The 144,179-nt window shown below is 42.2% G+C and overlaps 2 protein-coding genes and 1 long non-coding RNA gene across 4 annotated transcripts in view; 1 reads left to right on the plus strand and 2 right to left on the minus strand.

Moving 5' to 3' along the window:
- Positions 1 to 11,297: 11,297 nt before the first annotated feature.
- slc16a2 (solute carrier family 16 member 2) lies at positions 11,298 to 110,582 on the minus strand. Its single transcript, XM_072595435.1, has 6 exons — positions 109,977 to 110,582; positions 71,242 to 71,386; positions 28,579 to 29,029; positions 26,031 to 26,174; positions 17,609 to 17,837; positions 11,298 to 13,909 (listed from the first exon to the last, which is right to left on the minus strand). The coding sequence occupies exons 1-6, from the start codon at positions 110,272 to 110,274 to the stop codon at positions 13,683 to 13,685; spliced, it is 1,494 nt and encodes a 497-aa protein (XP_072451536.1). The 5' UTR covers positions 110,275 to 110,582; the 3' UTR covers positions 11,298 to 13,682.
- LOC140496010 (uncharacterized) lies at positions 47,880 to 58,885 on the plus strand. The gene is made up of 3 exons (XR_011964138.1): positions 47,880 to 48,131; positions 55,700 to 55,874; positions 57,639 to 58,885. It is a non-coding gene; the product is annotated as an uncharacterized lncRNA (long non-coding RNA).
- Positions 110,583 to 126,855: 16,273 nt separating the features above from the next.
- The window catches only part of LOC140496012 (sorting nexin-12), an 18,732-nt gene continuing 1,408 nt past the window's right edge, over positions 126,856 to 144,179 (minus strand). Inside the window, exons 2-4 of one of the 2 annotated variants that reach the window (XM_072595436.1) lie at positions 134,041 to 134,136; positions 130,790 to 130,914; positions 126,856 to 130,179 (exon numbers count right to left, since the gene is read on the minus strand). In XM_072595436.1, coding sequence (XP_072451537.1) covers positions 130,077 to 130,179; positions 130,790 to 130,914; positions 134,041 to 134,136 — 324 coding nt within the window. In that variant the 3' untranslated portion in view covers positions 126,856 to 130,076. The remainder of the gene's footprint in view (positions 130,180 to 130,789; positions 130,915 to 134,040; positions 134,137 to 144,179) is intronic. The other variant, XM_072595437.1, reaches the window with a different exon arrangement.

Here is a 144,179-nt window from a genome sequence, read left to right on the forward strand (position 1 = left end):
GATAGGGTGAATAGGGAGAGCCTTTTTCAAATATGGTGACGGCGAGCACAAGGGGGCATAGCTTTAAATTGAGGGGTGATAGATATAGGACAGATGTCCGAGGTAGTTTCTTTACTCAGAGAGTAGTAATGGTATGGAATGCTTTGCCTGCAATGGTAGTAGATTCGCCAACTTTACGTACATTTAAGTCGTCATTGGACAAGCATATGGACGTACATTTAATAGTGTAGGTTAGATGGGCTTCAGATTGGTATGACAGGTCGGCGCAACATCGAGGGCTGAAGGGCCTGTACTGTGCTGTAATGTTCCATGTTCTAACTAAATCAAATACCTGGCCTGGTTCATTACCAAGCACAGTGGCTCAGTGGTTAGCACTGCCGCCTCACAGCACCAGGGTCCCAGCTTCGATTCCAGCCTCAGGTGACTGTCTCTGTGGAGTTTGCACATTTTCCCTGTGTCTACGTGAGTTTCCTCCCACAGTCTAAAGATGTGCAAGTCAGGTGAATTGGCCATGCTAAATTGCCCCATAGTGTTAGGTCAATTAGTCAGAGGGAAGGAAATGGGTCTGGGTGGGTTACTCTTTGGAGGGTCGGTGTGGACTGGTTGGGCCGAAGAGCCTGCTTCCACACTGTAGGGAATCTAATCAAGCACCAGATCCAGTGTGGCCTCCCCTCTTGTTGGACCTTTGACATTCTGTGTCAGGAAACCCTCCTCTACACATTGGACAAAAACTGATCCATTGGACGTACTAGAGTTATAGCATTTCCAGTCAATGTTGGGGAAGTTAAAGTCCCCCATAATGACCACCCTGTTCCTTTCACTCTTACACAGAATAATTTTGCCAATCCTCTTTTCCACCTCCCTGGAACTCTGCGGAGGCCTATAAAAAGAACTCCAAGCAGTGTAACCTCTCCACTCCTGTTTATAATCTCAGCCCACACTCCCTCAGTAGAAAGTCCTTGGCAAAAGTTCTTTCAGCCACTGTTATACTATCCTTGACTAACAAGGCCTCACCTCCCCCTCTTTTACAACCTTGCCTGTTCTTCATGAAAGATCTAAACCCTGGAACCTGCAATATCCATTCCTCATCCTGCTCTATCCATGTCTCTGAAATGGCCACAACATCGAAGTCCCAGGTACCTATCCATGCTGCAAGCTCAACTACCTTATTTTGGATACTTCTGGCTTTGAAGTACACACACTTCAAACTAGCTTGCTGTCTGCCAGCACATTCCTGTGACCCTGAAGTCCTGTCCCTGTCCTTCCTACTCTCATCCTCCTGTGCACTGCAACTACACCTCCAGTTCCCATCCTCCTGCTGAAGTTTAAACCCACACTAATAACACCAGAAAATTTCCCACCCAGGAGCTTAGTACCCCTCTGGTTCAAGTGAAGACCATCCTGTTTGTACAGGTCCCACCTTCTCCAGAATGAGCCCCAATTATCCAAGTGCCTGAAACCCTCCCTCCTGCACCATCCTTGCAGCCATGTGTTCAGCTGATATCTCTCCCTATTCCTTGCCTCGCTATCACATGGCACAGGTAACAAACCAGAGATAACAACTGTTTGTTCCAGCTCTCAGCCTCCATCCTGCCTTACATCCCTATCCTTCTTTCTACTTATGTCATTGGTACCTACATGGACCACGACTTGGGGCTGGTCACCTTCTCCCTTCAGGACCCCAAAGATACAATCCGAGACATCACAGACCCTGGCACCTGGGAGGCAACACACCAACCAAAAGTCTCGTTCATTCCCAACAAACCTACCAAATGAGCCTCTAACTATTAAGTCCCCAGTGACTAACACACTCTCCTCCTTTCCCTCCTTCCCTTCTGTGCCACAGGGACAGGCTCTGTGTCAGGACCTGGGCCCCACTGCATACCTTTGGTAAGTCATTCCCCCAACAGAATCCAAAACAGCATACATGTTTTTCAGGGGAAGATTGACAATTAACAGAACCTGCTGCATGTCCATACCAACTATGATCCAACTAATCGGCACCCTGTTCTCATGCTGCATAAATTGACATTCCCTTCACCCATCTCATCCACATCCCGCACCTCTACCCTCAGACCCCACCCCTCCAACCATAACAAGGGCAGAACGCCCCTGGTGCGCACCTTCCACCCTACCAACTTTCACATAAACCAAATCATCCGCCAACATTTCTGCCACCTCCAAAAGGACCCCACCACCGGGGATATATTTCCCTCCTCATTCCGTTCCCTCCATGACTACCTGGACAGGTCCACGCCCCCCTACAACCCACCCTCCCATCCTGGCACCTTCCCATGCCACTGCAGGAACTGCAAAACCTGCGCCCACATCTCCTCCCTCACCTCTATCCAAGGCCCTAAAGGAGCCTTCCACATCCATCAAAGTTTTACCTGCACATCCACTAATATTACTTATTGTATCCGTTGCTCCCGATGCGGTCTCCTCTACATTGGGGAGACTGGGCGCCTCCTAGCAGAGTGCTTTAGGGAACATCTCCGGGACACCCGCACCAATCAACCACACCGCTCTGTGGCCCAACATTTCAACTCTCCCTCTCACTCTGCCGAGAACATGGAGGTCCTGGGCCTCCTTCGCCGCTCCCTCACCACCTGCCTATCTTCTTTTCCACCTATCCACTCCACCCTCTCCCCGCCCCCGGCTTATCAACTTCATCCCCTCCCCCACTCACCTATTGTACTCTATGCTACTTTCTCCCCACCCCCACCCTCCTCTAGCTTATCTCTCCATGCTTCAGGCTCTCTTGTCTTTATTCCTGATGAAGGGCTTTTGCCTGAAACGTCAAATTTACTGCTCCTCGGATGCTGCCTGAACAGCTGTGCTCTTCCAGCACCACTAATCCAGAATTCCCTTTCAATGTTTTGTTTCTTGCGATGCCAGTGCTGATAAGTACAAAATGAAAGGTTTTGGCTACATGTCTCATTTTACCAAGTTTAGCTATTTTACTACCAAGCAATTAATCAATGGACGTGTGTATTCAAAGTAGCTGTTTTAAATGTTTGTCATTATCAAATGTCAATGCCCACTTAGCAATTACTTGAAGCTGTGGAATAAAACAATTTCATTTCAAGCTTTTCAAAGTTTATTTTGTATTTTATCTAAAATCATCCTCACATTGATTTGATATGTCATTCGCCTCTCACTTTATGCATAATACTATTGATGAACAACTTTCAACATGAAAAAGAGACACAAATGAACTTTTTAACATCAGATTGTTTTGATAAACATTAAACGTATTCATGTTCATTTCTAATGAGAATAGCAGGTGGTGTATAAATATATTGACATTTACCTTTTTTTTGCTACATTTGGCCTATTTTTGACAGAATTATAACAGAATAGATTTGGAAAAATAGTTTTATTGCTTGTCAGCTAAAAGGTGGAACTAACTAGAAAATGATATCTTGAATCGAACTAATTATAAACACCAATATTTTTAAAAGTTGTTGAATGGTTGTTGATTTACACAACACAATGTCTTTATGTTATTAAATTCGGGTTTTAATAAAATCTGAATTAATATAATTGTAAACTATCCAAAAAATGTAGATAAAATCATAAAGTTATGGTTTAATGTTTATAGTTTACCCAGTGCAGTGATAGTCTAGAACCATTTTAAGTTTTGGAAGGTGTAAATACTATAATTTGTTTTGCGGAAAAGTTAGCTACAATATATAACAAACACTTTGAGGAAGCTTTCATATATTAAGTTAGAACTGTTTGCTCAGTGAGCTTCCTCTGTCTCATTTCAGCTCTGATGAGGCATAGGTGAAAATTAACACTGTTTTATTGTGGTAAGTGAGAGGGATCTATCAAGTCCTCGAGCAGCTGGTATCTGTGCTTTTAATTCAAGATGAATGTTGGAATCAAAGGAAATGGGGGAGTGAAATATCTCAAACAAACAGGAGAAAAGGAAGAAATGAGTCCTTCTTGCAAACCAAACATACCCAAAGGAGGGAAAAAGAAGCTGACACAAAGCTACTGGGACAGAGTGAGGAAGATTCCCTTATTAAATATTATGTGAATGCCTTTGTAAGTTAACCTGAATAAAGCTCGCTCTTCCTGCATCTTCCCCAGGTTTTCTACACCATTGTCCAGCTGGAATAGTCAGCTATAAGGTGGAACTTACTGGAAAATGATACTTTGAATCTAACCAATTACAAAATCTTATGTATTATTTTGAAAGATTATTGAACGGTTGTTGATTTACACAAGACCATGTCTTTTTGAAATGTTATTAAACATATCAAAAACATACAAAGTAAGAGCAGAAGTAGGCAGTTGGGCCCTTTGAGCTGCTGCACTACTCCGTAAGATCAAGCTCATGGCCGATCTGGTTGTGTTTTGAATGCCACATTCCTATCTCCTCCTTATGACCCTTGATTCTGTTTGCCTGACCAGAATCTATGGACCTCTGTCATATAAAAAAAATCAGTGATTCCACATCTGCCTTCTGAAGAAGAGTTCCAAAGTCGCACAACCCCCACCTCCAGTCCCCAAGTTTGAGTGTTCCCCTACCCCCATTCCACACTAAAGCACAAGGTAAAGCATCATCTCCATGTCCACTTTGTCAAGATCATTAAGGATCTTATGTACTTCAATCAAGTGACCCCTCACTGTTCTAAACTCCAGTGTAAACAAATTCAGACTGTCCAAAGTATCCTCCTAAGACCACCCACTCAGTCTGGGTATCAGCTTAATAATCTTCCTCTCACCTGCCTCCAATACATTGCATCCTAAATTAGCATTGGGAAGATGGAAGCAAAATCATAAAAAAATACTATTGCTCAGTTAAAAACAACAGATGCTGTCATTGTCACCTGTGCCACTAGACTGCTGGTTTGGATAGATTACAAAATGGTACCAAACCCTAAACTGCAATTTGAGTTTGTGCTGAAGGTCCTTCAATGGAGGAAACATTTACGAGCTGTAAGTCAAAAACCCAAAGTACTACAAAAGTTTCAACGGCCTCAACATATCTGCACAAATACAACTGGAAAAAAAACCTTATTGTTTCCACAAACTGCAGGTAAAATACTACTAGTGGAGGAAAGTGAGAGTGGAGAGTGGGAGGAATAGAATAAATTCAATTAATTTCAGTCAATGAGTTAGAAGTGGAAAGAGAAAAAAAAGGACTTTTCACACCCCACTGTACATCTCCAATTTCTTCACAGCCAATTCAGCACTTGTTTTCGAAGTGTATAAAACAGCAGTACCAAAAGTGTGGTGCCGGAAAAGCACAGCCAGTCAGGCAGCATCCAAGGAGCAGGAGCGTCAATGTTTCGAGTGTAAGCTCTTCGTCCTGCAGCCAACCTGCACTCAGCCAATCTCTTACAAACAGCAATATGCTGTTGACCAGATAATCTGTTTCATGTAATGTTGGTTTAGGGATAAATATTGGCTAGGTCACCAGGGTAACTACACTGCCTTGCTCTTGGTCCATCTTGTGTAATGTGATCTTTCACATTCAGCCATGCAAATGATCAGGCCGCTGTTCGAACATCTCATTTGAAAAGATGACATCTCCATTGGTTCCATGCTTCCTCAGTACAGCACTGGAGTGTCAGTCTTGATTTTTGAACCCAAGCGCTGAATATGGGACTTGGACACAGAATCTTGGGTTTCACAGGGGAAGATGCTACCAGCTAAACCATGGTTGCCTCACAATTTTCAAGCTCAAGCCTGAAGTGGAAGCTAATAGAGCTTACTGAATACAGCAGGATTATTTTGACAGCAAAAGACAGTGAGTGGAGGACAGATGCCTAATGCAAATTAGATTTGTAAAATCTATCCCAGATAATAACGAGAGTGCAGTCTCTGTGTATCACTGACAAAATTAAGCAATCATCTTGGTTCTGTCTGAGACCTGTAGTTTCACAATATGCACCAAATAAATATACACAATTTCCAAAATTAAAATAATTTTTGCAACTCCTTTTATTATATATTCTTACTGTTGTTCTTGCTACTTGTGATATAAGTACATGACAGTCCTGTTCCCTCTATAAAGCAGTGTACTGCGGTTGTGGTTTCACCTTGGAGTGGAGAGGGAAGTGGCTGCCTCCACCTACTACCCTGCCTTTCGTCAACAATGTCAACTATTAGGATCCTCGCAGAAATTATAGAGGGCACAGGAAGGATATTGTGATGTCTTTTATGGCACAGTGGTGCTAGTACCTGAACCTAATATTCCCAAACACTTTTTTTTCATAGTGTATGGAAAGATAAAAAAACTAAAGTCAGTTTGATTGGCTACCAGGGTCTGGAAAGTGCTGTAACATTATGGTGGTAAGTATGAGATGATTAGGTACACTTTGAACGTCACCTTAAAGTCTGGAATATAAATCCAATCAATTTCCACTCATCTTCATCTACCAGAGGAGAACCTATCAATAAAGCAGCATGAATTACTATCTTAGCAAAAACAATACTTTTCATCAGAGTTATCTGCCAGTTGCTATGAAAGACTAAAGGAATTTAAAAGACAGCATTATTTTCTCCAATTTTAAGATTTGAAATAGTTGAATTTTGTCATTGATAGGCATCCTTCTTTATTTAAATACAGTCTGTTTGCAGAAAGACACTGAGTAGATTTAAGGCATGAAAACAAATAACATTATGTGAAAAAGGCGATAAAACTGACTGAGAATTGCTACCAATCTCTATTTTGCACAGGAAATTTAATTATGTGTTTGTTTTGAATGCAGAAAGGATCACAGAGTTCTAATAATTCAAATTTAGAAGGTAGCTCCACTTAATTGCAATTCATATCTGGGTTCAATCAGTACATTCCTGTTGATGCACTGCATATCATGTAACATTCAGATTAATTTATCATGGAAATGATAAATCAAGGTGCTCCTGTTTGTAAGTATTCATTAAAATCTGACTTGAAAAGGTAATGTCATCATCAATTCAGCTAGACTTGAAAGTGCAATTGCTTCATTGTAAATCCTTCCTTGATTACAGGTTCAAACATCAAGATTAAAAATCTCCCATATAGTAAAATTTGTATGGTGCAGTATGTGGAATGTGTTCATTGTAACACAGAGAGACAGTGTATTCAGTTTTTGAATTAGATCATGCCTGACATGTATCCTGATTTCATTTACCTGCCTTGGTTCCTGAAAACTTCATGCTCATGCCAAACAAGAATACCTATCAATCTCAGCTTTGTGAAGCGAGAGTCCCAGATTCCTACTGGCCATTGTATGCAGAGGTGCTTCTTGCATCACATCTGAATGGCCAGTCTCCAATGGGAAGCTTATGTGCCTTCTCTCTTGGTGCCCCTACCAGAGGTAAGGACGGATCTCCATATAGTACAAAATAATAGTTCTGAAAGGGTTAATATTGAAGTCAGCATTAGGTACTGCCCAATTTGATGGTGGCATGTTATTCCGAGTGGAGAATCAAGTCCAGTTGGTGACCCCATATGCTGGAAAACAGGATTGGTGTCCATAATTGGCTCTAATGATGAGCTGGTCATGGTTGGTTCAGCAGACATCCGATAGCCACCTAAATCCTTGAATGTGCTTTAAAACTTCAATTAGATCGTGCCTTTAAATTCTATAATGAAATACACACCAGCCCAATCTATGTTTTTAGTCTATCTGGTCTAACATTTTAAGCCGGCATCATTCTACACTGCATGTCCTCCAATGTCAGTGCATCTTTCCACTGCAGTTTTGGTGTCTAGAACTGAATACAACAGATGCTGTCTAACCACAGCTTTCATCCAAACATAGCATAACTTCCATCTCCAAGAATTCCAAGCCTGTTTGTTGGTATGTAGATCATGAATATTATATAAGATGAGAATAAGTGCTTTGAAACAAAATACTGACACAAGCATTTCAATTACAAAATAAAGATTTTCAAATACATAATTAGGTACACAGTCTGTATAGGGAAGGGGGAGAAGACTGTTAAAACCTACAACAATTTGAATAGCTTCTTTTGTTTCATATAGAAGTTATAATGGCTAAGGAATACATTATTACCCATAGCCATTTGCTAGCTCGCAATCTGTTGTTTGGGGGCGATGTGAAGCTTTGGTATGTGGAAGATGTGTAGGCTAGTTAGATCTTTTATTTATTCGTATGTTCCACACACTGGAGGAGCCTATGAGGGAGTGATTGCAAACTGCAGGTCGTAACCTCCCAAGAAAGTAACAAGTCCCTCTGAGCAGCAGAGTTGACTATGGAGAGGATCCAATCTTAAGGCACTGATTGGACAATCCTGGACAATAATGAACCCACTCATCCAAACAGCATGGGGTGAAGTGAGCGCAAAGTGGATCCTTCATTTCAGAACAGGCAGCCCAGGATGTTCATGTGTCAAGTCGACATATGCAGAGGCTGAAAGAAAGTTGTAGAAAATAGTTTGGGAAGTAGTGTTATAAAATTAATAGAGATTGAAGAAGTGAGCGTTCTTTAATCAGAGCCATAACAGTAGTTGCCTGGATCAATTGGCATTATTGGTCAACATGATGCAATCAAATGGGAGCAGTAATGCTTCATCCATGTGCCCAGTCCTCTGAATGCTATCCCTTAGGAATTGATCACCACAAAGTAGGCAGAACAATAAGCATTTGACTAAGAATCTTCAATGATCAAATTTTACTATTTTTAATAATTTTGCACTGTTGTCGGTCTAAATCCTAAAGGTTGGGAAGGGATATCACCAATTCCCAATTAAGGTAAGACTATTTTTATTTTCATTCTGCTTTTCCTTGTGTACAATCATGAACACTTGTTAATCTTAAAAGCTCCGACTAAAGAGAAAAGGACTTAATTTTTTTTATGATTATGCACTAATGACATTAAAAGAAACTAGGTGATTGTAGCTCTGTAAATTCTGCACAGATTCGCATGTACTTACCTAGTTGAAATTATTGTGTTGAAATGCAATCAGAGCAACTGGTCTATAACAAAATTTGATATGGCACTTTAAGATCCAGGCACAAACCTGTACTGACTGTAATGAGGTCAGCCACATAGACCTCATAAAATATGAGTTGCCTGATTGGGGCTGTTACTTATGTCCAGTCAGGACGCCCTGACTGACACATATAAACAGGAGCTGTGGGTTAAATAAAAAAAAAATTAAAAAGTTGTCTCTGGAAAAGGAGCACGCGGTCTCCACCAACACCCTGTTCAGGGAGTGTATTATTTCTCCCTCCAACTCTATTTTGATTTAGTCCCTACCCTCCCCGTCACTGTTTTGATCACACAGCATTGCCCTGTGGTTTGAAGGGCAGTGCTTGTCACTGGCCACGCGGGTGTTTTTCCTATCTTCCTGGTGGTGGAAATTGAATAAAGATTGGTGCACTTTGTGTCTTTCACTGTGTCTCACACCTGCACACACACACCATGGGTGCTGGGGAAAAAATAAGCACTACCGCACTTAGGCGGTAGTGTGGGGATAAAGAAAAAAAAAAAAAAAAAAAAATCAGGAGTGTCGATTACGTTAGGAAAAAAGAAAAAAAAATATAAACAGGAGCTGTGGGTTAAATAAAAAAAAAATTAAAAAGTTGTCTCTGGAAAAGGAGCACGCGGTCTCCACCAACACCCTGTTCAGGGAGTGTATTATTTCTCCCTCCAACTCTATTTTGATTTAGTCCCTACCCTCCCCGTCACTGTTTTGATCACACAGCATTGCCCTTTGATGTGAAGGGCACTGCTTGTCACTGGCCACTCGGGTGTTTTTCATATCTTCCAGGTGGTGGAAATTGAATAAAGATTCGTGCACTTTGTGTCCTTCACTGTGTTTTACACCTGCGCACACGCACCATGGGTGCTGGGGAAAAAATAAGCACTACCGCACTTAGGCGGTAATGTGGGGGTTAAGAAAAAAAGGGAAAAAAAAAATAAATAAACAGGAAAAGAAAAAAAAAGAAAAAAAAGAGGAAAAAAAAAACAGGAGCTGTGGGTTAAATAAAAAAAAAATTAAAAAGTTGTCTCTGGAAAAGGAGCACGCGGTCTCCACCAACACCCTGTTCAGGGAGTGTATTATTTCTCCCTCCAACTCTATTTTGATTTAGTCCCTACCCTCCCCGTCACTGTTTTGATCACACAGCATTGCCCTTTGATGTGAAGGGCACTGCTTGTCACTGGCCACTCGGGTGTTTTTCATATCTTCCAGGTGGTGGAAATTGAATAAAGATTCGTGCACTTTGTGTCTTTCACTGTGTTTTACACCTGCACACACACACCATGGGTGCTGGGGAAAAAATAAGCACTACCGCAGTTAGGCGGTAGTGTGGGGATTAAAAAAAAATAAACAGGAGTCCCCCTTCACTGTTTTGATCGCACAGCATTGCCCTTTGATGTGAAGGGCAGTGCTTGTCACTGGCCACTCGGGTGTTTTCCCCATTTTTAGAAGAAAAAAATAAATAGGAGCTGTGGGTTAAATAAAAAAAAAATTTAAAAAGTTGTCTCTGGAAAAGGAGCATGCGGTCTCCACCAACACCCTGTTCAGGGAGTGCATTATTTCCCCCTCCAATTCTATTTTGATTTAGTCCCTGCCCTCCCCCTCACTGTTTGATCACACAGCATTGCCCTCTTGTGAAGGGCACTGCTTGTCACTGGCCACCCAGGTGTTTTCCTTTCTTCCTGGTGGTAGAAATTGAATAAAGATTCGTACACCTTGTGTCTCTCACTGTGTCTCACACATGCACACATACAACATGGGTGCTGGGGAAAGAATAAGCACTACTGCAGTTAGGTGGCAGTGTAAACAAAAAAAGGGGAGTGTCAGACATCCTGTTCACTCTGAGAGCTGTCTCTGAGGGAGCTGGATCAGTGTCAAGGACTCTTCACGTGTAAATTAAGGGTGGGTTGGTGACTGAATACTGTCTCTGTGGAATTATTTCACCATGTTGACAGTTTAAACTTGGTAATTTACAAGCTTGAGCTATTATACTCCTAATAGATGTATGAAGCCATATATAAAGTACTAAAATCATGATCTAATATTAGTTCTTTGAACGTAAATTGTCCTGTAACAACTCTCAAAGTCTGATTAATGTCAAGTTTCTGCGACAACCAAAAATGATCAAGACAGAAGCAGTAATTGCCGGAAAAGTTTGTTACAGAAAAGTATCAAACATTACTGTCATCCAGTACCTTATCTTAAAATCTGCTGAACTGCTAATAGAAGGATCCTTGGGCCTTCTGCTCATTTCATTCAGTTAATGAAAGCGAGATCTAATCATTGTTAACCATAATAAAGCAAATTGTATCAAGCAAAAATAAATTGCTAATAACGTTTCAATATTTGGAAGAACTTTTGAAAAGTTTTCTGTCAGCAGTTTAATAGTATGAGAATGCCATTAGTAATATTTTGTAACAGGAATTTTCTTAAATTAATGTATATCCCAGTATCAATTATTCTAAGAATGGTAGTTATAAATAATCCATCCAAATACCTCAAGAAGGCATTGCCCAGTACACTGTTTCTATCACAATAACTCCATGAAATAATTTGATCTGTTTGTGAAGTGTGGTTACAAAGTGTGGTTTTTGTTTTTCTTCATCACCATAGACTCCTAAGCTCTGCTTATATCTATCTACAGCTTGCACTATTCCACCTCTGTCATACGTTGATAATTGATAAGACTCACCTTGTGTTTTTTCTTTTAAAAAAAACGAGGGAAAAAAAAAATAAACAGGGGTGTCACCCGGTACGAAGGAGGGAGGGCAGGTCTGAAGACCTCCTCGTGAGTCTGCTCCTGGGCCTGGCCAAACTGGTCACAAACAGGTCCAGGCAGCGGGCCGTAGAGGGGGTCGTTAGGGCTGACTGCCTGCCCCTCTTCTGTGGTTACGTTAGAGCCCGGGTGTCTCTGGAAAAGCACGCAGTGTCCACCAACACCCTGGAGTTGTTCAGGGAGAGGTAGGCGCCGCAGGGAGTGGAGTGCATTATTTCCCCCTCCAACTCCATTTTGATTTAATCCCTGCCCTCCCCTTCGCTGTTTGATCACACAGCATTGCCCTTTGATGTGAAGGGCACTGCTTGTCACTGGCCACTCGGGTGTTTCCTTTCTTCCTGGTGGTGGAAACTGAATAAAAATTTGTGCACCTTGTGTCTTTCACTGTGTCTCACACCTGCACACACAGCATGGGTGCTGGGGAAAAAATAAGCACTACCGCAGTTAGGCGGTAGTGTGGGAGAAAAAGAAAATAAACAAAAATAAACAGGGGTGTCAGAGGTTCTATTCATTTAGAGAGCTGGCTCGGAGGAGGCTGGACGAGAGAGAGAGTGTGTGTGTGTGTGTGTGTGTGTGTGTGTGTGTGTGTGTGTGTAAATAAAGGGTGACTTGGTAATGGGAATCCAGACTATGTGGAGTTACTTCAAAATCTAGCACATTATCTTATTCTAAGAACTCATTCTAATGTTACACGTGCAAAAAAGTTGTTTTAAAGCATTCAAATGAGGTTTTTGAGGAAGTAACTAAGAAGATTGATGAGGGCAGAGTGGTAGATGTTGTTTACTTGGAATTTAGTAAAACCTTTGAAAGGGTTCCACGTGGTACATTAATTAGTAAAGTCAGATCACATAGAATTGAGGGAGAGCTTGCCACTGGACACAAAACTGGCTTGACGGCAGGAGACAGAGTGGTGGTGGAATGTTGTTTTACAGATTGGAGACGTGTTAACGGCGGTGTTCCAGAGGGATTGGTGTGAGGTTCACTTTTGTTTGTCATGTATACAAATGATTTACAACAGAATATAGAAGGCATGGTTAGTAAGTTTGTGGATGACACCAAGATTGGTGGAATGGTGGACAAGGTTGCAAAGGGCTCTTGATCAACTGGGTCAATGGGCTGAGGAGTGGCAAATGGAGTTTAATTTGAATAAATACAAATAAATGAATTTTGGTAAAACAAACACAGGCCATACTTATACAATTAAAAGTAAGGCCCTGAGCAGTATTGTAGAACAGAGAGACCTAGGGGTTCAGGTACATAATTCTTTGAAGTTTGTATCACATATAGACAGGGTGGTTAAGAAGGCATTTAACACACTTGCCTTCATTGCTCATACCTTTGAGTATAGGAGATGGAATATCACGTTGAGGTGGTGAGGCTGTTCTAGAGTACTGTTTCCAGTTCTGGTCACCCTGCTTTAGGAAGGATACTATTAAACTGGAGAAGGTTCAGAAACGGTTTACCAGAATGTCGCTGGGAATGAAGGATTTGAGTTATAAGGAGAGTCTGGATAGATTGGGACTTTTTTTAAAATGGAGCATTAGAGGTTGAGAGGTGTATAAAATCATATGTATCGATAAGGTGAATAGCAAGGTTTTTTCCCGAGGATGGAGGATTTCAAGGCTAAGGTGAGAGGAGCAAGATTTTAAAAAGATATGAGGAACTTTTTTTTTACACAGACACTGTAAATTGTGTACGGAATGAACTTTCAGAGGAAGTGGTGAATGCAGGTACAGGTAGAACTTTTAAAAGACATTTGGATAAGTACATGAATAAGAAGTGTTTGGAGGACATGAGCCAAGCACAGGCAGGTGGGAGTAGTTTAGTTTGAGATTATAGTGAGCATGGAGTGGTTGGACCAAGGGGTCTGTTTCCGTGCTGTAGGCCTCTATCACTGTTTGTGCTGGTAAGGATCCATACTGGAATGTAGGAGAGAACAACATGGCGACATTGTCTATGCAGACACTTCTGCATTTGAGTTGCTGGGAAGCATGTCCCCGTTGAATACGTTTTCAGAAGCTAACAACATCCTGTCAGTGCCAGGCTCTTCTTTCTCTTGCCTCTTGCGAATTCGGTTGTGGATTATAGGGATAAAGAACAAGACTGATCCCCCAATAATTGGCGGAATTCCAGCTAAGTAAAAGGCCATTCGATAGTTGTGAAAGTGATCATAGAGAATTCCTGCATGGAGTAAAAAGACCAGAAGTTAGGTGTGTTAGTATTAAACTCCCACTATCAAAGCTGCAGCTTAAATTTAATAGCCATTACTTGACCTGGAAATATATAACTTTGACAATACTTTAGTCAAGCAATGTCTTTAATCCTTGAGCGGAAGGAACTTGTAGAGAACTAAATTAATATTAATATGAATTTCCCATTTCTCTGCATAGTGCTGAATTGGATGTAAACAGACTGACTGATTTTCAAGTTAATGCAAACTTCAGAAAATGCATCTGTCGAGTTCTAAAGATTTTCCAAAAAGCATGATCATATTCATGCAAGACAAACAGCTTTTTGCATGGACTAATTTGGTCAATAATCTCAGCTCAATCTAAAATGACTTGAAACAGTCTAGCCACACATTGTTTATAATAGTATACAACATTATAATCCCATGTAAAAGGTGAAACAGCCTCAAAGGAAACATAAGTCTTCTGGAAATAGAGTTTGTGGGGAGTGGCTCATGTGATTCACCTAGCAAGCCCCACCAGGGAAGTTCCCAGACCATATTCTGGGTTCCCACTGCTTACAGTTACATGAGTATTAAAACTATACAGCACTGGGCACTCCCTCCCACAATTTAGGTTGTTTTTGCCCATAAGATGAATTCTAAATTAAACTAAAGGACTTTGCAGGGAGGCTAGTTCTTTCAACAAAGGCAAGGAGGATGCATGGGACATTCTGTCCATTCCTCTATAGACCCAACATTAGTTAGTAAATGTTCAGGCAGGGTTGGAATTTTAAGTGCATCAGACGCCGAAATGTTCAGTCTGCCCGGATTCATACACAAAGTACAACACCTCGTCTATCGAGTAGGTCCCAGTGTTCGTTTCCACAAAACCGTTCCCATGGCCTTTGCTGTTCCTCCATTTTAACTAACTATGTAATTTTCAAGAAGAATCTGGAGGTTTGAGTGTGAGTTCTGTTTTCCATAGCACACTGGGAACAGAGTCTGACCACCACTCCAGCTTGGAGTGTGTGTATATTTATAACAGCTCTGGACATTCAATTAGGAATTCTTGGCAGTGGTGAAAAATGGACAATAGGAAATTGGCAATTTGTTTAATTGTGAAAATAATCTCCTGAAGCAATTCATTTGCTGAAGTGACAAGATTATACGCAGAATTATTTTAAATCACCCTCCAGAGCAAGTGGGACTTGGACCCAAATTTCCTGGCCTGGACGTTGACATATTACTGCTGGGCCATAAAAGCTCCTAAAAGCATTTTTTATATAAAACTGGAACTTTACAGCGAGACCTCTGGAATAGAACGGACCTTGAACACAACCCTTCCAGTCCAGAGGTAGGAACACTACTACTCCACAACAGTACCCTCCTTTCCCATTCAAACTTTAGTATTTCAGCTGAGAGAGGTTGACGAGCAGTTATTGATAAAGTGCTCATAGTGAATCTCATGATAGTGGCTCCACAAAGGTAAGGGAGGAGAAGGATTTCTCCACTTAAAGGCAATTTGTACAGTTCTGTTTTAACAATACTGATGAATAATTATTTTTTCCATTGCAAAGCCTGTTTGCTAATCCCCATTCTGGTTTAGCAAGACTTGTACCTCATTTCTTTAGTTAAGTCAGGTATAAGGCAGCACGGTGGCACAGTGGTTAGTACTGCTGCCTCACAGTGCCAGAGACTCGGGTTCAACTCCCGCCTCAGGCAACTGACTGTGTGGAGTTTGCACGTTCTCCCCGTGTCTGCGTGGGTTTTCTCCGGTTTCCTCCCACAGTCCAAAGATGTGTAGGTCAGGTGAATTGGCCATGCTAAATTGCCCGTAGTGTTAGGTAAGGGGTAAATGTAGGGGTAGGGGTGGGTTGCGCTTCGGCGGGTCGGCGTGGACTTGTTGGGCCAAAGGGCCTGTTTCCACACTGTAATGTAATCTAATCTAAAGTAGGTCTTAAATGATGAAACTCTGACAGTTTAGGTTCAGCCATCGTTATCTGTTTATTTCCAACCATGCAACAGAATGACATTGGATCCACTTTCTGCCTGCCTCATTTCTACTGATTTTACTGTGCACTTTGGAAGGGATCCAACTCCAGTGTACCCAACTAGTGCCCCAGATTCTGCCCCTCTCTGAAAATGCTACACTTTTGTCACAACCATGGAATTTCCAGCCCCAGAAAGCTGAACAATTGTTAATCTGATTCAAGGAAGACAGTTCCTTACGAAGTTGTAAAATAAAACAAAGAATTGTGGATGATGGAAATCTGGAATAAAAACAGAAATAGCTGGAGAAATTTAGCGGGTCTGGCAGTATCTGCAGAAAGATTAATTATGAGGAAGGGTCACTGGACCAGAAAAGTTAACTCTGCTTTCTCTCCACAGATTCTCAAGCAATTTTTGCCTTGGTTCCTTACAGATTTGTCCATATCAGTATTCAACTGTAAATTAAGTTGCAATTTAAAAATAATCCAGTTGCAGAACTTTGAAATATAATTGTTTCAATCATTCTTTAAATAAGATGCAATTGGCACTTAACATAAATCAAAGTTTACAAAAATCATTTCACATATATTTTGGTTACATGGATCTCTGAACATCTGGCTGCTTACAGGGTTCAGGGTTTATTGGTGTTTTTCTTGGAGCAGGTTCACTTTTGGTTGCAAGGCTGGAGTGTTGCGTGAAAGGGTCTTCCTCACCATGCCTCTCCAGAATTTCAATTATTCTTAAATTTAGTAAACTTTTCAATAGCAAATAGAATGTGTGTTTGAGCAATTTGCACTGTTTAGATTACTTACAGTGTGGAAACAGGCCCTTCGGCCCAACAAGTCCACACCGCCCCGCCGAAGCGTAACCCACCCATACCCCTACATCTACATCTACCCCTTACCTAACACTACGGGCAATTTAGCATGGCCAATTCACCTGACCTGCACATCTTTGGACTGTGGGAGGAAACCGGAGCACCCGGAGGAAACCCACGCAGACACAGGGAGAACGTGCAAACTCCACACAGTCAGTCGCCTGAGGCGGGAATTGAACCCGGGTCTCCGGCGCTGCGAGGCAGCAGTGCTAACCACTGTGCCACCGTGCCGCCCACTGTCTCTGTTGTAAAATTATAAACGTGTTCTTCACCTACATTTTTACAATGAATATCAAATGCATAGCATCTCCCCTGCCAGAATACCTTTAATTAAAGATTTACCAACTGATTTGTGAATTAATAATAACTGTGTGAACAAATGGGGAATAGTGCTCTGGAATCTGCGCGAATAAGATGAAGGATCCCACCTCAAATTTAACCAAAGTTTTCCTTTTCAGAAGGTGACTGGCACTTTCTGATTCTATTTATGATGTAATCTGGTTTAATGGTTAATAATGTGAACAAGCAATGTGCAAAACACTCAAGTGGTTTCAAACATTGCTCTGGTCCTTTGCCACTGATTTGTATCAATTGTGGAATAGGTTGCTTTTCAAACAGAATCTGGGAATTCTATCACATATGCCTGGGAGTTACTGGATTAAATAAACAATATCCAAAGATATTATTTAAAGTTTTTAAAAAATGTGGATTAAGAACTTCAAACATATACTAGTAAATGTTAACATACTGTTTTTCTAATCCAACTGCATCTCAATTTCCCATGATTTTTAATCTCTAACCAGTAATAAACATTAAACAAATGTCATTCGTATTTGTCACTAACCTGCAATGGGTGGTCCTGCAGTCATGGGAATAGCCATAAGTCCCAGAAGGAAGCCAATGGCTTGTGATGCATCTTGAGGTCCAACAAGCTCAAAGGCAATAGGTGCCATAATGGTGATGAAACAGCCATCACAGAATCCCAGGAAAATACAGACAATAAGTACATGTTCAAAACCTTTGCACAGTGGTATCATCATGGACATAATCCCCAATATCCAAAAGGATGCCACCTACAAGTTGGAACACAATAGCATTAATCTCCTTGCTGAGAAAGCAAATAGTGTAGTGCGGGTGGATTCAAGTTTGTAAGGCAAGAGAGTGGGTTAACTAATGGGCCTATTTTTGGAAGACCCAGGGAGGGCAAAAGAGAGAAGGAAGTGAGGGAAGGTTTGAGTGTTGAGAATGAATAGGGAAAGGCTCACTTTCCAATGGGCAAGAAAGAGGTCAGTGTAGGGTTAACCTGTATATATGTAAATACACTGAGTATCATGTACAAAATTAGGGAACTGGAAGCAGAAATTACTCTGGGGGAATGTGACATAGTAGCGTTGATAGAAACATGGCTGAAGCCAGAGCAGGACTAGATACTTAACATGCTGAAAAAGTGTTGCTGGAAAAGCGCAGCAGGTCAGGCAGCATCCAAGGAGCAGGAGAATCGACGTTTCGGGCATGAGCCCTTCTTCAGGAAGGGCTGCGCTTTTCCAGCAACACATTTTCAGCTCTGATCTCCAGCATCTGGAGTCCTCACTTTCTCCTAGATACTTAACATGCCAGGCTATAAGGCTTTTAATGAAAACAGGGTGGGTAAAAAGGGAGGAGGTGGAGCAGTCTTGGTCAAAGGTAACTTCACTGTCCTTGAACGAGATGCAGTTCCTGAATTAGAGTCTATATAGTTAAAAGTGGAGAAACAGGAAGAGTGTGGTGACCTTGTCGCATATTTATTACAGACCTCCAAATACTGGGGAGGAAGTAGAAAATTCTACTTAGAGAAACCTACGCCCTCTAGTTTTGGAAAACCCCACCCTGGGGAAAAGTCCTTATCCATTTACCCTATCCATGCCTGACATGGTTTTATAAACCTCTATAAGCTCACCACTCAGCCTCCAACGCTTCAAGGAAAATAGCCCCATCTCTAGGTAGATTATGGAAATCTGCAGGACAAGTAGGGTTGTGATAATTGGGGTGATTTCAATTACACTTGGGTAGACTGGGAAAAAGGTAAAGTGCAGGGCACAGAAGGGGAGAAATTCCTGCAATGTGTGCAGAAAAACTTTCTGGATCCTACCAGGGAAGGAGTTATGCTCAATCTGGTCTCAGAAAATGAAGCAGGCCGAGTGGAGAACGTCAAAGTGGGGAGTATTTGGGAAATAGCAATCATAACATAATAAGATTTCATAATAAATTAGAAAAGGAGAGAAAAGAAATCAGTCAATGATTAAGATGTCAGACTGGAAAAGGGCAGATTTTTAGAAGCCCAGAAGTTGAAATGGAGCAGGTTGATAGGAAACATATTTTGGTGAATAAAACAGTGGATGAAAAATGGGTGAATATCAAAAGAGAGATGAATGCATGCATACACATGAGAAATAAATACAAATTATCCAAAGCTGAAGTGCCCTGGATGACTCAGGATATCATAAGAAAATAAGGAAGAGAAAGGAGGTATATGACGCCCACTGGAATAATAATACAATAGAAATCAGGAAGAGTATCTCAAATACAGGAGACAGGCTAAGGCTGGAATAAGGAAGGTTAAGAGGAAGCATGAGGAAAGGATGTAGGCTGCGCTAAAACAAACAGTAAGATGTTCTTCAAGCATATTACCAGTAAAACATTACCGAAAGATAGAGAGAGGCCCATAAGGAACAAGCAGGGTTACGGTGTTAATTGAAGCAAAGGGTAGGGCAGAAGTACTAAATGAATACTTTGCTTCTCAGAACAAAGAACAAATAACAGTGCAGCACAAGAATAGGCCCTTTGGCCCACCAAGCCTGCACTGGCACATGATGCTTTTCTAAACTACAAACCTTTTGCCTCTGTGCTGTCCATATCCTTCTAATCCCTGCCTATTCATATCCCTGTTAAGATGTCTCTTAAACGTTGCTATTGTATCTGCCTCCACCACCTACTCTGACAATGCATTCCGGTCACTCCATATTAAAAAAAACTTGCTTCTTACATCTCCTTTAAACTTTCCCTCTTTTATCTTAAACCTATGTGCCTTAGTAACTAACATTTCTACCCTGGGAAAAAGTCTCTGATTATCCATACTATCCATGCCCATCATTATTTTGTAAACGTCTATCTGCTCAGCCTCTGATGGTCAAGTGAAAACAAACCAAGTTTGGCCAATCTCTCCTCACAGCTAATACCCTCCAAACCAGGCAACATCCTGGTAAACCATTTCTGCACCGTCTCCAAAGCCTCCACGTGCTTCTGCAGGTGTGACAACTGGAACTCCACACAATATTCCAAATGTGGCTCAACATGACTTGCCAATGTTTATATTCTATGCCTGACTAATGAAAGCAAACATGCCATATGCCTTCCTAACCACCTTACCCACATGTGTTGCCACTTTCAAGGAACTGTGGATCTGTACTCCTACATTTTTCCACATGCTATCCCTAAATCTTCTCCAATAATTTCCCTACCACTGATGTATTGATGGTACTTAGGGTTCTGCCTTTATTGTATGGTTCCTTCCTGCATTAGACCTTCCAAAAGGCATCTCCTCTCATTTGTCTGCATTATATTCTATCTGCCATTTTTCCATCAAAATTTCCAGACTATCAATATCCTGCTGCATCCTCTGGAATCCTCCTCACTATCTACAGCTTCCCCAATCTTTGTGTTGTTCACAAATTTACTAAGTAGATCACCTACATTCTCTTCCAAATCATTAATATCTATTACAAACAACAAGAGTCCCAGTACTGATCCCTGTAGAACACCACTGGTCACGGATCTCCAGTCAGAAAAACACTCTTCCATCACAACGTTCTGTCTTCTAATACTAAGCCAGTTCTTTATCCATCTTACCAGCTCACCACGGATCATATGTGACTTCACCTTCTGTATCAGCTTGCCATAAGGGACTTTGTCAGAGGCCTTGCTAAAGTCTATATAGACAACATCCAACCCCTACCCTCATCTATCACTTCCTCAAAAAACTCAACTGTTGTGAGACACAACCTCCCTGCACAAAGCTAAGCTGCCTTACAATAAGTTCACATTTTTCCACATGCTGTCCTTAAATATTCTCCAATAATTTCCCTATCACTGATGTAAGGCTCACGGGCCTGTAGTTTTCCTGATTATCCTTTCTTAAACAAAGAACAACACCAGCTTTTCTCCAGTCCTCTGGGACCTCCCCTTTGACTAAAGAGAATATAAAGATTCCATACAATGCCCCAGCAATTTCCTCCCTTGCCTCCCCCATTATTCTAGGATACTTCCCATCAGGTCCTGGGTATCTACATTAACGTTTTTCAAAATACCCAACACCCTTCCTTTTCTTTATTGACATGTCTTAGAATATCAACATAGCCCTCTCTAGACTCACCATCCACCATGTTCTTCTCCTGTGTGAATTCTGATACAATTCTAGCTCCACGCATAAATTCCCTCCTTTATCCTTGAGTGGACCTACCCTTGTCCTGGTTATCCTTGCTCCTTATGATCGGATAAAATGTCTTGGGATTTTCCTTAATCCTGTCTGCCAAGGAAGTCCCTTTCAGCCCTAACTCCTTGTTTAAGTTCTTCCCTTTGTTAAGTTCTATTTTATTTATATTCTTTGGGGGCTCTGTCTGACTTCAATTTCCTAAACTTCGTGTATGCCTTCTCCTTTTTGACTAAGCTCACAATTTCTCTTGTCATCCAAGATTCCCTCATCTTGTCACCCTTGGCCTTTGTTTTGACTGGAATATGCCAGACCTGAGTTCTAGTCAACTGGCCTTTAAATGATTCCCACATGCCAGATGTGGACTTACCCTCAAACTGCCACCCCCTCCACCCCTCCCTCCCCCCACTTTCTATATTCCCCAGTGCCTACCTGATATTGTCTTAGTTTGCCTTCCCTCAGTTTAGTATTTTCACCCAAGGACTGCTCTTATCCTCGAGGAGAAAGTGAGGACTGCAGATGCTGGAGATCAGAGCTGAAAATGTGTTGCTGGAAAAGCGCAGCAGGTCAGGCAGCATCCAAGGAGCAGGAGAATCGACGTTTCGGGCATAAGCCCTTCTTCAGGAATTTTCAGCTCTGCTCTTATCCTTATCTGTCAGCAACATCGATTCTCCTGTTCCTTGGATGCTGCCTGACCTGCTGCGCTTTTCCAGCAACACATTTTCAGCTCTGCTCTTATCCTTATCTGTCAGCAACTTAAAATTTATAGACTTATGGTCACTGTTTCCAAAATGCTCCTGTACTGAAACTTTGATCACCTGACCAGGCTCATTCCCCCACTACCTGGTCTAGTATGACCCCTTCCCTGGTTGGGCTATATACATACGTTTCAAGAAACCCTTTACATGCACCTAATAAATCCCACCCCCATCCCTGGCACGAAGGTGGTCTCAGTCAACACAGAGGAAGTTAAAATCTCCTACCACAACAATCCCATTGTTTCCACATTTTTCCATATCTGGTATCACTGAATAAGCCTTCCAAGGTGTACAGTTGTGACATTCTCCCTAATCAGTATACTATTTCCTCCACCTTTCACAAATCTCTATATTTCACCTGAAACATGTAAATCACACAATGTTAAACTGCCAGTTTTGACCCTCTCTCTACAGCATCTCTATAAAAGCTCTGTACTCCTCACATGAAAACAAATACACTTCAGCCCACCAGTCCTGCTGTGTTCAATAATCTCTCCGTGTCTCTTCTTCCTCTTAGCCCCTTACTCCTCCTTGGTCATCTCACTTGCTGATCTGTCTTTTGTCTTTACCATACTATTCCCTGAAACAACATTCAGCCACCAGACTCACCACACTGGCTTTAAAGCTCTAACGTTGATTTAGATTCCGGAAGGAGTTTGTGTTAAATCGATAACTGAATCTAGTCTTGCTTGAATGAGTCTAATGATTGGCTGTTAAGTTGTTTTTAAAATCACTAAACCATTGAAAACTGGAACTATGCATATTCAGACACTTCCCTAATGCTTAGGTCACAGTGTTATATTCTGTTTGTTCTGAATACACAAAGAACAAAGAAAATTTACAGCCCAGGAACAGGCCCTACGGCCCTCCAAGCCTGAGCCGATCCAAATGTACTGTCTAAACCTGTCGGTCAATTCCTAAGCATCTGTATCCCTCTGCTCCCCACCTACTCATGTATCTGTCCAGATGCACCTTAAATGAATCTACCATGCCTGCCTCTACCACCTCTGATGGCAACGCGTTCCAAACACCCACCACCCTCTGTGTGAGGTACTTGCCGCGTGTATCCCCCTTAAACTTTCCACCTCTCACCTTGAAAGCATGACCTCTCGTTATTGAATCCTTCACCCTGGGAAAAAGCTTGTCTCTATCCACCCTGTCTACACCCTTCATAATTTTGTAAACCTCAATCAGGATCCCCCCTCAATCTCCTTTTTTCTAGTGAAAACAAACCTAACCGACTCAACCTCTCTTCATAGCTAATCAAATCCAATGCAATGAAGGGTCAGTGTACTCCAAGCCAGCACAACAACAATTCAGCTATGAAGAGATACTAGAGAGACTGGAGGTTTTTTCAAAAATATACTTTATTCATAACAGGAAATCTTTATGTAAATGAAGAGTTAATGAAGCCTTTCAGGCTGGAACTGTTTTCCTTAGAGCAGAGAGAGCTGATTGGTTGAAAGTAGACTCGCAGTTAGATAGGATAGTGAAGATAGTGTTTGGTATGCTTTCAGTGCATTGCTGGTCAGTGAATTGAGTATAGGAGTTGGCAGCTACGCAGGAATTGGTGAGGCCACTTTTGGAATATTGCATGCAATTCTGGCCTCCTTCCTATCGAAAGGATGTTGTGAAACTTGAAGGGGTTCAGAAAAGATTTACAAGGATTTTGCCAGAGTTGGAGGATTTGAACTTTTCCTGAAGCATCAGAGGTTGAGGGGTGACCTTATAGAAGTTTATAAAATCATGAAGGGCATGGATAGGGTAAATAGACAAGGTTTTTTTCCCCTGGGGTGGGGAGTCAACAGGCATAGGGTCATTTAGGGTGAGAGGGGAAAGATTTAAAAGGAACCTAAGGGCCAACTTTTTCACACGGCATGTATGGAATGAGCTGCCAGAGGAACTGGCAGAGGTTGGCATAATTACAACATTTAAAAGGCATCTGGATAGGTATATGAATAGGAAAGGTTTAGAGGGATATGGGCCAAGTGCTGGTAAATGGGACTAGATTAGGTTGGGATATGTTGTTAGCATGGATGTGTTGGACCCAAGGGTGTGTTTCTGTGCTATACACCTCTATGGTGAGGGGAGACATTAACAGTGGCATAGATAAGGTACAAAGGGAGAACATTTCCCCTCAATATAAGGCTGAACAACCAGGGAAAGTAATTTTAAGTTAAGGAGCAGGAGGTTCAGAGGAATTTGAGGAAAGATTAGATTAGATTAGATTAGATTACTTACAGTGTGGAAACAGGCCCTTCGGCCCAACAAGTCCACACTGCCCCGCCGAAGCGTAACCCACCCATACCCCTACATCTACATTTACCCCTTACCTAACACTATGGGCAATTTAGCATGACCAATTCACCTGACCTGCACATCTTTGGACTGTGGGAGGAAACCGGAGCACCCGGAGGAAACCCACGCAGACACAGGGAGAACGTGCAAACTCCACACAGTCAGTCGCCTGAGGCGGGAATTGAACCCGGGTCTCAGGCGCTGTGAGGCAACAGTGCTAACCACTGTGCCACCGTGCTGCCCACTGCCACCGTGCCGCCCACATGACACCAAAATTGGAGGTGTAGTGTACAGCGAAGAGGGTTACCTCAGATTACAACAGGATCTTGACCAGATGGGCCAATGGGCTGACAAGTGGCAGATGGTGTTTAATTCAGACAAATGCGAGATGCCGCATTTTGGGAAAGCAAATCTTAGCAGGACGTATACATTTAATGGTAAGGTCCTAGGGAGTGTTGATGAACAAAGAGACCTTGGAGTGCAGGTTCATAGCTCCTTGAAAGTGGAGTCACAGGTAGATAAGATAGTGAAGAAGGCATTTGGTATGCTTTCCTTTATTGGTCAGAGTGTTGAGTACAGGAATTGAGAGGTCATGTTGCTGCTGTACAGGGCATTGGTTAGGCCACAGTTGGAATATTGCGTGCAATTCTGGTCTCCTTTCTTTCGGAAAGATGTTGTGAAACTTGAAAGGGTTCAGAAAAGATTTACAAGGATGTTGCCAGGGTTGGAGGATTTGAGCTACAGGGAGAGGCTGAACAGGCTGGGGCTGTTTTCCCTGGGGCAGAGGCTGAGGGTTGACCTTGTAGAGGTTTATAAAATTATGAGGGACATAGATAGGGTAAATAGACAAAGTCTTTTCCCTGGGGTTGGGGAGTCCAGAACTAGAGGGCATAGGTTTAGGGTGAGAGGGGAAAGATATAAAAGAGACCTATGGACAACTTTTTCACACAGAGGGTGGTACGTGTATGGAATGAGCTGCCAGAGGAAGTGGTGGAAGCTGGTACAATTGCAACATTTAAAAGGCATTTGGATGGGTATCTGAATAGGAAGGGTTTGGAGGGATATGGGCCGGGTGCTGGGAGGTGGGACTAGATTGGGTTGGGATATCTGGTTGGCATGGACGGGTTGGACCGAAGGGTCTGTTTCCATGCTGTACATCTCTATTAATCTATGACTATGATCTGGAGGAGGCCAGAATTGCACACAATATTCCAAAAATGGCCTAACCAAGGTCCTGTACAGTTTCAGCATTACCTCCCAACTCCTATACTCAAAGCTTGGTAGAGACAGGACCCTTAACATATGTGAGAAGTATTTAGATGGACACTTGAAATGCCATAGCAGATCAAGTGCTGGAAAATGAAACAACAACAGATAGATGCTTGAAGACTGGTGCAGCATGATGGGCCAAAGAGCCTCTATTCACATTGTGATGGGACAACAATTTCTTCCTCTTCACTGAGTAACTGTCCTGTTTTAGTCTTGGGGAGGTGTAACCCTATTGCACTTTTGACCTGAGTCACTTAACAGACAGTTGCTGATGTGCCTTCAACTTGGGCCGGTTTAATAAAAAGGAAAACACTTTTGTGCCATTCCATAAATACATAATTAATTCATTTAATTACCAACAGGGGAGTGTGGACAGCACCCTAAGGATGGACATTGGAAAAAGATACAACTTCAGAATAAAACACCAAACTCAACCTTCTCCCCAAAAATGGAGCTTTTGGCTTACATTGATTTACCTGCAGGAAGATCTTCTTAGGTCCAGGGATACAGTCACCAATCTTCCCAAAGGTCAGACGTCCGATACCTGATGAGGCTCCAATGCAGACTAGCAGGATCCAATTTCTATCAGTTTCACTGAACTCCTTTTCCACAAAATTCACCTGCGGCCAAATCATGTGCTGAATGTTAGAATGGATATGACAAGATACTACGGGGCATCTGAAAAACGGAGTGACCATTTTTGTCAGGAAGATAAAACCAATGTGGGTGTTCCCTCAACCTCCTGCCTCAAACTTACAAAATTATTTTAATGGCTGTTTCCACCAAACTGGAAAAAATGTGGAAGATTTTTAAAAGTACACAGAATTCCCCAATTTACCTATCTTTTAGATCCAGCTTGATGGAAAGCACCAACGAGGTTTCTCCACTTAACAAGAATTACTATTTATTACAATTTACTATTTGTACTAATTTACAGCAATTCACAAATTGCTATTTATAAATGGCTAATGTAAACAATTATCAACCATCAGCCTATAACTCTACTAGTTAAATCTCTAATTTTTTATGGACCTCCCTGTGTAAACACACAAAAAAAATGGGATTATTTATGGAGGGAAAACTGGGAAAGCAATTAAGTGGTTCCTGTTCACAAGATCTGATGAGATCTTTCCTTGGGCTAATCAGAAAACTGATTCTTAGTCTTCCTTCTCCAGAAGCTGTCACTGGTTTGGTGGTTGACTCAAATTTATAAAATCTATCTGGCTTATTAGTTAAAAGTCGCAGCTTACAGCAATTGCTGAAGGTAAAATAAACTGGCTTTCTTCAAACTCAAAATTAGCTTTTACTGCAGACAGCAGACAGAGCTCCTGAGCTGGTGGAGACCTGAAGGTTTCTCCCTATTTGGCGGCACGACGGCTCAGTGGTTAGCACTGCTGCCTCACAGCACCAGGATCCCAGGTTTGATTCTGGCCTCGGGTGACTGTGTGGAGTTTGCACATTCTCCCTGTGTCTGCGTGGGTTTCCTCCCACAGTCCAAAGATGTGCGCATTAGGTGAATTGGCTATGTTAAATTGCCCACAGTGTTAGGTGCAATAGTCAGAGGGAAGTGGGTACTCTTTGGAGGGTCGGTGTGGACTTGTTGGGCTGAAGGGCCTGTTTCCACACTGTAGGCAATCTAATCTTGTTCACATCCACAGGCTGTTCAGCAACCTCAAAACCAATCACATTTTTGTTCACAGGCCTTTGTTATTGATAGCTGGTCACAAGTCCATAGACCAACTAGCTACTTGTTGCTTGCTGAATCTCCATTTGTTCACACCCTTGGTTCCAGAGTATCTGCACTTTTTCCTATTGCTGCTTGAACTGGCAGCTGTGTAAATAATCCTTACAATGACTGTTGGGTTACTTGTATTCAAAAGCATGCAGTGATCCTTCAACAACCCTTGGTTTTTAAACAGTTCTTTTTTTCCCCATGTCAGTCCACAATCAAAAATCCAATCTTTCCATTAAAGCAAACCCAACAACAGAGATACCCAAAATAAAATAAAAGAACTGCAGGTCTGAAACAAAGACAGAAATTGCTGGAAACACAAGGCAGGACTGGTAATATCTGAGGAGACAAGAACAGTTAACATTTTGAGTCCAGTGAACCTTTGTGAGAACTGGGTTTTAGTTTTGGGGTGATGTTTTAGCAAGGATAGAGGAGAGGCTAACGAACAGGAAACTGAGATTCAGGATAACTGGATCATTTTGAAGTTGACAAGCTGGAGTTAATGGAATTATTAGAATGCTACAGGAATCAATGTTGGGGCCTCGACTATTTACAAATTGTATGAATGATTTGGCTCATGGCACTGACTATTATTGTCAAGTTTACTGATGATATGAAGAAAGGGAGCAAATTAAGTGCAAGGAGGATACAAAGGAGTCTTCAAAGAGATCAACATTTCTCCTTCAACAAGCACCACCAAAAGAATATTATCTGATCAATTGTCCCAATGATGTTCTGACACTTACTCTGTATAAAGTAGCAACTGTGTTTATTAAGCTACACTTCAAAAATACTTCTTTGGCAGTAAATGTATTTTGGGGTGTCCTGAAAACTTTGAGAGCTGGCATTGTTAGCACAATGGCAGACTCAATGGGCTAAATGGCCTAATTCTGCTCCTACGTGTTACTGTCATATGGATAACATTCTGTCCTCTATTCTTGAAATGCTTATTAAAATCTTGACCGTGAACAAACAACCAAAGGAACAGTTACCAATAAATGAAGGTTTCAAAGAGTTTGCTTTGGATCTGCTGGAGGTTTACTGCGGCCAACGCAAAGTCAAACTGTGTCACATAATTTCTGTTGCACCAAATCCCCATTTAGATCCATTTTGTGCTGTGGTTTCTTTGAAATGAACCGTACTTTCACAATAAATTCTCAACTCCATTGACTTGTGATGCAAGCCATTCACCTCATTTAGCAGAAGAGTAGCAGTCCTGTGCCTGCAAACCCATTTTTGAAAAGATTATATACTTTATTACAGAAAAACACTGGCAAAGCTGCTGCACTTACCAAGTGAACATATGGAACAAAGTAGCCCAAGACTGCAGTGGCGATCCCAAAGGCCCAAATCCTGTACGTTACCTTCCTGAACACTCTCAGGTTTAGGTATTTCTTAAATCGGTGAATGCACTTCAGTTCTTCTGTTTTGTCAGGCTTACTTCTTTCTCCAGCAGAGGGCAAAGGTAATAGAGGTTTATACGTCAAGGATAAAAATATCTGTATGAACATGAGTACACTGAGAATCTGCAGTGTATGAGCTAGACCCAGTGTGTCGCCAATCTTCTTTAAGAGAAAAGGCATAGTGACAGAAAACAGACTGCTACCAGCTGTCATCACACCATTTGCAAGGCCTAACCGGCTTCTAAAGTAATGGCCAAGGATGACTAATGAAGGCTGGAAAGCAAAAGATGATCCACATCCAAAGAGAATTCCATAGGTGAAATATCTCAGTTCCAGGGACCTGTTAAAGACAATGGAACGGTGTGTTACAGTAGATCATTTGACTTCTTACATTGAAAGATCTGCTCTTTTCCAAGTTAAGAGCTTCCCCAGATGAACTTACAAAATCTCCAGAGTTTAATTTTTTAGAATTACTTAATGGAAAAATCCAATTTAAGAGAAAACGAGGAGACTGATACCATTGATCCTACTCCTGTTGAACCAGGAATACATAAAATGGGGAATTCATGTAACTTTTTGACAAAATCCCCAAATTGGAAACATTAGTTCAGGCACTTAAGCAAAGAAATGATCAGATGTTGCTTTCACTGTGTACCCCTTAACTGCACCTCACAATCACCACTGACTCCAGCACAGAATAATAAAATCTACAATCCAGAGTAGACAAAGCAGGTGAAGACATTAAATGATAGCCTATGTATTAAAATATTTTGCTGTGGACAGTGATTGTATTCTAGGATTTGATTCATTTGTCATCAGAAGCTCCTATGATGAGAATCATCTAACCCTGCATTCCCTGAAACATGAATCTGAAAACCTTTAATTCCGAATGTAAGTCACAATGTCTAAAATAAAACAAAGGCAAGGAGTGGTAGACCAGAGTCAGGAGAGGGAAATGCTGGTTTTTGAAGTTTATAAATTCTTAAATGGAATAGGTAAGGTATTTTGATCTAGAATTCTAGGGCTAAAAGGAAATTATAATAGATTAAAACTACTGAAAAATAAATTTAGTACATATTTTAGGTAGTACTCATTGCCAAATGGTGAAAATATTTAGAATAATCTGTCCATGAGGTAGTGAAGACAGATACAATCGGAACTTTCAACTTGGAGGCTGTACTTGAGGTGAAAGGGGTCTTTCCCTTCTTTAATATTTCTTGTGTTCCTGGGATTGTTTTATTCTGCTGGATTAACCACTATTCCATTCAGGATTGCTTCTTCCATACAGAAGAACTGGAAACACATTAAAGTCTCTTTGGTGAAGAAGTGAGGGAGCTCATTTAACTCCACGGATAATTAACACCTCTGAGTTAATATTTACCCTGAACTGTAATTGTAAATTTCAACAGCTGTCCAATTTACTTGTTTGGGAAAAGAAAAAGGAAAAGGAAAAAGCGTACATGGTTAGGAGCAAGCTGACATTCTCTGAGTCCGTTCCAGGCACATGACAGAAATTCAATTCCAAACATCTGCAACCTCCTTGTACCACCCAAGATGTGAAGATAAATCACATTCCTATTCTTTAGCATGATAAACAAATACTATCTTAAATCATTTAGTTATATGTCTTAGGGTGTCCTAGGATAATCCTAACCCAGTATTGCAGGATAAACTATCCTTCAAGATGCAAGTAGAACAAAAAAGTTGTTAATTACTGACAGATGAACATCCTCCTGTACTTATTTCATTGAACTTATATTCATTTAAAGTGTTAAAGAAACTGCAGTATCCAATGTCCTTAAAGTACAAGTCTCCTAAGAACACTGGGGCAGCATGGTGGCTCAGTGGTTAGCACTGCTGCCTCACAGCACCAGGGTCCCACGTTCGAACCCAGTCTTGGGTGACTGTCTGTGTGGAGTTTGCACATTCTCCCCGTGCCTGCATGGGTTTCCTCTGAGTGCTCTGGTTTCCTCCCACAGTCACAAAGATGTGCAGGTCAGGTGAACTGGCTATGGTAAATTGCCCATAGTGTTAGGTTCATTAGTCAGAGGGAGATGGGTCTGGGTGGGTTACTCTCTGGAGGGTTGGTGTGGACTTGTTTCCACACTGTAGGGAATCTAATCTAATCTAATCTATTAAATAAAGTGGATGATGAATCCAAAATGTTAAGATTGAGTTGAGTACATCTAGATGGAAATTTCAGATCAAACTGAGGAAGTGCTACACTGTTAAAAATTCTACCTTTGTCTGCATTCCCAGGCCGATATGTAAGACCCCATGAGACGATTTTGGGGAACCCCTGGAGAGTTTTTCCCACTGGCTGATGTTTATCACAAGCATCACCGAAGAATAGATGAACCCAGCAGTTATTATATTGTTGCTTAAATGACCCTGTGTGAACATTGGCTGCTCTATTTCCGACATAATAATTTGACATCCATGATAACCTTGTGTAATTTCTGGCATGGCACTTAGTTTACTAAGAATTGCTGATAAATAAGGTAAATCACATTGGGTTAATGGTGAACCTTATATGTTTCAGTCTGGACAGAACAGAACATATTTCCTCCAGTCACAAAAGCACTGTATCATCAGAAGCTAGTGCTATCAGACTGAAAGCAGCAATGTGATGTTCTTTTTAATCAATGCATGAGATACCCTTTCATAATACTGTAATTTGAAGAAATCATACAAATTCATGTCCACCATTACAGTCACTCAAATCCCCTTGGAATATGTATAGGTGAAGGGAAAAATGTAGCATTAACTACATCAACTACAACACACCCCTAATATAACAGCTTATGTTTATGAGGACTCTTTAATATAGTAAATGTTCCAAGCTGTAATCAGACAAAACTTAACACTGTGTTAAAGTAGGATTATGATTCTTCATCATAACCTAACAAATGAGCTTTAATTTCTGAACTTCCTTCCCTTAGGATGATGACAAGTTGTATTCTGCAAACGTTATTACAAATGTTATCTCAATATCCACTGGCTTTGGGGGTCTCCTGCGCAGCAAACAAGTCATTCAACCTTCATTCTGCAACATACCTTGCGCCCTGTTCTTTTATAAGCAGAGGTGAGTCCTTCAGATCACTTTTGCCTCACCCTTTGAAGCCCAAATACTTGAATTTTTGGTCAAAAACAGAAAACAGCAATTGCCTCAACAAGAAGGTTTCCACCTGTATGCTTCTCCTTTATCTATTCAGAGATTGGCCACCATTGTGTCTGATGCTCTAATGCCACTCCTCAGGGATGAGTCAGTACCCCTCTATGTTGAGCATCCATCATCGTGAATGTTCAATAACACCAATGTTAACTGAGCTGGCTGACTCCTGAAGGACATTGCTGAGTGTCTGAAGTTAACAATTAACTTGTGGATATTTCTGTAGCCTTAGTGGTTTATTTTAAAAATTTTAAGCCATGTAAATTGTGTAGCCACAAGAGCAGGAAATTCTGTGACAATAACTCACCCCTTGACTATCCCATGCCTCCACCATCTACAAGGCACAAGTCAGGAATGAGTTTTCTTTATTCATTCACAGGACATGGACATCACTGGCTAAGCCAGAAATTATTGCTCATCCCTAACTGCCTCTTGAACGTGGCAGTGAGGTTCTTTCTTGAACTGCAGCAGACCAGGCGCCTCGCTCTTAAGAAAGGAGTTCAACGGACTTTAACCCAGCGCCAGCAAAGGAACAACAATATAGTTCCAGGTCAAGATGACTTCTAGCTTTCAGGTGGTGGCGTTTCCATGTATCTGTTGCCCTTGTTCTTCTAGTTTGAAAGGTATTGGTAGTTCCTGCAGTGTATCAAGATGGGCCAGAAAATTATACAATAAAATAAAACAAAGAACTGCAGGTGAGTCTCTGTACGCTTTCTGTTTTGGTTCCAGAAAATTAAACACAACTTTATATTGACAGAATTACCAAACTACAAATTTGTTTCATTGCAGAAGGATGTCATTCAGCCTATCGTGTCTGTACCAAATTGAAGTATTTTGCAGTAGTGCCCTGTCCCTGTAATCCTGCATAATATTTCTACTCAAGCAATCATCCAGTACCCTCTTCAATGGCTCAATTGAACCTGCCTCCAGCACATTTCAAGCAGGGCTGGTAGACCCTAACCACTCACTGGATGAAGACGTGTTTTGTCATCTTGAGTATTTTTTTTGCAAAATAATTTAAATCTGTGCCCTCTGGTTATCCATCCTCTACCAAACAGAAATGGTTCCTCCCTTTCTCCTTTGTCCGAACCCCTTATGATTTTGAAAGCATCTAGCAGGTATCCTCTTTGCTTTCTTGTCTTCAAGGAAAATAGTCCCTACTTCAAGTGGATGATAGGGACTGACATAAAGTGAACTGGCATAAAAACATACCCACACTAAATGTGCATTCAAATAACAGAAAACGACAAATTGTTTCTTCCTTTATGAAAGACAAACCATATTAGGAAATCAGAAAATATTAAATATCAAAACATTACTTGAGTTATCAAGGTAACTTCAACTTTTGTGCAATCTCACCTCAATGGAAAAAGGTAACTCTGAGTTATCTCTGAGATTATTAAGTAACATTATGGTCTATGTGGTTGAGATTGTATTCCAAGAGGTAGATTTTCTTAACTCCAAACATTTCTTTTAGTATGCTCCACACTATTCATTTCTTTAAAAAATAAGCTTATAAAAAGAGTTATTAATGTCTACATTAAATAATGAATACAATCTAAATTTAAATTTGGACTTCAATGAGGCGTTCCACAAGGCTCCCCATGGGAGACTGGTTGTCAAAGTTAGATCTCATAGAATACAGGGAGAACTAATGATTTGGATACAGAACTGGCTCAAACGTAGAAGACAGAGGGTGGTGGTGGAGGGTTATTTTTCAGACTGGAGGCTTGTGACCAGTGGAGTGCCACAAGGATCGGTGCTGGGTCCAGTACTTTTCATAATTTATATAAATGATTTGGATGTGAGCACAACAGGTGTAGTTAGTAAGTTTGCAGATGACACCAAAATTGGAGGTGTAGGGGACAATGAAGACGGTTACCTCAGATTACAACGGGATCTTGATCAGATGGGCCAATGGGGTGAGTGTGGCAGATGGAGTTTAATTTAGATAAATGTGAGGTGCTGCATTTTGGGAAAGCAAATCTTAGCAGGACTTATACACTTAATGCTAAAGTTCTAGGGAATGTTGCTGAACAAAGAGACCTTGGAGTGCAGGTTCATTGCTCCTTGAAAGTAGAATTGCAGGTAGATAGGATAGTGAAGAAGGCATTTGGTACGCTTTCCTTTACTGGTCAGAGTATTGAGTACAGGAGTTGGAAGGTCATGTTGTGGCTGTACAGGACATTGGTTAGGCCACGTTTGGAATATTGCATGCAATTCTGGTCTACTTCCTATTGGAAGGATGTTGTGAAACTTGAAAGGGTTCAGAAAAGATTTACAAGAATGTTGCCAGGGTTGGAGGGTTTGAGCTATAGGGAGAGGCTGCATAGTTTGGGGCTGTTTTCCCTGGAGCGCGGAGGCTAAGGGTTGGCCTTATAGAGGCTTATAAAATCATGATAGGCATGGATAGATAAATAGACAATGTCTTTTCCCTGGAGTGGGGGAGCCCAGAACTAGAGGGCATAGGTTAAGGGTGAGAGAGGAAAGATATAAAAGAGACCTAAGGGTAACTTTTCACGCAGAGGGTGGTGCGTGTATGGAATGAGCTGCCAGAGGAAGTGGTGGAGGCTAGTACAATTGCAACATTTAAAAGGCATTTGGATGGGTATATGAATAGGAAGGGTTTGGAGGGATATGGGTCGGGTGCTGGCAGGTGGGACTAGATTGGGTTGGGATATCTGGTGGGCATGGACGGGTTGGGCTAAAGTGTCTGTTTCAGTGCTATATATCTCTATGACTCTCTGACTGTAAAAAAATTAAAATTATTACCAGTGTGCAGCACTTCCTCTTAACGCCACTTGGTGTCAGTATAACAAAACCAAAATTGGCTGTTTTTTTGAGCCATTCCTCTGACAGACGTTTTCAAAATGTAAAAGACCCTGTTTCTGTAGGCATCTAACTGACCCTGTATACAGCAACACAAAGAAAAAAGTCCTTATGCCTTTTAACATTCAATGTGTTCGTCTGTATCAGAGACTAGGAATACTGTGGCGACTAACTCAATTCCCGACTCCCCCAAGCCTGACCATCGTCTACAAAGCACAAGTCAGGAATGTGATGGAATACTCCCACATGTACCTGGATGGGTGCAGCTTCAACACTCAAGAAGGTTGATGCCATTCAGGACAAAGCAGCCTCTTGATTGGCACTTTATCCACAAACATCCATTCTCTCCAACACTAACACTCAGTAGCAGCAGCACTGTAGAAATTCAAAGAGCCTTAGCACCTTCCAAACCTGTGTCCACTTCAACCTAGAAGGACAAGAGCAGCAGATACATGGGAACACCACTACCTGCAAGTTCCCCTCCAACACACTCCCCATCCTGACTTGGAAATATCGCCGTTCCTTCACTATTTGGGTCAAAACCCTGAAATTCCCTTCCTAATGGCATTGTAGGTCAACCCACAGCAGTGGACTGTAGTGATTCAAGAAGGCAGTTCACCACCACCTTCTCAAGGGCAATTAGGGATGGGTAATAACTGCTGGCCCAGCCAGTGATACCCACACGTCACAAATGAATAAACAAAATCTACTGCAATTTCACACAATGTAATCAGTTTTCCAAAGAATACTGGAGGGGCAATATTTGAACGGTTCAGGAATTTGCATAGTATATTCAGGTGGAATTTGTTTAATGACTGTGCAAAAGCAACATCATTCAGTCTGAGCAAAGGAGGCTTTGCTGTGTTTATCTGGCAATCATCCGGGGATCTTTGAATTGGGAGACAAATAGAGAAGTCAAAAAACCATCCTTTGGTCATACCTGTGGTGGATTACTGTGTAGTAGCCCATGCCAGACAACACTGGAAGCCCATGCGTGTGGCTTTCTAGTATGTATAGCATTGGGCTCAGTCATGATAATCCCTCTAGAGTTAAGTATTGTCCTGGGTCACATATAAACAAACACCAGTAGGTCAATAGGTAGTCATCTGCAGAACAATATCCCCAAATGAACTCATGTTTCAAATGAGCAGACATGTAGAAATAGAAAACCATGCCTCCAAATGCTAATCCTTCCCTGACTCTCCAGACTGCATTACAACATGACATTTGGTAACATACTATTACCAGCACATCTGTTTACTGTGCTACCTTCGCTAATTTCAGTTTCACAGGCTGTAGATGGCAGAACAAATTTTTCAAAAGAAACTGATCTATTTTTGTTATTTCAATCATTTCAAAAATTTCTCGAGTTTCGTCACATTGTATAACTCAGCTGCAATGTGAAAACATAAGAGCTTTTATCTGCTTCATGACCGAACTGCGCCGTACTGAGTTTGAGGTTAGCTTGTGCCCTGAGCTACTTTGGATTCCAGTGTCCGGAAGCTGCCTCTCAGGTGAGGAGAGTTGTAGAAGTGTGGAAAGGCAAAAATACTTCCCTAATCAATCTAGCTGCTCCCTATCCCTACAATACATCCACACCTCATGTTGTCCATACATGGTGAACAGCTGTGCCATTGGCCAGTATGCTACCATCTTCCTAGAATTGTACTGTGGCCCATGTCTTCCAGTTTGCGGATAGCTGGAGACCAGACATACTCCCAAAAGTTACTTTGGAACCCCTCAAAAGTCCTGATACACTGACTCCATGGGAACTATACAGAAAGCCTTAACTTTGAATGGGCAATTTCCCCAGGACCCTGTGCAAATGTTTGCTGGATAGGTACCCAGGTCATGTAAGGCAAATTAAACCTTGTGTAACTATGAGGTAATTATAATACTGACCCACCCCTAGCCCAATGTCCAACACAATGGCCCCAACTCTCACTTTATGTACCTGATTCATTCTCACTGAGCTTCTGACTCCATGACCCTCTGACCGTCAGGACCCTCTCACCACCTCCAACCAGAAACTCTGAAAAAGGAATTGTTGGCCTATCCCATGAAGTGTTCCTGCCTCCCTGCACTTTGACTGAAGGCAGGCACCTTCCAATGTTAACCACTTGGAAGTGAATTCATTAATTAAATGAACACCAAGTGAAGGGATAAAATGGTAACCCAATGGTATTAAATTACACAGGTGTTCCTTGAGGCTTCTTCTTGCTTGGTTGATGCTCTGTAACTACAAAGCTGGAAAAATTATTCATTTTATTAAGAGCTTTCACCTATCAATCCACACCCAACAACCTGCTATGAATATCCTGCTGGCATTTTGGTAGCTCTTGAGAAATTTCCCAACAGCAGGTGAGGGAATGCACCACATTCTAAATAAAACAATCCCCCCCAGTCTTAAAATAAAAGTCAATTTACCCTATCTCCCAGTGTTTCCAGTCCTTTAAAACTTAACCAATCCAGATCCATATCTTTGCCTAAAAGTAATTCGTTCTTTGTGAGCCGAACCCTATCTATGTACTGAGTTTTGTCAAAATCCCTCCATTAGGTTTTGAAAGAGTTTAGCCCAGATTTTCCAATGATCAGATAATCATTATGAGACTAGGGGTCCTTGCAGAATGGCTAACATAGCAAATTATAGGAATTATCGTGAAACTGATAACTCTGCTGGCCAATTCTCCTATTCATGGAACCTTCCACAACTGTCCATTTATATTGAAGAACTGGGGAGATTCTGCTGTCATTAAGGAAGCACGGTGATTCTGTGGTTAGCACTGCTGCTTCACAGTGCCAGGGACCTGGGTTCGATTCCAAACTCAGGCGACTGTCTGTGTGGAGTTTGCACATTCTCCCCATGTCTGTAGGGTTTCCTCTGGATGCTCTGGTTTCCTCCCATAGTCCAAAGATGTGCAGGTTAGGTGAATTGGCCATGTTAAAATTGCCAGGGATATGTTGGTCCGGTACATTAGTTGGGAGTAAGTGTAGAGTAATGCGGAATGGCTTTGAGTGGGTTACTCTTCAGAGGGTTAGTATGGACTTGTTGGGCCAAAGGGCCTTTTTCCCCACTGTAGGAATTCTATGGTTCTGTGAAATTCTTGAGTGGGGGAAGCCATTTAGCCCTCAGTTTATCAACATAATGAAATCTTCTGAATGAAAGATATTGTGATAGGGTTCAAAAAACATTTACAAGGGTGTTGCCAGGATTGAAGGATTTGAGCTATGGGGAGAGGATGAATAAGCTGGGGCTATTTTCCCTGGAGTGTCAGAGACTGAAGGGCGACCATATAGAGGCTTCTAAAATAACCAACAGCACGGACATGGAGAGTGAACAGCCAAGGTCTTTTCCCCAGGGTAGGGAGTTCAAAACTAGAGGGCATAGGAGAAAGATTTAAAAGGGACCTAAGGGGCAATGTTTTCAAGCAGAGGGTGGTGTGTGTTGGGATGAGCTGCCAGAGGAAGTGGTGGAGGTGACTACAATTACAACATTTAAAAGGCATCTGGACAGGCAGATGAATAGAAGGGTTTAGAGACATATGGACCAACTGCTGGCAAATGATACAAGATTAATTTAGGATATCTGGTCGGCGTGGACGAGTTGGATAGAAGAGCCTGTTTCCATTCTTTACATCTCCGTGACTCTATGACACAGCAATGCCACAGTGTCACACATCATCAGGGAACTGGTGCTGTCGTGGCAATACCATTGGATTAGTAATCGAGAATCCAAACTGTTGCTCTGGAGACAGGGGTTCGAATCCCATTATGAGACATAGTGAAATTTGAACACCATAAAATCTGGAATTAAAAGGTAGCCCAGAGGTAATAATTGTTGATTGTCAGAAAAAGCCTCTCAATTCACTTTTGGAAGGAAAGTCGGTCATACAACTGCCCTTTGAAAAGGTCTAGCAAGCCACTCAGTTAGAGAACAGTTAGAGATAGGTAATAAATGGTAGCCTAGTCAGCTATGGCTACATGTTATGTCTGAATTTTTAAAAAAACTGTCAACTCAGAAGGGTTGAAATCAAAGTGGGAAATTACAATTGCTTAATGGGAATTCATGTCAATAAAGGAGCAAACGTGGTAAGGCTAAAGCCAGGACTAATCAGATCCAAATAAGGGGAAAGAGCAACATATGTAAATCCTGGAGGGAGGGGCTAAAGGATTTTACTCGGACAAATACAGAATGTACAATAACAGGATAACAAAGTGAACAGAGTGTTAAAGAACCACCTATAAAAATATAACAGGAAATTCAAAACAACTAGATTAGTATTTCACAAGAACAACAGGAAACAATTAGATGTGCAAAAAATAGAATCTGAGAATGCACCTAAGATAGTCAGTATAAAATAAGTGATGCCTTTCCAAGTAAATGTAAGGGGAAAATATTGAACACCATGCTCTCCCTCAAGGACAATAATCCAACTAAAACCAACTACAACATAAATCAGCTGGAAGCTTGAGATAGACTAAAAGGGCACCAAAAATCAGTCTCCGTTATTAGGTTTCTTCTCCAAGAGCAGTGTGATAAGCAGGGGAGTAGATATGTGAAGCATCAATAGTCATTTTCGAGCAAATCTATTCGGCTCAAAGGGTGCACTGTTCAGGCTACCAATGTTCTTTTTCTCTTTCTGCTCTTGATTGTGTTGCCGTCATCATCCACAATTCGATGGTGAATGTGCAGACAGGCCATTATTTGGCTGCCTCCTGTATGATTATTCCAAAGGACCCATTACTAACATGCTGAAGATCTAGATCCAGAAATGGACCCGACACCCACAAATTTAAAAATTAGAACGAAATAATGGGGCCAAGGAATCAAATTTAGTGGGATGTGGTAATTTGAATAGTAGAGCCAAGGCCAAAGAGAAACAGCTGGTGAAAATTCAATTGGATGTTGACAGGCAGCAATAAAGTACTTTAATCAAAAAGTAAACCAACAGTTAGGGCTAGAATTTACAAAAAGAATAAAAGGAGAAAACTAAAGGTTCTGTATATGAATTGTTGTGGGGAAATCACCACAGGTTACCTTTAATTTGGCTACTTATTAAGAAACCTCACAAAGTGCTGAAACAATGATTTAAACTTTATTGTATGTAGCAACCTAAATAAGACCCTGTAAGGAAGTCACTTAACCCTCACAATTCAACTTGGCTATCACCCAATAACTGGTGGAATTTAGCTATGATTCCATTATTTGTTTCTGGACACGTCCATAGTTTGATCCTTGTGCAGTGCTGTTCTTCAAAACTCTGCTAATGTAAGGTTCTGGTGTTGGAAAATTATACAGATTTTCATCCTTCAGGGGTGATGTTATTGATTCTTCAGAGTCTTTACATCCAAAATATTGTAATTCTCTAGCTTGGTTTCTTATCAGAAGTAGCTTCTTTGTTTTTTATAACATTTGGCATTAACCATCTGTTTGAGCAGTGTTCCTGTCATTAACTCCCTAAATTCTTCTGCAGAGCAATCAGTTGTCCTTGTGGCACAAAGTAAGCAGTTTATCAAGCAGGTGTCACAGCAGGTTTGTTCACGTAGCTTTGACTTCTCCTCTTCTCAGATGTGATTAATTGCCTTCAAATCCTATATAAGTTTCTCCTTGAACCTTAATAGCAAAATCCAGATTGAGTTATTACTGAACCCCTTTCTGTGTAACAGTATATCTTTGTTGATTCTTTCAATCCGCGAACAGTTATTAAAGTTATGACGTTTGTAGTATCATAGAATACACACAGCAAACAAAACTTTGCAAATGGTTCTGCCTTACTTAGTTAGCTAGTTATTCAGGAAATGTTAGACAATTTAAAATCATGTCTAAATCCTGGATATCTATAAAACTGACACGTCCCAACTTACTAGTGACCAATCCAATAATCCCAAATCCCACCTCTGACCCTTGCCAACATTCAATGACTTCTGATTCCTCCTCCCCCAACTCTGAGCAAATACCATCCCCCCAACCCCAACTTGAAAGGGGAACTGTTGACCCCCGATGTGCTCCCACCTCTCTGCACTTTGACTGGAGGCTGGCTCCTTCCATTGGCTCATTGTCCAGCAGCTAATTCAGGTAATTAAATGAACAACTTAAGAAAGCACTCAGTAGGACGCGTACCTCTGATAAACTATCTTAATCCAACATTATTACCATTATGCTACTCCACCTCAAGGCAAAATGCAACAGGTAAACTGAGAACGCAAATAAAAATAAACAAATATGATCTGGTAGCCATTACACCACATGATTATCGGATGTCATAGACTAGAAACTGGGTTTGGGAGGGAATGAGACGTTTAGGAATGATAGGAAACGAAGAAGGAATGATAGGAAACTAAGAAGGCATGGAGGAGTGACTCTGTTAGCTATTACTACAATAGAGAAGGTTGACCTAAGTTTGGGAAACCAAGATATAGAAACAATTCAGATTGAGATGAGAGATGGGAAAGGAAGGCATGACTTGAAGCAAACAGGTTCCCTAACTGCAGCTGTTGAAGAAGGTAGCTCACCACCACCTTCTCAAAGGCAATTAGGGACAGGCAATACATGTTGGCCAGCCAGTGACGCCCACATCCCACAAATGAGTAAAACAAAACTATATTAACAATAAGCATGTGGTACAGTGAAGCATAAAGTAAGAAATAATAAAAGCTTGTCGGAAAGGTTCAGTAATGATCATGGAAGAACCATATATTTTTCATATTTGGCTGATGGAAAAGTCAGATGGGTCAAGACAACCTAGATGAGAAGTTTGCAAGGAGACAGGGTTAACTCGTAGAAGTGTAATTGTGAAAGTGCCCCAGGTAGCAGCAACCATTATATAAGTTTGCAGTTAGTTTGAGGCAGAGACAAGTGAGTCTAAGACTTCTTCTTATTCAAATAACAGAATTATGAGGGTATGAAAGCAAAGATGATTAAAAGTGAATTGGTAAATTAGGTTAAAGGAATAGTCAATAGAGGTGCCAAAGATGATATTTTTCAGAATGCACAGAATAGATACATTCCAAGGGATGTACCCACCATCTGTGATTGATAAGAAATGTAATGTAAAGGCAGCATCAAACTTCAACAAAAAGTGTACAATTATGCAGAGGTAAGTGGCAGGTCTGAAATGTAGTCAAAATTAAGAACACTCAAGGCTATGGGTAAGTGCTGGAAAGTGGCACTAGTAAAGAATTAGAGTAGCTTTTTGTCAGTGCAGACTTGATGGGCTGAAAGGCCTCTTCTGTACTCATTCTATGATTCTAACTAATGATTAGACGAATATTTGGAGTAGATGGGTTATCTTATGAGGAAAGATTGGACAGGCTAAACTTGTATCTGCTGGAATTTAAGAGATGACTTAAATGAAACATCTAAGATCCTGAAGGATCTCAATGCGGTTGACGTGGTCATGAGGTAGTTTTCTCTTTATTCGAAAAGTCTAAAATTAGGGGTGACTTTTTAAAAATCAGGGGTTACCCATTTAAAACAGAGATGATGTCGTTCTGTTCTAACAAGGCTGAGAGTTTTTGAAACTCTCTCCCTGAAATGACGATGAATGCAGAGTCCTTGCATATTTTTCATAGATTCCCTATAGTATGGAAACAGGCCATTCGGCACAACAATTCCACACCAACCTTCTGAAGAGTATCCCACCCAGACCTATTTCCCTACCCTATTACTCTACATTTCCCATGACTAATGCGCCTAACCTTCACTTACTTGGACACTACGGGCAATTTTAACATGGCCAATTCAGCTATACTGCACATCTTTGGACTGTGGGAGGAAACCAGAGTAGACACAGGCAGAATGTGCAAACTCCACACAGACAGCCACATGAGGCTGGAGTTGAACCCGGATCCCTGGTGCTGTGAAGCAGCAGTGCTAACCACTGAGCTACTGTGCTGCCCCAAATAACAGAGTGGAGAAGTTCTTGTTATGCATGGGGGGGGGGGGGGGGGGGGCTTATTAGAGAAAGGCAAGATCATGCATCTGAAGTTACAATCAGATCAGGCATGAACTAATTGAATGGTGGTGCTGAATGAGGAATGAATTGAATGGAAATTGTGAATGACCTCCTTCTGTTTCTAATTTACATCTCCATATGGTGAATTCCAGCTGTTAATGCTTTTCCTTTGCCCATAAATGCTGCCTGATCTGCTGAACATTTCCCGCACTTCCTGTTTTCCTACAATGATGGCAATATAAATAAAGAGATAGACCCCTGACAGGCAGAGAGGAACACAAATAAAGGCAAAGAGGTAAGCAGAAAGAAAGGAAGAAGCAAAGAGACACACACACACACACACACACAGAGAATGTGTCTCACATGACATGCTCTCACAAGAAAGGTATAGGGAATGGACAATCGTGAGGGATGATAAATTAATTTGGGACAGATGACTGTCTGTATGGAGACAGTGAGGTCTGCAGATGCTGGAGGTCAGGGTTGAGAGTGTGTTTCTGGAAAAGCACAGCAGGTCAGGCAGCATCCAAGGAGCAGGAAAATTGACATTTCAGGCCAAAGCCATTCATCAGGAATGAGGCTGGGAGCCCCGGGGGGGGGGGGGGGGGGGGGGGGGCGGCGGGGGTGGACAGATAAATGAGAGGGGGTTGGGCTGGGGAGAAGGTAGCTGAGAGTGCAATAGGTGGATGGAGGTGTGTGCAAAGGTGATAGGTCAGAGAGGTGGGTGGGGCGGATAGGTGGGAAGGAAGATTGACAGGTAGGACAGGACATGACAGCTGTGCTGAGCTGGAAGGTTGGAACTGGGGTAAGGTGGGGGGGGGGGGGGGGAGGGGAAATGAGGAAACTGGTGAAGTCCACATTGATGCCCTGGGGTTGAAGGCTATCTTCCTCCAGGGGTCGGGTGGTGAGGGAGTGGCGATGGAGGAGGCCCAGGACCTGCCTGTCTTCGGCAGAGTGGGAGGGGAAATGTTCAGCCATGGAGTGGTGGGGTTGGTTGGTGTGGGTGTCCTGGAGATGTTCTCTAAAGCACTCTGTGAGAAGGCGTCCAGTGTCCCCAGTGTAGAGAAGACTGCATCGGTAGCAACGGATACAATAAATGACATTTGTGGAAGTGAAACTTTGATGGATATGGAAAGTTCCTTTAGGGCCTTGGATGGAGGTGAGGGGGAGGTGCGGGTACAGGTTTTGCGATTCCTGCAGTGGCAGAGGAGGTGCCAGGAGGGGAAGGTGGCTTGTTAGGGGGCATGGACCTGACCAGTTGTCACAGAGGGAACAGTCTTTGCAGAAAGCGGATAGGGGTGGGGAGGGAAATATATCCCTCATGGTGGAGTCCATTTGTAGGTGGCAGAAATGTCGGTGGATGATGTGGTTTATGTGGAGGTTGATGGAGTGGAAGGTGAGGTCCAGGAGGGTTCTGTCCTTGTTGCGGTTGGAGGGGTGGGGTTCGAGTTTTTACAGATTAATAGAGTGAAACTGATTCCAGTGGCAGAAGGTAACCTAAGGACATATATTAATGTAATGGACAAAGAAAACAGAGATAACATGAGTTCTTTTTTTTAATGCAGCATGTTGATTTAATCTGGAATGAACTGAAGAATGTGGAGACTAATTTAATAACAATTTTCAAAAAGGAATTGATATATACCCAAACAGGAAGGATTTGCAGTGCGATGGGGATACAGAGTGTGTGAATAATCGTATTGCTCTGTTAAAGAGCCAGCCCTGCTGTAAAGGGAAGAATGATCTCCTTTCGTGTTGTAACCATTCTGTGATTCTAGGATTTCAATCAAAGAAACAATCAGTTCAGGGAAACTGTATCTTTGTACAGTTTTCTCTAAGTTTATGAACCATGAGATTAGCAGGAAGGTTAAGGAAAACTGACGGCTCAAGCAAAGAGCATCAATTCCATCATTGCCCCTGGCTCTATTCAATGAGCTTGAACTTTATTGGAATGTACTGTTATTCAGTCTCTGTAACCTACATAAATAGGTCTATCTTTACTTTTCTTTCTGTGCAGTTGATCAGAGGCTCAGTAAGCTTGAATATTTTATTTAAGTGGCTGAAACCCTATGAAAGAATGTAATTAATTCTTTCTTTCGAGTTCAATCAATTAATCCAAATACTGTTGATTTACACAGCAATGACAGGGATTCGACAACCATTGTGAGGTATGCTTTGAGGACATGCATTACCACTAACAGCAACTGAGTGCTGGAAACAAAATTCATAAGAATAAATTATTTTGCCTCAATTGTGGAAATTGTTGGCAAAGCCATTACTTATTGCATGCACTGACGTGGGAGGTAAAACCAATGCTGTCTTATTGCCAGACTGTTGTCTTATTCTTTAAAGCAATACATGTCTAGCATTTGCTCCAGCTCTTTGGTTGATACTGTTGACCATGGAAGAAAATGAAATATAAGTCAGTTTAAAAGTACCAAGTTTAGAGAGGCGCTGACCTAGAACAGAGATCTCAACTCACCTGTTCCATGTATAATAAATGGTTTCAAAATAGACCAATTCTGCTGGCAATGTCCCACATCCTGAAAGCACTAGAAACACATCATTATTCTGTCTTTATACACATCTGTCATTATACCATATCAAAACATATTCAGATGTCTCTACAGCCACCTTAAATACATGTTGGTTACCTTGTCTATGTATGGATGAGGATCAATGTGTGCACACAGATCCCTCTGCACAATTTGTGGGCACATGGGGTAATGATTTTACAATGCCTGTTACAGCCTTCCTGTGGCTATCAATGAAGAGGAGGCTTTTAGTTTTCACTTTATGCTGTATGACCCCTGTTCCATAGCTCCCCTGAGGAACCCTTGGAATTTCTTGACTAATAACATACTAATACGGAGTAATTACTACAAATGCCAAAATGGACACCCAACATATGTCCTGATGGAACTGTTGATGGCAACTGTCCACAACAGTCTTCAGGAAGGATTCATTGATGCATGCATTGCTGACATCATGGTCTGTGCACCATGACATCAGCACCAATACACGTGCAGACTGTCACAGTTTTAAAAAGTAACAACCAATCACCCATGTAAGCTTGGTCACTTCTCACACTCCTAGCCAGATCATGCCACATATTCAATCCTAGGCAGGGAAAGAAAGGGATTACCCCGAAGAAACAGACGCCTCGATTAGCAAAGACCTCTGTGTGTGTAACCATGTGGGATTATTTTACAGAGTGCGGCTGTTGTTCCATTGCTGGAGAGTGATGCCACTCTGCATGGCTGTGTCCCAGCACTCGCACACTCGTGACTCCAGCTGGGGGTTGTGGTGTTCACAATAAATGCAACCATGATAATATCACAACGGGTAGGCACATATTAAATGACTGGATTAGTGGTGCTGGAAGAGCACAGCAGTTCAGGCAGCATCCAACGAGCAGCGAAATCAACGTTTCGTGCAAAAGCTCTTCATCAGGAATAAAGGCAGTGAGCCTGAAGCATGGAGAGATAAGCTAGAGGAGGGTGGGGGTGGGGAGAGAGTCGCATAGAGTACAATGGGTGAGTGGGGGAGGAGATGAAGGTGATAGGTCAAGGAGGAGAGGGTGGAGTGGATAGGTGGAAAAGAACTTCAACCCCAGGGCATCAATGTGGACTTCAACAGCTTCCTCATTTCCCCTTCCCCCACCTCATCCTAGTTTCAAACTTCCAGCTCAGTTACTGTCTCCTTGACTTGTCCGACCTGCCTATCTTCTTTTCCACCTATCCACTCCACCCTCTCCTCCTTGACCTATCACCTTCATCTCCTCCCCCACTCACCCATTGTACTCTATGCTACTCTCTCCCCACCCCCACCCTCCTCTAGCTTATCTCTCCATGCTTCAGGCTCACTGCCTTTATTCCTGATGAAGGGCTTTTGCCCGAAACGTTGATTTCGCTGCTCGTTGGATGCTGCCTGAACTGCTGTGCTCTTCCAGCACCACTAATCCAGTATTTGATTTTCAGCATCTGCAGTCATTGTTTTTACATATTAAATGACCACTGGCCAGTGGTGAGTAAGTGTTTGGGCTTATCCACTAAAAATACACTAAATTTACACTGGTTCTAGAACTACACCCATTATCTTAAAGTGTCATAACATTTAAGGCTATGGGTGTAGTGCTGGAAAGTGTGTAGATTAAGTAGCAATACAGACTCAATGGGCTGAAGGGCCTCTTCTATAATGTACGAGTCTAGATTTTAAGTGATAAAACAAAGCATGGTGCAGCTGAAGCCAACTTTAATTTGGCTTGTCGCTTGTGCTTGAGAGAAATTGAAAACCTGGAAAAGTTACAATTCCGAAATAAAGAGCAGCAGTGCTGGAAATTTGCAAGTTAAAAAGCAACTGAATGTGCAAGCTTGGGTAATGTAACGTCTGGGATCTTGATCAATCCTGTTGAGGAACCCGTCTCAAAATATTAACGTCTCTTTTTCTTTCCAGTGCTGACTGGCCCAACGTACATTTTCAGCACTTTACCCTGAACCACATTTTAGAAATTGCAATGGACAGTACCACTTAGTAAATAGCTACCATGTCTATGTTGGTTCATCAAGTGATGGTCACCGGTACATGCCTGTACACCCAAACATCAGCATTTAGAGCACCAAAAACTGGAAGTGCCTGGGAGAAAGCGCCTCAGGTCAGCAGGAGGGGTTTGTAAAAGTTTGCGAGTGGTTTGTATATGCGCTTCACATCCTGATATGTCAAGTATCCATCTCTCATGTCCCTGATAGAATAGCTTTAAGTCAGAAACTCCCCTAGTCAAATTCCAGGACTGACAGTCACAGCATAGCTTCTCTCAGACTGAATAAAGCAGGATGACAACATTGGCTAAATAATTTAAATATAACCATGTTGGCATCACTATTAAACACATCCTGTGTACATTATTCATAAGATATCTGTGCAACTACAAAATAATTGCTATTCCTTCACAGAGCAAGGCGACAAACTAGCAATACCTGAATATTATAAGCTTTAAATGGTTAACCTTATTCACTGTTCATGTAATGTGTTTACTAGCTGATGGCAACAGAAAGAAGAAATAGTTAAAGAGGCAAAGTGAACTTCAAGCCTTCTCAGTAATCAGCAGTTAAAACACTACAATGGAATTTACAAAAACAAGAATCAGGGAGGGGTGGTACAGACGGAAACTCTGTTTCTGAGAGGCCAGTTTGAGGGGGGAAAAGAGAAAAAAAAACACTTGTAAATCTCTTGGTGGCTGCTCAGCCTGACATTTTGTTTACAAAAACCAAAGGACTTGTTGCCGCACTAGCTACATTCGCAGAACAATGTACTGGTTGAAGAAACAGTAAAGCAGAATATGTGTGAGCTGTATTGCACTGCAAGTTAAAGACTTTCAGGATCTGCTGGGATATTAGAACAAGTACAGACACTTCAGAGTGGGCCCAGCATTCTGAGTGATTAAGGAACAGCCATGTGCATCACCATGGTGATATGCACGGTCACAGGTTGGTGGGATATAAAGCCGAGCATTGCTGCAGTCCTAACCTTTGTTATAAAATTGGAAGCAAACACAGAGAAATGGCAAACACTTTCTTATCAGGATGCAAATGTATGTTGGGGAAGCAGGGAGGAGAGGTCGGGGATAAGGGGAGAAGAAAAAGAAAGCAATCACTTCACCCTACTGGCTAATTTTTAGCAGCTCGTGAAGCCTGAAGGGTAGGCCTCACACACATTGTTACCTTGTGGCATGCAGAAAAACGATAACAGCAAAAATAATTTGAGAATTGAAACCATGTAAAAAACAATGTACTTCTATCGCTTAATCAAATGTTATTTGCTCAGAAACCTGCAACTGGATTTTTTCTTTGGGGAAAGAAATACATTTTGAGACTTTCTGGGCCCTAACCCACCACTGGGATGTGGGGATGGTGATTGGTGGTGCTGGGAAAAATCACACACACTGGTGATTTTCCTCAGATCAGTCAATTTATGGCTGGAGGGCAGGATCGCTGTCCAAGTAGGGGTAGCCAACGGATTGTAGATTGACAGGAGGGCCAAAGGCCTGCTAGGTTTGGGGAAGCAGAAGACTGTGATAAGAGAGAGAGCGAGCAAGCTTCAGTTTGGATGTGCTCTCTCTCTCTCTCTCTCCTTTTACATCTTCCTTGAGGAAATAGAGTCAGGAGTGAGGTCACCGCTCTGAGGGGGGGATGCGCAGCCCTCCACACAGCCTGTGGCCCTACACAAAGAGTCCAGAAATGCTTATACACCTGCATGGAGTCTGGCTCCCTTGACTTACTGGGAATTTCCTCCATCAGGCACCTAAGTGGCCCTCACTAGCTGCAAAAACCTGCAATTCCAGCTGGCCTATTACAATTGGCCTCAATTAGGCTCTCAATGAGTCTGATAAGGCACCTTCCTCATCAGTCCCAAGCCTACCTCTGATCCCGGACCTCAGTGGGCCAAATATTCAGCCATTAACACCCAGTCCAATTTGAAGTATCAATACATTTGCCTGCACATGAACACCAGCAAGCTGTTTAGAAACAGGCACTGATGAATGTAGGTTGAGAAGGGATTTCTGTGCAATGCTGTGTTCTTTCTCAGCTGTAACTGGAAAGGTTTCTGCTGCTGACGTATCTCACTGGCTGTAAAGTCAACACAACGTCTCCCACACAGGGTTCCCTGTTTTTGTCATGCTGCTGTAGCGAGGCAATGAACACAGTTCCAGTACTGCCACATATGAATGGGCACACTACCTCAAAAGTGCCTCTTCTGCACTTTGTTTTGCAGTTGAGTCATTAGAATGAATTCACAAATCTTGCACACTCGACAAGGAAACTCACTCAAAAGGAATGTGATTTGGAAATAGGCTACAGCCCTGTGGTGAGCATTCCCTAACCTACATTCCCTTTCAGTGTAGATCTGTTGAGAGGCACTGGATCAGAATTTATTCGATAAAACATGTTTGTTAAAGGTTTGATCGCAGGTCATTTTGCCTCCTTGCTAGGCCAAGGTCTGTGTGGAATCCTTGCAGACAAAAGAATTGGAAAACTCATCCAATTGACAAATTCTATGTATTCCAACATGTTATCTGAATTTATGGAGGCCATTAGATTGACACAAAACACGGAAAGCGAAGTGAAAATGTCACTTAATAATATCAAACTGAACTGTTAAAATCATAGAGTCATAGAGTCCGACAGCACGGAGACAGGCCCTTTGGCCCAAACCGGTCCATGCCGGCCAAAATGTCTGTCCACGTTAACCCCACAGCCCTGCACTTGGCCCATATCCTTCTAAACCTTTCCTCTCCATGCATTTATCCAAATGCCTTTTAAATGGTGTTAATGTACCCGCCTCAACCACTTCTGCTGACAGCTCATTCCATATGCGTATCACTCTGTGTGTGAAAAAAGTTGCCCCTCAGGTTCCCTTTTATTATTTCTCCTCTCACCATAAACTGATGTCTTCTAGTCCTCGATTCCTCAACCTGGAAAAATGACTGAGTGCATTCACCCAATCCATGTGTCTGATGATCTTATATACCTCTATGAAGGTCCCCCTCAGTCTCCTCTGCTCTAAACAAAAGTCGTCCTAGCTTGTCCCTATTACTCAGACCATTGAGTCCAGGCAACATCCTTGTAAGTCTCTTCTGCGCTCTTTCCAGTTTAATAACATCCTTCCTATAGCAAGGTAACCAAAACCGAACACTGAACCAAAACATCGAGACTCAATGCCCTGACTGATGAAGGCCAGTGTGCCAAAGGCCATCTTCACTGCCTTGTCTGCCTGTGACTCCACTTTCAGAGAACTGTGAACCTGAGCTCAAGGATCTCTCTGTTTCACTACACTCCTTCAGGCCCTACCTTCACCATGAAACTCCTACCTTGATCAAAATGCAAAACCTCACACTTATCTATATTAAACTCCATTTGCCATTTCTCAGCCCACTTCCCCAGCTGATCAAGGTCCTGCTGATCACCTTCTTCATTGTCCATGATACCTCCTATTTTAGTGTCATCAGCAAACTTACTAATCATGCCTTGTACGCTCTCATCCAAATCATTGGTATAGATAACAACAGCATTGGGCCCAGCACCAAACCCTGAGGCACTCCTCCAGTCACAAACCTTCAGTCTGACAAGCATCCTTCCACTATTACCCTCTGCTTCCTACAGTCAAGCCAATTTTATATCCAATTTGCCAGCTTGCCCTGCATTCCATGCAATCTAACCTTCTAGGGCAGCCTACCATGTGGAACCTTATCAAAGACCTAACTGAAATCTATATAGACTACGTCTACTGCCTGCCTTTGTGAACCTTTCTGTCACTTCAACAAATAACTCTAACAAATTTATGAGGCATGATCTCCCACTCACAAAGCCATGCTGACTACTCCTAAACAAACCCTATCTTTCCAAATGCATGTATATCTTATCCCTCAGAATCTTCTCAAGTAACCTACCCACCACAGATGTTAGACTTACTGGTTCACTGTTCCCAAGCTTTTCCTTGCAACCCTTCTTGAATAATGGCACAACATTCGCTACCCTGCAGTCTTCCGGGACTTCACCTGTGGCTAACAATGATGCAAAAATATCAGCCAGGGCTCCCACAATTTCTTCTCTAGCCTCTTGCAGTGTTCTTGGATCCACCTGGTCAGGACGATTGCTGAAACATACTGTTGAAGTTTTTTTAGTCAGACACTCGTCAGGATAAATGCAGGAATGTCAAGTGTCAAAGGGAGCAACAATTTATACTATGTATGAGAAGGTTGTCAAGTGGATTCTGATTGGTCAATTGCACCCAGTAACAGTTATCTCCTAAAGCTGACTTCAAAAAATCTGAGTCTGTTTGGTTGAGGCATTGACTTGGGGAATGCTCCTTGTGTCCCCCTTTGTTGAATCAAAAAAAGGTGCTCTGCTTCAGCATGCTCTTTCTGCTTACAGAGAAGAGACCCCTGCAAATGAAAATGTATAACATTAGGCAAGATCAAGAGATCCACACTGCAGCCTGACTGATAATCTTAAATTTGTCGTCAGTATAGTTTTGCTCACTTGGCATAGTTGTCAACATAGAATCCCGACAGTATGGAGGCAAGCCATTTGGCCCATCGAATCCATACCGACCCTCCAAAGAGGATTCCACCTAGATCCATTCCCCTATCCTTGTAACCCTGCATTTCCCATGTCCAATACAACACATCCTACACATTCCTGGACACTATGGGAAACAGCATGGCCAAGTAAAAACAATGACTGCAGATGCTGGAAACCAAATTCTGGATTAGTGGTGCTGGAAAAGCACAGCAACTCAGGCAGCATCAGAGGAGCAGTAAAATCCTCGGAGGCTGCCTGAACTGCTATGCTTTTTCAGCACCACTAATCCAGAACTTAGCATGGCCAGTCTACCTAACCTGCACAGTCTTTGGACTGTGGGAGGAAACCTGGACAGACATGGGGAGATTGTGCAAACTCCACACAGATAGTCGCCCTAGGGTGGTATCGAACCCAGGTCCCCGGTACTGTGAGGCAGCAGTGCTAACCACATGAACCACAGTGTTGCTGTAAGTAAGTGCTGTCCAATCACGGAATATATCTGAAGTTGGGTCCTACATTTTTAGTTTTGCAAGCACAGAGGCATTGCACACAGATCAAGACTTGCCAACTGATCAGCCCTTTTATTTTATACACTGTAGTTGCCATTGTGATCTGGTATTCCTGCATCTGTCCCGGTGAGTGCGTGACGAAAAATTTCAGTGCTTGTCTCTTTTCAGCAAAACCAAAGAGAACTTTTAACACCAACAAGACCAGCACAGGATTTGCCTGCCACAGACCTCCTCTCTTTGGTCAGAAAACACTCAATCTTGAGTGAAATGCATCACCAACAGCATATTTTCTCCAAAGTAAAAGGTTAAAAGCCAGCAATACACAATTTACTTCAAAATTAAAATGTGTATTTTGAATTCAAACTATGATTAAAAGGCTTGTTTATGTGGTTGATCTATTTGACTGGATGACATGTTCAGCTAATTTCAGTATTTTGCACATACTTCTCGGATACAAACTGCGAATCTGCCCTTTGGGCTGAAATTGACCCTTTTCTGGATTTCTGTCATTGTGGTACCTTTTAAAAGGACAGTGAGTTGTGTGAAAACTCTACATGTTTTATATAGCATTGTTTGTTTTGTGAGATTTTGGGCACTTTGTGGTTGTGTTCTTATTTCTCTTGTGTATTGTTAGCAGTGAATCAAAGCCCAGTGGGTTTTAACAGTCTTACTTACACCAAGTGGTTCAATTCTGATGTTAAGATAAAACTCTGCCATTAAAATATCAGTGTTGATAGTGACCATGAAGCCGTGTCACCCCACGGCATTCCGAAAGCTAGTGTGCTTCCAATTAAGCCTGTTGGACTATAAACTGGTGTTGTGTGATCTTTAACTTTGTGTCACCCCAAGTAATCCTCAACTAGACCTTCAAGCCTTTTCCCCATAACTCTATATTCCCTTACTGATTAAAAATCAGTTTACCTCAGTCTTGAATACATAACAACCCAAGCTCGACAGCCCTCTGTGATAAAAGGTTCCACAGACTCACTACTCTTTGAGAGAAGAATTTCCACTTTATCTCTGTCTTATTCTGAGATTATACCCTCTGATCCTCGATTCACAGTCACCTCTCATTCTTCCCAACTCCAATTGAACCTACTCAACTTCTCGTTAGAGGACACTGATATGTTTGACTCTTAAATGTACTTTAAATTTAACCTAATCTAATCTCAGTTACCAGAAGGACTGTAGTGTTTCAAGGAGAATTTCCACCACCATCTTCCCCAGGCTGACAAGAATTGCCAATGACACCCACAAGCTGAGAATAGACTTTTAAAATCCTACTTTAAGTCAGAATGGTTAAGCAAGAATCAGACAAGAAATCAAAAAACTTGTCAAAAATTAAAGGGGTCATCTGAGGATCTGAAACCTGAATACAGGCTGAAGTAACGAGTTGTTGTCAGGAACAACCATTTAAAACATGCCCTTACTAACATACGCAGCAATAACATGGCTTCTTAATGCAAATAACATGATAAAATGGCTTCTAGGCTGCAAATTGATAATTCTGCTTAAAGCTGCATAAAATGGCTTTTAACTCTGTTTACGAGATAGGAGTACTTGGATGTTGGAAAATAAGGTTGGTTCCCAGGAAATATCATTGGGCTAAATTGCTGTCAATAAAGTCATTTCATTAAAATTGATTGGTAATTGAATGTGCTGTGTAATGATGGCTTGTACTTCTCTCAAAAAAGGTATAAAAATGTCTTTGTCTTAAGCCATGTGCTCAGTTTCTGCAAGGAACACGGAAGTGTTTAACCTCTGTGTTACCGGACAACCTGTGCCCGCACGAGATTGAATAAAGTGTGAAATCTTAGAGAACCAGAGCAAATTGCTAGTGTTTATTGACCAATCGCAGATCTCACAAACCTAGTCTCTGCGCCTGCACTTGCAAGGTCAGTTAGGATGGCTAGTAACGTCTTATCTAGTCTAGTTATTTCTATGCTGTAAAGGAAGCATTGTCTGCTCATCTTTGTTGAGACAGACTATGGTCAAAATTCAGCTTTTAACAGTGTTAAAAGCCATTTTTGCAGCTTTAAGCAGAATTATTCATTTGCAGCCTATAAGCCATTTTGTCACGTTGTTTGCATCAAGAAGCCATTTTATTGCTGCCTATGTTAGTAAGAGCATGTATTAAATGGTTGTTCTTGACTACAACTAGATACTTCAGCCAGTATTCAGATTTCAGATCCTCATATCCAAGGAACTGGGGTTAGAATATGCAAATGTAGTGGATAGTCCATGCCTGTATAGGTGTGATGGATTCAATCCCTTTGTTCTGCATGGAACTATTTTCTGACTGATCCTCCCCTATCTTGCTATTGCAGGTGTGTCTCAGAGGTTGCGGTAAATAGAAGGAATGATATTGATTGATTTTACAGATTCAGTTTTAGTGGGGATGTTCTACTTCTGGTAATATTGCACTGCATTGCCTCAGAACTAGACCTGTTGTTATGGTGAAAAGCATAATACACCATCTAATCCTGAGAAAATATATTCTTTGCTTTGATAGAAACTACAGCTTCTCCCCACCAATAATTCCTTAAAATTCAAAAGTAATATCTGGAATGTGGTTGAAGTATGTCCAGAATTTTGTCGTTTGAGCAAGGTGGGACCCCTTTGATGATCTAGGTGCCAAGTTCATGAACGAAAACACAGCCAACAGATCCTATCAGTCAGGGTATTGTGGAGAATATAATGCATGGGTTCAGCCAAAGTTAAAATACTTAAAAACACAACATGAACACTCTACTTGAACCTAAAAATATTTCCCTTCCTTTTCCTTTCTCATTTCCGAACACGCCTTTTCCTACCATTTACAACTCATTTCTTTTAACTGGTTTCTTCTTCCTTGTAAATGAACATGGCTTCACACCTGCCTAATATTGAGGTTGCTGGGCAGTGAGTCCAAGGGGCAGACAGTAATCCTTTGTCACTGTACTTCAGAGCTTGCTGATCAAAACATGTGGCATAATGCCACTTCCTCAATTTCAGACTGTGATAGGATAAACAGAACATATGGCAATAAAACCCTTTGGTAGTTTATGAAGTAGCCAACAGATAATAAACAGTTGCAGTGACAGAATATACTTCTACAGTATTTATAGGCTTAGTTATTCCACAGAACATGTTAGATTAGATTAGATTAGATGTTACAAACATTAAACCTCAATATGACATGAATTCAAGGTCCTGAAGTATGTGAACTCATCTTGTCAATTTATTGTTGGAGATTGAAAACAGACTCTCATGCTCATCTCTATTATTCTCAGGTGGACTCCTACATTAGGGCAGATGTGAATAGGACAAAGAAAAAAATAAATGAATATCCTTTAACAGCTACCAAATCTGCCAGCAAACATATATTCACACACAAGGCCTCCAAATTAGTTTTATCTTTCAGCATTTTTGATAGTTCTTTTCATTACAGAAAAGCTTTTGGTATTGAGTTATGTTCTGTTACAGAACAGAGACGTCAATTCAAAGAAGTCAGAGGCTATAGAGAAGACCTCACAGCCCCACACACCCTTCTAATCATGACTGGGGAATATGAGATCACACCTGGTCTGTGCCCTCTCCAAGGTGTGAAGGAATAACCAACAGTACAGAAAGGTTAATGACTTTCTCTGCTCTGCCCAGGGTAAGTGTCTCACTCTTCTCTCCACTACGTCACACTCAATCTGTCCCAGCTACAGCACCCATCTCCCACCAGAGCTCTGCTACTCTTACTACTGCATGCAATACCTTCCTTCTCTTGCTCTCTCCCTCAGTCTCCAATACCACTAGTCATTAGTGTGGGTAGTGTTTTAGGCACTCCTCAGTATTAACCCTTTCACACACACACCCTTATGCAACATCAAAAACAGATCAATCCATCCTCAAAAGGAGAAAGGGGCAAATGGTTTATTAGTTATGCATGTTTTTAAAAGAAACAAACAAGGTGAAATTAGGTTGAGTGACATATAAATTGACTGTCATCCTGCATGTTCACTTGTCTGTGAAACAAATCGACTTAATTAACAAAAGAAACAAATAATATGAGACATAGACACTCTTGCAACAGCTTAATTCGGCAGTGCTTTCAAATACATATTTCGAGGATGACACATTTACAAATGAATTACATACAATGTTGACAAGGGCTATGATTCAGTCACCGAGTCATAAAGATGTACAGCATGGAAACAGGCCCTTCGGTCCAACCTGTCCATGCTGAGCAGATATCCCAACCCAATCTAGTCCCACCTGCCATACCCCTCCAAACCCTTCCTACTCATATACCCATCCAAATGCTTTTTAAACGTTGTAATTGTATTTTACGTTAAACCTGTATCACGGTATTCTGTAAGATGGACAATGACTATTTGACAAACTCTTTCTGGTTACATTGAATTCCTTTCGTTAATTAACTGACTCAATGCAGCGAATGGGAGATCAGTTGCCACACCTGCAAACTTACAAAGGTTCTTACCTGTCCAGGTGACGCTTGTTTCCCTGTCAAACATTTAGATGGGGAAAGTAAAAAGAAATGCTGTCAGACAATGGACCCAAAGACTTGCAATTAAATAGAATTTGGAATAGCCAAAAGCAATTTTTTTTAAAAAAACAAATCTTATTTCTACTCTCTCATATTCTGCTCCTAATCCTTTGATATCTTTTTGGGGCCGTTTGCTAAATTTTATGAGGTGGTATCATCACGCTTAACAGAGAATGTACATCACAGAAACAAGCTGCTGATTCAAGCCAGCCTACACAGGTATTTAGACATTACATGTTACTTTGCTTAATCTTATCAGCCAAATGTTTATCTAGTTTCCCCCTTAAATGTATCAATTCCATGATGAACATCCTGGGTAAAGCAATTTTTCATTAATTTCTTATTAGATTTGTTTGTGACTCACATATTTTTGTGGCATCTAGTTTTGGATTTGCCCCACAAATGGACAGATCATCTCTACACTTTACCTATCAAAATCTACAAAGGTGAACTTGAACTTTCCAACCAGCTCATAGCTGGGTGAAAGGGTTAATACTGAGGAGTACCTCAAGCACTACCCACCCTGATAATCTCGTACAGGCTTGAGGGAAGAATAGACAAGGATCTTGAAGGCGTAAGACCTAACATCGAGATCCTTTTTTATTGTAACAATGTAACAACAAGCAGAACCTTCCCGGGGTCTGAGTGACGAGAGCAATGACAGAATTGGGCAACAAAGGCAGCCTGATGCCATCCTTTATGCTTCTCACAAGCGACAAGGCAAGATTCTCAATGGGAAGGCCAGCAGAGCATCAGGAACTTGGAATATTCAATAATATGTTCGCCAGGGACTCTTTAACTCAGTCAGGGTTTTATATCTGAGTAGATCAGGCATGGACGATGATAACCTACTGCTGTCTGTTTCAGCTCCACTACTTACAAGGACACTGAATGGATCAGAGTGCAAGCTTTGTCATACATCACCAGCAGATCCATAGAAGGAAATTGAGCTAAAGAAGATAAGTTTACAGTGACCTTGGCCAACACACTAAATGTGTGCCCATCCCCTGATCCAACCGGAAGCAGGCCATGGCAACAACCATCAGGAATGGCCAGTTAAGAAAGTCAGAACTTACTGAGATACAGCTGCTGCTATTCTGGTGTCTGTGCATCTTGTGTTCTGGGTATCACTCCCCTGTGAGCTGATACTCTGTGCTCATCCTATGTTGTGGAGTGACAGGTGCCTGAGGAGAAGACAGCTACTTCTCTTTCTGAAACTGCTCCACCTAGTTCTCATTACAACTTCAAGATAAAGCTCTATACGCTCATGTTGTTGTCAAGGCTGATTGCTGGAAAGTGAAGATCATGGTAAATAAAAACCTCCAAGGAAACACAAATCACTTCTAAAGTCTTGGAAATCATGTCTGAAGCACTGAAGGCACCCCCCCCTCCCCCACCAGAACCCATCTCCTGAGCAGAAGCCCTGTACTTAGTTTTAAGTCTCAATATTTAAAGCTTTCTTGACCATCAATTCCTTAGCCCTTTCAATCCTCATCTTTGCTTGTTTTACCTGGTGTGTTCCCAGGCATTGAAAGACATAATTTTCATTAAAGCTGTAACTTAATATACTTGAGTCTCAGACCTCCATGTTCCATGGTGTTTTCCACGCCTGATGAATGTCCCTGGGGTTAAGTCAACATGTTCCTACCAATTCCCAATATGCTGGGGTGTAACATTTACCAACCTCCGAGGTACCATTTGTTTCCAAAGAATTCTGGAAAATGATCTGGTTAATTCCTCTAACGTTTCCCCTCAGTCTCTCTATTCTGGAGTGTAACTGTCCTAACTCTGTGCTCTGACCCCACAGCAAACAGTCTCTAAACTTACTGCAGCCTCCCAACTATCCCTTATAGCAGCTTCAACCAATGTCACCAATCCCACAAACCTCCTTGGGAAGAAAGATGTTGATCTAATGCAAACTGAGCTAATATTTCTACTGTTTTCTGATTACTTAATAAATATTTGATGACATTGCTTACTGCAAGTCAGAGGAATTGATTTTTTTTAAATTTAGTGGCAGCAACAGTTCACCATATAATAGACATTAAGGTATAGCTATGTTTCGGTGTATGGTCCATTTATGGGCACAAACATAATGAATCCAATTTTAAATAACTGAAAACTACTTTAGCAAAAACAAGATAGAACCATTTACCAATGATATTCATTTGCACTATCAGTTTCTCAATAGATTTAAGAAGTATTTGAAAGCTTCTGAAATGTACTTATTCAGGTCCTTCTGCCCAATTTTAACAGCACCCTTTAAGTGAGTACAATTACAGTAAAATCATTAGCATCAGTATTTCTCCAACTATACATGGTGATGGATATGCAGAAAAATCCACTGGAGATGGGGTGGTTTGTAAGATACTGTTGCTGAGGAGATCAATCTGTCAATGGCTGGACCTGTTACAAGTGTTACAGCATGCAGTCAAAGGCTGTGCTTTTGGTGTTGATACCTATTGCCAAACCTCTGTAGCCGTTCACCATCAAGATGCCACATGCCAGCTCACAGGTGATGCTTCCTTTTCCCTCAGTTATCAGCTAGTGCTTCCCTCCTGCCAGGAGTGAAAATCGATGCTTTGGGTTTGCATGTCACACAGGCCTCCTTGAAGGGGAGTTTTGGTGTCCTGTTGAGTCTTTAGGCTCGAGTAACCTCACCATACCGAAGGTCTTTGGGTATAAAGCTTCCATTCTGCCAACGGGCCCAAGGCAATGAGGCTGCTCCTGCTTGATGAGTGCTAGCATACTTCAGGGATATGCCTTAGAGGGACATACCACATTTGTGATTTTATCTTTGCATGAGATGGCAAGAAGATGCCATAACAAACAAAAATGAAAGTTGTTGACCTTCCCATCTTGATGGTTGCAAGTCATCCATATTTCACAGATATACAACAAGGTACTGAGAACACAGTCTTCATAGAACAGCATCCTGGCACTCAGAGTCAATTTGATGTTATTCTAGGCAGGCTCTATGAGTAGGCTGAAGGTTGTATCTGCTTCTATTACATGTACATCAATTCCTATAGGAAAGGGCAGATTGTTGATCACAGACTAAAGGTAAAAGAATTTGATAACCATTTCCAGCAGAGTAATATCCAATGTGATCAGGGTGGAGATGTGACATCCCTGTACCATCACCTTGGTTTGCTTGATGGCTGTCATCAGGGAGAGCAGATTACAGGCAGGGGAGAGAGAACCTTGAGTGTCTGAAGCTGATTTTTCAATTGAACCTCCTGAGCATTACCAGAACTCAGCATTTCCATGTGAGGATGTGGTGTAATGTAACAACAGAAAATGCTGGAAAAACTCAAGATTGATAAGTCCCCAGGGCCAGACCAGATTTATCCTAGGCTGCTCCGGGAAGCAAGAAAGGAGGTTGCTAAGCCGCTGGCGAAGATCTTTGCCTCCTCACTCTCCACGGGAGTCATACTGGAGGATTGGAAGGAGGTGAACGTTGTTCCTCTCCTCAAGAAGGGTAATAGGGAAATCCCTATTAGGGATATAGGATAAGGCTGTAGATGGAAAGTATTCTGCCTTGAGGTCAGTGTTGAGTAGGGTCCCGCAGGGCTCTGTTCTTGGGCCTCTGCTCTTTGTAGTTTTTATAAATGACTTGAATGAGGAGGTTGAAGGGTGGGTTAGTAAATTTGCAGATGACACAAAGGTTGGAGGTGCCATTGATAGTATTGAGGACTATTGCAAGCTGCAGTGGGACATAGACAGGATGCAGAGCTGGGCTGAGGAGTGGCAGATGGAGTTCAACCTGTATAAATGCAAGGTCGAACTCAAATGCTGAATATAGGATTAAAGACTGGATTCTTGGCAGTGAGGAGGAACGAGGGATCTTGGTGTTCAAGTACATAGATCTCTCAAAGTTGCTACCCAAGTGCATTGGGTTGTTAAGAAAGCATATGTTATACCACTTTTTAAGAAAGGAGAGAGAGAGAAAGCAGGAAATTATAGATCAGTTAGTCTGACCTCAATGGTGGGAAAGATGCTGGAGTCTATTATAAAGGATGAAATTATGACACATCTGGATAGCAGTAACAGGATAGGTCAGAGTCAGCATGGATTTATGAAGGGGAAATCATGCTTGACTAATTTTCTGGAATTTTTTGAAGATGTAACTCTGAAGATGGACAAGGGAGATCCAGTGGATGTAGTGTACCTGGACTTTCAGAAAGCCTTTGATAAAGTCCCACATAGGAGGTTAGTGAGCAAAATTAGGGCGCATGGTATTGGGGGCAAAGTACTGACTTGGATTGAAAATTGGTTGGCTGATGGGAAACAAAGAGTAGTGATAAACGGCTCCATTTCGGAATGGCAGGTGGTGACCAGTGGGGTACTGCAGGGATCAGTGCTGGGACTGCAGCTTTTTACAATATATATTAATGATATAGAAGATGGTATTAATAGTAACATTAGCAAATTTGCTGATGATACAAAGCTGGGTGGCAGGGTGAAATGTGAGGAGGGTGTTAGGAGATTACAGGGTGACCTGGACAGGTTAGGTGAGTGGGCAGATGCACGGCAGATGCAGTTTAATGTGGATAAATGTATAGTTATCCACTTTGGTGGCAAGAACAGGAAGGCAGATTACTACCTAAATGGAATCAAGTTAGGTAAAGGGGCAGTACAAAGAGATCTGGGTGTTCTTGTACACCAGTCAATGAAGGTAAGCATGCAGGTACAGCAGGTAGTGAAGAAGGCTAATAGCATGCTGGCCTTCATAACAAGAGGGATTGAGTATAGAAGCAAACAGGTTCTTCTGCAGCTGTACAGGGCCCTGGTGAGACCGCACCTGGAATATTGTGTGCAGTTCTGGTCTCCAAATTTGAGGAAAGACATTCTGGCTATTGAGGGAGTGCAGCGTAGGTTCACGAGGTCAATTCCTGGAATGGCGGGACTCTCTTATGTTGAAAGATTGGAGCGACTGGGCTTGTATACCCTTGAGTTTAGAAGACTGAGAGGGGATCTGATTGAGACATATAAGATTATTAAAGGATTGGACACTCTGGCAGCAGGAAACACGTTTCTGCTGATGGGTGAGTTCCAAAAGAGAGGACACAGCTTAAAAATAAGGGGTAGGCCATTTAGGACAGAGATGAGGAGAAACCTCTTCACCCAGAGAGTGGTGGGTGTGTGGAATGCTCTTCCCCAGAAGGCAGTGGAGGCCCAGTCTCTGGATTCATTTAAGAAAGAGTTGGATAGATCTCTCAAGGATAGTGGAATCAAGGGTTATGGAGATAAGGCAGGAACAGGATACTGATTGAGTATGATCAGCCATGATCATAATGAATGGTGGTGCAGGCTTGAAGGGCAGAATGGCCTACTTCTGCACCTTTTGTCTATTGTCTCTTGTCATATGGTGTTTTGGCTTTCATTAACCTGGTGATTGAGTTTAACAGCTGTGAGGTTTTGCTACAGCTCTACAAATCCCTGGTGAGACCACACTTGGAATATTGTGTCCAGTTCTGGTCGCCCTACTATAGGAAAGATACAGAGGTTTTGGAGAGGGTGCAAAGAAGGTTTACCAGGATGCTGCCTGGATAGGAGGGCTTGCCTTATTAAGAGAGGTTGACTAAGCTCGTTCTTTTCTCTCTGGAGAGAAGGAGGAAGAGAGGTGACCTGATCGAGGTATATAAGGTAATGAGAGGAATGGATAGAGTCAATAACCAGAGACTTTTCTTTCGGGCAGGATTGACTGGCACGAGGGGTCATAGTTTTAAGATAATAGGAGGAAGGTATAGAGGGTATGTCAGAGGTAAATTCTTTATGCAGAGAGTTGGGAATGCATGGAATGCGTTGCCAGCGGAGGTGGTGGAAGCAGAGTCATGAGGGACATTTAAGCGATTGTTGGACATGCACATAGATAGCAGTGAATTGAGGAGTGCGTGGGTTAAGTTATTTTATTTTACATTAGAATTAATGCTCGGCACAACATCGTGGGCCAAAGGGCCTGTTCTGTGGTGTACGTTTCCATGTTCTATGTTCTATTTTTAGAAGGAGAAACATAATTAGCATTCTAAGTCAGATCTGAAAGAAGTTGGAAATTACTTTTTAAAATACTTTTGATGGAGGTAGAAGAGGGGCAAAGGGAACAGGTGGAGTAGAAGTCTGGTGCAGAAATGGGGTTGTTAATGGTGGTGAAAGAGAAAACAAGATGTAAGAAAGATGGGTGTAAATTAAGGTGTGAAAGGGAGAGAATGGGTCCTGTCTTCACAGCAAGATAACTAGACAAAGATCTGGGGGTGGGAGTGGGGAGGGTGAGGGAATGTAAGACATTATGCAATTAGAGTCTGAACTTATCTATCTCCCTGTCTGTTGCACAACTGTCTTAGCTATGTTCAAGTTGTGCAGTATTCCAGAATTCCAGGTTCATGTACTTCAGCAAGATTTTGCTTTCCAATTCAATGATGGATGCCATCTCTGCTGGGTGGGGCTCAAAGTGATCTTTGTTACAGATTATGTCTTTACCAAATGGTGCTTCTGCCATGTCATTAATGATTGAACTTAGTGACTTCCAAGATTCATCAAAATTAACAGGAGCACTGCCAAGTGACCTGAAGTTCCAATGCAAAATGCTGGTATTGAGCATCATGTCTTGTACAAGGGATGTTGCTGTGTGATGGCCTGTCACACTTAGAGCTGTGAAACTTTCAGGGTTGCACCGTCAGTCTGCTGCTGAGGAGAGCGGTCAACATTGCAGTGTATTCTCTGGTGTGTACAAGTGTGCACTACACTGCATAGTTTCAACCTTCTGGGAATAACGTGGTCAAATGAGTGTCAATGGAAAATCATAGTGGGAATAAATTCATGCTGATGATGTGACCTGTTTTAAGGGCAAAGAAAACTTGAAGCAGAATGATTGTTAAAGGACCATGGAAGCTTAATTTGTACTTGGAAAATTGAGGCAAATGGCAAAAAAGCCTGCCCCAGATTATCTGCCTCTTCTAATGATGTTTTGCAAGGCAAAAGATTTCAAACAACAGACTTCAAACAATTTAAAGAATCATAGAATTGTCAGAGTACAGAACAAGACCATTTGACCCATCATGTGCATGCTGGTTCTCCGAAGGAGCAGTTCATATCCAGTCCCCTCTCCCACCTCCTCCCTCCCACATTCTCCTCTTCAGATATTTAAGATATATAGAAAATGTAGAAAAAAAACATTGAAGCAGAGAGGTAAGCCACCCCTGCCTATCATGTCTGCTTCTGCAGTACCTGACACAGACTTCTAAGATGTGCTACTGATGATTGCAGATGAGTCGAAGACACTGATGGAATTTTTCCGTTTGATGAAGTCAGCTTTGTTAAGATATAACACATGTACAGTCTATATTACCCGGCATGTGGGGGGAGCCAACAACAGTGGTAAAGCTTACTGCCCAGGCTGCAACATTAACTTGATCGTGGGGAGATCAGAGTGATGTGAGCTGGTATCTGTAACAGCCTTGATAACCTTTATGGGTCAAGGATTGAGAGATCCCACACAGTCACCAATGGACCCTTGGAAACAGCCAGTTTCATAAACATTTAATGCAGTGACAGCTTCTTGGCCATTGGGATATACGGGTCACCTATTCCTTCAGGTCACAAATCCCACTCCAGTTTAGTTTCTTAGTTTTTAGGGATTACTTTTGCAACAGTGTCCTGGGACATCCTCAGTCAGCAACAACACCGACCTCAGTCATCTAGAAAAACCAGCACTCAGTACAATCGACTCTGGGGCCTCCTTTGTATCCATAGAATACCTACAGTGTGGAAACCGGCCCTTCTGCCCAACAAGTCCACACTGACCCTCCGCAGAGTTACCCATCCAGAACAATTCCCCTACACTATTATTCTACATTTACCCTTGACTAATGCACCTAACATACACATCCCTGAATATTACGGGCAATTCTCCATGGCCAAATCATCTAACCTACACATTTTTGGATTGTGGGAGGAAACAGGAGAACCCAAAGTAAAGCCACACAAACATGGGGAGAATGTGCAAACTCCACACAGACAGTCGTCCGAGGCTGGAATCGTACCTGGGTCCCTGATCCCAAGAGGACTTTACTCTGTGACTTTGTCACGCTTTTAAAAGTTCACTTATGGAGTGTGGAATTTGCTGGCTGGGCTAACATTTATTGCTCATCACCGATTGTCCTTGAGAAAGTGGTGGTGAGCTGCCTTCATGGGTCATTGGAGTCCATTTGCTGCAGGTAGACCCACAATACCATTAGTGAGGGAGTTCCAGGATTTTGACCCAACAACATGGAAAGAATAGCAATATAGTTTAAAGTCAGGATGGTGGCAGGAGGAATATAGAAGCTGAATATTATTATTTAAATAGAGAAAGACTGCAGAAAGCTGTGGAGGTCACAGTGTATGAATCACATAAAGCTAGCATCCAAGTTCTATGGGTAATAGGGAAGGTGCATGGACTGTTGGACTTCATTTCAAACAAAATGGACTATGAATATAGGGAAGACGTGTAAAACTAAAAAAAAGCACTAGTCAGATCATACCGAGAAGACACCAAGAACAGTTTTGGGCCCCTTAGGAAAGATGTATTGGTAATGGACATAGTTCGAGAGAAGGTTCACTAGGCTGATACTGATTACGGAGTGACTGTCTTAGGAGGAGAGTTTGAGGGCTTAGTCAGAAACCTGCAGTTGGTGGTGTTCTTATGTACCTGCTGCCTGTCCTTCCGGATAGTAAAGGCTGTAGGTTTAGAAGGTGGTTTCTAAGGAGCCTAAGTGAATTTCTATACTACAACTTTTAGATGGTACTTTCTGGGTGGCATGGTGGTTCAGTGGTTAACACTGCTACCTTACAATGCCAAGGACCCAGGTTGAATTCCAGCCTTGGGTAACTGTCTGTGTGGAGTTTGCACATTTCCTCCATGTCTGCATGGATTTATTTTGGGTGTTCTGGTTTCCTCCCACAGTCCAAAGATTGGTTGTACTAAATTGCCCATAGTGACCAGGGATGTGCAGGCTCAGTGGATTATCCATGGGAAATGCAGGGTTATAGGGGATAGGATTGGGGAGTGCCTTTGGATGGGATGCTCTTTGGAGGGTCAGTGTGGATGTGCTGGGCGATTTGCCTGTTTCCACGCTGTGCGGATGCTATGAAAATTCATCTGAGCATCGGTGGTAGAGAGTGTGGATGCTTGTGGATGTGGTGCCAATAAGAACCACTTTGTGTTGCCAACTTTCTTGAGTGTTGTTGGGCCTTGCTCAACAGAAGCTGGAGGTTTCTGCTAGTGCTGGCCTTACATACACAACTGCTACTCCTCCATTACTCTGTGGCACTGCAGCCACAGCAACAATGACCTCGGATGATATGGCTGTGTCCATTGGTCATGAACCTGTGTGGGGGGAATATCAGAAACAGAACAGGTTCCTAATCAGGTGAACAATCTGTATTTGCATCACACACAAGTGATAATTTCACAACGTTCTCCATACAACGGATGATGGACAACTCGAACAATTAATACAATGGAATGCTGCTCTATGGACCTCTGACATGGTGGACTTTACTCCAATGTAGCAGAAAGCATACCGCATAAATACAGTAGGAGACTGTAAGTGTGGTTCAACTACTGAACACTCCCAACACTTCCATATCACCCAAGAAAGGCAGCAAAGCTTATAAGAACATGTTGTCAAATACATACAGCTCAAGGTGAGAGGTAATCAGCTCTCTGCCCTTGTGGAGCCTATGATATCTTGGAATTTGAGATTTTGTCTTTGCGAATTCTGGCCTGCAGGTGAGACTTTTAAGGTTTATCTCTGCTTCACAGAGATGACTATAATCAATTTGTAATGACCACAGAGATGGTCAAGATTGCTTGTGGCCAGGAATTATATTGTTCACTGTGTGTGTTTCACATGCAGGTTACTATAATTACAGTTATCTTTCCCCATGCTGTGAAATTGTCTGATTATTGCAACTGCCCCTTGAAGGACCTCCCATTGCTCACAAGACACTCTCTCAGATATTTTTAAAAAATTGGTCATTCTGAGTGGGTCGTAGCCATTTTCCATTTCCATTGCACTTTCATAATTCCCATTAGGATGGAAGACAGTACAGGTCATGCTGGACAGAGAGAGAGTCTCAGGCTCAGCTGGGTAATCCGGGGGCCTTCCAAATCTTCATGTCCCTTCCTTCCTTGCCTTCTCTCTCTCTCTGTCCTTCCATCAGTTCTGACCATCCATGCCTTCCTCCCCTAGCTCTTTCATTTACATCTTCATCTCCCACCATTACTCCCTGATCTCCAGTCCTACAGCTTAGCCATGCCAACCATAGTGAGGCAATGTTCTCCAGTTGAAACGAAGGTGCTGGTGACCACCGATAATGCCCCCTCCCATAGTAACCCACGTCCTCCACTGCACTATCACCCTTATAGCTATTTTAATTAACTTGACTGGACATTGTGACATACTTCCAGAGCAAGTTTTACCTGAACTCCGGCGTTCTGGCCCAGAGGTAGGGACACTACCACTGCACCATGAAACCCTCTCCCATTCTTCCATGTTGATTTACCTCCCTTCAGAATTATTGACTCCCCCGTGTCTTAACATGCTGCCTCCACTCCCTATAATTGGCTTCCCTATCAGTGCAGTGCCCCTGCCCCCGATAAGCACTCTCGATTTCCAGTCAGCAGACCCCAGGTTTGACCCAGTACCTGTCTGGCCCACCCTGACCAATGGGTGAGTGAGTGACTGGACCCCTGACTGAAATACTGCTAATCCACAGACGGACTGCACTGGGCGTGCATAACTGACCATGACCCACTTCCCAGACAGCAATCTATCGAACCCCTGAGCCTGTCTGCCCTAAGCAGCCAATTCACATGTGTCCAAGCCCCTGGATTGAGATCAGATGCTGCCCTTGATGTACTGTGGTGGGACACCCCCCTTACTGACAACAGTTGCCCTTGACTTGACCAGGGACCAATCCTCTTAGACCTTGATACGTAATCATATTCAGTGTGTTTGTCACATTAGCTGCTGGCACATACTGTAAGTATGAGATTGAGGTAAAACATTGCCGTACAGCAACATGTTCACCACTTGACTGAACGAATCATGACATATTGCCTGGCTTCTATCTGTGCTTAAGACAAGGCAAGACAGACGTACTGTGAGATTTTACGTTCTGAATGAGGTGACAAAATGCAAAATGCAATGCAAGAAAATGCAGAGATGCTGTGTAAAGTAGGTGCAAAGTGAGTGAGTACCAAGAAAGCGAGCAAACAGTCCTGAGCTACAAAAACAGAAGTTGCTGAAAAAAGTTCAGCAGGTCTGGTAGTATCTGTGAAGAGAAGTCAGAGTAAACCAGTGACCCTTCCTCAGAACCTTCCCGGATGCTGCCAGACATGCTGAGCTTTACCAGCAACTTCTGATTTACAGCGTCCACTGTTCTCTTGATTTTTCTTTAATCCTGAGCTACAGCCTGCTCTGATATATGAATTAGGTGCCTATCCCTGTACACAAAATGGCTGCTTTGGTATTGAAAGTATGATGTTGGTGCACTCCAAAGTGTTGCACACAAGTGGATAATTGTACTCCAAACATATTGGAGATTTGCCAGGAAGGTGTGGTGAGGCTTATGCGTGTACAATGCCAACCTCTGTGGATGTGCCTCAAGATGTTGCAGACCGTCCAAGATGGAGGCCCAGAGGAGTAAGCTGTCAGTGAAGCCTCCAGTGAAGACCCACTCTGACTTTGGGGGATTGTCACCATTTACTTCCTCTCAGCTGCATGGAAAAATAGGAAATTACAGCTGAGTAAAGGGAGAGTCAGTCCTAATGGCATGTTAATGCATGCAAAACTGCTCAGTTTTGCTCACAAATGAGATTCTTGTTCAGCCATTCAAACTTTAGGTGGAAAACTGGACTCTTTTTCTCAAGATTTAGAATCTAAATTTTCTGATCTCACTCTATTTTCCCAACTGACTTATTATTTGAATCATTCAGTGTTTGTGAAAATACAGCCCCATGTTCCCATACCAGGGAAACATCCTATCTATGTCCCTCCTGTCATGCCCTCTAACATTTCCGTAAATCTCAATGAGGTCATACCTCATTCTTCAAACTTACAGACCATATTTCCTCAATTTCTCCACATGAAGCAATCCCGCCATCCTAGCAATTAGTGTGGTGAACTTCTGTTGCAATCTCTCTATGGTGATTACTGAATATTCTTCCTTAGATAAGGAGGCCAGGTGCAATCTCATCAAGACGTTTTCCACAATTGCAGCATGATGTCTTTACTCCTGTACTCACACAAGGTATCATGGACATTGAAACTAAAACTGAAATTGCTGGAGAAACTCAGGAGGTCTGGCAGCATCCATGAAGAGAAAAACACCAATTAACATTCTGAGTCTAGTGACCCTGTATCTCTCTCTCTCAGCTTATCATCGGCAATCCCTTTGACCTTTCTTTTCCTCTCCTTCTTTGAGGGCCATCTCCAATTATTCAACACAACTCACTTAAAGGGCGGCACGGTGGCACAGTGGTTAGCACTGCTGCCTCACAGCTCCAGAGACCCGGGTTCAATTCCCGCCTCAGGCAACTGACTGTGTGGAGTTTGCACGTTCTCCCCGTGTCTGCGTGGGTTTCCTCCGGGTGCTCCGGTTTCCTCCCACAGTCCAAAGATGTGCAGGTTAGGTGAATTGGCCATGCTAAATTGTCCATAGTGTAGGTAAGGGGTATGGGTGGGTTGCGCTTCGGCGGGGCGGTGTGGACTTGTTGGGCCGAAGGGCCTGTTTCCACACTGTAAGTAATCTAATCTAATCTAATCTAATCTAATCTTCTCCCCACTCCTATTCCATCATCAGCATAAGTTCTGACAAAGGATCACAAGTCCATAAGAAATTAGGCCATTCAGCTATCAAATCCGCTCTGTCATTCAATCATGGCTGATAAGTTTCTCAACCCCATTCTCCCGCTTTCTCCCTGTAACCCTTGATACTCAAGAACCTATCTATCTCAGTCTTAAATATACTCAATGACCTGGCCTCCACAGCTTTCTGTGGCAGTGAATCCCATAGATTCACCACTGTCTGGCTGAAGAGGTTTCTCCTTATCTCCATCCCAAAACATCTTCCCAACATCTGCTCTGTCCAGTTGACCCAAAACATTAACTCTATTTATTTCCTCTCAACAGATTCTGCCAGACCTGCTGAGTTTCTTCAGCACTTCCTGTTTTTGTTTCAGATCTTTACTCCTGTAGTCAAATCAATCTCTTTGTGATGGAGGTCAATATATTATTGCCTTCCTTATGACTGTTGTACCTGGTTGCAAACTTTCAGGTGGCTCATAAACAAGGACACTAAGAACCCTTTAGATATCACTACTTCCTAATCCCCCACCATTTAAGAAATATTTTGTCCTGCTATCTTTTTCTACCAAAGTGGATAACTTCACACTTATTCACATTATATTCCAGCTGCTGTGTTCTTTCCCAATCATATTGCCTGTCCAAATTTGCTTGAAACCTCCTTGGATCTTCTTCATAATATACATTCTGACCAAGCATTGTGTCGTCAGTAAATGTGGAAATATTACAATTGATTCCTGCATTCAAATAGTTTGTAATAAATAATCAACAGCTTTGGCCTCAACATCGACTCTTGTGGTATCTCACTAGTGACATCCTAAGAATGATCTGCTCTTTCGTATTTTCTTCTTTCTGGCTGTTAACCACGTCTTAGTTCACACTACTCTGTCAACACCAATTCCACACACTATAAATTTGTTTGATATTAGTGGGAAGAAGTTGTAATCACTGCTTTTGCACTGTTCATCTTGGTATCTGAAAAAGAACACTGGAGCATCATTATTTGGGAACACAAAATAGGGGCAAAAATGGGCTTGTGTGCCTAACCCTCCTGCATTAGTTGAGCAACTAATCTCAATATAATACAGTTGGGTAGCATTAACACAGATGAAAATATTATAAGTCTTTTCAGGTTACATTAATGCAGTCCTTGGTAGCTGGTCTTAAGAGTGTGACTAATGCAAGCTGTGGCCGGTCCATGAATGACAAATGGCATAGAAATCAGCAAAAGACATGATATGTCAAAAAGTATGCATGAATTTATATCAACTAAACACAAAACACTGAAAACTAGGGTTGGCATTCAGATACAAATCTTGATCGGAACGAACTTGGATCGGATAACGTATGATGAAATGCAGTAGATCAGTGACAGCGCAGCAAAGGATAAAGGTCAGAGAGAAAACAATTCCACTCTGCCAATCCTGATGTTTCCAGTAACATCCAGGTCTTTTGCAGGGTACCGTCATGCATCCAGGTATCAAAGCAGTTGACCAGGTCTCAATCAACTTTCACAGAGAGACACTTTCATATTTTAACATTAAACTTTAATAAATGTTACTAATTTTAAGAGCACATGTGTATGTGGAGTATGCATTAAGACAGAAATCCACTCTTACTTTGTGAAGGAGCTGGAAAGCAGTCCAATAAAAGCCGTCGCTGCACCACCCATTGCCGTCTTCCTGCATCCAAACCAGTCAGTGAAAATACTGACTACCGGAGAACAAAAGAAAATCATTCCCATTGAGACTGCACCTACCCATGCTGCAAGGAAAAAGGAAACAAGAACATAGTTTTAACTCAATTTATTGGATTTGATCTCCCCTATACTGTCCTACAGACCCACAATTCATTGTAAATATTTGGGGAACCTACGGGCTCACAATCACAGATTAAGGGATTGGCCCTTTAGGATTGCGATGGAAAGACATTTCTTCATTCAGAATGTTGAATCTTTGAAATTCTCTACCTTTAGGGTCAGTAGATCTCAATTGTTGAGCACATTGAAGGCATTGGGGCATTAATGGAATTTAGAAATATGGGGACAATGTGAGATGGTCAATGATGATTTTGACAGGGCAGGCATGAAAGACCAAATAAACGGCCTACACTAACTCTTAAAATTACATTCCATTGGTGCAATGTGACATTCATTTTTCATTGGTATGACAACAACAAATTGTACCTGTAAATATTCCTCAATACCTCTCAAAGACAGAGGGAACAGGTAATAAGCACATAGAAAATGAACAGACAAGAGTCAGGTGACCAAAGGTGTGGTCAATAGTTATATTTTAATGCTGTTTTTGAGGGTGGGGATAACGTATCAAGGTGGATAAGATTAGTGCTAGTACATTGGATGCAACGGTGAAGCAGAGAGAGGAATGTGACACATTCAAATTTTGATGAAGATTCACAGAGATTCAGTCAGCTAGCAGGAGGATTCTGGCAGCATTTATTTGGGAGAGAAAAGTCAGTGAAGGCTGGTAAGGGTAGAGGTCATAGTGTGCAGAACATATGACTAGGGACAGCAGAAGTTATATTGCAGGAGAAGAGGAAAGAAAGTGTTGGAGAAATTCAATCTATAATTCTCCCGATTCTTTTCTTGTAATCAATGCAAAAGTCCACTTCACCAAATAATCTTTACACCCCGTGGCTTTATCCACAACATAGTCTAGGACAGCAAGCCTTCAAGAAAATAACCAATCTTTCTTACGATTTGAGTTATACATTTCACTTACTGAGCTCAGAAAATTTACCGCTGGATCTCTAGGATGTTTTAATAGTCTGTTTTAATAATATGCCTTGTGGGGTTTACACAAGGTTGAATTATGTAAGTAAATGTCAAGCCTCCTGCCTTTGCAGTTGCTCACCTCTTATAAATTCCCTTTTGAAAAGGACATGTACCAATATTATACTGTATCTAATCAAGGGCTAGTTCAGGAAAGGATGAGCTGATCATCATCTCAGGCAATTCTATCAAACCATACAATAATAGGCAGCAAGATCAGGAACATTGAGCCTGTCGCCTTGAAACCAGTAGATTTTGTAGTTCACATTGATTTAGATTAGATTAGATTAGATTACTTACAGTGTGGAAACAGGCCCTTCGGCCCAACAAGTCCACACCGCCCCGCCGAAGCGGAACCCACCCATACCCCTACATCTACCCCTTACCTACACTACGGGCAATTTAGGATAGCCAATTCACCTGACCTGCACATCTTTGGACTGTGGGAGGAAACCGGAGCACCCGGAGGAAACCCACGCAGACACGGGGAGAATGTGCAAACTCCACACAGTTAGTCGCCTGAGGTGGGAATTGAACCCGGGTCTCTGGCGCTGTGAGGCAGCAGTGCTAACCACTGTGCCACCGTGCCGCCCTAAGAAATTTAAGAAATTCAAACAAAATAAAAAGAGACAAATAAAAGCATAAATAGAAACAAGGTGTCTGGTCTTTGTTCTTGGGGTTGCTAAGGCTGAAGGGCCAAATTGCAGTTTCCTTATCATTGCTCAAGATATCAAAAAAGACTTGCTGGTTGCTACACCCTTTGTGTTAAAATAAGCCATTGTTAGGCATCTTAATTGGAGAGGCATACACAGTGGCATTGGAGCTGAGGTTCTAGAAGTTTCCAATTAGTCCAAAGCATAGCAAAAATTCACTCCCTTTCACAGCCTCTGAAACACCCCTTAAGATAAAACTGTGAAATAGTTTATTCCATCCCATTGCTTTGAAGCAAATTACTACAGTAAGCCTTTCAATATCTTGTTTTTTTAACACTTAGGAAAGGTGATGAACAGGCAGTGTACTACTATTTCCCCAAATTAGACTCCGTACTCTAGCGGTTAAAGCTTCTTAGCAGGGGGCACTGGGTGATGGGGAAGCAAATAAGGGCAGCTCCATTTTCCTTTAAATTTGCTTAAGTGTTTGCTTCAAAGATTGAGCCCCATAATAAGTGTAATATCTTGGCTGCAACAAGTTCTGTGCCTGCAGTTTTTGTGCAAAGTTGAATCTTGGGGATGTCAACAAATTACTTCAAAACACACACGCACACAACTAAACCACAAAGAAGTTCAATTCTTGAAATGTGAACAGGCCAACTACAGAGTTTCCAGATAATTGCAATTGTCTATATTCAACTCAGACTCTGGCATGAATTGTTGAGTACAATAATCCAGCAGGGGCTCAAACAGAGTGCTGTCTCCAGACCGTAACAGTACTTCATCAACTAATTGCACAAACTGCTTCCAACTTCTTGAAAAAGCTCAGACTTAAAAGGAATTTGATTATGTGTTTCTGAAGACCTCATCAAAGGCAAAGTAATAATCAGCTCTGACTGTTTTCACTCTCCTAATTGAATGGTTTTTCTCTTTATGTAAGGAACAAGTCCATCGTTGAGTAAAATGTTAAACTCTTCCTTTAACAGAGCTGCATTTCTTTCCACAGGCTTACCTTTTTCATTCAGGACACCGCAGTCCTGAAACTTTTCTGGCTCATGTCCCAATGGGAATTTCTTTCACTCGTGCTCCCAACCTGACAAGTTTCACTCCATTTAGGAAGGGCACCTGGCATACATGGGACTTGCAGGTGCTGATGCTCAGCTGACTCATATAGCTTGAAATTCTATTTTTGTGTTCACTATTTTTGTGCTCCCAAGTCCCAATCTCTACTTGGATAATTTTCCAAAAGTGCTTCCCGGTCCTAGTTTTAGGCTGCAATCTCTATTCAAAAAGATATCTGTTTAAAATTGACATCTGCTCATAAAAGGTATACATGTTGGATTGTGAGGATCAATTAAGATAGTCCTACTTGTTACGCTGAAGTGACCAAAATGGATTGCACAGACAAAGTAATTATAGTACAAGAAGGTACATCAGGTGAGATCAAAGTTAACTGGAAATTAAATGCCTTTCAGCAGATAAAAATGCAACATGCAACTTATTATGAATTTCAGCACTTTGAGGAAAAAATGAATCTTTAAATATGCATTTGCAAGAAAATTCAGGAAGAAATAATTTTCTATTGGAATCAAAAAATGCCTAGCTAAGGTGCTCTCCAACGCTAGATTTTTAAAAAAAGCTCTATGCACATCTTTATTAACATGAGTAGATCTGAATATTATCTTTCTCGTTCCTCGGAAGCAGCACCCGATACTGGACTACAGTGCCTCATGTGAGATCTTGTACACAGTTGGTGCTGACAGGCTATTTTTAACTAATCATAACAACTTGCAGTTATCTAGTGCCTTTAGTGAGGTAAAATGATGAAAGACACTTTGCAGGAATGTTATAAAGCACAATCTGACACCCAGCCTTGTTAGGGAAGATGGCCAAAAACCTGGTTAAAGTCTTACATTTTGACGACTGTCTTAAAGGGTGGAGTAGCAGAAAGATTTAATGAGGAATTCAAGCCAAAGGCATGACCACCAACGATGGAATGATTTATGAAGATGCACAAGATGCCAGGTTTAGTGGAGAATAGAGTTTGGTGGGATTAGAGGAGATTACAGTATCAGGGAGGGGCAAGGTCAAAGATAAGTTTGAAAACAAAGTTGTGCTTTTTAAAAATTGAGACCTTGCTGAGGAGAAACTAAGTCTTTTGAGAAAATGTTTGGAATTTAACTGAGCTAGCAATTTGCGCATGGCTTTAGCTACAGTGACACAGGAGTTCCATTTCACATCAAAGGAAATTGTGTTGTCAAAATATAAATTAACAATAGAGCCAAGAAAAAGGTAAGTCATGACTAGGAGTTGAGTCAAGTTACAAGAAATATGAAGGAACTACATATTGGAAAAAATGTCATTGCTCCTTTGAAGAACAGAAGGGTGATTAAGATGCTATAACTCAGATTCTATACTTCTGTAATTCATACTTAACTATGTTCTATAACAGATAATTAAATAAAGTTGTGCAACTAAAACAGATATAATAACCAGAAACATCAAGTAGATCTTTGTCCCTGCTGTTGACAAAAATTCAAGAAGTTGACTGCAAATTCAAAAATACATTTTAAAGGATGAAAACTTAAGGTCTTACTAATTAATATCCATACCTAAACCAAGGTCGTATACTTGGTAAAGCACAGTACAAATGTCTTAGAGTCATGGAGTTACACAGCACGGAAACACACCCTTTAGTCCAACCTGTACATGCTGGCCAGGTTTCCCAAATAAACAAATCTCACTTGCTTGCATGTGGCCCATATCCCTCTAAATTGCTCCTATTCAATCTGTTTTTCCTATAGAAGTGGAAAGCTTCACACTTATCGACAATATCCTGCACTTGCCAGCTATTTTCTCTCTCACTCAACTTGTCTTGAAGCCTCTTTACATCTTCCTTACCACTCACAATTCCAAATAGTTTTTGAGTTGTTAGGAAACTTGAAAATATTACATTTGATTCCCTCATCCAAGTGACACAAGGTCCTGTGACACCCACTAACCTGCATTCCACTCTGAACAGCCATTTATTTCTACAGTGTTTCCCATCGCCAGTATGTTATGCTCAATGCTGTAAGCTTTAATTTTGCACAATGACCTGTTCAGTGGGACTTTATAGAAAGCTTCTGAAAATCAAAGTACATCACATCCACTTGTTACCCTCATTTATTCTACAATATGTATATCCTCAATAAACTCTAAGCTTGTGGAAGATCATTTCCCTTGCATGATTATATGTTGACTTATATAGTATTTACATTTTTAAGTGTCCTATTATCAAATTCTTTATAATAGACTGTCTTAGACTGTCTTAAAACCTATTAATAACCTCCCTAACTCCAACACCTTCGGAGGTGGAAAGTCCCAAAGTTGTGGTATCCTCAGCATAAAAAAAAGTCTCCTCAACTTGATCCAGAAAGGGTGACCCCTAATTTTAAAATAGTGCTCCATGGTTCTGGACTCAAGCAGAGTACAATTGGAGGTGTTCATGTGGGTGTGTTCTTCCACCAACTCTGTGAATTGTGCAGAACTCTTGCAAAACCTATGCAAGAGATAATAAGAACCAGGACTTCAGTGAGGGGAGGGAAAGGGAGAAGTTGCCTGACAGTGACGATCTAAATCTAATTCTGTGCAAACATCAAAATCAAAAAGGTGAAGGATGACCAACAAGGGTTGATCTAACTTATGCAATGCCAGTTCAGTGATGCTGCTGAAAGTTCAAGGTTCAAAAGAAAGTTAAATTTTTACTCAAGGTACACTGTTGCACTATACTTAATAATCTTTTATTTTTTAATTTATAATCATATCTTTACCTGAGCAACTTGTGTTATACCTGAGCAATTATGTTATAATTCAAATGACTAAACTGAACAAGTTAGACTGCTTCATCTTAGCACAAGGAAGAAAATGAATAACCAACTGAGTACAAATATTAAACAAAGGTTAATTGGCATCACTCTCTGTAAATAGGCTGAATAGTATCACAGACAAGCAAGTCTCCAGTGACCTTGTTGTTCAAACAATTATTTACTTACTCCCAAAACTAGCCAGGGGCTGTAAAGGATACACACACAGCAGACTAGTCAAGGTCTAACTGAATGGTGGAACAAGATTGAGAAGCTGATTGGTCATCTCCAGCGCCTACATGACAGGTTTAGATATTTGCTCATCAACATTTTCAGGGAGTTACGACACTCGTCTGAATGGGGAGACCTGGATTCAAGTGCCACCTGCTCCAGAGATAGGGACACCACCCACATGAGAGCCAGAGATTTCTCTTAAATGTGGACATGGAAATGTACATGTAACACAACTGACACAAAAACATGACAGACATATGATATTGTAGGAAGTAGCTATGAAGTTGGAAGAATTTTAAGCTCCAGATATCATAAATAAATGTTTTCCCTTTATGCTTTAGTTGTGAAATCCCAGTGATCTTTAGCAGAGAATGAAAATGATTGCCAGAATTAGGAACTAAAGGTCAGTTGGTGACCTTCAATAGTGGAATGGAGAAAATTGGGAGGAAAAAGTGCACTTTCCTGGGTGGAAGTATTAAGGATGGGGTTCTGTTGTGCTATAGGTTCCAGGAATTGTCATTCAGTACTTCAGTTAATTATTTGCAAGGCCAATAACATTAAGACCAGTCCCAAAAGTGGGGACTGACTATATTGCAAGTTGCTGATTGGAAGCCTAGGTTGGGACCAGCTTATGGATGCTGAGGCAGACTGACTTTTAGATGGATGCAGGTTGGCTTAATGTGGGGTGGGGAAAAGGTCCAAATGACTGTCTCCCCTGAAACCTCAAAGAAATTGAATTTGAACATAGATAATTGGCTCTGCTCCTTTGTGTGACAGTTGGAAGAGGTTATGACCTTCTCAACCTGTGACCTCTACCACCTAGAAAGCCAAGGGCAGCAGCTGCAGGGGAACACCACCACCTGCAGGTTTTTTTTCCAAATGACTCGTCAATCCTGACTTGGAACTATGTCACCAATCCTTCACTGTTACTGGGTCAAATTCCTGGAACTCCCTCCCTTCCTGTGGGGGTGTCTCTACACCACAAGGGCTGCTGAAGTTCAAGAAAGCTGTTCACCACTATCATCTTCTCAAAGGCAATTAGGGATGGACAGTAAATGCTGCCTTGGCCAGCAATGCCCACATGCTGGGAACAAATAAAAAGTTGTGACTGGACTTATGTGGCTAAGTTAAAAACACTTGGAATTGCTGGTCAATTTTCAAGCAGCATATTATACAAAGTAACTTTGTTACCAATGGGGAATTTGAAGTCACAATGACTTGCATTCATACAGTAACATTAATATAATAATGCACTCCAAAGTGCTTTGCAAGAACATAATCAGGGAATTCATCAGTTTCAAGTAACAAGATAAATAGCTCAAAGAAAAGAATATGAAAAGGAATAGGAATGGATAGGATGGTAAGGAATGAGAGCACACAGCCCTGCAAGCCTGCTCCACCATTCAACAAAACCTTCGAATGGTGATGGTTAATCTTGTACTTTCCTGCCCATTTTCTACATCTCTTGATTCAGAGAATATAAAAATGACAGCTGGAAGTCTATTGTTATTTTATCCAAGTGGAGCTGCAGGCATTATAGTGCACCTTAAATTGCTGCAATGTAAAGAATGAACATAATTGCTGTTATTTACTTGAGCAGGACAGAAAGATTAATGTCCCTTTTTGAGGGTTAACTGATACAAATTCATTCCAGTATACACAATGCTGTAGTCCTGCACTCCTATCTATTTCATTCTACATCTATTGAGCAAATAAGGTCTACTGCAGTAGCATTCAGGAAATTATGTTAACAAAGCTTGAAATCTTACCATGTTGATTTTTGAGTTTATGGTCTGATGAGATCACACAGGTCATGTAACATCAGTCACTGAAAGGAATGTTGTTGCACAAAATGCTAATACAATAGCAATGAAAATTCAAGAATCTGGCATTAAAGAAGTTTCAATGTAAAGCATTCTATTTACACACATGTACCATACCTTTCACAATGTACTTAAGAACAATAATTTGATGCTTTTTGAGTGAAACTGGAATAAATCACAAAGTTTAGGCAATTCTAATTACCATGCCAAATGAATAACCAAATAACCTGATTTTTAATAATGAAAAATACTTCTTGAAAACTAACCATTAGCTATATATATCTTGGTGTACAGTGGTATTTAGAAGGTTTTAAAATATGGTCTTCCATCTCAAAGAATCCATTCAATTTTTAGAGACTTCTTGAAGATCTACAAGTGATCTAGTTGAAGGGAACGTCCAAATGATTCATTCATCCTAGAGGCAAGAGTGGTTTTGTGGGAAGGACCAGCTGCAAGTAAGATACATTCTGAATCACATAAAACAAAAATCACGGGGTCTTGATTGTACTTCAAATTCTGTGCTCTTTCACACTGACTACATTGGCTTTGTGTGCATTCTAGCAGAAAAACCAGTACAAAGTGAAATTCTATCTCACAATGCAGATCTTGTGCTGTTAACAAATATTAACTAGTATTTTGCCTTTTTCTAAAACTCAAATCAATAGGAATAAAAATCACAACATACGTATATTGCATAACAATTTATATGTAGATATCGAACATTTGAAGCATCAATTGTGAAGGTGTATCGAGAAATGATGACTGGGAACTGAAACTCCAAGTTTTATTTTGTTGACATCCTCACAACTAATCATTCATCACAAGAATGCAGCCACACAGGAATGCTGTACATGACGGCTATTTGTACCACTGTTGTAGCTATCATAGATCTAATATTGAGGTCAAAAGATTCAAGAAACATAGGGATGGAGGAAAACATCCATGCTCTCAAGCTTATTCTGCCATTCATTGAGATCATAGCTACTCTGTAATCTAACTATATTTGCCAAAATTTGCTCCATATCCCTTATATATTTTCCCTAAAAAAAATCTTATCAAATCCAAACTTGACAGTCCAACACAGCAGTTTATGGGGAAAACTTCCTAACTTCTACCATTATTTGTAACTGCATCTGTAGTAATTTGTTCGTATACTCCTGAAAGGTCACTTTCAAAACGTCAGTGATCTGTAATTTTATTTATTCTCCACAGATGTTACCTTATCTGCTGTGTATTTCCAGCCAATGTGTGTGTGTTTCAGATTTCTAGCATCCACAGGAATTTGTTTTTTTTAACTCCTTCCTGTTCCCTGGTCACTGACAGAGGCTACATAAGCTATTCACAGTCTCCAGACTTAGAATTAGGTTCATTGTCACGTGTACCCAATGTACAGAAGTACAGGAGCACAGTGAAATGTTAGTGTCAATCCTTGTGGCACCATCTTAGATACAAATCTTAGATACAGAAATAGAGAAATAAGGAAGAAAAAGGTTGCATTACCTTCATAGTATAAGTTAGAAAACAAGACAAAGTTAAAAGGATAAACATTGCAATCAGATAAAGAGATTACAAATAAACATTACATTTCAGTATATCAGTGCAAGGGTTTCCACACGTTGTCTGACTGGGCTCGCAAGCTGCTGACAGACTGCATCAGTCCCGAGTCCAACAACAATCCCCACTGCCAGCCCCTCTGCTCCACTCCAGACCTCCTGCCCATTCCGCTCCGGCTCTGTGCCCGCTCTGCTCCGGATCTCCTGCGAGCTCCAAGGTAAGTTTCCTCTTTTTAAGAGAAACATCACTTTGAAATCTTAGACAGAAAGAGAGAAAAAGAAGGAAAAGAAAATGTGGACAGATGGACGAGACCCGGGCTGAGGAGCCTGATTGCTGCCGACTCTGCCTCCGCTACCTTGGACCATCTTAATGGAGCACTAAATGGTCTATTCTGTGAAACTTGCTGACCTTTCCAGCAATTCTGCAGCAAAACCCTTCTGCTGGGATTCAGTTGTTCTGGGATGTCCAGGGACATTATTTTTGTTGCTCGCCCTGCCACATTCAGCACTTCTATTAAATACTGAGGCGAGTCTCTGACATCAAATCCCTCTCACTCAAATTTTCCTGCTTGAGTGTCCTCTCTCTGCCTCAGCCTCAGCTCATCTGCTGCTCATTCATACCTTTGCTACTTTTCGACTCAATTATTTCAAAGCTCTCCTAGCCACCCTCCTGCTGCCTCTCACCAAACTGATCTTTGACGAACATAATTAATAATGAGCCCTCCTGCAAGATATCTGAACTATTCTGTACATCCTGCTATTATATATAATGATTCAAGTTACTTCTGTCGTTAATGAGGGTCCATCTCTCATTGAAATCATGCATTAGACCATCCATAATCTGGCAAAGATGGTTCTTCCAGACTTAATAGAATGACATTTGGTCATGTATTGCCTTTTCTAAAGTGAAGCCCCGAAAAATTAAAATCATTGTGTGTGCCGATCATCTAATCCATGCAGTAAGAAACACTCCAGTTAATACTTGCTGTTTAGACTACCTTCTAACTGCTCTCTGAAATGGTCAGAGACAAAAAAAAACTGCAGATGTTGGAATCCAAGGTAGACAAGCAGGAGGCTGGAAGAACACAGCAAGCCAGGCTGCATCAGGAGGTGGAGAAGTCAACATCTCAGGTGTAATCCTTCTTCAAGCAAATCATTCAGTTATATTCAAGATGACAACTCTTCACTTCCTTTTTCATATCATTAGGGAGATACAATAAATGCTGGTTTCCCACTGATGCTCACAGGCTATAAATGAATTCAACATTTAAGTATTTTCTCATTAAAGAAAATAAAATATGTAAAATCACAGCTATAAATTGTAGGCCAATTTGTGGAACACAAGCCACATAAAACTCAAGAGTTGGGAGACCGCTATTTTTTTTCTTCCATTATATTTAAAGGTAATTTTTTTCCATCTTCATACCATACACAACTCATTTACAGACAACATGCAAGTCACTTTTCACAGAGGGGCAGAGAGTGGTTGACTTATGACTTCTCTCCTGATCTCTCTAGGAGAAAGTTCTTGCCTCCTCCTGCACTTTACACAGGATTGTCTAAATTCTGGCATTCTGGATTATGAAGGGCCTTTGCCTGAAACGTCGATTTCGAAGCTACTTGGATGCTGCCTGAACTGCTGTGCTCTTCCAGCACCACTAATTCAGAATCTGGTTTCCAGCATCTGCAGTCATTGTTTTTACCTAATTTCTGGCATTGCACAGTGGACAGAAGCTATTTTGGAGTAACACTGTGCTGTCCCACCGAAGTCACTATAACAGTATTCTTTCCAAGTTTGTGTTTAGACAATGATTATCAACAGGCTATTATCAAGTGAGGTCATTGTCTTCAATAAATGTCCATGCATGCATATTTTTCAACATTGGATAGGAATCAGGAATGGTGATTCTTCCTAACAAAGGTCATGAAGGGCAATTGTCATTTAGACCATGTAGCCAGCTTACTCAGAGTGCACCTGAATCTGGGAGGTTTTAATTTGCATAGATCAATCCAATATCAGTGCTACAAATGCAAACTTTATAAGATTATGTTTTTGGGTAAAATTGAGGAATAAAGAGGAAGTATGCGAATGGTTGCAAATTCTGCCAGACAACATGCTTGGCTGGTTGGTTATTAAAGATTAAAGGGTGACCGAGGTTATTTTACCAGGAGGATTATACAATATGTCCATACATCTCTTGGGCAATGGCGAGGGTATCATTGTTGTCTCTGGGTGGATCATTAACCCCAAGAGTTATAGGAAGGTATTAGAAATGTCAGGTTTTATAAATGGTTATATTTTAAACTGTCTAGTTAATTCCAAGACAGAGTAGAGGTGGGGTTTGGAAGATAATTATTTCTACCTAGATAAAAGGCCCATGTTATTCATATTGTCACGGAGATGGGCTTTGAGGGGGCAAACCAAAGAAAACCAATATTGACTGATAGTGTTTCACAATGAGGTCAATCTGCAAGAATCTGAGAGAGTAGAAAGCATGAGCTAGTTAGCATATGTCATTCCTCACACAGAATACAGGGGAGAGCTTGTGCTTAGGCTACATTTGTGAAAATTTAAACAAAGTCAGGGAGAGAAATCCCCACAATAACCCTTGCTCTGAAGTCAGTTCAGGGATTAGAAGCCATGCAGATAGAAAAGGAAAAGATGAACCAAGTCATCAGAAGCTGTGGATAGCTTTTGACTGGCTCTTTTATAATGAAATGTTCAATTAAGGGGGAGATAAAATATAATCTTGAAGGGGTGGGGGTGGTTTTCAGACTAGTGATTGGTTAAATGGGGGATGTTCTTTCCTCGAGTTTAAAGTGTACACAGAACATAGTTCATTTGGCACAGAAAAATTATTCAAACTTGAAATCTTGTGTGACCTTTTGAGTTGGTCAATGGAAGATTAAAATTTATTTTTAAAAGTTGTGAACCTCTACAGGGTTCATAATACCGGTAACAGTAATTTATCAACTAAGCTATCACAGCTGGTTCATGGTTGATGAAATGTTGGAGGTAAGGCACACGAGGAATACCGAATTATTGAACAGGAAGCTAGAAAATTATATGAATGAAAAAGATTAGAAGGTATCACTGAAGTAGTCAGACGATTTGCGTAGGAGGACCTTTGTAAAGCACGAGGACATTTGTACTGAGCCAATGGGCTGTTCCTGTGCATTGAATTCCCTGTAGTACCTAGAAAAGGGCTGTGACTTTCTCTTTTTGAGACAAAGTGTAGGGGGTTGTGGGTTCATGTCAAATAGTGACTAAAACATCACTCCTACCTCTAAGAAAACTTAATCTATTGGGCATCATTAAGCTTGCTAAGAGCTGATTGGTAAGCATCAGCAAATTTTGCATCTCATCACTGCCCTTGACATTGGCAGGCAGATTCTGGAGACTGGGAAACCAAACACCTTTGATCCAGCGATGGTCTCCAGCAGCTCCAATGACTCGCAACACGAAACCCACGATTCCTCCCCCACCAGCACACATCTGCTGCTTCGAACCTACAGCACTCGAGCAGAATCTCTTCCTCTGGTCCTCAGGGACAACTCATATTCCGAGCCAAAAGGCCGAGAAGCGATCTTCCACCTTCTTGACAGTCACCCTGACTGTGTTGCGAACGCCCTGGCCCGGGGTGCGGGCAGCTGTTGAGGCTATAGCTCTGAGGTTGGCTGGTCCCTGAATTGGCATTAGGCTGAAGCCAGCATGAAGATCCACCAAGAGCAAGTCAACACAACCAAATGATCCCCAAACGTCCGATCACGATCTAGCGATGATCTCCACTAGTTCGAAGCAGCGGACGTGTGCTGGTGGGGGAGGAACCGCGGGTTTCGTGTTGCGAGTCATTGGAGCTGCTGGAGACCATTGCTGGATCATGATTGGACTTTGGAGGATCGTTTGGTTGTGCTGACCTGCTCTTGGTGGATCTTTATGGTGGCTTCGGCCGAACGCCAATTCAGGTACCAGCCAACCTCAGAGCTATGGACTCAACAGCCGCTCGCAGCCCTGGCCAGGGCATTCGCAACACAGTCAGGGTGACTGTGAAGAAGGTGGAGGAGCACACACCGGTCGATGGGACAGTGTTTGTGAAGAAGATTTTGCTGGAGTGCTGTGGGTTGGTCATCAGGTGTGAGGTACTCTTGATCAGCCAGGACCTGCTGGAGGTGTATGTCAGTATGCTTCGGGCAGGTACCATGAGTGAATCCATGAGGGAATCCATGAGGAAAGGCATCATCATCTTCGTCTACAAGCGGAAAGGGGAGAGGGAGGAAATTAGAAATTGGAGACCAATCTCACTGTTAAATGCAGACTACAAAATCTTGTCAAAGGTCATCGCCAACCGGGTCAGGTCTGCTCTGGGATCGGTGATCCACCCGGACCAAACCTGTGCTGTACCGGGCAGGAAGATCTCTGAGAGTCTCGCACTCCTCAGGGATACGATCGCCTACGTGCAGGACAGGGGGGTGGACACCTGCCTCATCAGCCTGGACCAGGAGAAAGCCTTTGACAGAATATCGCATACATATATGAGGGATGTCCTCTCCAAAATGGGCTTTGGGGAGGGAATCGGAAATTGGATCAGACTGCTCTACACCAACATTGTCAGTGCAGTCTCAATCAATGGGTGGGAATCAGATAGCTTCCCTGTAAGATCTGGAGTCAGGCAGGGATGCCCCCTCTCACCCGCCTTGTTTGTGTGTTGCCGAATCCATCAGGAAGGATGCGAGCCTGAGAGGGGTGACTATTCCTGGCAGCGGGGGCCTGCAGGTTAAGGCCTCCCTGTACATGGATGACATCGCTGTTTTCTGCTCGGATCCGCTGTCCGTGCAGAGACTCGTGTGCATCTGCGACCAGTTCGAACGGGCCTCGGGGGCCAAGGTAAACCGAGGCAAGAGCGAGGCCATGCTCTTCGGGAACTGGGCCGACCAATCCTCTATCCCCTTCACCGTCAGAAATGACCACCTGAAGGTGCTGGGTATTTGGTTCGGGGGGGCTGGGGCGTGCGCCAAGACCTGGGAGGAGCGGATCAGGAAGATGAGACAGAAACTAGGCAGATGAGGGCAACGGTCGCACTCCATCGCGGGAAAAAACCTGGTCATCAGGTGTGAGGTCCTCTCAGTATTGCTATATGTGGCACAGGTCTGGCCTATCCCCAGGACCTGTGCGCTGCAGTCACCCGGGCCATCTTCCAATTCATTTGGAGATCAAAGATGGACCGGGTCCGAAGAGACTCTATGTACAAAGACCGGTGCAATGGGGGAAAAAACACGCCCAATGCCACCCTCACCCTGATGGCCACCTTTGTGTGTGGCTGCATCAAGCTGTGCGTGGATCCCCGGTACGCAAACACCAAGTGTCACTACATACTGAGGTTCTACCTGTCCCCGGTGTTGCGAAGGATGGGCCTAGCCTCGCTGCCGCGGAATGCTCCGAGTAGTTGGACCGTTCCATATCACCTGTCCTTCATGGAGAAATTTATGAGGAAAAACACCTTGGACCACAAGTCCATCAGGAAGTGGTCAGCACGTAGTGTCCTTGAGACCCTTCGGGAAAAGGAGAGGGCGGATCCTGTCGAGCGGTTCCCTGAGCAGACTGTCAAAGCCATTTGGCAGAATGCCTCATCGCCAGAACTTTCCAACAAGCACTAGGACGTGGCTTGGCTGGTGGTGAGAAGGGCTCTGCCTGTGAGATCCTTTATGCATGCCCGGACTCTCTGCTGCACCGCACGCTGCCCTCGAAGTGGCTGCGGGGGGGACGAGACTGTCACACACCTCCTTCTGGAGTGTGCCTATGCAGAGGAAGTCTGGAGAGGAATGCAGTGGTGCTTGTCGAGGTTCGTCCTGAGCAGAGCCGTGACGCGGGACTCCGTGCTCTACGGCCTGTTCCCCGGGACTCACACCGAGACGAACATTAACTGTGCCTGGAGGATCATCAACTCGGTGAAGGACGCTCTCTGGGCGGTCCGAAACCTGTTGATCTTCCAGCTGAAGGAGTTGACCCCGACCGAGTGTTGCAGACTGGCACATTCCAAGGTCCAAGACTACGTGTTGAGGGACGCGCTGAAGCTTGGGGCAGCTGCCGCCAAGGCGTGGTGGGGAAAGACCACCGTGTAAGATCGGCCTGCCTAAAGAAGAACAGGGGGCCCATGTGGACGTTTTTTTGGGCTCTGCTGATGCCTCAGCCAAATATATGTCTATGTACAAGATTGAAAAATGCACAGGATTGTAAATGACAAGGATAAATTCGAATCTGTGTTTGTAAATGTGGACACATGTATGGCATGATCAAATGTACAGACCATCAAATCATTTTATGAATAAAGTATATTTTTGAAATTAAAAAAAAGCGGATGTGTACTGCCTGCAGGATTTCCCTGCGGCAGGCTATTTTGATGTGACCTTCAGGAGCGTGAAGAATTCTGAGCAGCTCCTGAAGGTCTTCAAGGAGAAGGAAGGGGAGCCTCTGTTCTCCATCTTGTCGGCGGTCCCGTTGTGTGTGCTTCCTGCACAGAGGAGTTGGGTTGTAACAATCCAGATGTACAACCCTCACGTCCCAGCAGCAGATGTCCTGACCTTCTTAAGAAGATACGTTCACGTCTAGGGAGAGAGTACCGATGTGGTCGATCCTTTCAGGATCTGGACCAGCAAACGACAGGTCAGGGTAACCCTGAGGGTCGATGCCAGTGGGAACATCCTCCACCCACCCTCCAGCTTTGCCATCGGAGGAAGCAGAGGTAACCTGACATACGCAGGGCAGCCAAAAGTGTGCCAAACCTGCGGGAGGTCAGGCCACATGGCGGCGGATTGTAAGGTGACCGTCTGCCGAAACTGCAAGCAGGAAGGCCACCCGACCAAGGAATGTAAGGAGGCCAAGAACTGTAATCTGTGTGGAGAGGCGGGCCACATGTACAAGGCCTACCCAAGACGAGGGGCCACCACCTACGCACAGATGGCCGGAGGTGGCAACACGAGCTGTGGACCGCAAGGTACCACAAAACAGCACGGGAACGGTGTCTGGAGGCACCCAGAAGGAAGGGCAGGCTGTAGCGGAGCAGACGGCAGACAGCAGGGAGATGCAGCAGCCGACCCAAGCTCCTTCAAGACAGACGGAGGACATGGAAGAGGAGGGATCAAAGGAGGCAGAGGATTGGATTACTATCAAAAGCAGGAAGAGGAAACCTCCCAAAGCCACCCAGCAAAGGGGGAAGCGACACCTACACGACGAGGATACAGGCAGCTCTTCCGACGGTGAGGACGGGCGCAAGGAGAGTCGTCACCAGAGGAAGAGACAGAGCGCCATGGGGAAAAAGGAGGGCAGCACCACCCAAGCAGAAAAAGATGATCCCTCTGAGGGGATGGGTAAAGGCCTCCCCCTACCCGGTGAGAACCAAGGGGTACCCACCGGCCCACAGCTCCAGGTAACTAGGAGCAGCGGTCCTGTGACAGTCCCGCTGTCAGATGGAGAACTGGACTATGTGGACCCTGGGCCTGACCCGAAGACACCAGAGCGGGGAAATGGCTCCAGTGTGGAGCTGGACAGCTACCTCAGCTCTGGGAGGGTCCAGCAGTTTGCCGTCACCACGGGGATGCACACAGCTAGCCAGAGGGGCAAGACCAGCAGCAAATGGACAGTGTCAACCTTGTAAACTGTTAAAATGGGGTTAAAAGTTGCCAGCATCAATGTGCGTAGCATCAAATCGGCTACGCGATGGGTTTCTACGATGGCCTTCCTGGCCAACGTTAAAACCGACGTCCTGTTTCTGCAGGAGTGTGGGATACCGCACTTCAGCAGCTACAGGAGATGGTCGAGCTTGTGGGCCCACGGGCCGTCAGTTTGGTCGGGGGGCAACGATAGCCGCGCCTCCGGAGGCAACTTCACCATCTCCGAGGTTAAGGAGGGGGTGGGCGGGCGCCTCCCCGTCGCTGACGTCATGTACAGGAATGCTCCCCTGAGACTGATTAATGTGTACGCCCCAGTGGGTAGGAGTGAACGGTTGGCCGTCCTGCAGCAGCTTCCACTGTTGCTGGCTACGTCCAGGCTGGTCATTCTGGCCGGAGACTTCAACTGTATCATTGATGCAGATGGATGATCCGGCGGGGGGGCGGGGGGGGGGGGGGGAACAGTAAACTGGACACCATGTCCAGAGCCCTGATGGACACGGTAAAAGACGCCAAGCTGCACGACGTCTTCAGCACCCCTGCAGACAGAGCGCAGCATAGATACACCTGGTCACGGGCAGACGGGTCTATCCACTAAAGGATAGATTACCTGTTTGTGTCCCGAACGCTCTCGGTCAGATCCACCGACGTCAAGCCGGTGTTCTTCTCTGACCACTGACCACTGCCTCCTGCTGGCCGACTGTCACCTACAGGACGAGCAGCGGGCTGGTAAGGGAACGTGGAAACTGAACACTAAGCTGTTGACCCCGGGAAACATTGAGGAGCTCAGGAGGGACTACGCAGGTTGGAGAACCATGAAGCCCCTCTTTGAGTCTCCAGCGGACTGGTGGGAAACAGTAAAAGGGAACATCAAGAGGTTCTTCATCCTCAAAAAGGTGTTCAGGAGGCGAGAGAGAGGCGGGGAAAACTGTCCCAACTCCAGGAAAGTATGCAGAACCTGCTCCTGCTGCAGACGATGGGGGTCAATGTCACGGAGGACCTCAAGGAGGTGAAGGGCCAGAAAGCCTCGCTCTTTGCCTCGGAGGCCTCCAGGATAATCTTCCTGTCCAGGGTCCGCTCGGTGGAGCGGGACGAGACGTGCTCACGTTTCTTCTTCCAGAAGGTGCACAAAGAGAGCTCCGTGCTCAGCAGCCTGAAGGAAGAAGATGGCTCGCTAACGTCATCTCAGGCTGACTTCATGAGGATCAGCAAATCCTTCTATGCTAGTCTGGATGACTCGAAGCCAACTGACAGCGCAGCCTCCCAGTCATTCCTGTCCTCTATCACGGAGGTCCTAGACGACGGGACAAGAGTGTGGCTGGACCAGCCGCTATCTCTGGATGAGCTGACCAAGGCCCTCGAGTCCTTCAAAAAGAATAAAACTCCCAGAAGCGACGGTTTACCGGTCGAGATTTATTCCGCTCTTTGGGACTTGATTGGCCGGAACCTGCTGGAGGTGTATGTCAGTATGCTTCAGGCAGGTACCATGAGTGAATCCATGAGGAAAGGCATCACCACCCTCATCTACAAGCGGAAGGGGGAGAGGGAGGAAATTAGAAATTGGAGACCAATCTCACTGTTAAACACAGACTACAAAATCTTGTCAAAGGTCATCGCCAACTGGGTCAGGTCTGCTCTGGGATCAGTAATCCACCCGGACCAAACCTGTGCTGTACCGGGCAGGAAGATCTCTGAGAGTCTCGCACTCCTCAGGGATACGATCGCCTACGTGCAGGACAGGGGGGTGGACACCTGCCTCATCAGCCTGGACCAGGAGAAAGCCTTTGACAGGATATCGCATACATATATGAGGGATGTCCTCTCCAAAATGGGCTTTGGGGAGGGAATCGGTAATTGGATCAGACTGCTCTACACCAACATTGTCAGTGCAGTCTCAATCAATGGGTGGGAATCAGATAGCTTCCCTGTAAGATCTGGAGTCAGGCAGGGATGCCCCCTCTCACCCGCCTTGTTTGTGTGCTGCATAGAGCCATTTGCCGAGTCCATCAGGAAGGATGCGAGCCTGAGAGGGGTGACTATTCCTGGCAGCGGGGGCCTGCAGGTTAAGGCCTCCCTGTGCATGGATGACGTTGCTGTTTTCTGCTCGGATCCGCTGTCCGTGCACAGACTCGTGTGCATCTGTGACCAGTTCAAACGGGCCTCGGGGGCCAAGGTAAACCGAGGCAAGAGCGAGGCCATGCTCTTCGGGAACTGGGCCGACCAATCCTCTATCCCCTTCACCGTCAGGACTGACCACCTGAAGGTGCTGGGTATTTGGTTCGGGGGGGCTGAGGTGTGCGCCAAGACCTGGGAGGAGCGGATCAGGAAGATGAGACAGAAACTAGGCAGATGGGAGCAACGGGGTCGATCTCCATCGCTGGGAAAAACCTGGTCATCAGGTGTGAGGTACTCTCAGTATTGTTATATGTGGCACAGGTCTGGCCTATCCCCAGAACCTGAACTGCCACAGTCACCTGGGCCATCTTCCACTTCATGTGGAGATCAAAGACGGACCGGGTCCGAAGAGACACAATGTACAAAGACCGGTGCAACGGGGGAAAAAACATGCCCAATGCTACCCTCATCCTGATGGCCACCTTTGTGTGTGGCTGAATCAAGCTGTGCGTAGATCCCCAGTACGCAAACACCAAGTGTCACTACGTACTGAGGTTCTACCTGTCCCCGGTGTTGCGAAGGACGGGCCTGGCCTCGCTGCCGCGGAACGCTCCGAGTAGTTGGACCGTTCCATATCACCTGTCCTTCGTGGAGAAACTTATGAAGAAAAACACCTTTGACCACAAGTCCATCAGGAAGTGGTCAGCACGTAGCATCCTTGAGACCCTTCGGGAAAAGGAGAGGGCGGATCCTGTCGAGCGGTTCCCTGAGCAGACTGTCTAAGCCATTTGGCAGAATGCCTCATCGCCAGAACTTTCCAACAAGCACCAAGACGTGGCTTGGCTGGTGGTGAGAAGGGCTCTGCCTGTGAGATCCTTTATGCACGCCCAGACTCTCTGCCGCACCGCATGCTGCCCTCGAAGCGGCTGCGGGGGGGACGAGACTGTCACACACCTCCTTCTGGAATGTGCCTATGCAGAAGAAGTCTGGAGAGGAATGCAGTGGTGTTTGTCGAGGTTCGTCCCGAGCAGCGCTGTGACACGGGACTCTGCTCTATGGCCTGTTCCCCGGGACGCACACAGAGACGAACATCAACTGTGCCTGGAGGATCATCAACTCGGTGAAGGACGCTCTCTGGGCGGTCCGAAACCTGTTGATCTTCCAGCTGAAGGAGCTGACCCCGACTGAGTGTTGCAGACTGGCACATTCCAAGGTCCAGGACTATATGTTGAGGGATGCACTGAAGCTTGGGGCAGTTGCCGCCAAGGCGCAGTGGGGAAAGACCACCGTGTAATATTTGCCTGCCTAAAGAAGAACAGGGGGCCCACGCAATCATTTGGACTCTGCTGGCACCTCAGCTCAAAATGTAATCGCACCAACCTGTAAATAGGAATGATTACTCTGTTTCGATACGCAAAGAAATGGAATGTTTACATATGTATGGCATGCCCAGTTGTATAGATCAAAGTATTTATGAATAAAGTATATTTTTGAAATTAAAAAAAATTGGGAGGTACCTTCTTAGCAAGTAGGTAACTCTAGAAACCAGCGTCCGATCTTGCCTGCTAAGAAAGGCAGGCATCGGTCATGGGTAAGATTGAGGCCTATAAGTAGCTGTAAATTGCCACTTAAAGTCACTAATGGACCTTTTCACCCAGGACTTAATTGCTGAGATGGCAGAAAGGGGGTGAGTACATCTCAGGGGCCAATTGGCCCAGTTATTTTCTTTTCTCGCCACCTCTATTGTCACCTCCAGGGAGGGGAAGGTCTGCCCAAGGATTTTTTAAAATCCATTCACAGAATGAGGGCATCGCTGGCTAGGCCATCATTTATTGCCAATCCCAACTGCCCTGAGGGCAGTTAAAGCATCAACCACATTCCGGTGCGTCTGTAAGTCAGGTCAGGTAATGAAGGCAGTTTCCTTCTCTAAAAGGACACTAGTGAACCAAATGATTTTTTTCCCACATTCAGCAATGGTCATCATTAGATCCTTAATCTAGCTTTTTTATTCATGTCAAATTCCACCATCCATCTGTGTTAACACACCAAGTAATAATTTATCTTGTAAGTGATTCCGTTAGTTCCTAGTACAGACATGAAAAATCTCACGAAAGCTGAAAAATGTTTAATACTCTTTGGAATTTTAAGCGTATTTGCGTCACTGGCCTTATGTAATAAATGATTGCAAACACAGTTTGTCTGAGATTAAAATGCAAGTACTGAATTGCTTCACTGAATGTTCACAATTGTTCACGCTTCTGCTGGCTATATTCAAACTGACACTCTATCTTCATCATCACACTATTTGATTAGATTAGATTCCCTACAGTGTGGAAACAGGCCATTCGACCCAACAAGACAACACTGACTCTCCGAAGAGTAACCTACCCAGATCTATTTCCCTCTGACTAATGCACTTAACACTAACTATGGGCAATTTAGCATGGCCAATTCACCTAACCTGCACATCTTTGGACTGTGGGAGGAAACTGGAGGAAACCCAAGCAAACACGGGGAGAATGTGCAAATTCCACAGAGACAGTCACCCGAGGCTGGAATCGAACCTGGGACCGTGAGGCAGCAGTGCTAACCACCAAGCCACCGTGCCACCCACCCATTTCTTTCAGGCTTCTTAGTGCAGCAATCCTCAAATCAGATTTTCATTATATTGTTCCCATTTTCTGCACGATCACCATGTTCTTTGCTTTCCTTTGATTCAATAATCTATTCAGTTCAGTCGTGAGACTGTCCAATGGCTAAGTATCAACAACTCAAATGATTTTTTTTTCTTTTCCTACCATTGCTCTGACACTGAGATCTCCAGTTTCTTTCTTAAACAGCAATCCAGTTAAACCTGCTCCACATTCTTTCTCCATGTTGTTGCAATTTAGTCTCCCTCAAGTATTCACTCAATTCTGTTTTAAAAGTTGCTGTTTAATGTTTTCCACCACTTTATCAGACAGTGCACTCCACATCCTAGCTACTTATTGTGTCAAAATATCTTTCCTCATGTTACCTTTGGTTCCTTTATAAAACTTCTTAAATCTATGCTGTCTAGTTATTGATTCCTAAAGTATTTGGAACAAGTTCTCTTTCCTTACTTTATCCAATTAATTCATAATTTTAAGCAGCTCGAGAAAAGCTAGTCTTCTCAGCTTGAAGAACAATCCCAGCCTCGCCACTCTATCAACAAAACGCTAATTCTTAATGCCTGGAAACATTCTAGTTAAGCTTTTGTGTATCCTCTCTAAAGCCTTCAGGTCCATTCTAAAATGGGGTGCCCAGATCAGACATACTCCTCTAGTTGAACCAAAGATTGTGGTTTCTTTATATTTAGCTGAAATTCCTGTTTTTTTAAACACCTGAATCTTTTCCGCTTTTGAGAATGTAATGAAACTTTATGTGAATCTTCTTCTGTTTAAAGACCATGCAATACTCCATACCGTTTTGCCTACAAGCTTAGATTCCAATTTAACTGGGTCATTTCCTGCTGAATTCATTAAAATTAGCCCTACTCCACTTAATAATGTTATACTAGATTGCTCCTTCCCTTTCTCCAGAATTAAGTTAAACTTTATGATGTGATGATCACTATTTCTAAGGTGCTTCCACCATTGCCACTCTCCACTCGATCCAGTTCACTCTCCAGGACTATGCAATAATGCTTTCTTCCTCATTGGAAGAAGGAAGCATAACTGATCAAGCAATTCTTGTAAGCACTTCAAAATTGCATCCCCAATTTGTCCTATGTATAATTAATGCCCATTTATTATTGATTTAGATAAATAAGATCTCCCACTATCAAAACTCTACAGTACTAAGTAGCTTCTTTGCAAATCTGTTTCTCTACTTCCTTCTCATTGCTCAGTGTATTATAAAAATACAGCACCATAATGGCTCCATTACTGTTTCTTAACTCTAACCAGAACAATTCTGTCCTTGGTCCCTCAAAAATATTTCATGTTTTTCCACAATATAACATCTTGCTTAACCAAAATGTTACTCCCTAGACATTTTTCCCTTTCCTACCTTTCTTGACTATTATATGCCCAAGAGTATCAAACATCCAGACCTCCTAACGTTGATTCTCCTGTTCCTTTGATGCTGCCTGACCTGCTGCGCTTTTCCAGCAACACATTTTTAAGCTTTTTTTAAAAGTCAGGTCTCAGTTATACAAAAGCATCACATTCCCATTCAGTTAAATGTACTTGTGCTCTCTAAGCTTAATCAACCATGCTTTCTAAATTTACTCAAAAGCACAGCAAATCAAATACAATTTCTTTGTATTTTTAATGATACCATATAATTTTACATTAATTTTAACTCTGTCTCTCATTTCAGTCCACTGTGCATCTTTGCTTCCTTCTCATTTTGCCCCCAGCTTCATATCTTAAGCAAACCTGTACATATTACAATTTGTCCTTTTATTGAAATTATGGATAACTGAAACCCAAGCACTATTCTTTGCAGCACCCAACTATTGAAATGTTTGCAATGTAAAGAAATACAGCAGCAAATTTGCACACAACCAGGCCCTCAAAAACAATTCATAGAAATCAGAGACCCTACTGCATGGAAGCATGCCACTCGGCCCACTGAGTCCACACCAACCCTCCTATGAGCATTCCACTCAGACCCACCCCACCACCCCACATTTCCCATGGCTAATTCACCGAGCCTACACATCCCTTGGACACTACAGGACAATTTAGCATGGCCAATCCACTTAACCTGCACATCTTTGGACTATGGGAGGAAACTAGAGCACCCGGAGAAAACCCAGGCAGCCATGGAGAGAATGTGCAAACTCTACACAGACCATTACCCAAGGGTGACCAAATAATCTGTTTAAGTTACATTTAATAAAGATAATGCTCCTCTTGCTCAATGTGGGAGCAGGGACACAGCTGATGTCCCTGGCTCCTTCACGTACAGGAAGTGTGTCCAGTTGCAGCTCTTGTTCGATGCATGATGGCTATGGAGCTGCAGATGGACTCTATGGAGCATACGCAATGCTGAGGGGGTCGTGGATAGCACGTTTCATGAATTGGAGATTAGGATTGCTGAGGGAGAAAGGGAATGGGTGACCAAAAGGCAGGGAAAGAGCAAGAAGGCAGTGCAGCTGTGCCCTGCGGTTATCTCCCTCCAAAAAAGGTGTGCATTTTGGATACTGTGGGGGGAGTTGGCTCACCAGGGGAAGGCAGCAATAGCCAAGTTGATGGCACCGTGGTTGGCTCTGCTATTCAGAAGGACAGGAAAAAGAGTGGAAAGGCTATAGTCATAGGGATTCAACTGTAAAAACAAGACTGCTAAATGGTACATTGTCTCCCAGGTACACAGGTCAGGGATGTCTTAGATCGGCTGCAGAACATTCTCAAAGGGGCAGGGTGAACAGCCAGTTGTTGTGGTGCATATGAGCACCAAGGATATAGGTAATAAACAGGATGAGGTCCGCAGAACTTAGGGGGTTAGGAGCCAAGTTAACCTCAGACGTAGTAATCTCAGGATTGCTACCAATGCCATGTGTTAGTCAGAGTAGGAATGATATAATAAGTAGGATGAATGTGTGGCCTGAGAGATGTTGGCGGAGGGAGAGGTTCAGATTTTTGGGACATTGGGACCAGTTGTGGGGAAGGTGGGACTATTACAAATTGAATGGTCTACACCTGGTCCAGACTGGAACCAATGTCCTTAGGGGCGCTTTTGCTAATGCTGTTATGGGGGGTTTAAACTAATGTAGTAGGGGGTTAGGAACCGAATGAGGATACAGGACAGTAAGGAAGCAGAACTAAAGCCTGGAAGGAACTAGATAATGAAGTCAGTGTGAGGAAGGGGAAGAGGAGACAGGGAGCAGATGATGAATGCTGAGGGACTGGTGGTCTGAGGTGCATTTGTTTTAATGCAACAAGTGTAGGTAGGTAAGGCGGATGAACTTAGGGCTTGGATTAGTACCTGTGAGCATGGTGTTATTGCTATTACTGAGATTTGGTTGAGAGAGGGGCATGATTGGCAGCTAAACATCCCAGGATATCAATGCTTCAGGCGGGATAGAGTGGGAGGTAAAAGGAGTGGAGGAGTTGCAAAACTGGTCAGAGAGGATATCACAGCAGTGCTGAAGGAGGGCACTATGGAGGACTCGAGCAATGAGGCAATATGGGCAGAGCTCAGAAATATGAAGGGTGCGGTGACAGTGTTGGGGCTGTACTACAGTCCTCCTAATAGTGAACGTGAGATAGAGGTGCAAATATGTAAACAGATCATGGAAAGAAGTCGGAGCAACTGGGTAGTGGTGATTGGAGATTTTAATTTTTCCAACATTGACTGGGATTCACTTAGTGTTAGAAGTCTAGATGGAGCAGAATTTGTAAGGAGCATCCAGGAGGGTTTTCTAGAGCAGTATGTAAATAGTCCAATTTGGGAAGGGACCATATTGGACCTGGTGTTGGGGAATGAGCCTGGCCAGGTGGTTGATGTTTCAGTAGGGGATTACTTTGGGAATAATGACCACAATTCCATAAGTTTTAGAATACTGATCGACAAAGACAAGAGTGGTCCTAAAGGAAGAATGGTAAACTGGGGGGAGGCCAACTATACCAAAATTCAGCTGGAGCTGGGGAATGTAGATAGGAAGCAGTAGTTTGAAGAGAAATCCACATTCATTATATGGGAAGCTTTTAAAGAGAGGTTGATTAGAGTTCAGGAGAGGTATGTTCCTGTGAAAATGAGGGCTCGAAATGGCAAGGTTAGGGAACCATGGATGACAGGTAAAATTGTGAGACTAGCTCAGAGGAAAAAAGATGTGTACATTAGGTCTAGTCGACTGAAGACAGACAAAGCTTTGGAAGAATATCAAGAACGTAGGACCAATCTGAAATGAGGAATTAAGAGGGCTAAAAGTGGTCATGAAATATCTTTAGCAAACAAGGTTAAGGAAAATCCCAAAGCCTTTTTCTCTTACATAAGGAGCAAGTGGGTAACTAGAGAAAGGAATGGCCCACTTAAGGACAAAGGAGGGAAGTTATGTGTGGCGTCAGAGAAAATGGGTCAGTATGGGTGCATGAGAAAATGGGTGCATCAGTATTCACCAAGGAGAGGGATAGATGTTGAGGTTAGGGATAGATCTTTGAGTACTCTAGGTCAAGTTGGCATAAGGAGGGAGGAAGTTGTGGGTATTCTAAAAGGCATTAAGGTAGACAAGTCCCCAGGTCTTGATGGGATCTATCCCAGGTTACTGAGGGAAGCGAGAGAAGAAATAGCTGGGGCTTTAACAGATATCTTTGCAGCATCCTTGAAAACTGGGGAGGCCCCAGAGGACTGGAAAATTGCTAATGTTGTCCCATTGTTTAAGAAGGGTAGCAGGGACACTCCAGGTAATTATAGACCGGTGAGCTTGGTGTCAGTAGTAGGGAAGCTGCTGGAGAAGATACTGAGGGATAGGATCTATTCCCATTTCGAAGAAAATAGGCTTATCAGTAATAGGCAGCATGGCTTAGAGTCATAGAGTCATAGAGAAATACAGCACAGAAACAGACCCTTCGGTCCAACTCGTCCATGCTGACCAGATATCTCAACCCAATCTTGTCCCACCTGCCAACACCCGGCCCATGTCCCTTCAAACCCTTCCTACTCATATACCCATCCAGATGTCTTTTAAATGTTGCAATTGTACTAGCCTCCACACTTCCTCTGGCAGCTCATTCCATACATGTACTACCCTCTGCATGAAAATGTTGCCCCTTAGGTCTCTTTTATATCTTTCCCCTCTCACCCTAAACCTATGCTCTCTAGTTCTGGACACCCCTGCTCCAGGGAAAAGACTTTGTCTACTAATCTTATCCATGCCCCTCATGATTTTATAAACCTCTATAAAGGTCACCTCTCAGCCTCTGATGCTCCAAGGAAAACAGCCCCAGCCCGTTCAGTCTCTCCCTATAGCTCAAATCCTCCAACCTTGGCAACATCCTTGTAAATCTTTTCTGAACCCTTTCAAGTTTCACAACATCTTTCCGATAGGAAGGAGACCAGAATTGCACACAATATTCCAACAGTGGCCTAACCAATGTCCTGTATAGCCACAACATGACCTCCCAACTCCTGTACTCAATACTCTGACTAATAAAGGAAAGCAAACCAAATGCCTTCTTCACTATTCTATCTACCTGCGACTCCACTTTCAAGGAACTATGAACTCCAAAGTCTCTTTTCTCAACAACTCTCCCTAGGACCTTACCATTAAGTGTATAAGTCCTGCTAAGATTTGCTTTCTCAAAATGCAGCACCTCACATTTATCTAAATTAAACTCCATCTGCCACTTCTCAGCCCAATGGCCCATCTGGTCCAGATCCCGATGTAATCTGAGATAACCTCCTTTGCTGTCCACTACACCTCAAATTTTGGTGTCATCAGCAAACTTACTAACTATACCTCTTATGCTCATATCCAAATCTTTTATATAAATGATGAAAAGTAGTGTACCCAACACTGATCCTTGTGGCACTCCACTGGTCACAGGCCTCCAGTCTGAAAAACAACCCTCCACCACCACCCTCTGTCTTCTACCTTTGAGCCAGTTCTGTATCCAAATGGCAAGTATTCCTTATATTCCATGAGATCTAACCTTGCTCACTAGTCTCCCATGGGGAACCTTGTCAAATGCCTTACTGAAGTCCATATAGATCACATCTGCCCTCATCAATCCTCTTTGTTACCTCTTCAAAAAACTCAAGTTGGTGAGACATGATTTCCCATGCATAAAGCAATGTTGACTATTCCTAATCAGTCCTTGCCTTTCCAAATACATGTACATCCTGTCCCTCAGGATTCGCTCCAACAACTTGCTTTGCGCGGGGAAGGTCATGTCTTACAACCCTAATCGAATTCTTTGAGGAAGTGACAAAGTAGATTAATGGAGGAAGAGCTGTAGATGTCATATACATGGACTTTAGTAAGGCGTTTGATAAGGTTCCCCATGGTAGGTTGATGTTGAAGGCAAAGTCGCATGGGGTCCAGAGTGTTCTAGCTAGATGAATAAAGAACTGGCTGGGCAACAGGAAACAGAGAGTTGTAGTGGAAGGGAATTTCTCAAAATGGAGGCCTGTGACCAATGGTGTTCCATAGGGATCCGTGCTGGGACCACTTTTATTTGTGATATATATAAATGATTTGGAGGAAGGTATCAGTTGCCTTATTAGCAACTGTGCAAATGACACTAAGGTTAGTGGAGTAACAGATAGTGAAGGGGACTGTCAGAAAGTACAGCAGAATATAGATAGATTGGAGAGATGGACAGAGAAATGGCAGATGGAGTTCAATCCAGGCAAACGTGAGGTGATGCATTTTGGAAAATCCAATTTGAGAACGAAATATACAGTAAATGGAGAAGTCCTGAGGAAAATTGATGTAGAGAGATCTGGGCATTCAGATCCATTGTTCCCTGAAGTTGGCAACGCAGGTCAGTAAAGTATTCAAGAAGGCATACAGCATGCTTTCCTTCATTGGAAGGGATATTGAGGACAAGAGGTGGCAGGTCATGTTACAGTTGTGTAGGACTTTGGTTCAGCCACATTTGAAATACTGCGTACAGTTCTGGTCACATTACCGAAAGGATGTGAATGCTTTGGAGAGGGTGCATAGGAGGTTCACCAGGATATTGCCTGGTATGGCGGGCACTAGCTATGAAGAGAGGCTGAATAGATTAGGATTATTTTAATTAGAAAGACAGAGGTTCAGGGGGGACCTGATTGAGGTCGACAAAATCATGAGAGGTATAGACAGGGCAGATAGCAAGAAGCTTTTTCCCCAGAGTGCGGAACTAGGGGTCACGAGTTCAAGTGAGGGAAAAGGCGGAACGATAGTGTCATTTAAGATGGATCTAGACAGACACATGAATCGGCAGGGAGCAAAGGGATACAGATCCTTAGAAAATAGACAGCAGGTTTAGATAGAGGATCACGATCAATGCAGGCTTGGAGGGCCGAAGGGCCTGTTCCTGTGCTGTAATTTTCTTTGTTCTTTCTTTGTTCAAGGCTATGAAGTGAGGAGAGTGACTCTAGTCTTCTTTAAATATGATGTTCATTTGATCAGGCAAATATAGGTTTTCCTCCAACAGATAACGTAGTCTGAGATGAAGACTATTCCACTGAGCAAGATGACTTTAAAGCAATATTAGTCAATTAAATTGCAAAACTATGAATAAAACATTTTTTGATACCATTATCCAATTCCACACAGTTGCAGATAAAACATGGAACAAGTCAACGAAGCATCGCTATGTCTTCACGACTGAATCCATTACAGCAATTAAATTTAACATCAAGTTCTTGTTCTCCTTTATAAAACCAAGTGGTGAAGGATAGTGGTGCTTCTACGCATGAACAACACATCCCTACAACCCAGGGGGTTGCAATCTATAACTCTGAAGACACACGCACTTCTAACATATTTTTACAGCTCTCAAGTTTTTCCAGTTGGATCTAATTTCTTTATGTTTTCTTTATGTTATTAAGTCAAGAAAAGTAAAAGCCTGGTTTCGCACAGTTAACATGCACCGCGTACAGTTAAACACTTAGAACATCCACTTACAATGCATGTTATTGATCAGCATTATAGACTCATTTAACATTTAGTTGTTTGGGACTGACTAAGCCTGAAGACTGGAAAATATTCAAATGAGTGAGAGTGGCTGCCCTTGGCACACTGGGCCAAGGGCACCCATGACGTCATCAAGAAGTCCTAGCAAAACTAAAGTCAATGGGAATCAGGTAGGAGTCATACCTCGCACAAAGGAAGATGGCTATGGGTGGGGAAGACAAAGCCAAAGACAAAGATTATGCCTCACTACATGTGACAATAATTCAATGCAATCATCTCAGCTCCAGGACATCTCCTCAGGGATTCCCCAGTGTAGTATCACTGGCACAGTCATTGTCAGATGCTTCATTAAAGAGCTCCTCTCCATTATAAGGTCAGAGGTGTGGATAGTTGATAATGATTGCGCAATGTTCAGGACCAACATTCCCACTAAGCTGCACATGTGCGCAGCTACTCTAATGTTCTACATGTGGCAATCACCATCATCACGACAATTATAGAATTGACTTCTGGTTCTGGAAGTCAATGCCCCGCATAGATCTTGAAAGATTGCGTAGCTGGTAGAAAAATTAGACTCGGTGCTCTTCAGCACCATTCATGACTCCTCAAATTGTGAACAGTCTATATCCAAATTCAGCAAGACCTTGACAATGTTTGGGCTTGGGCTGATAAGTGGCATGTAACATTTATGCCACACAAACACCAGGCAGTGACCATATCCAACAAGAGAAAATTCAAGCATGCTGCCCACCTTAAGATTCAATGACATCACCATTATTGAATTCCACACTATCAACATCTGACCTGGATCAGTCATATAAACACTGTGACTAAAAAAAGCAGGTCAGATACTAGGAATACTGCAGCAAGTAACTCACCTCCTGATTCTGCAAAGCCTGTCCAAGATCTACAAAGCACATTTCGGGAGCCTGATGGGATAGCCTCCACTTGCCTGGATAAGTACAACTCCAGCAACACACATGAGATTCAACACTACCCAGGACACAGCAGTCTATTTAATTGGCACTCACCCAACAGCATCAACATTCACTGCCACCAACACAAATGCACAGTGGTAGCAATGTGTACCATCTACAAGATGCACTGCAACCATTTACCCAGGCTTCTTAGACAGTACTTTCAAAATTTGCAATCTCTACCATCTAGAAGGACAAGGGCAGCAGATACTTGGGAACACCACCACCTGCAAGGTCCCACTAAGCCATTCACCATCCTGACTTGGAATTATATTGCCATTCCTTCATCCTCGTGGGGTCAAAACTTTGGAACACCCTCCCAAAAGCCCAGCAAATGGGTTTACCTACATCAGGTAGATTATAGCAATTCAAGAAGGTAGCTCACCTCCACCTTCTCAAGGGCAATTTTAAATGCTGGCCCAGTCAGCGATGCCCACATCCCATGAATGAATTTTTAAAAGTTGCCAAAATGGTTTTCTATGACAGCATTATGTACATAGTGTTTGTGCCATGCTTCAGGTAAAGGGGCCAATACTCCCTAAAATTTAAGGTACACTCACATCCTTCGGGGGTTATGAAGAATAGTCACACTCTTCAGAAACCAAAGGGCTTTTGCCTGAAACGTCGATTTTACTGCCCTTCGGATGCTGCCTGAACTGCTGTGCTTTTCCAGCACCACTCTAACCTAGACTCTGGTTTCCAGCATCTGCAGTCATTGTTTTTACCGAACTAAATTTCATCTATTTAGTTTGGCAAATTGAATATATTTACTTCAGAAATCTTATTGAAACATTGTGAGTCTGTCTATACAAGAACACAGATGGTTATTTTTCCCTGTTCCTTTAACGTGAATTATGATCAGAAGAGATCTCCAGCTAATCTGGAAATAAATTTTAAGTGTTAAATTGCAGCAAAGAATTGCTGCACACAGCAAACAGTAACATTTGAATATAGAATTACAGCATATCGATGTAGGAGGGAAGTTTTCCCCTCATTGTGATAGTTGATAAGATTGTAATTAGGGAGCCGTTCACTGAAATAGGGGAGTTAAATCAATCTAAAACAGATTATGGTTTCTTTTCATTGACATCCATTCACTTCAAGCTTGAATACATGGGATTATTCAGAAATCACTTCAAACGTCTAGCACAAAACACTCATGATTTGAAAGTTAGTTTTACAATCATAACAGCATTTTGTTTTAAACCTACTAAAAGTGGCATTAAAGCATATCAAAATATCGCTGTACACCAATGACAATAAAAAAAACAGCAAGTACTGGAGGAATTCAAATCTGCCAGTATCGCACAGAGAACTACAATCATCAGAGAACATCCCCCCTCCCCAGCAACCTGATGATAAAAGAAGCTCATTGATGAAGCAGCTAATCATGGTTGGGTCGAGGACATCACCCAGGTAAAACAATGACTGTAGATGCTGGAAACCAGATTCTGGATTAGTGGTGCTGGAAGAGCACAGCAGTTCAGGCAGCATCAGAGGAGCAGCGAAATCGACATTTCAGGCAAAAGCCCTTCATCAGGAATAAAGGCAGAGATCCAGAAGCGTGGAGAGATAAGCTAGAGGAGGGTGGGGGTGGGGAGAAAGTAGCATAGAGTACAATGGGTGAGTGGGGGAGGGGATGAAGGTGATAGATTAGGGAGAAGAGGGTGGAGTGGATAGGTGGTAAAGGAGATGGGTAGGTAGGTCAAGTCCGGACAAGTAATGGGGACAGTGCTGAGCTGGAAGTTTGGAACGAGGGTGACGTGGGGGAAAAGGAAATGAGGCAACTGTTGAAGTCCACATTGATGCCCTGGGGTTGAAGTGTTTTGTGACAGAAGATGAGGCGTTCTTCCTCTCGGCGTCTGGTGGTGAGGGAGCGGAAGTGAAGGAGGCCCAGGACCTCCATGTCCTCGGCAGAGTGGGAGGGGGAGTTGAAATGTTGGGCCACGGGGCGGTGTGGTTGATTGGTGCGGGTGCCCCAGAGATGTTCCCTAAAGCGTTCTGCTAGGAGGCGTCCAGTCTCCCCAATGTAGAGGAGACCACATCTGGAGCAACGGATACAATAAATGATATTAGTGAATGTGCAGGTAAAACTTTGATGGATGTGGAAGGCTCCTTTAGGGCCTTGGATAGAGGTTAGGGAGGAGGTGTAGACGCAGGTTTTACAGTTCCTGTGGTGGCAGGGGAAGGTGCTAGGATGGGAGGGTGGGTCGTAGAGGGGCGCAGACCTGACCAGGCAGTCACGGAGGGAACAGTCTTGGCGGAAGGCGGAAAGGGGTGGGGAGGGGAATATATCCCTGGTGGTGGGGTCTTTTTGGAGGTGGCAGAAATGTCGGCGGATGGTTTGGTTTATGCGAAGGTTGGTAGGGTGGAAGGTGAGCACTAGGGGCGTTCTGTCCTTGTTACGGATCAGGGCTCTTGTGGTGCAGAGATAGTGTCCCTAACCTCTGGACCAGGAGACTTGGGCTCCAGTCCCATCTGCTTCAAAGGTGTGTAATAACATTTCTCAGCAGATTGATTCCAAAGGTTGGAGTTTCTAAGAGGAGCTTGTGGCTCTTGTAACACAATGGCAGTGTCCCTACCTCTGAGCCAGAAAGCCCACTTTCAAGACCCATCTGCTCCAAAGGTGCAGAATTGCAACTCTGAACAGTTTGATTAGGAAACTATTTAGCCTGAGGTGCTCCTGCAGAGATGTCCTGGAACTGAAGTGACTGATCTCAACAATTACAACCACTTTTGTTTCTGCTGGGCATGATTCCAACCAAGAGCTGTCTCTCTGATTCACTTCAAGTTTGCCAGAGATCTTTTATGTTGGAGAAATCAGCAGATTTGGCAGCATCTGTGGAGAAAAATAAAGGCCAACGTTTCGAGTCTCAAGCATTCACTGAATTTTGCTTTTATTCGCAACGCTTCACTTGCTCAAACGCTGCACAGTTCAGTCACTCATCTCAGTTAAAGCAAATGCTGGAAATGTGAAGTCCAACCAGAAACAGTCACTGCAGCTAGGACATTCGAATCTCCCTCCAAACGCTGCTTGACTTACTGAGTATTCCCTGCATTTTCTCTCATTATCTTGCTTGGGAAAATCTACCACTTCTAAAATTATTTCCGAAAAGATCCTGGTTTGGTTTAAGTGCTAAGCTTTGATATAACTCCCAACAAGGAGACACAAACAAAGCTCCATTGACTTGCAGCAAATGTCATTCTTTCTGCTAAATGTAGCATACGCTTTTCATATAACATATGACACACAGCCTCTTTCTCTTGTTATTAGCCTTACGAACAGACCTCTTATATATTAGAATTGATCTTCCTCTGCAGCTGTGACACTATATTCTGCATTCTGTTCTGTTACCATTATGCACTTAGGTATGAATGGTCTGGACAGCACACAAGACAATACTTTTCACTGTGTCTCGATACACAATAGACAATAGACAATAGGTGCAGGAGTAGGCCATTCTGCCCTTCAAGCCTGCACCACCATTCATTATGATCATGACTGATCATCCTTAATCAGTATCCTGTTCCTGCCTTTTCTCCATAACCCTTGATTCCACTATCTTTGAGAGCTCTATCCAACTCTTTCTTAAAAGAATCCAGAGCTTGGACCTCCACTGCCCTCTGGGGCAGAGCATTCCACACAGCCAACACTCTCTGGGTGAAGAAGTTTCTCCTCATCTCTGTCCTAAATGGTCTACTCCATATTTTTAAGCTGTATCCTCCGGTTCGGCACTCACCCATCAGCAGAAACATGTTTCCTGCCGCCAGAGTGTCCAATCCTTTCATAATCTTATATGTCTCAATCAGATCCCCTCTCAGTCTTCTAAACTCAAGGGTATACAAGCCCAGTCGCTCCAGTCTTTCAGTGTAAGGTAATCCCGCCATTCCAGGAATTGACCTCGTGAACGTACGCTACACTCCCTCAATAGCTAGAATGTTTTTCCTCAAATTTGGAGACCAGAACTGCACACAGTACTCCAGGTGTAGTCTCACCAGGGCCCTGTACAGCTGCAGAAGAACCTCTTTGCTTCTATACTCAATCCCTCTTGCTATGAAGGCCAGCATGCTATTAGCCTTCTTCACTACCTGCTGTACCTGCATGCTTACCTTCATTGACTGGTGTACAAGAACACCCAGATCTCTTTGTACTGCCCCTTTACCTAACTTGATTCCATTTTGGTAGTAATCTGCCTTCCTGTTCTTGCCACCAAAGTGAATAACCATACATTTATCCACATTAAACTGCATCTGCCGTGCATCTAACCACTCACCTAACTTGTCCAGGTCACCCTGTAACCTCCTAACATCCTCCTCACATTTCACCCTGCCACCCAGCTTAGTATCATCAGCACATTTGCTAATGTTATTGCTAATACCATCTTCTATATCATTAAGATATATTGTAAAAAGCTGTGGTCCTAGTACTGATCCCTGCGGTCACTGGTCACTGCCTGCCATTCTGAAATGGAGCCGTTTATCACTACTCTTTGTTTCCTATCAGCCAACCAACTTTCAACGAAGTAAAAACAATGACTGCAGATGCTGGAAACCAAATTCTGGATTAGTGGTGCTGGAAGAGCACAGCAGTTCAGGCAGCATCCAAGTAGCTTCAAAATCGACATTTTGGGCAAAAGCCCTTCATCAGGAATAAAGGCAGTGAGCCTGAAGCATGAAGAAAGAAGCTAGAGGAGGGTGGGGGTGGGGAGAAAGTATCATAGAGTACAATGGGTGAGTGGGGGAGGGGATGAAGGTGACAGGTCAAGGAGGAGAGGGTGGAGTGGATAGGTGGAAAAGAAGATAGGCAGGTAGGACAAGTCCGGACAAGTTATGGGGACAGTTACTGAGCTGGAAGTTTAGAACTAGGGTGAGGTGAGGGAAGGGGAAATGAGGATACTGTTGAAGTCCACATTAATGCCCTGGGGTTGAAGTGTTCCGAGACGGAAGATGAGGCGTTCTTCATCCAGGCATCTGGTGGTGAGGGAGCGGCGGTGAAGGTGGCCCAGGACCTCCATGTCCTCGGCAGAGTGGGAGGGGGAGTTGAAATGTTGGGCCACGGGGCGGTTTGGTTGATTGGTGCGGGTGTCCCGGAGATGTTCCCTAAAGCGCTCTGCTAGGAGGCGCCCAGTCTCCCCAATGTAGAGGAGACCGCATCGGGAGCAACAGATACAATAAATGATATTAGTGGATGTGCAAGTAAAACTTTGATGGATGTGGAAATTCATCAAAGTTTTACTTGCACATCCACTAATATCATTTATTGTATCCGTTGCTCCCGATGCGGTCTCCTCTACATTGGGGAGACTGGGCGCCTCCTAGCAGAGCGCTTTAGGGAACATCTCCGGGACACCCGCACCAATCAACCACACCGCCCCGTGGCCCAACATTTCAACTCCCCCTCCCACTCTGCCGAGGACATGGAGGTCCTGGGCCACCTTCACCGCCGCTCCCTCACCACCAGACGCCTGGAGGAAGAACGCCTCATCTTCCGCCTCGGTACACTTCAACCCCAGGGCATCAATGTGGACTTCAACAGTTTCCTCATTTCCCCTTCCCCCACCTCACCCTAGTTCTAAACTTCCAGCTCAGTAACTGTCCCCATAACTTGTCCGGACTTGTCCTACCTGCCTATCTTCTTTTCCACCTATCCACTCCACCCTCTCCTCCTTGACCTATCACCTTTATCCCCTCCCCCACTCACCCATTGTACTCTATGCTACTTTCTCCCCACCCCCACCCTCCTCTAGCTTCTCTCTCCACGCTTCAGGCTCACTGCCTTTATTCCTGATGAAGGGTTTTTGCCCGAAACGTCGATTTCAAAGCTACTTGGATGATGCCTGAACTGCTGTGCTCTTCCAGCACCACTAATCCACAACCAACTTTCAATCCATGTTAGTACTTTGCCCCCAATACCATGTGCCCTAATTTTGCTCACTAACCTCCTATGTGGGACTTTATCAAACGCTTTCTGAAAGTCCAGGTACACCACATCTACTGGATCTTCCTCGTCCATCCTCAGAGTTACATCCTCAAAAAATTCCAGAAGATTAGTCAAGCATGATTTCCCCTTCATAAATCCATGCTGACTCTGACCTATGATGTTACTACTATCCAGATGTGTCGTAATTTCATCCTTTGTAATAGACTCCAGCATCTTTCCCACCACTGAGGTCAGACTAACTTGTCTATAATTTCCTGCTCTCTCTCCCACCTTTCTTAAAAAGTGGTATAACATTAGCCACCCTCCAATCTGCTGGAACTGATCCCGAATCTATCGAACTCTGGACGAAAATCACCAACGCATCCACAATTTCCGGAGCCAACTACTTCAGTACCCTGGGATGTCGACCATCAGGCCCAGGGACTTATCAACCTTCAGACCTAACAGTCTCTCCAACACCAATTCCTGGCAAATATAAATTCCCGTAAGTTCAGGTCCTTCAGCCACTGTTACCTCAGGGAGATTGCTTGTGTCTTCCCCAGTGAACACAGATCTGAAGTACCCATTTAATTCTTCTGCCATTTCTTTGTTCCCTGTAATATATTCCCCTGTTTCTGTCTTCAAGGGCCCAATTTTAGTCTTCACCATTTTTTTGCTTTTCACATACCTAAAAAAGCTTTTACTATCCTCCTTTATATTATTGGCCAGTTTACCTTTGTACCTCATTTTTTCTCTTTGTATTTCCTTCTTAGTAATCCTCTGTTGTTCTTTAAAAGCTTCCCAGTCCTCTGTTTTCCCACTTATCTTTGTTGTGTTACACTTTTTCTCTTTTAACTTTCTATGTTTCTTAACTTCCCTCGTCAGCCAGGGCCACCCACGCCTCCTCCTAGGATCTTTCTTCCCTTTTGGAATGAACTGATCCTGCAACTTCTGCATTATACACAGAAATATCCGCCATTATTCCTCCACTGTCATCCCTGCTAAGATATTGCACCATTGAACTTTGGCCAGGTCCTCCCTCGTGGCTCCATAGTTCCCTTCATTCAACAGAAATATTGTCACTTCCGATTGTACCCTCTCCCTCTCAAATTGCAGATTGAAGCTTATTGTATTATGGTCACTACTTCCCAATGGCTCCTTCACTTTGGGGTCCCTGACCAATTCTGGTTCATTGCACAATACCAGATCCAGAATTGCCTTCTCCCTGGTCGGCTCCAGCACCAGCTGTTCTAAGAATCCATCTCTGAGGCACTCCACAAAGTCTCTTTCTTGAGGTCCAATACCATCCTGATTCTCCCAGTCTACCTGCATGTTAAAATCCCCCATAACAACTGTAGTAACATCTTTGCGACAGGCCAATTTCATCTCCTGATTCAACTTCCATCTGACATCCAGACTACTGTTTGGGGACCTGTAGATAACCCCCAAGAGGGTCTTTTTACCCTTAGAATTTCTCAGCTCTATCCACACTGACTCTACATCCCCTGATTCTAGGTCCCCCCACGCAAGGTACTGAATATCCTCCCTTACCAACATGGCCACCCCACCCCCTCTGCCCATCAGTCTGTCCTTACGATAGCACGTGTAGCCTTGAATATTCATTTCCCAGGCCCTGTCCACTTGAAGCCACGTCTCAGTTATCCCCACAATATCGTATCTGCCAATTTCCAAAAGAGCCTCAAGCTCATCCATCTTATTTCTAATGCTTCGTGCATTCATGTATAGTATTTTTAATTTGTTACTGCCCTCACCCTTCCCATCAACTCCTATTTCACTCAACCTTACAGCATGATCCCTTACTGAGTTTTCTGCCTCATTGATACAGTTGTCTTTCTTGACTTCTCTTGTTCTAACTTTCCCTTCAATTTCCTTCTTCAACAACCAGTTTGCCCCCACCCCACTTAGTTTAAATGTAGCAGTGTTGCAGTAGCAAACCTGCCTGCCAGAATGCTGGTCCCTAACCTATTAAGGTGCAAACCGTCTCTCTTGCAGAATTTATGCTTACACATGACGATAATAAATCAAACAACATACATATAACGTGCTAATCACGTTTTATATCAAACAGACAGCGTCTGGATGCAGCAACTTTGCGAGTTAGGGGGATTTTTTTTGCAAGTTGGACAGGCGCAGTGTCAGTCGCTAACGACCTGGACAATTGGCACTCACCAGTTTTAAACTGGATGCTCGGGTCGCCAAGAGCCTGCAACTCATTCAGGAGCATCACGTAGAGAATGCCGAACGAGTTCTGGATGCCGAAAATGGAGCCGTTGCACCAGGTGGTGGCGAAAACCACGATCCAGCCGAAGCCGCCTTCGGGCACGGGGGAGCCGGACTGTGCTCCCGGAGCGGAGGCCGCCTGTGACGGTAACTCGGGGGCGCTGCCCTCGGGCTCCTCCAGTTGCTGCAGCTCAGCCACTTCGCCGATCCCCACCGTCTGCTTCAGCTCTGTCGCCTCGCCGTCCATTCCCCCTCCCCTTTCGCTGCCAGCCAGCTAGCTGCGTGCACTTGTTTTCCCGATCAGTCTGGTCTGCACCCGATGGGTTTTATATAATGGGGTTTTTTTTTTGGCCTGACTTTAACCAGGGGCTGCACCGATCTACAGTCACAGCCCGGGAGCGAGTTTTCTCTGTAAACATACAAAAATCCCAAGTGTAAACGTGCGTGTCGTCGCCCGCTGTCTGCCTGTTGCCAGAATAAATGGAACTATCAAAATCAATCAGCTCCAGAGGAAACGAATCCCCGGACAGTACATAAACAGCAGACGCTCCGCCTCTGTAGCCATTCTACATAGAAAGATAATAGAGAGAGGGGAGAGGAGGTGGATAAAATTGGTCAGGTCTCTCTGACTCAGGAGCCTGAGGCAGGACTCATTCCAAACTTGCACTCCCATCCCACGATACTTATAAACAGCCATACACAGACAAATGGGGAATGTTTGTAGTCGCACTCAGTCTGGTGCAGGTCCAATAAAGCTGATTGATCTACTGAGGACCTCTACGTTTTTTTTATCTCTTTTTTTAATAACAGCTTTCCCAGCACCTGCCTTTAGTTTGAGGGACAGTTATAATATGAACTTGAAGTTTCAACATTCAGTTCTCTCCTGTTCCAGTTATTTGGAAACTAGGTTAAAATAAATGGCCATGATTTGGACGTGCAGGTGTTGGACTGGGCTGGACAAATCACACACCACCATCACTCTATTAGTTTTAAAATAATGATGGAAAAGGATTTAAAAAGTTGAAGTTCTAAATTGGAGGAAGGTTAATTTTGACAGGCAAGAACTTTCAAAAGCTGATTGGGGGCAGATGTTCGCAGGTAAAGGGAAGGCTGGAAAATGGGAAGCCTTCAGAAATGAGATAACGAGAGTCCAGAGACAGTATAGTCCTGTCAGGGTGAAAGGAAAGGCTGGTAGGTGTAGGGAATGCTGGATGACTAAAGACATTGAGGATTTGGTTAAGAAAAAGAAGGAAGCATATGTCAGGTATAGACAGGATAGATTGAGTGAATCCTTAGAAGAGTATAAAGGCAGTAGGAGTATGCTGAAGAGGGAAATCAGGAGGGTAAAAAGTGGACAGGAGATAGGTTGGCAAACAGGGTTAAGGAGAATCCAAAGGATTTTATAAATACATTCAGGACAAAAGAGTAATTGGGAGAGAATAGGGCCCCTCAAAGATCAGCAAGGTGGCCTTTATGTGGAGCTGCAGGAGATGGGAGAGATACTAAACAAGTATGTTGCATCAGTGTTTACTGAAGAAGGACATGGAAGATATAGAATGTAGGGAAATAGATGGTGACATCTTGAAGAATGTCCATATTACAGAGGAGGAAGGGCTGGATGTCTTGAAACGCATAAAAATGGATAAATCCCCAGGACCTGATCAGGTCATACTTGTTTGAAATGGGGATAGTCATAGAAGACTCCTGCACTAACCGCCTATCTCTCTTACCTTTCCTGGAGTTAGCCCATCTATGTGGTTGTATCTGCGACTTACCCCCTTCCTATAAGTGTCATCCATCACATCCCCTTGCTTTTGTAAATTCCTCATTGTATCTCCAACCAATCAATTCGATTTGATAGGATTCACAACCAATAGCATTTATTGCAGGTATAATCCTCAGTACCCCTTAAACTCTCCCTAAACTGCTACATCCAACAAGAAGTGCATATCACTCTACTAAAGGTCATTTTTGCTCCTTCACAATCTCCAGACCCAAAAAATAGCACCATTGTATTCATCTACAAAACACTGCTCCAGGTTAAATTAATAGTTATGGCATATATTTAAGTTTAATCAAGAGACATATTTCAATAAAACATATAATCAAGGAAGAACCCACTCTACTCACTACTGCAGATTTTAAGGCCACGCTTAAATATTCACTTTTGTTTCTGTGCTGTGACCTCTGCCAAATAGGTTCCTCCAAGATTAGTTGTGAATTTTACTGTTTGTTAATTTCACCAGACACACTCCAATGTCCTGCAATACATGAATTCAAACAGCAAAGGCAAACAGTAAGGTGTACCCTAGAACTCTTTGGGAAGGTAGGGAAGTGATTGCTGGGCCTCTTGCTGAAAAATTTACATCATTGATAGTCACATGTGAAGTGCCAGAAGACTGAGGTTGGCTAACGTGGTGCCACTATTTAGGAAAGGTGGTAAGGACAAGCCAGGGAACTATAGATCGGTGAGCCTGACATCGGTGGTGGACAAGTTGTTGGAGGGAATTCTGAGGGACAGGATGTACACGTATTTGGAAAGGCAGGGAATGATTAGGGATAGTCAACATGGCTTTGTGCATGGGAAATCATGTCTCATGAACTTGATTGAGTTTTTTGAAGAAGTAACAAAGAGGATGGATGAGGGCAGAGTGGTAGACATGATCTATATGGATGTTAGTAAGGCATTTGACAAGGTTCCCCATGGGGGACTGGTTGGCAAGGTTAGATCTTATGGAATACAGGGAGACCTAGCTATTTGGATACAGAACTGGCTCAAAGGTAGAAGACCTTCTACCTATCAGATCGAATGGATTGGTGGTGGAGGATTGTTTTTCAGACTGGAGGCCTGTGACCAGTGGAGTGCCACAAGGATCGGTGCTGGGTCCACTACTTTTCGTCATTTATATAAATGATACGCCAAAATTGGAGGTGTAGTGGACAGCGAAGGTTACCTCAGATTACAACAGGATCTTGATCAGATGGGCCAATGGGCTGAGGAGTGGCAGATGGATTTTAATTTAGATAAATGCAAGGTGTTGCATCTTGGAAAAGCAAATCTTAGCTGGACTTTTACACTTAATGGTAAGGTCCTAGGGAGTGTTGCTGAACAAAGAGACCTTGGAGTGCAGGTTCATAGCTCCTTGAAAGTAGAGTCGCAGATAGATAGGATAGTGAAGGATGTTGTGAAACTTGAAAGGGTTCAGGAAAGATTTACAGGGACATTGCTAGGGTTGGAGGATTTGAGCTACAGGGAGAGGCTGAACAGGCTGGGGCTGTTTTCCCTGGAGCATCAGAGGCTGAGGAGTGACCTTATAGAGGTTTATAAAATCATGAGGGGCATGGATAGGATAAATAGACAAAGTCTTTTCCATATGGTGGGGGAGTCCAGAACTAGTGGGCATACGTTTAGAGTGAGAGGGTAAAGATATAAAAGAGACCTAAGGGGCAACATTTTCACGCAGAGGGTGGTGCGTGAATGGAATAAGCTGCCAGAGGAAGTGATGGAGGCTGGTACAATTGCAACATTTAAAAGGCATTTGGGTGGGTATATGAATAGCAAGAGTTTGGAGAGATATGGGCCAGGTGCTGGCAAGTGTGACTAGATTAGGTTGGGATATCTGGTCAGCATGGACGAGTTGGACTGAAGGGTCTGTTTCCATGCTGTACATCTCTATGACTCTATTGGACTATAACCTGGTGTTGTGTGATTTAAAAAAATAAATTGCAGTAGTTATGCAATTGGCAAACCTTTCAATACTTGAACATAGGAGGTTGACAGGTAAACTTATAGAGAAGTTTATAAAATCAAGAGGAGTATAGACAAGGTTAATGGTAGGCCTCTTTTCCCTAGGTTGGGGGGATTTCAAACCAGCAGGCACATTTTCAAGGTGAGAGGAAAGGGATTTTAAAAGGATATAATTTTTTACAGAGAGGGTGGTTCGCATGTGGAATGAACTTCCTGAGGAAGTGGTGGGTGTGGACACAATTACAAAGTTTAAAAGACACTCAGATAAGTACATGAATAGGAAAGATTTGGAGGGATGTGGGCCAGGAACAGGCAGTTGGGACTAGTTTAGTTTGGGATTCTGTTTAGCACGGACTGGTCCAGAAGGGTCTGTTCCTGTGCTGTATAACTCTATAACTCTATGACTAGTTAATTCAGAATTTTCCAAAACTGTATCCCTGGGAGATTGAACCCAGCACAGGGGAGAGATTGGGCCCTCTTGGGGAGGGTGGGGAAAGTCCAGTGTGGAATGTCTGCAGGCCTATAGCTAAGGAAGAACTGTAATGCTGAACTTTTAACTTTATTTCTTCATTTTTCTACTTTATACTAAGAAGAAGAAATGTAGTGTTGAACTTTTAAATTAGATCGTTATTTTTCTACTTCTTACCTAAGATTTTGTGCCTAGATCTTTCAAAGTGTACTGGCAACCTCTTCTGATGATGTTCAGTGACTGACCTCCATGGTAAACAAATAGCAAAAATGAAATGTATGGTCTATTAAGCCATGTTTCACTTTGGGATCTGACTTGTTCACTATTACCATCAGCTGAGATCATAACAGAAATTACTGATCAGTTAGTAACCTCATTGGTAAGGAAATTGCTCAATCTATTATTAAAGATATAGCAATAATGCACACAAAAATTCATAACATGATTAAGCAGAGTTGACATGGATTTATCAGAGAGAAATTAAATTTAATAGATCTACTTTTTTGAGGATATAACCAGTAAGGTGAATAACAGACATTCAATGGATCTAGTTTATACAAATTTATTTATAAAACGTATTCAAAAAAGTGCCGGCTAAGTGTTACTCACACAAGTAGGCTTCATGAGGTTGGGAATAATAAATTAGGTTGGCCAATGAACTGAAAACAGAGAGAAGTAACAAATGGGTAGGCAGGTTGTAATTAGTTGAGTACTACAAGGACCAATGCTTGAGTTTTAGCTGTCTACTGCCTGTATCAATGAGAGCTGAGGAGAGTGAGTATAATGTATCCAAGCATACCAATGATACAAAAAATAAGGTGCAAGGAAGACACAAAGGGGTTACAAATGAATATAGATTGGTTGGTTAACTGGGTGATAAAGTGACATATGAAAAATATACTGGAGTAGTATGAAGTTATCCTCTTTAACAGGAAAAATTTAAAAGCAGATTTTTTAAAAATTGTGACAGAATACGAAATGTTTGTGTTCAGAGTCATGATACATGAATTGAAGAAAGTTAACATGCAGATTCAGCAAACAACTTCCACTATCTTCTTGCTGTTGTCAGGTCATTGCTGTAAGATTTTCTTGGCTCTTTTACTTCCTTCTTTTCCATAATCCCAGATAAAAATAACAATACAGAATGTCTTAAGTTCATTCATCCAGTTCATCCTTCTTTCTCCCAGGACCTTATTTCTTAAATGATTCCAGGGCCTTTATCTCCACTGCTTTATCTAGTAATCCATTATATTCTGAACAACATACAAATGAGAATTTGTAGATAACAGTCTGATGAAACATCTTTTACCCAAAACATGGATGACATTTCTCGCATACAAATGAAATGCATTTTGCTTAGCAACACTTTCTCTAATATTCTTTGTTGCACATTTCAATGCATAGTATCTTTACATTTCTCTGTTCACACATGTTACATTAAACAGGACAGGTACTGATCAAATATCGTAATATCTGGATTGCATACCTTAGAAGTGATAGCAGAATCTTATGTTTTTCTGCTTAAATGTGAATGGTGTTGAGTTTGTGGAGTGAAACTCAGCGTAAGAATGAGTTTTCTTGCTGTGTCTTACCAGATCCACTAGATTATTTGCCATTGCCAACCCAATGATGAATGTCTCTGTGCCATCTTAACACGTGCTGTTCCCAGAGGTTGCCACTCACTGGATATCTGCCATAAGACCAGCAACATTGTGGCTGTGCCAGCTTGAAGAGCAGATGCCAGAGCACTATGACTGGTGATAGTTGACAAGGCTAAGTTGGCACCAAGGTTCACCAACAGTAACCTGGAGGACCTGGTTGATGGGATGATGCAGAGGAGGGTCATCCACTTGCTGGATGACTGACAGAGGTGGCATATTTCTGATCAGGTACAATGTCTGCCTGGTCAGAAATGGCAACCCAGATCAGTGCCTTATTTAGTGGTCAGAGGGCAGCACTTTAGTGGGAATAAAGATGTCGTACTACAATTATTTGGAACTTTGGTAAGACTACATTTGGAGTACAAGACCTAGAGCGTTTAGTTTGATCTCCTTACCTATGAAAAGATATACTTGCTTTAGAGGGATGCAAGCTCGATTCACTAAACTAGTTCCTGGGATGGAGGGATTGTAAAGATTAAATGGACCTTTATTCTTTGGCATTTAGAAGAATGAGAAGTGACATCATTCAAACAAACGCAATTCTCACAGGACTGACAGGAGAGATGTTTCCTCCAAATGGGAGGACCTAGAACCAGGGGAAGCAGTCTCAGAATAAGGGTACATCATTTAAGACTGAGATTGGAGGAAGCGTTTTCAGTCAAAGTATGGCGAGGCTTTGGAAATTCTCTGCCGTGTAGGTTCAATCATTCAGCCATGTATGTTCAAGACAGAGATCAATAAATTTCTACATATTAAAGAAATCAAAGGATAGCAGGATGATGCAGGGAAATAGCATTGAAATAGTCAATCAGTCATGATCTCATTGACTGGAAGATTGAGCTCAGTGCGCTGAAGGGCCTACTCCTGTTTCTATTTCTTATGTTCTTATGTTATTCCCCGTGATCTTGAATGCCATGCACTGCACACATTCTGGCTTTACATGAGCTGCACCATAATGAGAAAGATTGTGACTCATCAAATGTACAATTGATATACAACTGTGCTTGTAATCCTGCCTACTACCCTAACAGCAATCATGATGCATTCATTCGGTACCAGTCCACTATTCCAACCTTTTAGCCACCATGTTAACCAGATACTGGCTGCTGGACAACAAGAACTATCAGTTCTAGATTTGACTTATAAATCTCATCTGCAATGCAAACCCACATGACCAGTATTGAAAGCTACACTGCCACAAGGAACATAAGTAATGATTGGTGTGATGAAGCGAAGGTTCTGTAGCCTTAATTGCTCACTGCAGTATTGTCTTCCTTTAAGACTTTCTTTAAACACTAGCTTGTACATGGCTTCTGTCGCCTCTCTGACTCTTGGCTTTTGGCTTGGGATCAGTATTTCCCTGAAGCAATGGACAGGTGATTTTTCTTTTGTTTGCTCACTGATGATTGCTCAATGTTCAGCACTATTCACAACTCCTCAGATACTGAAAGAGTTCATATTCAGATGCAGCATTACCTGGACAATGCCCCAGGCTTGGTATGAAAAGTGGCAAATAATTTTAATGCCACACAAATGCCAGGCAATGACAATCTCCAACAAGAGACAATCTAACCACTGTCCCTTGACATTCAATGGTTTTACCATCACTGCATCCCCCATTATCAACCCTGGGGGTTACTATGGACCAAAAACATAACTGGACTGACTACAAGAGTATGTCCTACAAGAGGCTAGGAATACTGCAGTGAGTACCTCACCTCCCTGACTCCCCAAAGCCTCACCACTTTGTGAAAGGCACATTGGGAGTGTGATGGAATACTCCCCAGTTGTCTGGAAGAGTGCAACTTCAGTAACACTTAAGAACAAAGAACAAATCTTAATACCCAAGACAAAGCAGCCTGTTTGATTAACACCATATCCATAAACGTCCATTCCCTCCACGATTAACACTCACTAGCAGCAATGTGTACTATCGACAAGATGCACTGCAGAAATTCATCAAAGATCCTTTGACAGTACCTTCCAAACCAAGATAATTTCCAACCAGAAAGACAAGGGCAGCAAATACATTCAGTTCCATTCCAATCCACTCACCATCCTGACTTGGAAAGATGTTGTTCCTTCAGTGTTGTTGGATTAAAATCCCTCCCTTATGGCATTGTGGGTCTACCTACAGCACAAAAACTGCAGCAGTTCAAAAAGGCAGCTCACTACCACCTTCTCAAGGGAAACTATGCACAGGCAATCAATACTGGTCAGCATCAGTAAATAAAGAAAAGCTCTTGCTACCTATGGACGTGGACTGCTCAGTACTTGAGAAGTCATGAATAGTGCTGAACATTGTGTGATCATCAGCAAACATTCCCACTTCCAACCTTACGATGAAAGGAACATCCTTTAAAAAGGTGGTTGAACACGGACACTATCCTAAGGAATTCCTGCAGAAATGTTCTGGAACTGAGTTGATTGCCCTCCAACAACCACATCCATTCTCTTTTATGTTAGATGTGACTCCAGGCAGTGGAGTGATTTCCCCCAAGTTCAGTTGACTCCTGTTCAGCTCAAGCTCGTGGATGCCATATTTGTCCAAGTGAAGCCTTGATGTTATCCCCTCTACAATTCAGCTCTTTCGTCCATGTTTCCACCAAGGATGTAATTAGGTCAGGAGTTCAGTGGATCTGGTGGAACTCAAACTGGGTATCAGTGAGCAGGTTATTATCGCGTGATTGCCACTGTCAAGGGCACCTTTCATCACTTTCTTGATGATTGAGTGTGATTAATGGAGTGGCATTTGGCTGGGTCAGACTGGTCATGCGCTTTGTGGCCTGGACGTGCCATTGCAATTTACTGGGTAATTACAGTACTGCAGTTATACTGAAACTGCTTGGCTAGGGGGCACAGCTAGTTATGGGACACAAGTCTTCAATACTATTGTCGGAGTGTTGTAAGAGCCCATAGCCATTGTAGTATTCTGTGCTTTCCGTTATTTCTTGATATCAAGGGAAGTGAAATGAACTGGCTAAAGATTGGCTTATCATCTATGATGGTTAAGACTTAAGAGGAAGCCAAGAATGATTATCCATTTGGCATGACTACCTGAAGATACTTGCAAATCATTCAGGCTGGCATTTTGTACTGATATATTTGGCTCCGCCATCGTTGAGTGGGGTGGATGGGGGGCTATTTGTGGCATCTTTTCTTCCTGTTAGTTGTTTAATTGTTCACCACCATTTACGACTGAATATGTCAAGACTGCTGAGGGCATGCCCACCCTTCATTGAACCTGTCTGGGTGGCAATGATTGGGTAATAGAAAGTAATGAAGGATACTTCATGCCATAAGGTTCTAGATTGTGTTTGAGTACAATTCTGCTGCTGCTGATTGCTCACAGCACCTCATGGATGCCAAGAATGGAGTTGCTAGATATACTTAAAATCAATCTCATTCATTATGATGGTAGTGCTACACAATGTCGGTTTTCACATTGTGAAGGCAGGCCTTCATCTCCGCAAGTACTATTTAATGGTAATTTTTACTCATACTGGCATAAAGAAATTCATCTATCAGGTAGGTTGGTGAGAAGGATAAGCAAGCTTTTTCCTTTAGTTGGCTCTTTCAACACCTGCTGTAGATCCAGTCTAGCAGCAGAATCCTTTACAACTCCATCAGTAATGATATGATTGACTCACTCATAGTGAAGGACTTTGAAGTTTCCCACCCAATGACAACAATTATCAATCCTAAGACATTTTCACTGCTTCCCTGTATACAGATAAATCTGTACATGGTTTCTAGTAAGAGAATAATAGAAAAAAACTCCCCTCATATTAGGACTCAAAACTTTCTCATTAAATCCAGTCAGTCTTAGTAAAATCTAATTCAAATCATGTCAGCACATTGTGCATGCTGGAATGTATGTGACAGGTGAAAGAAGGTTCAGAAGATGAGTCATACTGGATTCAAAACATTAATTTGCTTCTCTCTCCACAAATGGTACCAGACTTGGGCTTTGGTGGTATTTGGTTGGTTGGTGGATTGAGTTTAGCTATTGCGCCCTCTTGTGGGTGAGCTGTATTTACTATAATAGCATATTAATTCAAATCTACTACTATATTGGCTCTAAGTGTTTAGGAATGCAATTTTTTTTGTAGGATAGCAACAAAAAAAAGGCAGCTTAATTGAAGAAATTTGTTTGGATATTTAAAAATAATTGAACTTTGTTATATAGGCCTTTTAGGGAATATAACCTATTGAGGTCAGTGGGTGCGGTTAAATATCTGCTGGTAGTCAGTTTGTGGTGGTACTTTTTAGGTTCAGGTGAATCAGGGAAAATTCAAGTCAATTGTTTCATTAACTTTGCCTTCCACAGTCAAATCAGATGGAGATGCAAAAAAATATTTTGTGGCTACAGTGAGTAGTGATAACTTTACCTTTCCATCCAATTGACAACTGCTTTGATTCTTTCCTAGCCTAAAAAGGTAGCAAAATCCTCAAATACATGTACACAGTGTGTGCGTCCGTTTGGCTCATCACACACTAGAGGCATGGGATCTCCACCTGAACTAGCACTCAAGGCCTTACTTGAATGGTGCATCGCACTTGGGCGTACTCCCTCCACATTATTCCAACTTGATGGCTTCTTTGACTTTAATGTTAATTTTCTTTTAGATGAAAAGAAATAGTGGCTGAGTGCTGGAATGTACAATGTTACTCACATACATTCCCTCAATGAAGGGGATTAGTCTATTCATTTCAGGGTGCAAAAAAAAGAGTTTAAAAGCTACATATCAAAGATAAAAATCACAACACCAGGTTATAGTCCAACAGGTGTGCTTCCACTTAAACCTGTTGGACTATAACCTGGTGTGATTTTTAACTTTGTACACCCTAGTCCAACACCAGCATCACCAAAACATATCAGTTATTTTACATATCAGCATGGGTAGGTGCAGTCTCAATGGGAATGATTTTCTTTTGTTCTCCGGTAGTCAGTATTTTCACTGACTGGTTTGGATGCAGGAAGACGGCAATGGGTGATGCAGCGATGGCTTTTATTGGACGGCTTTCCAGCTCCTTCACAAAGTAAGAGTGGATTTCTGTCTTAATGCATACTCCACATACACATGTGCTCTTAAAATTAGTAACATTTATTAAAGTTTAATGTTAAAATATGAAAGTGTCTCTCTGTGAAAGTTGATTGAGACCTGGTCAACTGCTTTGATACCTGGATGCATGACGGTACCCTGCAAAAGACCTGGATGTTACTGGAAACATCAGGATTGGCAGAGTGGAATTGTTTTCTCTCTGACCTTTATCCTTTGCTGCGCTGTCACTGATCTACTGCATTTCATCATACGTTATCCGATCCAAGTCCGTTCCGATCAAGATTTGTATCTGAATGCCAACCCTAGTTTTCAGTGTTTTGTGTTTAGTTGATATAAATTCATGCATACTTTTTGACATATCATGTCTTTTGCTGATTTCTATGCCATTTGTCATTCATGGACCGGCCACAGCTTGCATTAGTCACACTCTTAAGACCAGCTACCAAGGACTGCATTAATGTAACCTGAAAAGTCTTATAATGTTTTCATCTGTGTTAATGCTACCCAACTGTATTATATTGAGATTAGTTGCTCAACTAATGCAGGAGGGTTAGGCACACAAGCCCATTTTTCCCCCTATTTTGTGTTCCCAAATAATGATGCTCCAGTGTTCTTTTTCAGATACCAAGATGAACAGTGCAAAAGCAGTGATTACAACTTCTTCCCACTAATATCAAACAAATTTATAGTGTGTGGAATTGGTGTTGACAGAGTAGTGTGAACTAAGACGTGGTTAACAGCCAGAAAGAAGAAAATACGAAAGAGCAGATCATTCTTAGGATGTCACTAGTGAGATACCACAAGAGTCGATGTTGAGGCCAAAGCTGTTGATTATTTATTACAAACTATTTGAATGCAGGAGTCAATTGTAATATTTCCACATTTACTGACGACACAATGCTTGGTCAGAATGTATATTATGAAGAGATCCAAGGAGGTTTCAAGCAAATTTGGACAGGCAATATGATTGGGAAAGAACACAGCAGCTGGAATATAATGTGAATAAGTGTGAAGTTATCCACTTTGGTAGAAAAAGATAGCAGGACAAAATATTTCTTAAATGGTGGGGGATTAGGAAGTAGTGATATCTAAAGGGTTCTTAGTGTCCTTGTTTATGAGCCACCTGAAAGTTTGCAACCAGGTGCAACAGTCATAAGGAAGGCAATAATATATTGACCTCCATCACAAAGAGATTGATTTGACTACAGGAGTAAAGATCTGAAACAAAAACAGGAAGTGCTGAAGAAACTCAGCAGGTCTGGCAGAATCTGTTGAGAGGAAATAAATAGAGTTAATGTTTTGGGTCAACTGGACAGAGCAGATGTTGGGAAGATGTTTTGGGATGGAGATAAGGAGAAACCTCTTCAGCCAGAGAGTGGTGAATCTATGGGATTCACTGCCACAGAAAGCTGTGGAGGCCAGGTCATTGAGTATATTTAAGACTGAGATAGATAGGTTCTTGAGTATCAAGGGTTACAGGGAGAAAGCGGGAGAATGGGGTTGAGAAACTTATCAGCCATGATTGAATGACAGAGCGGATTTGATAGCTGAATGGCCTAATTTCTTATGGACTTGTGATCCTTTGTCAGAACTTATGCTGATGATGGAATAGGAGTGGGGAGAAGTGAGTTGAATAATTGGAGATGGCCCTCAAAGAGGGAGAGGAAAAGAAAGGTCAAAGGGATTGCCGATGATAAGCTGAGAGAGAGAGATACAGGGTCACTAGACTCAGAATGTTAATTGGTGTTTTTCTCTTCATGGATGCTGCCAGACCTCCTGAGTTTCTCCAGCAATTTCAGTTTTAGTTTCAATGTCCATGATACCTTGTGTGAGTACAGGAGTAAAGACGTCATGCTGCAATTGTGGAAAACGTCTTGATGAGATTGCACCTGGCCTCCTTATCTAAGGAAGAATATTCAGTAATCACCATAGAGAGATTGCAACAGAAGTTCACCACACTAATTGCTAGGATGGCGGGATTGCTTCATGTGGAGAAATTGAGGAAATATGGTCTGTAAGTTTGAAGAATGAGGTATGACCTCATTGAGATTTATAGAAATGTTAGAGGGCATGACAGGACGGACATAGATAGGATGTTTCCCTGGTATGGGAACATGGGGCTGTATTTTCACAAACACTGAATGATTCAAATAATAAGTCAGTTGGGAAAATAGAGTGAGAAATGTATTTTTCCATTTAAATTTGCTTTCTTAAATCTTGATAACACCAGAAAATCTTTATTTTTCAATATCCCAGAATAGTTTCAGATACTCTCAGACAAGTAAATGAGTCGAGTTACCTATGAACTTCAGTTCATTTACTTTATTTGCTACAAATTTTAAAAAAAACAAAGGCTCCTTGATGTGGAGAAATGTTTTAATGGTATTGGAGGTACTCTTAGGAACAAATAGCTTGGATACAATTATTGAAAGCAATTAGAAACACAAACAGCATATCAGCTTTATTGTAAAGCCTCTGGAATATACAAGGCAAAGGGAAATGATGCTACATGAATATAACTTTGGAGCTGTGTGATGTACGATAGTTCCTTATTTAAAGGAAACAATACTTTCCTTGGGAAGGAGTTGAAGAAGCTCACCAAATTTATGAGATGAAACATCATCTGATGGTAAAATGTTCAGTAAATCAGGCTTACAGTAGAGGGGTTTGGAAGAATGAGAAGGGATTTAAATCAATACTAAGGCAACTTGACAGAAGTGGTTAACAGACTAATGGGGCTGGAGCATTTTGAACTGCAGAAGGCAAAGTGTCAAAAGTGATCATAAGCAATGAAAAGTTTCTTCCCTTGGTTGTGTAGCTTTGTAATTCTGCACAAGAGAAGAGAATTGTGACACTTAGACATTGATATTTTCCCCTCTCCCTTTGTCCTTTGATTTGTAAATGGAGATCAGTTAGGAAAGTGGAATGAGATCCATGTTCTACCATACACCGAAAAGGCCATAAATCATCTAGATAACTCCAATTTGTGTGCAATGGTGCCTTTTTTTGGATGCAGATTTCAAAATAATTTAAAATTTTAGACTTAAATTAATAAGTGCTGGAAATTAAAATCAAGAAATTTGTATAATTTTCCCCTCAATCTCAAAACCAGAGGAAAAAAAAAAGTTAACCAGTAGAATTACGAAGCAAAAGATGTATCAAAAACCTTGGGTTTTTCTACCTAGTTAAAACAGGGAAACTTAAGTGATTCCAGCTCTCAACCAAAGGTGGATGGCCTATAAGCCCTCAAGATCAATGCTTCATTTGCTCATTCACTGGATGTGGGTTTCCTTGGCCAGGCCAACATTTTATTGCCCATCTGTGATATAACAATAAACTGTCTTGACCTGTTCCAGTCTATGCACTGAAGGTAGACTCAGTTATTGTGGAGGGAATTAGAATTTTAAGCCAACATGAAAATAATCACTATTCCTTCAGAGTCAGAATAGTGACTGGTAGTTTATGTTCCCATATATTGAGGAGGGTAGCAGCTATAGGTTTAAAGATGCTGCTTAAAGCATCTTTGGAGAAGATCTCCAGTGTATCTTGTAGATAGTTTTTTTTTCAGTCGTTGTTTTTAATTTTTTTTTCCCATGGTGTGTGTGCAGTGCTATTTTTTTTTTCTGTGTGTGCAGATGTGAGACACAGTAAAAGACACAAAGTGCACAAATCTTTATTCAATTTCCACCACCAGGAAGATATGAAAAACACCCAAGTGGCCAGTGACAAGCACTGCCCTTCAAACCACAGGGCAATGCTGTGTGATCAAAACAGTGAAGGGGAGGGTAGGGACTAAATCAAAATAGAGTTGGACGGGGAAATAATACACTCCACTCCCTGCGGCGCCCACCTCTCCCTGAACGACTCCAGGGTGTTGGTGGACACCGCGTGCTCCTTCTCCAAGGACAACCGGGCTCTAACGTAACCCCGGAAGAGGGGCAGGCAGTCGGCCCTAACGACCCCCTCCACGGCCCGCTGCCTGGACCTGTTGATGGCCAGTTTGGCCAGGCCCAGGAGCAGACCCACGAGGAGGTCCTCGGACCTGCCCTCCCTCCTCCATACCGGGTGCCCGAAGATCAGGAGCGTGGGACTGAAGTGCAGCCAGAAACAGAGGAGGAGGTTTTTCAGAAAATCAAAAAGGGAGTGCAAATGCCCACACCCAATATATACATGGTCCACGGACTCCACAGCGCCACAGAACAAGCAGTTGGGCTGGGAGTCCGTGAACCACCGCAATCTGCGGTTGCAGGGGACTGCTGCGTGCAGCACCCTCCACCCCAGATCCCCGAGAGAAAGGGGGAGGACTCCCGCGTAGAGAGCCCTCCACTGGGGATCTCCACCGCCCGGTGGCAAATGGGCACACCAAGGTGTGTCCGGACGGTGGATGAGGGAGAAGAGGTGGACGGTGTGCAGCAGCAGTCGATACAGGGCCTTCCTTTGTATATCCCTTAAGGGGACAAAATTAAAATTCCGGAGGCGGCTCAGGTTGTGGGGCACAGGCTCCCGCGGGAAGTACGGGACCTTGGTAGATAGTTTTAAGTAAGCAGTTGCTTTGTCCTGGATGGTGTCAAGTTTAAGTGTTGTTAGAGAGTATTCCATGACACTCCTGACTGGTGCCTTGTAGATGGTGGCCAGGCTTTGGAGAGTTAGGTGAGGAGTTACTTGCTGGTGTATTCACAGCCTCTGATCTGCTCGTCACCACATTTTAACCAGAAACTCAACTAGACAAGCTGTCCTAGGTAACCCCAGGTTATTGGTAGTAGAGATTTCTGCAATTGCAGTGGTCATTGCCCGCTAGGAATGTTGTTACTTGCCACACAATTAGTGTGGTGCTGGAAAAGCAAAGCAGGTCAGCTGACATCCAAGGAAGCTGATGAATGACTTATTCTAAAAAAAAAATGTTGATTCTCCTGCTGGGCTTTTCCAGCACCACACTCTTGACTCTGGTTTCCAGTCCTCACTTTCTCCTCCTGGTCACTCAACAGCCCAAGTCTGGCTAGTAGGGAATTTGGTCTTGGACTACTTCAGTACAAAAAAAATGGTGCTGATGAATGAACTGCCCCCTTCATCGGGTCAGATCGGGCAAAGTCTTTGATGAAGCAGCTAATGACAGCTTAGGATGTTACCCTGCAGAGGTGACTAACTGAGTGTCGAGTAACTCCAACCAGTTCAGAGTTAACTTTGATTCCCATCAATGCCTGCTGCCAAATGCAGTCTCAATAAAAGACTATCCCTCACTTTACTGTTCTCTTGTACACCAGGATGCATTGCACAAGCAAAAATCAGAATTGTTATTTGCTCTCATAAAAAGGCATCTTGACTATGCCTAGGGGCTTGCAAAGAGTAAACAGGAGTCACAAGACTTGTGACATTAACTATTTTCTCTCCACAAATGCTGCTAGAGTTTCTCCAGGTACAGGTTTTTGTTTCAAGTATCCAACATGTGCAGTTAAGTTTTACAGCACATAATCTATTACCAATCACAAAAATCCTGATGAAACACGAGAATGGCAAATAGCTGCTTTCTAGAAAGAAGAACAAGTCCAAAACAAAAAAAAAAAAGGATTATGGGTTACAGTGTCTAAAATTCGATTCAACAGTCCAGAAGACAATTGCCCAACTACAAAAGGCAAAAAGCTGTGCTCCACTGGAGTAGGCAAATGAGATCAGCAGGAACACAAGAGGTAGTTAGAAGGTAACAAAAAAAAAAAAAATTGGAATGCTACTACCAGAGATCAAAACTATTTTCATGCTCTGTTGGACAAAGTGAAATCCACATGTAAATGAATTTGCAATGGCTTTTAGTAACTAAGCTGGATGATGCATTAGAAGTTTTATAGCACTACAATATTGCATGCTGTATAAAAAAATAAATATCAGAAAGTGGTTTTACAGTAGTTTAATATGAAGAAATAAGTGAACATATTTTAGACAGATCAGATATAACTTTGGATCAAAAGAAGGCTGCTTAACATAGCAAGAGTCTTTTCTTGGTACATATACAAAAAGCACCTAAAATCAAAAAGTAACTGTACAAAGACAAAGTGACTTAATACTGAGGAATGTTGCTATATGTGGAATGGTTCAGGAGGAGGATGCCATTGACACTAGTTGAATAAAAGTTCAAATTTAGCTATCAGTGTCAAACATCAGGATATCTATATTAACAGATTTATTTCTGGTTTCCAGGGAGAAAAGAAATTGTATTTTATATTGACCTGACAAAGCAGTGTTAGAGCACAATCCCAATATGATTGCATTCATTAAGCAGACAAGGATAAATGTACTTATCCATGGATTCTCATTTTTGAAATGCCAAACCAGACGAGAAACCTTTAATAGCGTCAACAACCAGTTAATGGATTTATTGCAATGATTGTATATTTCAAAAAAGAATGAACAGGACTGCAATTAACAAAGTCCATTTGCACTATTAATTATGCTTACGCCAAGAAATTCTAAGGGAGGTTTTTCCTCCCTGCCCATTCTCCCATTGCAGTTCCATCTCAAAACCAGTGAAGTCCAGCTTATGCAAGTGTCATCTTAGAAACCTTCACTCAAGTCTGGTATTACCCTCCCTCTTCCAATAGTAGGCTACTAACATCCAGAGTCTACAAACCCATTCAAGTTAACATGTCAAACAAAAAAAAAAGTCCCATATTTTAAAGGTCTACAGAATGTAAACATTCTAGCTAGGGAGCGTGCAGTAGCAACCCACTTGCAAGGGAACTAGAACACAGATTTCAAGCTGCAAAGTAGAAGTCAGGTGCACACATGAATCTTCAATTTGAGAGAAGACAAAGGCAGAGGCTTCAATTGCCATGAGTGAAGCAAAATAGCCAGTCACAATTTCCCTTTGATACCAAGTAGCTGAAACTTTTCTCCTCATGGCCATTCACCAATGACCACATCTTCAGAAGCAGGGGGGAGTTTTATTCCTAAACCATTCCCCAGATAGAGAAGTTGGAAACAATGTCTCCCCAGAATTCCAGATAGTCACCCTAATACTGTACTGACATTAGAACTTGGTCAACTACAGGACTTATCCACATGCAAGATTCAATTTCAACAGTTAGTGGGGAAAAAAGCTCATCAGGTAATACAGAAGGGAATAAAGGAGAAGACAGAATGGTAGCACGTAATATTTAGACTGAATTATTTGTTAACAGCTTTATCATCCAGAGTGTTGCAGATGACTCAGATTTGCTTCCCCTACTATTCTTTAGTGGTCCAATTAGAGAATCTGGATTTGGGAAAACCCCCCACAAGATTGTTAGTTTAACAACAAATACACTATTGACTGAAGTAGAGACCCCTCACCACACCACCACTCACTGTACATGAACAGCTTTTATGCATCAAAATGTTTAGGGCATAAGCTACATTCCAAAATACTCCAGGAAGTAATGGAGTAAAAAAAAAGGGAGATGTGGTTTTAAAGAAAAACCACCACAGCAATCTAACTCATCTGGAACACCTTTGCTGAAGTGTAATGATAGAACAAAGAAAAGTAGCTTAAAAGCTTAATATAGCCAGTGACTGAAAGGCAGCAGCTGGTAACAAATGCCTGTCATATTTCACATCAGCATTAGTTTTAGGCAAAACGTAGATGCAAATATTGCTCAAGTATTCTTTTACAGCACAAGTGACTTTCTAGAAAATCATGTTTTAATCTCAGATTCCGAACCAACTGCACTAAAGAATTTGAGAACAAAGAAAAGGTCAATGAATACTAGAGGTAAAATCACAAGAAATTAGTAGTTTCCACAAGGATTTATTTCCAATTGAGGCAGCAGCATTTCACTTCCCTAGTTTGAGCACAAAAAGTAACTGGGAATACAAGAGTATGAACATGCAAGGAATAAGAAAAATTTAAGGAATTAGAAACCAGAAATCAATCAAATGCAGTTTAAAAAGCTTCTGGTTGGAGCCAAGGATACAAATCCACATTTCTCAATTCAGTTTTTCTACAACAGGAATGTAGTAAAGTTCTGAAACTGTTACTAACATTTAACAGTGAGCAATTAACTTTGATAGAACAGTTAGCCAACAAAATGGTAATCTGCCACAAAATTGACACTGCACATTTTAAATAAAGCTTATATACATTTTGCAGCAAGGTTTAAACACTCAGCTACTGTACATCAAAGAGAACAATTGTAGCACACCTGATAATTTATTTTTTAAAAAGGGAGAAGTCTGATCACTTATGATTACCCAAAACATGTCATTTTTGGCCAAGTAGTAAAAATCATGAGTGCATTCATAAGCAGATGTAATGACTGCCAAATTTATGTTGATGCAAATTTACTTATTAGGCAAGTATTCAGCTGTAAATATTTACTGTAGAACTCAAGTTTAAATATCCTACAGTTCTACTTTTGACCATTTGCAGTGCTCTTAAGTCTGTATGAAGCCATTCAGTGCATCACAGAACAGAGAAAGTTGTGTCAGAAGACTGATAGAAGGGAATGAGTAATGGAATGCTTAAAATAAGTTGGTTGGTTTAGAGGTTTATGAAGTTACCTTCAAAAAGGGAGGAACAAAAACTAAAATCTTTAGGAAGAGCATGAGTCTTAGACAGAAGTTGTTCTCTAGTATTTAAGATAGCAAATATTTGCAGGGTACAGAAGCTTTAGCAATTACAATATGAACAGTTACAAGTTTAAACACCATCTGCATCAAGCCATACAAAAATTAGAAATTGTATTTAACATAAGAGGTCTGAAAGCAGAACTTGAATGAATGTTTATTTTCCTCCAAGTGACATCATGGCAAGAAAATGGGGTGAAAAAAAAACCAACAAGTGAGGGGGGGGGGGGGGGGGCGAAAAACCAAAAGCAAAGGCTTAACCCATCTGATATAGGTTCAGATTTTCAGGTAGGATCAAACCAATACACGTCCTGATGCTTATTTCAGGATCTGCAGGACTCAGGCTGCCTCTGCTGGAAGAGTGGGTTGAGGGTATTTAAAAAGCCACATTATATAGTCATGAAACCAGCAGTGATTACCTTTTGAATAGTTGAAAATAAAAAAGGTAAAGTATATATTTAGTGTAAAAATAAAGGGAATACACTGGAGGAAAGACCAAAGCATCCAGATGCCCTACTGACGTACTTTGCCAGGTACATAATTTCTGTCGATGCTTTCCTCTTGTAAGAACATGTGCAGGCAGCGTTCATTCTGGGCCAGTGGATGACCTGCAATTCTAAAGAGAAATTAAAGGAAATTGTCAGAGATCCATACAAGCTTTTAGTATTCTGTAATTGCTAATTATAGCACTAAATATGGACTTAATATTTCAAGCTATAATGGCAAACATCAGTTGTTCATGTTGCAACTACATACTATATAATGCTATGTATCTGCATTTCCAACCACCCTTAAAAATACTTTGCCACATTCCTTCAAAATAAAGGAATTTTTATCAAATCTGTACTCGAGGAACATCTTTTTCTCACAACCTAAAGCTTTCTATTCTCTCCCAGAGAAAACAACCCAGATATTAAAAACTTGGTAGGAAAAAAAAAGTGAAAAAAACTTTACAGTTAACTCTTTAAAAGAACAAACTTTGAACAATGTTCTGCTGGAATGTGTTTTTACATGATTATTTATTACAGAAGACATGTATTAATATTAAAAAAGTAGTGTGAAGTAGACAGCTGTCTGTCTCAAGAATTCTTGCCATTAAAGCTAATGTTTAAGAGGTAACCCATTTTTGTATACATGTAGCTTTATCTTGAGGCAAGTAACTAGGAATTGCAATGAAGATAAAGGACCTTCCTGAATGGGAAGTGTAGGAGCTATTAAAAGATTACTTGTTAATGAATTGTTCTAATCCAGCTCTTCTTTCTTCAATAAAAGACTCCTCAAAAATTCCTTCATCCATTCTAAATGGAAGTTGACGTTTCAAAGCTTTTCCTGGTAGTGGTGGCACAACAATCTGCAGTGGAATTAGGAAAAAATAAAAAAGGACAATTTATTGCATTGAACACTTTCTTATCCAGCTCCTATTACACTTTGAAATTATAACCTATTCAAGGAAGTACACTTTCAAAAGTGGATGCTTCTCCATTTCCCACACATGCTAATTCACTCACTCGTTTTGCATTAGTCACTCCATTCTGCTGCCACCCATAAACAGCAATTTAGACAAGCACCCAAAAATGAAAAAATAAATCCTGTCACTGGATATCAGACTTCATATGCCTTGCCTAGTTTGTTAGGTTGCTAACAGATGGTCAGAGCGAAAAACAAGAGAATTGCAGCATATTATCTTGAAGCAGTTTTAACAGCAAACAAAATATCAATTTGTAATAGTGAGTTTTTGCAGCAGCAATATGCACCCCTAAGAATCACTAGCTGGTTGATAGACCTAGCACATTTAACTCCTTGCTGAGCTACCCCTTCCAGGTGGAATACTACACAGCTTTAAGTATAATCCTGCATTTTATTGTTTTCATAAGGTACATGTGCTATAGGATCTTGTTAGAAACAAACTTGGGATCAAGATGTTGTAGAGATTGCAAGGATGGTGAAAGTGTTAGTATTAATGTAATTTCTCAATGAAACTGACTTGCCCAGCATAAAAGCAAAATAAAAATAGTTGTACTTCTCCAAAAAAAAAGGGGATATTATTCAAATATCCCCAACAGTGCAATTTAAACAGTCTCAAAAACAGTCAAGGCTGAATAGGTAGCCCCAAGCAGTCCCCAGTTTAGAAGTTAGAAGAGAAAATCTCCAGAAACAAAAAAAGTTTCAGGATGAAGAGTTCAAAAGGAACCCATGTTAAGGAGATACATAACTTGTTAACAGCATGTTTGATACTCATTGCTCATAGCCCTCAGCTCCCTTTAAACAAAAAGATTCACCTACCTCCTTTTTAAAAGACTTGATCTAACCACCACACCACAGAATTCCAGAAATCCATTACTCAAGTCATTCAAATCTCAGTTTTAAATGAAATATTCCTTTATCCATAATTATGTCACCTTTTGAGATTCTCCTACCAGTGGAAATAGGTCAACATCTATTCTGTGAAGCCTGCTCAGTCTTGTTTCAATAGGTTATGCCTGATTCTTTTAAAACAAATTAAATGAAAACCTACTTTCTTTAGCCAGAGTATCCACAAAGTTATGAGGGTTAAACTTTTGATTCATAAAAGTATTTCATAGATCTTGCATAGTATAGTTGTGAGCAAAAATCCTGTATACAGTGTTAGCTTAAGGTACATTGGAAGCTGAGAGAATATGGTCAACAATCAGTATGAAAATTGTAAAGCCAAAGCCTATCAAGCCAGGAATCTATCAATTGGGAATCATTGTACCATGCATTTGCAGTCCAAGTCTAAAATCACCTAGAAAAGGCAATGACTTGGGAAGGTACTAAAAAAGGAACTGAGGAAAGCTGCTGCAGTGCACCTTAGTAGAAGGCTTCCATTGCATTACAATTATGGAAGCAGTGAATGTTAACAGTGGTGGATCAGATCCTGAAATCAAAGAATTGTGATTTTTACCTTTGTTGTTTATTGTGTCCCCAACTTGCTGGCACTACTGCTGCTTGACACAATCTTTAAAATTGGTGCAAGGGAAAGAGGAAGTCTTCCCAAAATGATCTAAGATTACAAAGAGACCTTGATCAATTGGGTCAATGGGCTGAGGAACAGCAGATGAAGTTTAATTTAGATAAAGGCATGGTATTACATTTTGGTCAAAACAAGCAAGGGCAGGACTTATGCAATTTTAAAAAAAGGAGGGGCTTGGGTAGCATTGTAAAACAGATCAAGGGGCTCAAAAGCCCACAATCCTTTGAAGTTTGTGTCACACTGACATGGTGTTTAAAGGAGTGTTTACCACACTTTCATTGCTCAGACTTTTATTACATGAGTTGGGGCACCATGTTGAGGTTGTACAAGACTTGAGGCCTCTTCTGGAGTAATGCATTCAGTTCTGGTTACTGTTATAGGAAGGATATTATAAAGCTGGAGAGGTTTCAGAAAAGATTTACCAGGAATGGAGGATTTGAGTTGGAGAATTTGGGAGGTTTTCCACTGGAGTGAAAGAGATTAACGGATGTCCATATAGAAGTTTATAAAATCATGAAGGGGCATAGGTTGGGTGAATGGCAGGTGTATTTGCCCTCAATTGGGGATTTTAGGAATAGTAGCTTATTTCTTAAAAAAAAGGAGAAATATTTAAAGGCTATTTTAAAATAGACAGTGGCTCACGTGGTGGATACAAGTACAGTTACAATGTTTCAAAAGAAATTTAGATAAGTACATGAGTAAAAAATGTTTGGAGGGATAGAGGCCAAGTGCAGGCAGGTGGGACTAGTTTAGTTTGAGATTATGGTCAGCGTGGACTGGTTGGACCAGAGCAATGTTTGTGCTGTATGATGAAATCTCACAAGTTGTCCGAAAAGGATTACAGAAAGCTTAACATGAGGAACATTTGTTGGCTCTGGGTCTATACTCCATGGAGCATAGAAGGATGGAGTGGGATCCAATTGAAACATGCAGAATACTGAATGGCCTGGATAGAGTAAATATTTTCTATCTGTAGCAGAGACTAGGACCCATGGGCACAGCCTTAGAGTAAAGAGAAGACCTTTCAGAACAGGTAAGGAGAAACCTCTTGAGCCAATGAGTGGTGAATCCATGGGATTCATTGCCACAGAAGGTCATTGTGGAGGTCAGGTCATTGAGTATATTTAAAAAGATGGAGATAGACTGTTATAGTGAGAAAGCAGAAGAATGGTGTTGAGAAACTAGTCAGTCATGGTTGAAAGGTGGAGCAAACGTGATAGGCTGAATGGCCTAATTTCTGCTCAGTCTTAAAACCAGTTAGTTGTGAAAAGGGCTGTGTTACCACTATAATGGGACTAAAAAGGTCTAAACCAAAAAGAACATATACAAAATGAGAAGTTTACCAATTTATTGCAATGCTAGCAAATTGTAATCTATATTCATTTAAAAACCATGTTACTTGGCATGTCCTAGTTAAGTGCTCTCAAATAACAAAAAAGCTAAATATTAAATTTCTCAAATTTAGTCACTTTCCTATGACATTACCTTACTGTCTCTCTCCAATTCACTTTTTAACCATTCAAAGTCACTGTATCGCCTGCGCACACAGGAATCCTTCATCTTAAAAATGGGAAGATTTGTCTGCAAAAGAATAAAAAAAGTTTTGCTCTATTATTTCTAGCTCTATGCATGAAAACAATGTTTTTCTACACACAAATCAATTGCCCTTCCAACACAAAGACAGATATCCTGCATAAGGAAATCTTTTATCAAATCAGTAATGGGACAGCACACTATAACATGCAGCACAGCAACAATCAAAATACATCATACAAGCTGCCTAGCCGCAACTCAATTGCCAACCAAGAATAGGCATCAGCTAGGATATTAATAAGCTGTCTTACAAAAATGATTAATGGCCACAATGAGGCTCATCATACCTAACCCTTCACCTTTTGCATCCCTTCAACATTTGATTACTTTCTTTGAAATCAATCTCTTCAGTTCTTACTCCTTGCAATACCTCAACTATTTCTGCTTCAATATCACCTGCTAATTAAAATAAAGTGGTTACAATTCTGAAGGAGGCCATTTAGCCACATTGTTGAGGTGAATTCTTCTTAGAGAACCCAACATAATCCATGATGGCCCCCATATAGTTTTTTTCCTCAGATAAATGGTCTACCTGAGGAATTTACTGACTACTTCCATTAGACAATACATGCCAGTTCCTAACCACATGCTAAAAGCAAGAGTTTGTGGCAAAAGAAAGTGGTAACCAGCATTAAAAAAACCAAGTCAACTCTGGTTCTGGATTTCTCCAGAAACAAGAACTTAAAGTCAAATCTCAGTCAGACCTCCAAATTTACTAATCTACCTCATAACTGAAGTTTCTCAAAGGGAGGGGGAAAACAATTTTCCTGCACCCTCTCAAATGCTTTCCTAAAACAAGGAAAGATGCTACCTAGAACCATATGATACTCCAGGTGAAACCAAACCAAAAATGTTTATTAAACGGTCTTGCTTTAAAAGCTTAACCATGTAGCTTTAATAGCTTTCTCAACCTGCCCAAGACATTCTGTACATTTGAGCACATGGCTGATTTTGATAGTGTAGGGGGATGTGCTGAGAAGAGTTCACAGGTTGGCACAATAGACGGCTGAAGGGCCTGTTCTGCACTGCATTGTTCTATGTTCGAAGTGCTCAGACCCTTCTGTTCAAACACTTATTTTAAGTAATTTTAAAAATCAAAATTTCCTTGCTCTCTACTAAAACAAATACTTTTTCCCCAGCATTGAATGTCAGCCATTGTCTGCTCATTCCAACATTATGCCCTTTTCAACTCAATAAATGTGGTCAATATTGTTGACATGGAGGAAAGGGACAAGTATGTTACAGGATGATGTTTACCTCCTCCACAAACGTACAGCATGGAAACAGACCCTTCGGTCCAACTCATCCATGCCGAGCAGATATCCCAACCCAATCTAGGCCCCACCTGCCAGCACCCAGCCCATAGCCCTTCCTATTCATATACCCATCCAAAGGCCTCTGAAGTGTTGCAATTGTACCAGCTGCCATTACTTCCTCTGGCACCTCATTCCATACATGTACCACCCTCTATGTAAAAGAGTAGTCCTCTCTTTTAGATCTTTCCCATCTCACCTTAATCCTAAACCCTCTAGCTCTGGACTCCCTCAGCCCAGGGAAAGACTTTGCCCCTCATGATTTTTATAGAAACCAAGGTCACCCCTCAGCCTCCAATGCTGCAGGGAAAACAGCCCTAGCCTATTCAGCCTCTCCTTATAGCTCAAAGCCTCCAACCCTGGCAACATTCCTGTAAATTTTTGTTCCCCTTGAACCCTTTCAAGTTTCACAACATCTTTCTGATAGAAAGGAGACCAGAATTGCACGCAAATATTCCAACAGTGGCCTAACTAATGTCCTGTACAGTTGCAACATGACCTCCCAACTCCTGTACTCAATACTCTGACCAATAAAGGAAAGCATTCTAAATGCCTCCTTCACTATCCTATCTACCTGCGGCTCCACTTTCAAGGAGCTATGAACCTGCACTCCAGGAACTCTTTGTTCAGCAACACTCTCTAGGACCTTACCATTAAGTGTATACATCCTGCTAAGATTTGCTTTCCCAAAATGCAGCACCTTGCATTTATCAATTAAACTCCATCTACCACTTAAGATCCCATTGTAATCTAAGGTAACCTTCTTTGATGTCCACATCACCTCCAGTTTTGGTGTCTCCTGCAAACTTACTATATTTCTTATGCTCACATCCAAATCATTAATGTAAATGACGAAAAGTAGTGGACTCAGCGCTGATCCTTGTGGCACTCCAATAGTCACAGGCCTCCAGTCTCCACCACTACCTTTTGGTCTACTACCTGTCAGCTCCCAAGTTGTCATTAATTCTCCTCCAGATACCCTTTTGCTCATGTTTGAAGGGAAAACCAGCTTATCACCTCATTACTATTAGTCATTTTAATAAGTCCTTCTACATACATTTCAAATCCTTTCTGAAGTAGGGTTGCTAAAACCAAGGTATGGCAACATTTCTAGAATTAAATTTAAACTACTTAAAGGAAAGCATGTTCTTTCATTAAAAAAAAAGGAAGATTTTGGTATAAGTCTCAATTTCAGATAAATGAGATTGCTTAGGGATTAAATACAGAAATAGAATTGTTATAGTTGTACAAGATTTGGGCAAAGTAATATCTGAAATTTAGCATAGTTGCACTCTAAATTTAGTGATATTGTCAATGGAAGTACAAGAATAACACATTTCCAACTTAGTGCCCAGGATGACAAGTTGAAAACAAAAATTAGGTCTACACTCTCCGGAGTTAAGGCGTTTTCACGGAGACACTATTCTGAAGAAGTGGCTCAGGTAGGTCCTTGGAGACTCTCCACTAGTCAGGGAATCAAACAGGGGTAGAATAAGGCTGATCATATACATTAAGAAATTTCTTCACTCAAATACCAATTTTTGGCATGCTCTGCCCCAGAGAACTGTGAAGTCTGGTCATTGAACACATTGGAAGCTGGGGTAAACAGATTTTTAGTCTCAGAATTGAAGACAGGGGAGTGTGGGCAGGAAATAAAAAAGTTGAAACCCAAAATCAACCATGGCAGATAGGCTATATGGTTTATTCTGTTCTATTTCATGAATTTGTGCTATGGGGAGGGGAATGGTGAAATGGAATTCAGAGCAGCCATTTTACTGCATGTCAGGGGCTCAGACAAGTTTGCTTGTCTGCTATAGTTTCTTTTTGTTCCTTACCCACAGATTCATTAAGTAATCCTGGATAAGGATACAGGAGTTGTACATGTTAACTGATGTGATTAATCCTGGTCTGATTGAAGGATCAGATTAAAAAATAGTTTCCAATATGTTTGAGGTTAAGTTATGTTGAACCAACAGCACCCATTGCTTGCATGGCTATATACTGGTGTAGAAACCCAAGTTTATTCTGGACTGACATTTTATTTTAAAAGCAAGAACTTGAAGTCAGTTGACTTCATGGTAATTCTATTCTGAACTCCTGTCACAGACAATGTCTACTTAATGAGACTTTAGCAGATCTACACAAAATACTAGCCAGCTTGCTTAAAACACCTCAGCTAACTGGCTTTGAATGAAAAATTTTAAAAGTGGACTTTGCATTCAGTTACAGCTCAGATTCCTTTACAGTGGCTCTGAATGATTAATAGCTTCAGAGTAATGTGCTCATTTCCAACATCTTCAGCACAGTTAAACTTTAATTGGTAATGAACCCAGCTCATAGGACTTACAGTGCAGATGTGCAAAGCAGAAATATGAGCGTGGGGATATTTTGTGTAATTTTTAAATACTAGGGATGATTGTGAAATAATTTAAAGAACCCTCCCCTTTCTCCAAAAGTATTATGCGGGAGACATTGAAAGTGGAGGGGAGGAGGGGAACCAACTAAATCCTCCAATGAATTTCAAACAACAACATTTCCTCAAGTTCGACCTGGGTTAAAGGGAAAAGCACTGGGTGTAACTGCAGGGTGAGTGAAACCAACTGTTATCTTCAACATACATAAAAATATGCAAGTGGTAAGATTGCAAAGTGAAATTTTGAAGCCAACAAATTGACAAGTATAGTTCACTTAATGCCTACAAGGGAGGAATAATTGTGAACTTGAACTACATGCCTGCCTACATTCAGAAGTCACATGCTGGGAGGAATCAGATGTTAAGACAACAAAGCACTTGGGTAAAATCAATTACTTATCTTTACAAAAGGGAGATGAAAGATGAGATTCAAGACATGGAGGTTAGAATGATGAAAAAGGGATGAAGGTGCAACATAAAATGAAATCTAGCATGAACAGAAATTCAGAGTAGTCATGACCAGTTACAACCGGAAGTAGAAGTGATGATCTTATCTTGAACTCCACACAGTGAGCCTAGAAATTTGTAAAGTATGTAAATCAAGAGCTGAAATGCCAAACTCAATTATTTAACTTTGTTGGAACAGTGTTAGAAGCAGAGGACTGAAACTTAAAAATTGACGAGAAGCTTGAAGTCACACTTCAAGACTAAAGAGGTATTGGTTACCCCTCAACAAATAACCAACCACAAGATTATGTCTTGAGCAGTGAATAGATAGTTTGCTGCTTCACCTTGAAGAAATGTTTACAGATCAAGGCAGTGAGAAGGGAGGAGCTAAATGGAGAAGTGTTACATCTGTTGTGCTTGCATGGAATGGGCATTAGGGTGTTACTCAAAAAGTTGAAGTTTGACGTGGAGAGAATTTTTGATTTAAAGTCTGGAAGAAAGCATCAGAACAAACATGGGGATATAGAATAAAATTCTTAAGTGCAGTGGGATTGGCTATCTTCAGCTGATAATAAAGTGATATCTAATCTCAGTGTACATTGGAGAATGATAGCCTTGACTCAACTATAAACAAAGCATTTAAAGTGAAACCCCACTGCAATTTTAGAACATAGCTAGTCATGAATTTGCTTTCTTAAAGTGAAAAGCTAAGCCTCATCATCCAGATGAGTTTGAAAGATCTTCAGCTCTTTTAAAATTTTAATTGTTCAAATATTACTTCAAGTCCTTATTTTATTACTATTTCTGAAATCTTGCTGGGGTGTGGGGTGTGGGAATGTTAGATGGATTACTGGTTACATTGTGGAAACCAACTTAGATCAAAAAAGGTGTTGTGGGAGAAAGGAAAAAAGTAGATTTACTTTCTTCAGGTTGGTGATGACTGCCTACCTGAAAATGTAACAGATTCTCTCCACAGGTGCTGTCTGACCTGACTATTTTTAAAACTGCATATACTGAAATGTTGGAAAAACAATGGTATGTTCTGTATGCCTTAGATAAACTATCAGTTAGACTTTAAAAACTAACTTCACTAAAAATCTTCAAAGTAAAACCATTGCCTGAATATCACTTCAATTGTTGAACCCAAGTGTACATTTACTGAACTAAATAAAATCATTTAGCTGTGCAAGCATTTTATCATCATGTTAGATTAGTCAAACAGACAGGTAGTTGTGATCAGTCATAATTAGGAGATGCCCATCCTTGGTCATGTACTGTCAAACTGTTGACTGACCAGTGAGGGGAAGCCATATGACAGCCTTAACATGGCATTTGCCATTTGAGCTGAAAACACGCAGCAGGTCAGGCAGCATCCAAGGAACAGGAGAATCGACATTTTGGGCATCAGCCCTTCTTCAGGATGCCTGAAACATCAATTCTCCTGTTCCTTGGATGCTGCCTGACCTGCTGCACTTTTCCAGCAACACATTTTCAGCTCTGATCTCCAGTCCTCACTTTCTCCGTGAAGATTTGCCCTGGGAGTCCATAATGAAATGGACATTCCTTCAACTAAAAAATCCCAAGGTAATCTCCTAGAGACCAACAGCTAAAAATTGATACTCTGCTTTCTCCAAAATAATAAGACCACATTGGTACTCAGATGTACACGATCCATAATATGGAGCTAGACTGGTTGAGAGAAGGCAAAGAGCCATAAGAAAAATAAAAGTCAATCTACTTAAGCAGCCCATACCCACAATTTGGTTACAAGGGATATGGACAATGCAAGACAAAATCTTAAGCACTTGCACTACAACACTATTCTACTTGATTGGCTTTACATAGCCTATGTTTGACCAGACCAAAACCCATGGTACTTCTGACTGCCCAGTTATGAATGGTTTAGTCTTCCCACAAGCCCAGTTTAAACACTAGAAAAACACTGGAAGGGTCTGTTTCCATGCTGTACATCTTGATGACTCTGATGAGGATAGAGCAGTGGATGCAGTTTATGTGGACTTCAGCAAGGCATTCAACAAAGGTTCCTCATGGCAAACTGGTTAGCAAGGTAAGATGTAAATGCACAAAGAACTAGCTATTGGGTTACAGAACTGGCTTGAAGGTAGAAGACAGTAGTGGTGGATGGTAGCTTTTCAGTCTAGAAGCCTGTGACCAGTTTGCCACAAGGATCAGTGATGGATCCACTATTTTTCATTGTTTATATAAAATATTTGGATATGAACATAGGTGTTATTTGTAAGTTTGCAGATGACACCAAAAACTGATAGCATCATAGATAGACAGTAAAGAAATCACTTCAGTACAATAGGATCTTGATCAGATAAGACAATAGGTGAAGGAGTGACAGATGGAGTTTCATTTAGATAAATGAGGCACCACATTTTGGAAAGGCAAATCAGGGCAGGACTCACACAATGCCAAAGGCCCTGGGGAATCTTGGAGTGCAGGCTCATTTTTATTGCCCTTGCGAGGAACTTATAGGTCAACAGGGTAGTGAAGGCAGCATTTGGTATGCTTGCTTTTATTCAGGGCATGGAGTATAAGAGTTGGGCGATCATGTTACAGCTGGCCAGGACATTTGTTAGGCCACAATTGGAACAATGAATACAATTCTGATCTCCCTCCCGTAGGAAGGATGTTGTGAAATTTGAAAGGATTCAGAAAAGAATTAAAGTATGTTGCCAGGGCTGGAGAGTTTGAGCCACTAGGAGAGGCTGAAATATTTTTTCTGGAACAAAGGCTGAGGGGTGACCTTTTGGAGGTTTATAAAATAGTGAGGGGCATGGATAGGGTAAATAGGCAAGGTATTTTCCCCAGGGTGGGATGGAGAGTCCTAAACTAGAGGGCATACGTTTGAGGAAAGAGATCCAAAAAAAAAGGGACCCAAGGGGCAACTTTTTCCCCTGCAAACGCATGCATAGAATGAGCTACCAGAGGAAGTGGTGGAGGCTAGTATGTTTACAAGTTTTAGAACGCATCTGAGTAGGAATATGAATAGAGAGGATTTAAGAGGACATGGGCCAAATACTGGGAAAAAGACAAATTTGGGATATCTGGTCAGCCTGGATGAATTGGACCGATGGGTCTGTTTCTGTGCAGTATCTGACACTTCAGCACATCATTGCGTCTTAGAAGCTTATGACAGGTATTCTGAAGACAGGGAGGCAAGCAGGCCCCTAACTAGATCATGCAAAGCTCTTAGTCCTAAGTGAGGACAGTTCCGCAATTATACAAAAAAAATTAGAAAGAATTGCTGAGAAACTCAGCAGGTCTGGCAGCATCTGTGGAGCAAAAGCAGAGTCAGAGTCAATGTTTCCTCAGAACTGAAGGAAGGTCACTGAACCTGAAGTACTAACTCTCACTTTCTCTCCACAGATGCTGCCAGACCCACTGAGTTTAAGCATTTTTGAATTTGGTTCAGCAATAATGTCTGGCAGCCAAGAGTGAGACTTTTGCACTATACTCCAGACACAAGTTTCAGGAAGTTAGAAAAACCAATATATTTCCACCTAAGGGAAAAGATCATACTTTTAGTATTAATGTTGCTGTCCAGTATAAATATTTAGGGTACATGGATCTTGTAAAGGATTATGTTGAAGTTAGTGATTACTGCAATTTTAAGTTGCTGTGCACAACTGGTTCTATGAAGGTGCTGTCTGATCAATTTAGTGCGCTCAGCAAACAATCAAGCAAGTATGCAATATTTCAGATTGGGATAAAACAGTACATGTTGTGTATCCAAAGTGAATATGGCAACTAATTCAGTTAACAATTCACAGTATGGTTGCAGTCAAGTGATCAAAGCTATAATTGTAATCAGTGGTGATAACAGCATAGAAGGACAAATTGTATTTGCGATTATAACATTGCACACCTTTGCAAGCAAGATTCACTTGGGGTGAGAGGATAGGAGAGGAGAAACACTGGTAAATAAGAGATATCAAACAAATATTTCATACATACTTAATGTGGAGAAACGTGAAAAGCTAGAGAACTTGGGGAAAATGATATCCTGAAAAGTGCCCACATCAGACGTGGCACTGGACATCTTAATGTTGATAAATTCCCAGGGACCTGGTCATGTGCATCTCAGAACTTTGCAGGAAGCTAGTAAGAGATTGCTGTGTCCTTTGCTGAGATATTGGTAACATCAATAGCCACAGGTGAAGTGCCAGAAGACTAGAGGTTGGCTAATGTGGTCCCATTATTTAATAAAGGCTGCAAGGGAAAAAAAATAATCAGGGTTATATAGACTGGTGAGCCTGATGTCAGCAGTGGGGTAAGTTGTTGGAGGGCATTTGGAGTGACAGAATTTACATGCATTTGCAAAGGCAAAGACTGATGAGGGATAGTCAACATGGCTTTGAGCATGGGAAATTGTGTCTCATTAACTTGACTGAAGTAGCAACAAAAAAAAAGTGAAGGCAGAGCAGTAGACACTGACTATATGGACTTCACTAAGACATTCAACAAGGTTCGAGATGGCAGACACAAGGTCAGATCACGTGGAATCCAGGAAAAGCTAGTTAATTAGATACACAAAAAAAAATTTTGCTTTGTAGGTAAGAGGATGGTGGGAGTGGGTTGTTTTTCAGATCAGAGGACTGTGACCATTGGCATAGCGCAAAAAGGTGAGTGTTGGGTCCGCTGCAGTGTTATTTATGTAAGTGATTTGGTTGTGAATAAAGGAGGTATGGTTAATAAATTTGCAAATGATACCAAAATTTTAGTAGTGGATAGTGAAGAAGGTTCTCAATACAATGGGACCTTGATCAGATGGGCCACAGAGTGTCAGATGGAGTTTCATTTAGTTAAATGTGAGATATTGAGATTTGGTAAGGCAAATCAGGGCAGGACTCACCTAGGGCCCTGGAAACTGGTGCCAAACAAACAGTCCAAGATGTGAAGGTACACTGTTCCTTGAAAGTAGAGTAACAGGTAGACAGGGCGAAGGTAGTTCACCTTCATTGGTCAATGCATAAGTATAGGAGTTGGGATGTCACATTGCAGCTGTACGGGACATTGGGGAGGCCATGTTTGGAACATTATGCACAATTGTTGTCTCCCTGCTATAGGAAAGATGTTCTTAAACTAAGGATGTTGCTGGGATCAGAGGGTTTGATGAATAGGGACAGGCTGGAGCCCCACCCCCTGGAGTAGAGGCTGCGGGGTGACCTTCTAGAGGCTTGGATAAGGTGAATAGCCAATCTTTTTCTCCCCCCAGGTTGAGACACCAAAACTAGAGGGCATAGGTTTAAGGAGAGAAGGGAAGAGTTTTAAAACAAAAAGAGAGGGACCAGACCAGTAACTTTTTCATAGAGAGGAGACCGTACAAATGAGCTGCCAGAAAATGCAGCGAAGGTAGGTACAATTACAATATTTAAAAGAGGCATTTGGATGAGCGCATAAGGGTTGCGAGAGATAAAGCCTCATGCTGACAATGTTTAGGATATCTGGTCAGCACTGAAGAGTTGGACTGTTTATAACTATGTCCTTTAGGGAAAAGGAAACTGCCATCCCTACCTGGTCTGGGCTACATTTGACTCCATACCCACAGCAATGTGGTTGACTCTTTCCCACCCTCTGGGATGGGCATTAAGTCATGGCCTTGCCAAGATCATCCAAATTTCAAGAAAAAATAAGCTTTCAAAATTATAAACAGCTTCAGATAAGTACCACCTTTCAAGATGCATTTACCACTAATCACAAGTTTGTCAATTTGAGCAGCATTACTCTACATTAGGAACAGGATTCATAGGGCTTTGAACTAAACAAACAAGTTAGAATATGGGACAATCCTAAGGGCAACAGAAAGATGTCAGACTAACAGTCAATTC

Source organism: Chiloscyllium punctatum, chromosome 25 (assembly GCF_047496795.1).
Source record: "Chiloscyllium punctatum isolate Juve2018m chromosome 25, sChiPun1.3, whole genome shotgun sequence".
NCBI classification, from domain to species: Eukaryota; Metazoa; Chordata; class Chondrichthyes; order Orectolobiformes; family Hemiscylliidae; genus Chiloscyllium; species Chiloscyllium punctatum.

Coding starts and splice junctions, on each gene's coding strand:
- slc16a2 (XM_072595435.1), bottom strand. CDS start 110,274: ATGGACGGCGAGGCGACAGAGCTGAAGCAGACGGTGGGGATCGGCGAA. Junction 26,175..28,578: donor TTGTTCCATATGTTCACTTG/GTAAGTGCAGCA, acceptor ATTTGGCCGCAG/GTGAATTTTGTGGAAAAGGA. Junction 13,910..17,608: donor TGCAGGACCACCCATTGCAG/GTTAGTGACAAA, acceptor TACTCCATGCAG/GAATTCTCTATGATCACTTT.